Source organism: Hyperoodon ampullatus, assembly GCF_949752795.1.
Source record: "Hyperoodon ampullatus genome assembly, chromosome: 5".
NCBI lineage: Eukaryota > Metazoa > Chordata > Mammalia > Artiodactyla > Ziphiidae > Hyperoodon > Hyperoodon ampullatus.
The window spans coordinates 142,687,047-142,830,586 of record NC_136918.1 but is presented as its reverse complement, the minus strand read 5'-3'; the positions used below and the strand labels follow the sequence as shown (position 1 = coordinate 142,830,586).

The 143,540-nt window shown below is 48.6% G+C and overlaps 2 protein-coding genes across 2 annotated transcripts; both read left to right on the top strand.

Annotated features, from left to right (window-relative positions):
* Positions 1-22,618: 22,618 nt before the first annotated feature.
* Positions 22,619-25,771, top strand: ZBTB21 (zinc finger and BTB domain containing 21; the record flags this gene model as incomplete). The annotated part of the gene is made up of 1 exon (XM_079704631.1): positions 22,619-25,771. The coding sequence occupies one exon, from the start codon at positions 22,619-22,621 to the stop codon at positions 25,769-25,771; it is 3,153 nt and encodes a 1,050-aa protein (XP_079560757.1).
* A 45,574-nt stretch (positions 25,772-71,345) lies between these two features.
* C2CD2 (C2 calcium dependent domain containing 2) lies at positions 71,346-130,585 on the top strand (the record flags this gene model as incomplete). Its single annotated transcript, XM_079705457.1, has 14 exons — positions 71,346-71,618; positions 87,288-87,386; positions 97,915-98,034; positions 101,079-101,183; positions 105,828-105,950; positions 109,044-109,164; positions 110,679-110,787; positions 113,050-113,114; positions 114,835-114,959; positions 115,436-115,610; positions 116,433-116,546; positions 118,949-119,076; positions 120,922-121,249; positions 130,365-130,585. The coding sequence occupies 14 exons, from the start codon at positions 71,346-71,348 to the stop codon at positions 130,583-130,585; spliced, it is 2,106 nt and encodes a 701-aa protein (XP_079561583.1).
* Positions 130,586-143,540: the final 12,955 nt, after the last annotated feature.

Genomic DNA, 143,540 nt, shown 5'->3' with positions numbered 1-143,540 from the left:
GAAGATCCCACATGCCGCGGAGCAACTAAGCCTGTGCGCCACAACTCCTGAGCCTGTGCTCTAGAGCCCGCGAGCCACAACTCCTGAGCCCGTGCGCCACAACTACTGACGCCCGCGTACCTAGAGCCCGTGCTCGGCAACAAGAGAAGCCACTGCAATGAGAAGCCTGCGCACCGCAAAGAAGAGTAGCCCCCACTCACTGCGACTAAAAAGAAAGCCCGCGCGCAGCAATGAAGACCCAACGCAGCCAAAAATAAATAAAAGCTGTTGGTGAGAAACGTCACTTTTGCTCATAACCTATCAGCCATAACTGATGCCCCCTAATGGCAGGGGGCAGGACATGTAGTTATCATGAGTGCCCTGGGGTGGTCGGAAGAAGACTCAGAGAGAAGCCCAGAAAGTCTCTGCTGCTCTGTAAAAGGGAACCCCATTCCATCCACTGTCAATGGAACCCCCCTGGGGCCAGCGCCCACCTGCCTCGTGTCTTCACGCTGAGAAACAAGTGTGCTGGGGAAGACGTGGGCTCTGCTCTTGCAGAGCTCAGAACCTCAGCCTGGTGACAGGCATGTAAACCCACATTTCTTCACGAGAGGAGTGTCCCAGGCCCCCAGGTGTTGCTTGTTGGGAGGGTCAGAGAAGCAACACCCAGAGGTGGCCTTTGAGAGATGGACAGGAGTTTTCCCACTCGCTTTCTCTGGAGTGAGGCAACGCAGCACTCACACACCGTGTGCCCCAGACCAAGGACGACGGAAGGTCTGTCGCAGGCACTGTCAGATCCTTCCCAGAGTTCCAGTTACTCTGCGCGAAACCATGTGGGTCATTAGTGTACCGCAGAACCCTGAAAGTTAATTTAGAATTTCCTGATTGTCAACGAATGTCTATGTCCCCTGTCATTACAGCTCCGTGGTCAAGTTTATAATTACTATAATTCAGTAACGAATTTCACTACCAAAAATAATTTTGAGCTGGCTCGGTGAGCGTGCAGCAGGGTTCCCTTGGTAAAGCATCAGAGGAGCGAAGCATCCCAGGGTCACGGATCAGACCCGCCCCGCCTGCCATGGGTCGCTTCACACTCCAAGCTGTACCGCAGGGGCCAGGCACTGCCACGGTGGTGACCTCCTCTTCAGATCCTGCCCCCAGCGTCCCTAACAGGGCTTCGCTCAGAGCACATCCAGGAACTTCCCATCTCGCCCAAACTTAATACTTGTTTACTTAGCAACATCTCCTAAGGTCCTACTTTTAAAATATTATAGATTTGTATGGAATTTCCCTGCATTTTTCTGTACATACCAATTTATAGGTTCCCCTGGCTTTTGTATTGCCATTATTATTTTCAGATGGGAATACGTGCGATTTTGAGCACCTTACTTCTATCAATTTATTATGACATCGGTCGTATCACATGAGGGATTCTGTCTTTATTTCATGACCTTTTTGTTAATCTGCATCATTGTTTTCTTTTTTTAATCTATTTTTTATGGAAGTATAATTGATTTATAATGTGTAAGTTTCTGGTGTACGGCAAAGTGATTCAGTTATACATACATATATATATATTCTTTTTCATATTCTTTTCCATTATGGTTTGTCACAGGATATTGAATATAGTTCCCTGTGCTCTACAGTGGGACCTTGTTGTTTATCCATTCTGTGTATAATAATTTGCATCTGCTAATCCCAAATTCCCACCCCACCCCACCCCACCCCACCCCACCCCACCCCACCCTCCTCCTTGTCTGTTCTCTATGTCTGTGAGTCTGTTTCTGTTTCGTAGATAAGTTCATTTGTGTCGTATTTTAGATTCCACATTCAAGTGATATCATTGCATCATTTCTTTTTTAATAAATTTATTTATTTATTTATATTTTTATTTTTGGCTCCGTTGGGTCTTCATTGTTGCGTGCGGGCTTTCTCTAGTTGCCGCGAGCGGGGGCTACTCTTCATTGCGGTGCGCAGGCTTCTCATTGCGGTGGCTTCTCTAGTTGCGGAGCACGGGCTCTAGCCACGCGGGCTTCAGTAGTTGCGGCACACGGGGCTTAGTTGCTCCGTGACATGTGGGATGTTCCCGGACCAGGGATCAAACCCGTGTCCCCTGCATTGGCAGGCGGACTCTTCACCACTGCACCACCAGGGAAGTCCCTGTGCATCATTGTTTTTTAATCTCATATTCAGGTTCATCCCAGGCTGATCTGTTTCACCCTATGCATCTTGCTAGTCATTCTCACCATCTCCTCCAGGAACAGGTTTATCTGAACTTCTTCTAGATCTAGTTATTTTTCCCTGGAATAGCTTTAAGTAGCTCTTTAAGGAAGGAGAAGAAATTGCAACAATAATACCTAATTCTCGTCGAATGCTTACTATATGCTAGGCAGTGCTAAGGAGGACCTTTATCATCTCATTTAATCCCCATACATGACCTGCGGAGGTGTTGATTATCAATGCTCCCGTTTGAAGGATGAGGAGACTGCAGGTTGCAGGGGTTACGTATTAATAACTTGCCCAGGGCCACGCAGTTATTCAGTTGAAGAGCTGGCACTTGAACCCAGGACTGATCAATCCCACCACCACACTCTCAGCACCGCCTATTCTGCCTCTTGGTGCCCTCCTTAATAAAAAGAAAAAAAAAATCAACACCCTGCATTTCTTGTGGTTGCGTCTGAGCCAGACCAGCCACGCCTATTAAAATCACCGCAGCTCAAGTTTTCTCTCACTGTGATCAGTGACACTAGGTTCATCTTCCTAATTGCAGAATTAAACCCTAGTTTCTCAGCTGAGGGAAGCTTCTTCATTTATTGTGCAATTGATACCAAGTTGCAGACTTGCAGGCCTGTCAGTTTCAGTAACATCTCCACAACAGCTCAGCTATGCTTGGTGACATTTTGTTTTTATAATATGTCTGGTGAGGCATCACTGGTATAATTTTTGCTTATTATCTCTTTACCTTTTTATACAGATTTGACCCTGCTAAAGACATTATCTGAGCAATGCTCTCCTGAAAGTTAGCTTAGATCTGCTAAAACAACTGATGGCTTATAGTAAACTATAGTATGATTATCTTGGTGGCCACTTAGATTTTTTGGTACCTGAGCCCAAGATAGGCCACTGACTCTAGCAGGCACTAAAAGACAATGAAAACAGTGGGGTCCCCTTTCTTGCAGCACTGGGAGGGGAGTTTAGTTTTAATTCAGAATTCTGATGAGCTAACTTCAAGCCCAGGAGAAAGATCACAGCACTTAATTTTAGAATAATTATTACACTGCTGATGATACAGTGGTGAGAATATCTCAGTAAGCATGCCATCATGACGAAATCAATCACTCCAGCCCATTGAGTGCAAGGGGGAGACTAAATCTGAAACGGAAATCAGATTTCAGAGGGATGCCCAAACTTTTTGCACGCTTACCTCCCTATCACATACTCTGAATACTTTATTTTTTTAATTTAGTCAATTTTTATAAGTCAAAACTTCTTGGGAATGTTTCCAAGCATCCTTTGAGAACCCTAGACTTATCATAGCCAGTGATACATCAAGTGAATTAAATACGCAGGCTTGGTAAAACCTCAGATGACATCATTGTGGTTCTCGGTCATGGGTCAGCCTCACCTATCAACTTTCGAAGTGTTAAAACATTGGCAGTGATTTGCCTACCTTGTTAAGAAAGCAAGCAAGCATAAAAGGGGCAGGGTATCTATTTTCAGGAGTAGTCATTTCACAGATATCAGAGAACCAGACAGGGTACCAAATCAATAGAGTCACATACTGAGGGGGGAATTCTCTCTAACAGAGAAAGCAGATGAAATCATTTGACCCAGTTTTTACGAGTGCTTCGTAAGCAAACTCCAAGTTCTATAATGTTTTATCAAGTCTAGTTCTATGGTTGCTATTTTAATATTAATTGGGGGGGAACTATTAAAGACGCTTAAATGTGTCAAATGTATAGCATAAAACATGACAAATATCAAAAGGCATCTTGGAGGTGATTAGGTACAGTAAGTACTTTAAAAATCAAATTTAAATGCACGTTCATATTTCTTTTTTCAATAGGGTGACTCATGTTCTGGACTAGGGTCAACGACGCTGACTCTTACTAAAAGAAAAGGGGCAAAGCTTTAAAGTCTCCAAGATTTTTTTTAAAAAGGAAAAAAGAAAGAAACAAAAAGCAGGGGCATCTTGGATCTTTTAAAAATGGCTTCAGGGTCAGATCAATTTAGTCAGCGTTTTTAGCCCTCTCTTCACTCTGTGCATGGAAACACACAAAGCTTGAGGTCCAAATGGGACAAAGTCAGCCATTTGGAATGTCCTGGTGAGAGACACCCCATTCCGCTCATAGATACCCAGAACAAACTGCTGTTTGGGAAGGGCCGCCCCACCAATACCCTTTGCTGAGTTCGTTTTTCTCCCACAATCTGGTGTCTTGATCTAGAGATCCAGAATGCCTGTCAGCTCCCTCGTGCCTGCTCTGGACCCAGCACAGCCTGTGTCAGGGATGAAGCTGGAATGCCTTGTTTCGTGGCCATTTACGGGAAGCGGGTGGCTGATTGATTCCAGAGCTCTCACTGTGGCACAGAGAGGACAGATGCTGGCAGGGCCACCTCCTGCCTCAGGCCCACCCTGCATCTGGGTCCCCGGGAGAGGCGGAACCGCCTGCCTCGGGCTCCACAGCTCTGAGCACACACGGCTCTCACAGCGTTTACACCTGGACGGACAGTTCACATCTATTTCCCCAGAGAGGATGCCAGTTCCTTGAGAGCAGGGACCACCTGGTATTCTTCTTTGCAGTCTAAGAGCCTGGGGCACGGCAGGCACGCAAATCACAATGCTGCAGGCAGGGAGGGCGAAAAGGAGAGACGGCCGAGGGGTGGATCCGATCCGCATCCCCACAGGGCTCACGCTTCACAGACAAAGTAGCTCATCAAGCACAGGCCGTGGGCTGCAGGTCCCTCAGCTTCCTGCTTCCTTCTAGGTCTCCCGACTGCACACACATTTCTCCCTGCCCCGACCACCTAACCTCAGCTCTGGGCCCTGGGTTACCCCTCCCCATTAGAAGAGAAAGAAGACAAGGGCTGACCAGTTACCAATGCCTCCACAGATCTGAAATATTTCCAGAGCGGCTTATCTGCAGGTCTCAGCCTCTGCTGTCTGTCCTGGTTCTGACCTCTATTGCTCCACGGCCTGGCCTTTACGAGCCTCACTTTCCTGGGGTGTAGACGGCAGTGGTCATTCTAAAGGGCAGGGGAGCCATGTGTGTCTGATCACAATTGAGGGAAGACACTTGTTCAGCAGGGGCTGCCATTTGTCACCCTGTTCCACGGCCTGGGGACGTGGATCCACCTTCCTTTACCAAAGGAATCCCACGGTGCAGCTCTTAAAAGAATTGCAGGGATTCCCTGGGGGCACAGTGGTTGAGAATCTGCCTGCCAATGCAGGGGACACGGGTTCGAGCCCTGGTCTGGGAAGATCCCACATGCCGCGGAGCAACTGGGCCCGTGAGCCACAACTACTGAGCCTGCGTGTCTGGAGCCTGTGCTCCACAACAAGAGAGGACGTGACAGTGAGAGGCCTGCGCACCGCGATGAAGAGTGGCCCCCACTTGCCACAACTAGAGAAAGCCCCCGCACAGAAGCGAAGACCCAACACAGCCAATAATAAGTAAATAAATTAAAAAAAAAAAGAATTACATTCCTCCCCATCTTTCATGAGAGCAGCTTATGGAAGGGCACACAAGAAAACCCATCTAAATCCATGTTCTTATTGCACGGTTCATAATCAAATACCCAGAATTACAACTGCTATTGAAACACACACACACACACACACACACACACACACACACACACACACACACAGTCCTCTCCCAATCTTGCTGAAGGCAAAAGGGCTGCTAGGAACTGGCATTGAGGTGCTGATGCGATTCAGTTACTATCAGTGGCAACTGTCAGCCGAATTGGAGGACCTGGAGGTGTCTAGGTCTTTAAGGACCAGGGTGGTGGGAAGCGAGAGGAGGGGTGAGCAGGTCCTGCCTCGAAAGAAAAGAGCACGGCGGGCTGAAGCTTCTACCCGGGGGGTTCTTCAGTTTGGTACCCTTCCTTTTCTTACCATGATGTGCAAAGACCAGGCTTCTCAACAGTGAGGACACAGTGGAATTGACACTCAACCCAGCCCAGTTTCAACCATGCTCAAGAGAGAGCTGGGGCCCACCCAGTTCTGAGGCTCACAGGGCATCTCATAGGGCATACACCATGAGGGTGGTTCTCATAACCCATTCACACAGAGTCTAACCTTTCACCGCTTCTCATTTCCTCTTTTTTTCTACATCATCATGTGCTTTTCAAAGACCTTCCCCCACGGCTGACATGGAAACAGGAACACTGTCTTCACGTGTAGTAGGTTAAATAGTAGCCTCCAAAAACATCCGGTCCTAATCTCTGGAACCTGTGATATGACCTTATTATGGAAAAGGGGTCTTTGCAGATGTGATTAAGTTAAAGGTCTTGAGATTGGAAGATGATCCCTGATTAGCTGGGTGAGGCCTAAATGCCATCCCAAGTGTCCTTATAAGAGAAAGGCCACAAGCCAAGGAATGCCAGCAGCCACCAAAAGCTCAGAGGCCACCAAGAGGTTCTCCCCTGTTTCCTCCAGAGGGAGCACGTTCCCGCTGGCACCTTGATTTCAGCCCAGTGATGCTGATTTCAGATTTCTGGCCTCCAGAACCATGAAAGAATAAATTTCTGCTGTTTTAAGTCACCAAGATGGGGGTAATTTGTTAAAGAAACCACAGAAAATGAACCCACCTCTCTCTACCTTAACCTGACTGTTTAAAGGGACAACCCCTCAACTTACAGGTTGGGCAAATTTGGACGTCTAGACACAAGTTCAAAATGAAACAGAGAATCACAGCCAGTTGAAACTTCCCACTTCCAGGGAATTCCCTGGCGGTCCAGTGGTTAGGACTCTGCATTTCCACTGCCGAGGGTGCAGGTTCAATCCCTGGTCAGGGGTCTAGATTCCGTAAGCCACATGGCCCAAAATAATAATAAATAAAAACTTCCCACTTCCAAATATGTAGAGGCTTATGTTTTTAAACCCCAATTTACAAAAGGGCTGTTTGGTACAAGAAATACAAACAGGTCGAGTTATGGTATTACTGACACAGACCCAGACATCACTGTGACACAATCTCTGAGGGAAAACTGGCCATCGAGGGCAGATGGCCCAGGACACAGTGCTAGCGACAGGCCCAAAGCTCTGGGACACACAGGCTCACAGGCACAGTCTCTGCCCCAAGAGCCCACAAGTGAAGCAGCTGACCTGCTAGCAGCCAGTAACCGATGAAGAGATGTCACAGCAAAGCAACCGCCGCACAGGGGCAGGAGGCCTGGGGCTGAAGCTTGGAGGAGAAATGGGATCTGCCAGCAGGCTGAATAGGAAAAGGGCATCTGGGCAGTGCCGGTCCCAGCCATGCGTGGCTGGAGCAGTTGGTGCAGGGGGGACGCCCAGAGCCATCTCCACTCCACTTTGTAGGTCGTGCCAGCACTGAGGCTGCAGGCAACATCCAATTTGCACTTAGAGAGATAAATCGGACTAAAAACGTTCTGAGTTGGGACGGGAAGGCGCAAACCTGAAGGAAGGCGCAAACCTGAAGCAGGAACGTGGATGAGTGGCTACAATGACTGGCCAGGGGCCCTGGAGCCAGGCAGCAGAAGCCGGAGGGCAGGTGAGGACAGATCAGGGGTGTTTAGAGGTAGATTGATAAGACTGAGTGACGGCTGAATGCAGACACTGAGAGAGAAGAGGCTAAAATTACCATCAGGCTTCTGGCTGGGGTGATAGGGCAGCCCCACTAAGTAGGACAGGGATAGGGGAGGAAGGACAGGTTCAAGGGACAACAGAAAGAACATAGGATGTTGAGCTATGTGAGCGCAGAGCTGTAGGTTACCCAAACGGTGAGATCTAACAAGAAGCTGGCCAGATAAATGACGTGAACTGTGTCTAAATAAATATACATGTATATGGAGCTAGAAATCCTGCCGGGATGCATCCGTGTATGGATGACACACAATAAAAATATGGACTCGAGGTCAGGCACCAGGCTGGGCACCGGGCAGGCAGAGGGGGACAGGAAGCCCACTGAGGGGGAGAGGTTGCTGGCAGGCAAATCCAATAGCAAGTGCACAAGTGTAGAACAAGCTACACAAGCTGCTATGGGAGCACAGAGTTGGGGGGGCCCAAATGCATAATGAGGCTGAGTGATAACAGGGGAGGGGGCTGGGGGAGTCCTGGAGGGAGGAACGTGAACCAGCAAGATAAAATTATCAAGGGGAGACTGAGTGTGCACAGGGCAGGGGGAGAAAGAGCTCAGAGGAGAGGACAACGCACAAGGACACTCAGAGGTGAGAGGCAGAGTGTGACTTGCTCAGAGAGTACGTGTGTCCATGTGGGTGCCGGGGGACACGGGATTAGAGGCGGGCTGTCACCAGTCTGGTCAGTCACATTACAAAATTTGAATGTCATCCTAAAGCAATAGAGAGCCATCAGCAACTTAAGCAAGGGAGTGGCATGACACCTTTGGCTCTTTAAGAGGATCACTTGAACTGCAGCACGAGGGTGGATTGAAGAGGAACATCCTGGAGGCTGGGGAGCAGTTAGGAAGTTGGGGACTGGCCCGTGGTTGCATTATCAGAGGTACAGCCAGGAGGTGGATGGCCCCGACTTGGTGACGGGCCGAATACTGGTGATGAGGGAGGGGCTCTGGCTCAGGCAGCTGGGCTCATGTCCCAGGGATGGACGGGACTGCATGGGGTGACTGAAACAGGAGGGCCACGGTCAGAACGTCAGGAGACCCAAAGTGTGAGGACGGTCTGGGCAGAGGAGCTGACACAGGAGGATGAGAACCAGAGGTCAGATAACGGGTAGAAAATCCAGGGGAGGGAATTCCCTGGAAGTCCAGTGGTTAGGACTCTGCGCTCTCACTGTCGAGGGTGCAGGTTCAATCCCTGGTCGGGGAACTAAGGTCCCGCAAGCCGTGTGCTGTGAGGCCAAAAGAGAAAAAAGAAAAAGAAATGAAAATCCAGGGGAATGAAGCATCACTGAAACAAGTAGGTTTGAAGGAGGAATTGGTAGGGTCACAAACCAAAGAGCCAACTGAACAAACTGCTGGATTTAGGAGTCAGGTCTCTTTTAGTGAAATCGCCTGATCACATGCCTTAAAGAGGAGACACCAACGTGTATCTTCCTGAGGCAGCTGGAAGGGATGCAGGCAGAAGGCGATTGCTTTTGGCATACGGTACAGTACACTGAAAACTAGAAAACCCAGCTTCTAGCTCTGGCTACACAGCTGGTACACGTTTTCTCACCTGTAACGTGGGGACAACTATGTGTGCTCGCCCAGCCTAACCACAGGGGACCCTAAAACTCAAGGCCCTTTGAAAGACTTATAATCACTGTTCTTTTAGTTCAAAGCCACTTTTTGCTCCACCACCATTCAGTTCAAAATACAAAGACACATTTTCAAGTTTTTAAAGAGTTGCAGAAGAAAACTTTTAGGTGCAAGATTCTTCCTTTGAGACTGAGTCCTCTTAAAATTAGTGGAACGAAAACAATTGACAATAGAGCTGTTCATTTTGCAACACGTTTTTAATTTTAATCAACCTAATGCAAGATTATTTCTTGCACATGTTCCTCAGATGTTTCATAAATTTTTTTTTTTTTACCTAGGGTCGTATGTATAAACTCAACTTTAAAAAATTAAATTTATCTGAAAACTGACATTTGGAAAATATTAAACAACGTGGATTTAAAAGCCAGGAATTTAAGCATTGGTCCTAAAAATTATCACTTTAAAAGGCAGTCTCGGGAATTCCCTAGCGGTCCAGTGGTTAGGACTCAGCGCTTCCACTGCAGGGGGCACCGGTTCCATCCCTGGTCGGGGGACTAAGATCCTGCATGCACTCCGGCCAAAAAACAAAAAAACACGCAACCTCCTCTCCATTCCAATCTGATTTGTTTTGTTTACCTTGCCTAACAGAACCTTTCTGTAGAGTTAGTGTTTACAGTTTGGCATTTCTGTTACACTAATTTTCTGGTTTTGAATGAGAGGGAAGTGAGTTTTCTAAATAATGGGTTTGTAATACTCATGCAAGAAAATGACAGTCTAGGAGACAGCAATTGAGAATTGATATTAGAGAAAATAAGTTAGTTGCCCAGCGATCGCTTAAGCCAATGCCTATTAAAAGTGAAGGTTTTTGTCTGTGAACACGCAGCTGACAAGCGGATGTCACGCGAGGCTGAAGAGCAGAGCTGCCACCCCCATCTGCTCAGGCGGGGTGAACCTGGAGGCCCGTCCACCCCAAGTCAGCACCGAGCGGTCGGTCCCCAGCGATAGGACCGCCCAGCTGGGAGGAAGCGTTAGCGCCCAGGTCGGTTCTCGGCAGGTCGGACGCCGCACGCTGCGCGCCTCCACGCCCGCCGAGAGGCGTCCGCGCCGCCGAGATGCACCTGGGCCCGGGCACCAAGGGGCTGCCGTCGGAAAACAGTCCTCCGAGGGCCGAGCGGAGGCGCCGCCGCAGTGCGCCGGGCCGGGAAGGGGCACCACCCGTAGAGCCCACCGGCGCGTGTCCCCGCGGCGCCAAGCCCACCGGGACCGCCGGGCAGAGCGCGGTCCGCGCCTCCGCGATACGCGCCCCTCCAGCCGCCGCCGCCTCCCCTCAGGGCGGCCCACGGGGGACGCGCGCCCCGCCTCGGGCCGGGGGAGGACGAGGGCGCGTGCGGCTCAGGAGGAACACCGGGCGGAAGGAGCGCGCGGGAGGACGCGGCGCCGGTGGCGGCAAGTCGCCCGCCATCGGGCCCGCCCTCGCCCGGCCCCCCGCGCCGCGCACCACCCTCGCCCCGCCCCCAGGCGCCTGGCGGCCAATCACAGAGCCGCGCACGTGACGAGCGCTGCCTGCGATGACCTCATCCCTGGTGTGGGATGACGTCAAATTCAAGATGGATGGAATCACAGCGGCAGCGGTGGCTGCGGCGCGCGCGAGCCGAGTGTGAGCGGGAAGGGGCCTGGCGTCTGCCTCGGGGCTGAAGACCGGTGAGTAACTGTCAGGCCCCTGGCCCTAGGAGAACTGCGGAGCCCGTGGGAGGCCACAGCCTCCCCACAAAACGCGGCCTTTCCTGACGTAACTCTGAGGTGATTTCTCTCCTCCTTTTTCTCTCCGCCGGCGGGTTGCGGGCTCGGAGCGCGTCTGCGCGTGCGCCGGGCCCGGCTCTCACCGAGCATGCCCCGGGCTCCCACGTAGCCCGCTGTGCCTTCACACTGCGCATGCTCCTTGCCCGCACTTGGCCTCGCCCTCGCCACTGCGCACGCTCCGTCCCTCACTGGGCTTCCCTCGCCGGGCCCGGCTCCCCTGCGCCGGGCGGTTGGGGCGCCTTCCGGCCGCGGGCGCGTGCTCCATCCCGGGCAGGCGTGGAGGCCGGCTGGTGTCTGCTGGGGCGCGCGGGCGTACGCGGAAGCTGCGGGGCTGGGGGACCCCCGCACCTGCCGCGGCCCGCGCCCCCGTCCCACCGGCCCTTGAGCCCCGCCTGGCGGCCGCCGGCGCATCCAACCGTTGACCCGAGTGGACTGCTTGCCCCGCCTTGCCTCGCCTCCTGGCCGGCCCCCCGCAGACCCCCGGGAGGACCGGTCTCCCCGACTCACCAGCGCCGGCCCCGAGCGTCTCTGCTGTAATGCGGAGGGCCTCGCCCGCCGCTCGGGAAAGCCCCCGTCCGAAACCTGCGGCCGGAGGCGTAGGTTGCCGACCGGCCGCGCTGGAGACCCCCGCCCAGAGACCTCCGCTGGCCGGACTCCCCGAGATCTTTTCTCGCCCAGACCGCTTACCTGGCGCGCGTTCACTGGCCCCCGTACGGGAGAGCATGGCTGTGACCGCGGGAGCGCCCCTCGCTCCTGGCCCTCCACCCCGGTTGCTGCGCGCTCCGACCGCAGCGCCGCGCGGTTCTGGAGGACGCCGCTTCGGCAGCACGGTTTAGAGGGGTGACCGTAGAGACAGGTTCTCCAGCGGGGCGGCCTGGCAGTGGGAGGGGGGGGAAGGGGTGACCGGAGCCCGCGCAGTGCACAGCGCTCTGGGGGTCTTAGGGCGGGAGCCACCAGCCCCGCTCACGCCCGGCATCTGAGGGCGCCAGGTATTGCGCAGCGGCCAGGACTGTTGACAGCGGTGACCCTGCGTCATCCATGGGGAGCCTGCGTTGTGGTCTGATTCCTTGTTCGGAAGAAAGAGGGTTAATCCGTGTCAGAAAGGCTTCTCGTAGACAGTTACTTTTGAAAACTTTTACCCGCTGGTGCTTGGAGTCAATCCTTCATCCACCTTAATGACTAATAGTCATGACGTTTAAATATGAGTACCAGTAAATATCGATGGTAAAAAGAAAGTAGACATGGGGGGCATTGGGTCACTTAAAAATAACGTTGCATCTAATTCATTCTTCCTTTTCACACTGTTCGGTGTAGAGTGTGCTTCATTCTCTGGAAATAAAAGTTGGAAAGGATATGACCCCCGCCCTTGAGGAACCTGACCGTGTTCATGGCAGGGCGTGTTAGGTGTGTAACAGGAGAGGGGCCAGGGTATTGAGAGGGTCTCTGGGTGACGGGAGATGACCAGCGGGACCAAAGCCAGCGGGGGTGAGGGCAGCAGACGCCAGAGCTGATCACGAGCAAGGCTTGACGGGGTGGGGGCGGTGGTCACTGGCTAGAAAGGAAAGAGAAGAGGTTTCCAGTTTGGGAGACCTGCTGGCTGGCAGCACACCGAACTAAACAGGAAATACGTGGGGACCGGCAGATGTGGGAGGGTAGGGTCCTAGGTACCATCCTGGACAAGAGGGCTGTCCTGTGATGGACGAGTCCCGAGAAGCCTCAGCAGGGATACAGAGTTGGGAGTCATAGGCCGGTAGGAATTAAGGCCACAGTCACTCACACACAAAGCGAAGACCACTGCCACGCGCTGCTGTCTGTGCCGGATGCCGGAGCAGCAGAGATGAGCCAGCCCAGGCCTCGAGCCTTAGTGATGGTTTCTCTCTTTGGCCAGTAGGCACCTGCTGGGCCTGCACTAAGCATTAGGAATACACAGCTGACAACAAGGGTTCTTCCTTTTTTTTTGCGGTACGCGAGCCTCTCACTGTTGTAGCCTCTCCCGTTGCGGAGCACAGGCTCCGGACGCGCAGGCTCAGCGGCCGTGGCTCACGGGCCCAGCCGCTCCGCGGCATGTGGGATCTTCCCGGACCGGGGCACGAACCCGTGTGCCCTGCATTAGCAGGCGGACTCTCAACCACTGCGCCACCAGGGAAGCCCGGGTTCTTCCTTTTAAGGACTCTCATGAGAGGGTACATATAAAGGCAGAGCATTCAAAATAGTTGTGTTATTGCAGAGGGGACGAAGTATTGTGGTAGCTTATATGGCTGAGCTACTGGCCAGGAGCACATCACTAGAGCTTTGTAGAGATGGTGACGTTTGAGCTGGATCTTTCTGTAGAGGTTAGCCAAGTGAAGGAAAGGTAAGAAAGATAGTCGGTGGAAATTGGGTGTGCAAGTTTGTAGGGTAGATGCTCACCCTCATGCTGTCCAATAAGGGTGGAGAGGTGAATTGTGATCAGAATATGAAGACTCTTGGTGTGCCAGTCTGTAGAGTTTGCATTTTATCTAGGGAGGAATAGAAAAATCAATATAGTATTCTAAAGGGCACTGGTGGGACCAGCTCTGCTTTAGGAAAACAAATAAAAGGCACGGTTTCCACTCCTGCATCTAATTAGAGTGTCAGAGTACAGAAAAATCAACAGATATTTATCGTTGTATGAGATACCACGTTGGGCGTTGTGAAGAGTGTCAAAAGACATTAAATAGATTCCTAGTCCTTAAATAGCTGACATTTCTGCTGGGGAGACAGACAACTTACAGTATACGGCACTGAATAAACACTGCGTAAATGGTGTCCCTCCGTAGTACTGCCGTTGAAAGGCGTTTGCTCGTTATAAACTGCAGTGGTCAAGGAAGGTGTGTATATTAGTTAGCTAGGGCTGCCGTAACAGAGCGCCACAGATGGGAGGCCCTGAACACCAGAAATGTATTTCCCACAATTCTGGAGCCTAGAAGTCCAAGATGAAGGCTCTGGCAGGCTTGATTTCTCCCGAGCCCTCAGGTTGGACGGTCGTCTTCTCTGTCTTCACATGGTTTCTCTCTGTGTCTGTGTCCTTATCTCCACCTCTTACAGGAACACCAGTCACCTTGGATTAGGGCCCACCCTTAAGGCCTCATTACAACCTACGGTCTCTTAGAAGACCCTGTCTCCACATACGCTTACATTCTGAGGTGCTGGGGGTTAGGACTTCGACCTAGGAATCGCAGGGGACAGTCCAGCCCATGACTGAAGGCTTAATGGAGGAAATGGCCTTGAGCTGAGCTTTGAAGGGTGAGTAACGTTCAGCTGAGTGGTGTCGGGGGCGGGGTTGGGGGCGTCTGGGACATTGCAGATCGGGTGACAGAAGAAGCAAGACCTGCGGGTGGTGTCTCAGAGACAAAGTATCTGAAGTAGGAAGTTATCACGAGGCGATAACTAAAGGAAAGAAAATTTAAAAAGTAGTTTGAAACCAGATTTCCAGAGCCTTGAAGTCCATGTTTTTAAAGTTTTGCATTTTAACCTAATGGAGAACCATCGTTTTTATCATTTTATTTCTTTTTACTCAGGTCTTAGGTCTCAGCTAAACTGTCACATCGAGGCATTTCCCGACCATCCCCTCCAAACTCTGGTTACCTCCCCCCCCGTCATAGCTCCCTATTTATTTCCATTGTAGCTCTTAGCACAGTCAACAGTCATCTTTGTTTACTTGTTTCCCTGTTCATCATCTGATTTACCCCACTGGAAAGTGGGGGCCTTGTCTGTTCTGTGCGACCCTGTATTTCACGTGTGTCTAATTATGCCTTGCCCGTAATAGGAGCTCAGTAAAGAAGGTGAATTCATAATAGTAATTCTTAACGTGTGCGTCCAGTGAATGATCAACGTTTTGTTTTCGGAAGCTCAGTCAAGATGGATTTGGAGGGCATGACAGGAAGGACGAATACCACTTGGAAACCGATCAGTCAGGGTCCTTTAATGACAAGGGCAGAAACTGCCGGGCCAGCTTGAATAGAAAAAGGAATTTAAAGGTAGAGAGAGGGCCGCTCTTGACATTGAAGGAAAGACAAAGAATTGGGCCGGGAAGGACAGAAACCAAGGTAACTGCAGGAGCCTCTGTCGCGGGCACTGCAGGCTGCACTTTCAGGCCAGGACTGAGATAAATCAGCTCCGCTAGTTGCTGCCTTTGCTGTTCTCAGCCCATATTCCAAAGGAGCAAGTTTCTAATGGGCTGGGCATTGGTTGTGTGCCCAGTCCTGAGCAAGGGGAGCACAGCGCCTCAGACTCCCTGGGACGGGGGTGCTCCAGCGGGAGGGGCACGACAGGAGGCTGCTCTGTTAATCGGGGCGGCGCGCACCCCCTAAGACCAAATCAGCCCTCCTCGGGGGACACGAAACCTGTGGTGAGATGGGGTCCAAGGGGGTGACATCGCTGCTCTTGAAGGGTCAGATCAGCGAGGCTGGCTTTGAAATCCCAGGCGCTTTCGAGGATGTCTGGACGTCTGCATTGTCTCCAAGTGAGCCACGATGAGATATAAGATGTAAGATGAGATGCAGAGCTGACTGCCTGCCACCATCTCATAGTAAAATCAAATGGAGAGAGTCAGGTTAGACCCAGAGGTGAGGGTTTGGGGGTGAGCGGGGTGTGTGTTTATATTCCGAAGCCAAATGTAGATGCTTTGTTTTTCTAACTACATGTTTGCTTTGTGTTATACGCATTCCTTCCTTCTCCCAGTGTCATGGTTAGGGCTCTATAAGCAATCTCCAGCATTCCAAAGGATTGTGTGCCCAGAGTTCAGTTTCACATTAATGTTTTGGATTAAAGAGAGATTCTCCTATAGAACTGGAGGTAAGGGTTTTGTGGGCTGGTCTTGGAGCAAGTTTGATTTACGGTGTACCTTAGCTCTGATACCAGCCTGAGTGTTCATCTCCAAGACTCGAAAGCTGCTGTGAGGTTATTTGGTCCCTTCTCATCTCCCCTTCTGCGCCCACTGTTCACCTCCTGATGTCCTTTTATCCGAGTGTCTAGCTCTGCTTTGCTTCTGTTTATATCCCTGGACTGTTCTATAGTCCAGAATTGCCTGCCTTTCCTCCATCTCCTTAAAAATCTTAACTTCCTACAGTTGGTGTAAAGAGGGAATTATTTGCATTGAATTACGTTATATTAAGATAGGAATTCACTGCCCCTCTTAGCACTCGGTACCTGAGGACTTTGAGGTGGTGGTATGAAATAGTTTTCTGGAATCCAGTTATGAAGTGCTTTGTAGCCATTCTAGGGAATTGGAACTTCATTCAGGCCAGGGGCTTCTGGAGTTTTTAAGCCCTGGCACTATTAGATGCATGTTTCTGGAAAGTATCTACAGTAGAATGGTGAAGAGTGGAACCTGTAGTGTTGATACCATTATAATTGTCCGGTAAGCAATGAGTCCCCCATCTTCCCTCAGGTCCCCACTGTTCACTCATCGACCCTCCCACCCCTCGGCCAGATTAACTGCTTCCTGTAAACAGCATTCTCAGCACTTTGTGTGTGCTTCGTTATATTTAGTCTTAACACGTCTGTCCTACCATGGGAACGTTCAGGAAAGGAAGAAAAGGAAGTAAAGTGCCTGCACGCAGACGGGAAACACTATATGTACCAGGAGCTTGCACACGTACGGCATCTTTTGTTCTTCGTAAGAATCCTATGTGGTGGGCAGTGTTAGCCCCATTGAACAGGCTGAGGAAACGTGTACTCAGGTTGAGTGATCTTTACAAGGTTACATACCTAATAGGTGGCAAAGCCAGGATTTGAGACAAGTAGACTAATTTGAAAGTCCTTCCCACGGAGCTATAGTGATGGCCATGAATTGTTAACTGTAAAGATTCTCTCATTTTGAAATAGCAGGAAACAACATGAAATAGAAACAATTTAGGCAGAGTTTGGGAAGATATTTGTGTGCAGGGATCCAAGTGGTAAGCAAGCCCGCCCCACTTCAGGAGCTGGTTTTCCTGGGGGATTTCCTCCCAGCCTTTTCTATGGTAGAGGGACCTTTTCTTCCATGTTTCACCCACTTTTCTTGTAAGAGCACCAAGGTTTCCACCGTGACTGAAGTGGTGGCGGGAGTTCAGGCACTGGAGACTCATGCAGATGAGCAGTGGGCAGGAGGGGCCAGGGACGCAGCGACAGCGCACATGTCCACCTCAGAGCCTTCAGACCTGGGATGCGCTGTCCTCTGTGAGTCAGAGGTCCTGAGTGTCCACGAGAGATTGGAGTTTGATGACCCAGCAGATTTATGGAGGAGAAGGTACCTCCAGCACCAAAGCTGGCCTCACCTGAGGCTGAAGAGCAGAAAAGCACACGGCTTTGAGCGTTCAGTCTGCACATCCACCAGCTGCAAAGGGTTTTCTGGATTATCTCATGACACGCAGCAGTCGTGATTCTCACCCCCGTTTTTGCCTGCGTTCTTAGTGTAGCATTTTATATTTTTAATGAAGTTGTGAAGCTCAATAAATATACCTACTGTGTCATTAAAACACAAAAGGCCAAAATGTTAATTGTTTGCAGCTAGACCAGGAAAGGGGCCATTGTTAAGCTTTGATGATTGAATTAAAAGGTAAAAGCAAGAGCCTCTGCGTGAAGGTGAGGAGTCTGCACTGTGTGCTCCTGTCACCCCAGACACCTAGGGCCCTTGTCCTGGGCTCCTGAAGAGGATGGGAGAGGTCACTGTCCTCGGATGACCCTTGGGGGGCCTTAAGTTTGCTCCCAGGGCCTCATGCCTCCACCCCCTCCCCGGCCTCGTGGCCCGCCCTCCCCCACATGTCTTTTGCTCCAGCCAGGCACTTGGTCTTGGCTGTGTGTACTGGACACACTGCTCCTGTCCTTGAAATGTCCTTCTCCCTTCCTTCCTGACTCCCATATTTTCTGACTCCTGCCTGTTCAGGAAACTTCTTTTGTAGAATCCCTTCCCTGACCTTCCTCTCACCTGGACCCAGTGCCATCACCTGTACTCCATCTGTACCCCTGCACCCTGCCGCCTGGTGCTTAGCACACCGGGGTGTGTGGTGGATTGACTTGTCCTGTTACCACGCAAGACCAGGAGCTGTAAGGCAGGACCATGCTTGTCAGACTGCCACCCTCCCTGTCTGGCCTGATCTAACACATACTAGACCGGTGCCCAACCATGAGAAGTGTGTAACGTGATGACCAAGAATCCAGGCTCCGGGGCCCGACTCCCAGCCCCACAGTTAACTGACTGGGTGACCTTAGGCACACTACCTGACCTCTCGATGCCTCGGTTTCCTAATTTGTAAAACAGGGATGATGGCAGTGCCTAGCTCAGATGTTCATGTGGGAATTAAAAGAGGAAACTAGAGGTTGGTATGGTGTGCAGGTGAAGAGCGTGGCCTCCAGAGCCAAGTCACCTGGTGTGAATTCTGCTCTGTTCCTTACTGTCTGTGCACACTTGAGCCTCAGGCAGGCACATAGCCTTAACCCTGTGTGCCTCAGTTTTCTCAACTGTAAAATGGGGATAATGATGGTACTGCCTCCTAGGGTTGGTGTAAATATTGAGTTAAAGCCTGAAAACTGTTCACAGTGCTATGTGGCCGAGTAAGCGCTCAGATGTCAGCTGCTGTTCATGCCCGATCAGTGTCTAGGGAATGGTATGGACAAATCAATACCTGGAGCTTCTCTGCACTGGTTATCAGGAATTTGGACATGCTTAGCCACTTTTCAAGCAGGCGCTCTCATTGATGACTATAAATTAAGGCTAGAGTCAAATGAATAGTTTTAAATTCCAAGTACTTTTCAGGGACAGTGACTATTCCTCTTACAACTCAACTCTCAGTGACTTATTTTTCCCTAATTTCCTGTTTCGTTCAAAAAGTATGGAAGCCTGTGGTTTAGGGATTAGAAGCAGTTACTTAGAACAAAAATAGAGGTCACGATAATTGGAAGGAAGAAAGAGAAGGAAACTTCCGAACAATGAACAGTGAGAAAATGCGGGGTTTTTGGCCTGTAGGAATCGGGAGCAGATGATACGTGCATTAGCGTTGCTTCATGTCCAGGGATGTAGAAAATCTCATTTGGTTTAGTCCTCACAGAGTCCCTTGGTTTCTTAGTTGGAGTTTCCCCAAAAGCAGACCCTGAGACAAGGATTTGAGTGTAGATGTTTATTTGGGAAGTGATCCCAGGAAGCATAAGAAAGGTTGCAGGGGAAGTGAAGCAGGAAAGGGTGCCCGTGAAGGGTACGTTAATGACCAGGTTCCTGCTCACATTTAGAAGATCTAAACTGAATTCCTGAAAAAATTCTGAACCACTTTTTCAAGCTTCATCTCAAGTAAGGACATCCTTCCAGTTCTGGCAGAAACCATGGAGACACCCTTACCTCCTCATCTTCTTACCCTCTGCAGTCAGTCCATTAGAAATCCTAATGACTGTCTTTCCGTCCACCGCTGCCCTGCTGGTCTGGGCACTGTCCTGTCTCACCTGCATCAATGCGGTGGACTCCTAGCTGACTTCCCAGCTTACACCCTCTCCCGTGGTCCATTCTTTGCAACATAGCCAGAGGAATCTTTCTGAAACAAAATTCAGGTTGTTGTCACTCCTCTTCTCAGAATCTTCCAACAGCTGCCCTGGTAAAAAGTGCAGTCCTTCCAGTGGTCCCCCCGGCCCTGCACAGTGTCTCCCCAAGCTCCTTCAGTGTCGTCATCCACGGCTTCTTCAGCTCTGCTGCAGCCCAGCTGTTACCTTGTCTCTTCCCTCAGTGATCCTCGTGGCTCAGCCTTGCGTCCTTCACGCCTTCTGAAATGTCACTTTGTTGAGTGAGTGAATAGGTGAATGACGTGAAGTTCTGGTAAAATTTGTAATGTGTTACAGGTGCTGAATAAATGGTAGCGATTATGGTTTTCTTTCCAGATTCTCACAGTAACATTATTATCCCTACTTTACAGTGGGGAAAACTGAGGCTCAGAGAGGTTGATTAGCTTAGAGCACTGACCTTCAAACTGTCTTAACTCTGACCCACAGGTAATCTAGAGATGATTTAAAGTATATGGGAGGATGTGCATAGGTTATACGCAGATACTACACCATTTTATATAAGGGACTTGAGCATCTGTGGATTTTGGTATCCGCAGGCTTCCTGGAACCAATCCCCTGCAGATACCGAGGGACCACTGTACATCTCACCCCAGTGCCGGCTTACGTGTGTGGAAATGTATGCATATAACTTGTGAAAGTTTCACAAGATCGTAGTCTACATCCCTGGACATTAACTACATTTGAGACATTTGGACTTTTCTACTCTGCTCTAGTCATTTTTTTCGGTTGTTCACTTCAGACCACTAAATTGATTTTAAGAAACCCTCTTGAAAAGTACTCGTCCAAGCTTTTGATTCTGCATCTGCTGCTTTTCCCTGTGGCAATATCTGAACTAGCTGTCTCAAAAATTAATTGCACTAAAAATAGTGTTCACAGCACGGCTGATTTATGAGTGTGGCATTGTAAGCTTATTTTTTTCTCTGCTGACCTCTGTAAATGATGACAGGGGTTTCTTTGCACATAAATAGATGTGTGATTACAAAGACAGTATAGTAGGATTAAGGGAGAAATTTAAGTGGCTAATCAAAAAAAAGGAAGGGAAAATCTCCTTCTCAAGCACTCACCATCGAGGTGAAACGATGCCAGGCAAGAATGAACCGCAGCTCGGTGCAAGCTGACCATGGCAGTTGTCTGTGGACGGGCTCCAGTCGTCGTCTCTGGAAGCAAAGTCACGTCTCCAGGTCAGTCAAGTGGAGTCAGTACCTCAACAGGAGCCAGATCAGTGGTGAAGAAGACCGGGGATCACGCTTGGTCACTCCAGGTGGTGGCCTGGGAAACTCTTCCCTGCAGATTCTCCTGAACAGCGCAGAGGCTGGTTGACCAGCAAAGCCTGGTCCTTTGAAGCCCGAGGAGAACCTGCAAACGTGCGGGTACCGTGTTTGGTGTATCTCTAGCTCACCCTCTAGGGAATGATAAAACTGTCCAAATAGTCTTAGTTACTCTGAATCCATTTTATATTAAAAAATAAATGCCATAACTATTTTAAGGAACAATATGGCATTATAGAACCAACCCAGAGAGACGAGACATTACCGTAGCAGCAGCCTGAGGGAAGTGTCAGATTTGGAGAGTCAGGCGTCCTCTCTGTGTGAAATGGCTTCATCTTCGTCAGGGGTTAATCTGGACCCTTTTATGCTGAATTAAATATCTATTAACCCTGCAGTTTCTGAAAATTAATTGCACATTTGTCAAGTCCTTACTAGGTATGATATACAGGCTCATGTAATTTTCACAGCAGCCCTAAAGGAGGGCACAGTTGTTACCCGTCTTCACGTGAGGGACCTGCTAATCTGAGATGCTAGTGGACCACAGGGAGGATCTCAGCCCCAGCCTCTCGGCACCAGCACCCCCCCACTAGGCCTTTAGATCTCACCTTTAGATTTGAAGAGAGTTTCATCGAAATCTCAAGTCAAACCCCTTAGTTTAGAATTAGTATAATTAAGTTTAGATCCAGGCTAAAACTTCTACTGTGCTGTTGTTGAAAGCGTAATTTGGTAAGAAAATAGTGTTCGGATTGCAAGGTGTTTAGCATAAGAAAGAAAACAAACTTTTTTATTCTTTAATATTTCTAACCTTTGCTAAACACTTTGATGCAATCGTAATTAGCAAATGATTTCCCTTTTTCCAAATTCTTACATATTTTTAAAATTTATTTTATTATTATTTTTTTGCGGTACGCGGGCCTCTCACTGTTGTGGCCTCTCCCATTGCGAGGCACAGGCTCCGGACGCTCCGGCTCAGCGGCCATGGCTCACGGGCCCAGTCGCTCCGCGGCATGTGGGATCTTCCCGGACCGGGGCACGAACCCGTGTCCCCTGCGTCGGCAGGCGGACTCTCAACCACTGCACCACCAGGGAAGCCCTCTTACCTATTTTTGAGACCTCTGCTTTACAGCCTATTGTTAATTCACATTGTGTTTAATCATATCCAGTAATAAAACTGCTTTCCTTTCAGAATTATGAACTTTATGGGGTTCGGTACTCCATACTTACTCTCTGAGCCAATAAGGAATAGAATTAAGCCTCAAACGGATATGGGCCCTAAATATGGATAATAAACCTTGTTTTCAAATATTGCTTCTCTACGTACCTGCCAAGTTCTAGCTGCCTTTTTGCTGTTATGGAGTTGCCTGTTACAGACCTTAGTGCTTAAAATTCTTCAGTTTTAATGATTGATGACCTACTTAAGCCATGAGACTTGTTTCTGTATATTTTCCTTGTTATTTAAGTAAGATCATTCATCCAGAAACCTCTTGTTGGGCCACAGTCTGCTAAGCATTGGCACCTGTGAGAAGACAGCTGACGTTCCCGGCCCTTGAGGAGCCCTCATCTGGGGGAGCTTCTCACCACCATGTTCACGGCGATTGCACGTTTGTCTTTCAGGTAAGCCCGAGCATGGAGGGGCTGCTGCATTACATCAACCCAGCCCACGCCATCTCTCTCCTGAGCGCCCTCAACGAGGAGCGCCTCAAAGGGCAGCTGTGCGACGTGCTCCTGATCGTGGGGGACCAGAAGTTCCGCGCGCATAAGAATGTCCTGGCTGCCAGCAGTGAGTACTTCCAGAGCTTATTCACAAATCAGGAGAACGAGTCACAAACTGTGTTCCAGCTGGACTTTTGTGAGCCAGATGCTTTCGACAACGTGCTGAACTACATCTATTCTTCGTCTTTATTTGTGGAGAAAGGCAGCCTTGCTGCTGTGCAGGAATTAGGCTACAGCCTGGGCATCTCCTTTCTGACCAACATCGCTTCTAAGACGCCCCAGGCCCCCTTTCCAACGTGTCCCAACAGAAAGAAGCCCTTCGCGGAAGACGATGAGAACAGTTCTCAGAAGAGAAGCGTCATCGTTTGTCAAAGTAGAAACGAGGCCCAGGGGAAAACCGTGAGTCAGAACCCAGCCGACCTCAGCCACCCTCCCCGGCCCTCGCCCGGCATCGCCGTCCAGGCCAACGCCAGTCAGGCCCCCGGTCCCAAGCCCACGGAGCCAGCGCACCACGTGGCGGCAGCTGACAAGAGTCGGCCGAAAGATGGCCCCGCGGGCCTCGCGAGGCCCCCCGAGCTCGCCGGGCCGTCGGAGGAGCCGAGCCGAGGCGGCCTGGCCAAGCGGGGCGCGGCGCCGCCTTCGAAGCCCCCACAGGACCGGGCGGCCGCGGACGAGAGGCCGGGCGCCAGCGCTCCGCTCCCCCGAGGCGTGGCCGTGGAGCTGGCGCTGCGGAGCCCGCGGCCGCCCGTGCTGTCTCTGCGCGGCGCCCCGGAGACGCCCTTCCTGCTGAAGGAGGCGGGCCGGGGCGGCGGGCCGGGCGAGGACAGGAACCTGCTCTACTACTCCAGGCTGGGGCTGGTGATCCCGGCTGGGGGGCCGGCGCGCGGGGGCCAGGGCGTGGACAGGAGCGGCCCGCTCGTCAAGAGCCTCCTCCGCCGCTCGCTGTCCATGGACAGCCAGGTCCCCGTCTTCGCGCCCGCCGCAGACCTGCAGCCCCCGCAGGGCTCCTGCTCGGGCTCAGGCGACGCGGCGGGGAGCTCGCTCGTCGCCTTCTCTCAGGGGCCGTCCTCCAGGGACGCGAGCCAGGCGGCGGCCCCCGACGCCCGGGCCCCGGCCCCGCAGCCGCACCGCCTCCGGTCCTTCAGCGCCTCTCAGCCGGCGGAGCGGCCGGGGGCGGCCCCCGGGCCCGAGGTGCGGGTCAAGGCCGAGCCGCGCAGCCCGCCGGAGCCCGGCGACATCATCCGCGTCACCGTGGGGGACGCCGCGGCCGCCACGAGGGACCTGGTCCCACAGGCGGACGACGACCGGCAAGACGCGAGCCGCCTCCCGGCCAAGAGGCGGTTCCAGGCGGACAGGAGACTGCCGGCCAAGCAGCCGAAGGCCGAGGGCCAGAGCTCGCCGGGCGCGGGAGACCCCCGTGCGGAGCGCTCGAGCCCGCCTCTCCTCGAGGCCGACTTCCCGGGTTCCGACTTGAGCAAGGACGAATTCGGCGAGCTGGAGGGAGCGAGACCAAACAAAAAATTTAAATGCAAACATTGCCTTAAGATCTTTAGATCCACGGCCGGCCTTCACCGGCACGTGAACATGTACCACAACCCCGAGAAGCCCTACGCCTGCGACATCTGTCACAAGCGCTTTCACACCAACTTCAAAGTGTGGACGCACTGCCAGACGCAGCACGGCATCGTGAAGAACCCGTCCCCGGCCGCCAGCGCGCACGCCGTTTTGGACGAGAAATTCCAGAGGAAGCTGATCGACATCGTGAGGGAGCGGGAGATTAAGAAGGCCCTGATCCTGAAGCTGCGGCGCGGCCGGCCCGGCTTCCAGGGCCCCGGCGGCTCCCCCGCGCAAGCCATCAAGAGGAGCCTGAGGTCCCGGGCCAAAGGCGCGTACGTGTGCACGGCCTGCGGGAAGGCCTACCGCTTCCTCTCCCAGCTCAAGCAGCACGTGAAGATGCACCCGGGAGAGAAGGCCCTCGGGGCCGGCAGGGCCGCCAGGCCCAGGGAGCGCGCGGCGCCCGGGGGCCCGGCGGGCGGCGGCTCCGAGCTCTACCTGTGTCGCCTCTGTAACGCCAAGCTCTCTTCTCTTCCAGAGCAGGGGAGCCACGAGCGCCTGTGCCGCACGGCCACCGTGTGCCCCTACTGCAGCCTCAGGTTCTTCTCGCCCGAGCTCAAGCGCGAGCACGAGGGCAAGTGCGAGTACCGCAAGCTGACCTGCCTGGAGTGCATGCGCACCTTCAAGTCGGCCTTCAGCATCTGGCGGCACCAGGTGGAGGTGCACAACCAGAACAGCATGGCCCCGGCCGCGGGCGCCTCCCCGCCCCGGCCCGACCTCAACGGCGAGGCCAGCGGCCCGGCCCGGCCGCAGGCCCTGCCCGAACCCGGCCGGGCCGACCCCGCCGCGGCCGCCGCCACCGCCGAAGACGACCCCGCGGGCGGCCGCGGCCCCGAGCCCGTGAACTTCGACCCGGAAGACGCGCCCTGCCTCCCCGAAGACCTCAGCCTCTCCAGGCCGCTGAAGGTCCAGGTCAAAGAGGAGCCGGCGGAGGGGGCCGAGGAGGAGGCGCCCGAGCCCGGCGCGGCCCCCAAGGACCTGTGGCCGTGCGAGAAGTGCGGCAAGACCTTCCCGGCGCCCAAGCAGCTGGAGCGGCACCAGGAGCTGCTGTGCTCCGTGAAGCCCTTCATCTGCCACGTCTGCAACAAGGCTTTCCGCACCAACTTCCGGCTCTGGAGTCACTTCCAGTCCCACATGGCTCAGGCCGCCGAGGACCCGGCGCACAGGGAGCCCGAGGTGGGCCCGCGCCCCACCGGCTCCCCGTCGCCGCCCCCTCTGCCCCCGCCACTGCCCAAGATCCAGCCCCTGGAGCCGGACAGCCCCACGGGCTTGCCCGAGAACCCGGCTCCCAGCGCCGACAAGCTCTTCGCGGCCCGGGAGTCAGACACGCTGTTCTACCACGCGCCCCCGCTCTCTGCCATCACGTTTAAAAGACAGTTTATGTGCAAGCTCTGCCATAGGACATTCAAGACTGCGTTCAGTCTCTGGAGCCACGAGCAAACCCACAGCTAAAAGGCCACCCGCCTTGCTCCTAGGAGACCGGAGCCCCTCGCCAGATTCCAGCCTGTGTTGTGAACTGTGTCATAAGGAACGAAATATCTTTCCGAAAGGAGTAATAAAGATTGCGAACTGTCATGCTTGAATATAAGTTTGAGGGAGACTGATGTTAATCAGCAATGTCCTTACTCAACCTAGAAAAACTCCAAAAACCCTTGTGCTTCTGGACCTTACAGTCACAGGATGACTTGACTTCGTTACTGTTGAAATTTGTTCTTGGTTGTTTGCATGGTTCCTCATTCCATGGTATCAGTATAATCTTTTACTTGAGGTGGTTTGGGTTTTTTTTTGTTTTTACTGATTTGCAATTAGTGAAACACTGTTCAAGAATTTCTTCTTTTGATTCTCTTAAGACGCCTAAGTTCTGGTTAAAGCTCAGCCGTGTTTGTAAGTCCAAAACGTATCGGAACGAAGTGGAGTAGTTTGCAGTATTAAGATCTTAGAATACTTCAGCAATAAAAAATGATAAACCTCAACTTTAATAAGTTATCCTGACACTTGATAAAAATAAATATTTGGTATTTTGTGGTCATTGAGAACTTTTTTTTGTATGAAAATTGTGAGAAACATAAATCAGCAATAGTAATACTTAGATTTTTATAAAATAACAGAAACTTGCTCTTGGGTCATTTCATATAATTAGTGATGGAAGACTTGGGAAATGAAAACATTAAGATTTCTGGAAGCCCTCCACATCGGTTTCCAAAGCTTCGGTAGTGGCGGGCATGGTAATCAAAAGTGCTCCGTCACGGCTCTGAATTCAGACCAGCATCGAGGGGCTGTGCGTGTTTGCTTTCCTCTGGTTTGTGCTGTCACAAATGGAAACTCTCAGTGTATTGGGGACAGAGAACAAAGATAGCATATGGCACAAATTTTGAATTTAACAACATTAGTATAACAAGTAAGGTCAGGACATATATTTACATAGATCCCAAGCCCCCGGAGTGAGTACAGCTGCTCTAAATCCCAAATTACCGTTTCCTTTCAGAGACTTGAAGCAGAGGGAGAAGCCACACTGCAGTCTCCACACGCTTTTCAAGAACAATATATACAATAATCAGTTTTCCTGCCTCTCTGTCTTGTGATTTGTTAGAATATTTTGGAGTTTATGGTGGTAAAATGTCCACAGTGAAACTATTCTGCTTTAAGTCACTGCTTAATATTCCATAAATATGTATTAAAGTACTATCAAGGGTCCAAAATTAGTGTTTGCTACTTATTTTGGCCCACAGGGCTTGGGCTTCTTTTTTTATTATTATTTTGTGTAAATTGTAATTCAAAGCCTTTCGGTATGTGTAATCCAAAGTTCAGTGGGGTGTTTCAAAAGGAAAAGAAGTTTATTTCATTGGCAGGGGTGGGGAAGTGAGATATATAAAAGTAGAAATATTGTTGAAACCCCTAAATTCTTTCAAGGTAATGATGGATTGAGCCTCCAAGTTTATTAATTTTTTTGCAAGCTATTCTTTCAAATAAGAAAGTCAACTACTGTGACTAAGAAGTAATCTGCTGAGTGCTTAAATTGGTGCTCTAGCAGAAGTCTACTCATCAGTCTCATAACCCGCATTCCATACCAACGGTAGGAAGGAGATTCTTATTTTTTATTGAAACAAGCATTTTTATAAAATTCTAACTGACTTTGTACATTGTAGAAATTACATACGAAATTTTGCCTTTTATTCTTTCATTTGGAAACTAACAAAAGCCCCCAAATATGGTTACTTCCTATTTTTATTCTTAAATTTGATGGAGAAAGTAAAATAAAATCAAGTTGCAGTTATTATTGATTATTGCCATCTTTATGTTTTCTTGAAGAAATCTATGCATTTTAAAGACAAAATGAAAACATGTGATTTTATGTGGTGGATTACTGTTCTTTGAACTCACTGCCTGTATAATGCGATATTTCTTACTCTGAACGTCCTGGTAGCTGTCACTTCAAAAAAAGCCAGTTTCCTTCAGAGTGATCATTACTTATGGCTGTGGAAGGATGGGTTAGTAATTCCATGATACATGGGATCTTGGCATTGTAAATTCACGATCCCAGGACTTGAACCTTTATGCTACATTTTTGAAGATTTTTTAATAACGTTAATGAATAAAAAATATTTTTGATCTAAATATAGGCTCTGCATATCTGTTAGATTTTAAAAATTGCCAGTGTTTGGTCTTGTTCACATTTTTGTCTAGGCAAGGAACATAAGATTTCAAAGAAAATTTTGAACCAAAAACATTTGTAATGCAGTTCTGGTTTTTCTATTACTTTTTATACTGTACCTTAAAAGCATCAGGCTGAAAGAGTTTATTTTGGTGGTCAAAAAATAGGCTTCCACTCATTTAACTATTTTAAACGTTAAGATGTAAAATAATGAAAGACACATAAATTGCTTTATTCAGTAAAGTTTTGTTTAAGAATGTTTATCTCAGCCAGTAGGCAAATACTTGGTATAAGACAAGTTGGCCTTTTCTTGCTGAAACATGTTAGCTAGCAAAGATATTCTTGAAAATGTTTTTTTTCTGATTGTAATTAATTTTTGAGAATGTAGAAAGCTCATTATTCCTTGTAAGTATTCAGGATGCCTGCTTTTTTATGCAATTGTGGAAAGAATGTCAGATGTTTTAATATATTCTTTGTTAATCTGAAAACTTGTTATTGAATCGTTTTCTTCATTTGGGGGAGGGAGGAACACCACAGAAAGTGTGTTTTTATCCAAGTAAGCAATGGAGGTAACAAATCGTGTGCATTTTTTACAGTAAAAATGTCTAAAGAGTAATAGAATATTCACCTTTAAAACTAGTTGTGGTTAGTATGCGTTTATAATTTTGTCAAAATATACAGCTAACAGTTCAACAGTGATGTCTGCATTTGTAGGGAGATGGATGTGGTTCCTGATTTTCTGTTTGAGAACAGATCATCATGGCCTTCTCTTTAAAAACATGCCCCAGCCCTTAATCTCGGTGATAGTCTGATCCACACACAGCACCCATTGGTGCTAAGAGTAGAAACTGAGACAAGAATAAAATGTGCCCTTTGGTGGAGAAAAGAGGTGTAATCAGGCCAGCCGGACGGTCGGATGAGGGAGGGACAGGAATGGACTGATCCAAGCCGGCCTTTGTTCCTTCAAACTGTGTGTGTGTGTGTGTGTGTGTGTGTGTGTGTGTAGGGATGTGTGTGTGTACAGCCAAAATCTGGAACTTTAGGAAGTAAAGTTATTTTCATTTCCTTACTGCAAAAATAATGTCATTCATAACAGGTTTCTTTATAAATTGCACTAATTAATATTGGAATGTGACGAGTTAGTTTATCAATTTCTGATGTGTCTGATTTTTTTTGCAATAATTGTGAAAAGCATTATTGATTTAAATAATGCTAGCACATATTCTTTAATAAGTTCTTTAACACTGGCTTTTTTTTTTTTAAGTTTTACAAATAGGTTTTTCTCTTGTGGCTTTAGCACTTTAAGGAACTTGACGTCTGCATAGTTTTCGGTGCGCCCACTCAGCGCTTCCCGGCCTGTGCGCTAGGGCGCCCCGTTGCCACGTGACTGCGGAGAAAACTCACTGTCCGTGTTTAGATTCTGGAAGAGAAAAAATGAGTCAATGTCAGGTTTTTTAAAAATTCCATTTAGAGACAGTCGTTTGGGAACCAAAGTATTTTACTGTAAATCTTTAAAACAGTTGAATTCAGTGCTCTTTAGTCATTTATTAGTGCTGTCCAGGTTTTCCACAAAGTTATACTTGGTTAATATTAATTCTCAAAAGGTGATAATTTCTTATTGACATTAATCCAAGGCAGTTTCAAAATTTTCATTGAATGAATGCTTATTGCTAAAAGAAAAACAGATGTGGCTGCTTTATAACTGTGTGTATTTTGTTGTCATAACGCCTCAGCAGAGAAATCATTGTTCATTTTTTATTTAGGAATAAGCTTTTTTGGACTGAAAACTCATAGTAAAATAGGACTTCTACCTAATGTTAAGCCATTGCTTATTTGTATCCAATTATCTGTTTACTTTGCTTAAATCTTGACTAAGGTTGATTGGAGTCAATAAATTTGTACTGTATTTTGTTTTGAATCATGGTCTCATTGGGATGTTTTGGACTTTAATTATATAATTAATAGAGTTTAAATTTATGAACCTTTAATTTATGAGATGAAGCCCTCCTCTTTGGGTAGTATGAATAGCCACTTGAGTCGTGAGAGAGATTTAATTCCCCTACCGCTCCAGGTGGCTTGTAGAATGAAATTTGCACTGAAGCTTAAGTTACTTGGACACCCCATCGGGGGACTTCCCTGGTGGTCCAGTGGTTAAGACTCCGCACCTCCCCTGCAGGGGGCGTGGTGTGGGTTCGATCCCTGGTGGGGAAACTAAGATCCCACATGCCATGTGGCGAGGCCAAAAAAAAAAAAAAAAAAACCATAAGTGGCAATCTTTATCCACCTTTTTTTTTTTTTTTTTTTTTTTTACTGTTCAAATGAGTAGTTTTTAAGCTGATTGTGGGGTAAATGCATGAAAGGAATGTGTTTAGCCCCCTGTGTTGACATTTCAGCATAGCAATCGATAAACTAGTTTTGTTTCATATTTTAAGTGTTTCCACTCAGCAGCATCTTTTATCATTCTAACCTGGCTCTTGCAAAACACCAAGACGTGTTCACTCCTTTGCTGTTAGCTTTCCCTGTAAGTGAAGAGCTGGGGTGACCAATGCCGAGTCCGTCCATCTGGGCTTGCCCTCGCCTCTTCCCGTGGTTTTGTTTTCCCCGCCTGATATCCCAAATTAGCCTCTCCTGGGAGCCTCTGGTTAAAAGTTTCTTGAACACACTGCACCAGGAATAAGTGGTTTAATCTTTATTTTAATCTGCTTTAGCCCTGCTATTCAATTTGCCACCAAATTTTGTTTTGTTTAAAAAACTTAGGTTTGCCTTTTGTTCTTTAGTAATCACGGCTTTTTGAGGTTGGGATTGTGGCACTCCTGTTGCATCCTCGGTCTTAGGCACACACCCAAGACGGCAAACGCTTGTGGTGACAAAACCGTGTCTCCAACATGGAATACTTCCCCAGCCAGAGGCCAGGTCTTGGCTCTGTGAACCGTGGAAGTTGAGTGGCAGGTATTCCTCCTACACGGCATTTGTCTGGGGAAAATGTTCCCCATGTTGTCACAGAAGCACTTTAAAAATAAAGCCTGGTGTAGCCCTGCTGTAGCGTGAACTTGGCTATCGTGATGGGCCATCAGCCCCTACCCTCTGCATTAGGGTCCCTGGGTCCGTTTGTTGGCCTCACGGTAATGCAAACCTGCTTTTCAGCCAGCTGAATGTCTTAGGTCCCACTTAACTGTGGTTGGCGTCATTTCTTCCAGAAAATACTTCCTTCCCCTATCCACCCACTCCTCACTCCAGCCCAAAGTAGTCGTCCTCCTAAGTGTTCCCATAAGACCCTGACATGGTCCTGCCATTCCCCTTGCCACCTCTAACTATATATGGTTTATGCCACGAGGCTGGGAGGGGCCCGAGGGCAGGGGCTGTTATTATCCATCCTCATCTCCAGGGCCAGGCAAGGGAAGGGATCTATTAAGTATTTGATAAATAAATGCAGTAAAAATATCTTGTCTGAGATGAACGACAACCAGACTGATGATTTTCAGCTAATATTAGGAGACTTCCTGAATACCTCTGCATATATTCCCCAGAATATTTTGATTCAGCTACTCAATAAGAGACCCAGAGTGTATTTTAATTTTTACATGGTTCTCAGTAAGCCCAAGGAGGAATGGAAATGTTCAATTAGCAGGTCTTAGGTTGACGAGCCCCTTGAACTGTGTAGACGCATCACCCTTGCACTGCTCTCGCAGTTCTGGGTGTGTGGCCCATCACTGCTAAGGTGCCCGTTAGGTCACGCCAGTGTGGCCAGTTGCCTGGTAAGTTCATCAGTAAACCTAGGAGTAGCAGTAGCTAATCGATAGCTCTTCCTAGTATTGTAGGAATAACTGATGCTGGTGCTCACTTCATGTGAAGCACGGCACACGTGCGTCTGAGAGTTTGTGAAATAGCAACAGGCTCGTTTTCCTCCCATATTATTTATAATTATTATTATTTTTTTTTTTTTTGCGGTACGCGCGCCTCTCACTGCTGCGGCCTCTCCCGCTGCGGAGCACAGGCTCCGGACACGCAGGCCCAGGGGCCACGGCCCACAGGCCCAGCCACTCCGCAGCACGTGGGATCCTCTGGGACCGGGGCACGAACGCGTGTCCCCTGCACCGGCAGTCCGACTCCCAACCACTGCGCCACCAGGGAAGCCCTCCCATATTATTTTTGACTTTCCCTTCCTGCCCCCTGCTGCCCCGCCCCCTTCTCAGATACCCCAGTACTCTCTGGTCTCCCTCACTCTGGAATATTCCTCAGTCTGCCTTTGACTGTTGTGGCCTTGATCATTTTGAAGATTGTGGACCAGTCATCCTGTAGATTCCGTCAACTGGAGTTTGTCTGGTGTTTTCTCATGATGAGAACGTGTCATGCATTTTTGTACCGGAATGTCACAGAGCCGTGTTCTTTCCATGTCAGCCTACGGGTGGCATGCGACGCCTGTTTGTCCTGTTACTGGTGGTATTAATTTTAATCATTCGACTGAGATCTTTTCTACCAGGTTTCTTCATTATGTTTTTCCCCTTTGTTGTTAATATTTTGCAGGGAGACGTTCTGAGACTATGTAAAATCCCATTATCCATCTCAGTTTTACCCACCAACTTTAGCATCTGTTGATATTTCTTTGTCTTGCCTGAATTATTTTTATAATTGTTTCCAAAGGGAGATTTTCTCAAACCTTCATTCTTTCTTCGTTTATCTGTGGGCTTTCTACTGCAAGAAATTAATTTCTTCATTTACTTGTTTATGTGTTGTGGATTCATGGATTCCTGTTCTATTCAATGGGTTATAATCACTTGCCACCATTTTTTTTTTTTTTTTCATTTTCATGCTCAGATTATCCTAGATTTAGCCAGTGGGAGCGTTACACTGGCTTCTCTGACCTTTGGCATGTCCCCTTCATTCCTTGAGTATCCTCTCACTTCCTGACACATCAAGATGTTCCAGACCCTTCTCATTCCTTCTCTGCCGAAGTCTGAAGAGTCTGATTCCTTTTGGTGGAGAATGGTGTTTGAAGACCAGGATCTGGGCGTTAAGCATGCTGATTCTAACTAACGTGTGGATGCTCCCAGGCCCTTCTGTGGACAGGCTTAAAGGGGAAACACACACACACACATCTGAATGTATCTGTGAATCCTGTAGACCTATTGACATATTCAGAAATCTATGAGTTCACATCCATAGCTTCAATTCCAATCCAATACCACACGATGTATTCTTTGGCTGCCTCTCTCCAGGTTTGTATCTCTCCTCTGTGACGGTGAGAAACTCAGCTCCCATTACCTCAGTTTCCCTGCCATGTAGCCAATCTCCAGCCCCCCTTGGGCCTGCTTTCCACACTCAGGCTGACTGCCATCCACGTGGGGATCTACCTTATGGCTTTTAACAGAGGAGAGAAGGATGGAAGGAAGGAAGGAGGGAAGGAAAGGAGGAAGGAGGGAGGAGGGAGGGAGGGAGGACTATAATTGTTTCTTTTTCCTTTCAGTTCTATCAGTTTTTATATCATGTAGTTTAACACTATGATATTAGGTGCATAAATGTACAGGGTTGATTAATTGACCCTTTTAACATTTTTAAAATGACCTTCTTTATCTACTGTGAAACCTACTTCGTTTGTATTAATATAACTACTCCAGCTTTCTTTTGACTAATTTTAGCGTGGTATTTTTTTTCCCGTCCTTCTACTTGTAACCTATTTGTGTCATTATATTTAAAGTATATTTCCTGTAGGCATGTATTTGGGTACTGATTTTGTAAATCCAGTCTGACATCCTCTGTCTTTTAATCAGGGTATTTAGATCATTTACATTTAAGGTGATTACTGATATGGTTGCATTTAAATCTACCATCTTATTATTCATTTTCTAATTATTTCACCTATTCTGTGTTCCCTGTTTTCTTTTTTTGGATTAACTGAGTTTTTATGATTTCGTTAATGATTTTTTAATTACCTTACCTTATGGGTGATGTAAGAATTGACAGTATATGCTTCTCAGTCTTTGTGCTTGGTTGTCATACATTTCATGTCTGTGTATGTCATTAGCCCCACAATACATTGTCATTATTTTGCTTTAAATAGTCAATTAAATTTTTAAAGGAATTTAATTAATAAGAAACAAAGTCTTTATATTTGCCCATATAAGTTTCCATTCCTTGAGCCCTTCATTTCACCTTCAGATCCAAGTTTCCATATGATATCATTGTCCTTCTGCCTGAAGGACATTAACATTAATATTTCTTGTAGAAAAGGTCTACTGGTACTAAGTTATTTCAGTTTGCGTATGTCTAGAAAAATCTTTATTTTGCCAATTTTGTTTATTTTTTATTGAAATATATTTGATTTACAATATTGTGTTACTTTCAGGTGTACAGCAAAGTGATTCTGTTATACATATATATGTATATATTCTTTTTTTAAAATTCTTTTCCATTATAGGTTTTATTTTGCCAATTTTGAAAGATAGTTTTGCTGGGTATAGAATTCTAGAATGGATAGGAGTTTTTTTCCAGTACTTTAAAGATATTGCTTCACTGTTTCTACCTTGAATTATTTCCAGTGAGAAATCTGCTCTCCTTATCTTTGTTCCCATATACATAATATACCAATTTTGCTTTTAAGTTTTTCTCTGTGTTACCAAATTTTTTGTGTGTGAGAAGAGTGGCATTTTTAAAAATTAAGTTCTTTTTACATAAATTTACATCACATTTTTAAAATTCAAACAGAAACTCACAAAAATTATAATCATCCTCATCACTTCACTCAGTCCCATGTAATTAATTTTTTTTCATCTTGATCTTTTGTTAGCAATTTTATGAATTCATCAGTTTTCCACTAAAGTTCTGAAAAGGCTTATTCATTCAGTTCAGCAGTATAGTCAGTTACCAGAAACCTGTACTTGTCAGAGTCTTTTCCATGAATTATTTGAAGATGAAACCCTTTTATAGGAACATTTTTGCAAAAGCATCAGAGTACACCCAGACCTGTCTGTAAATGACAAAATACTTAAAAATGACTATGGTTAAAGATTTGAAGAAAGTTCATAATAATGCAATTGACAAGGAAATTTAGTTATTTCTGAGATATACATTTTAAAGTAATAGCTAGAATTATGACTTATAATGTTATACCAGAACATATAAGATTTTTAGGAATTTTATGTAATGTCTGAAACATTTATATTAACATATTTCCATATAAATACCCCAAAGAAAGTTTAGTATTAGTTTTTTTGTGTTTTTTTCTAATTTTTGAATTTTATTTTATTTTTTTATACAGCAGGTTCTTATTAGTCATCAATTTTATGTATAAAACACATCATCATACACATCAGTGTATACATGTCAATCCCAATCGCCCAGTTCAGCACACCACCATCCCCACCCCGCCGTGGCTTTCCCCCCTTGGAGTCCATACGTTTGTTCTCTACATCTGTGTCTCAACTTCTGCCCTGAAAACAGTTTCATCTGTACCATTTTTCTAAGTTCCACATACATGTGTTAATATACGATATTTTTCTCTTTCTGACTTACTTCACTCTGTATGACAGTCTCTAGATCCATCCATGTCTCAACAAATGACTCAATTTCATTCCTTTTTATGGCTGAGTAATATTCCATTGTATATATGTACCACATCTTGTTTATCGATTGGTCTGCCAGTGGGCATTTAGGTTGCTTCCATGACCTGGCTATTGTAAAGAGTGCTGCAATGAACATTGGGGTGCATGTGTCTTTTTGAATTATGGTTTTCTCTGGGTATATGCCCAGTAGTGGGATTGCTGGATCATATGGTAATTCTATTTTTAGTTTTTTAAGGAACCTCCATACTGCTCTCCATAGTGGCTGTATCAATTTACATTCCCACCAACAGTGCAAGAGGGTTCCCTTTTCTCCACACCCTCTCCAGCATTTGTTGTCTGTAGATTTTCTGATGATGCCCATTCTAACTGGTGTGAGATGATACCTCATTGTAGTTTTGATTTGCAGTTCTCTAGTAATTAGTGATGTTGAGCAGCTTTTCATGTGCTTCTTGGCCATCTGTATGCCTTCTTTGGAGAAATGTCTATTTAGGTCTTCTGCCCATTTTTGGATTGGGTTGTTTGTTTCTTTAATATTGGGCTGCATGAGCTGTTTATATATTTTAGAGATTAATCCTTTGTCCGCTGATTCGTTTGCAAATATTTTCTCCCATTCTGAGGGTTGTCTTTTCATCTTGTTTACAGTTTCCTTTGCTGTGCAAAAGCTTTGAAGTTTCATTAGGTCTCATTTGTTTATTTTTCTTTTTATTTCCATTACTCTAGGAGGTGGATCAAAAAAGATCTTGCTGTGATTTATGTGAAAGAGTGTTCTTCCTATGTTTTCCTCTAAGGGTTTTATAGTGTCCGGTCTGACATTTAGGTCTTGAATCCATTTTGAGTTTATTTTTGTGTATAGTGTTAGGGAGTGTTCTAATTTCATTCTTTTACATGTAGCTGTCCAGTTTTCCCAGCACCACTTATTGAAGAGACTCTCTTTTCTCCATTGTATATCCTTGCCTCCTTTGTCATAGATTAGTTGACCATAGGTGCATGGGTTTATCTCTGGGCTTTCTATCTTGTTCCATTGATCTACGTTTCTGTTTTTGTGCCAGTACGATATTGTCTTGATTACTGTAGCTTTGTAGTATACTCTGAAGTCAGGGAGTCTGATTCCTCCAGCTTCGTTTTTTTCCCTCAAGACTGCTTTGGCTATTCGGGGTCTTTTTTGTCTCCATAAAAATTTTAAGATATTTTGTTCTAGTTCCGTAAAAAATGCCATGGGTAATTTGATAAGGATTGCATTGAATCTGTAGATTGCTTTGGGTAGTATAGTCATTTTCACAATATTGATTCTTCCAATCCAAGAACATGGCATATCTCTCCATCTGTTGGTATCATCTTTAATTTCTTTCATCAGTGTCTTATAGTTTTCTGCATACAGGTCTTTTGTCTCCCTAGGTAGGTTTATTCCTAGGTATTTTATTCTTTTTGTTGCAGTGGTAAATGGGAGTATTTCTTTAATTTCTCTTTCAGATTTTTCATCATTAGCATATAGGAATGCAAGAGATTTCTGTGCATTAATTTTGTATCCTGCAACTTTACCAAATTCATTGATTAGCTCTAGAAGTTTTCTGGTGGCATTTTTAGGATTCTCTATGTATAGTATCATGTCATCTGCAAACAGTGACAGTTTTATTTCTTGTTTTCCAATTTGTATTACTTTTATTTCTTTTTCTTCTCTGATTGCTGTGGCTAGGACTTCCAAAACTATGTTGAATAATAGTGGTGAAAGAGGACATTCTTGTCTTGTTCCTGATCTTAGAGGAAATGCTTTCAGTTTTTCACCATTGAGAATGATGTTGGCTGTGGGTTTGTCATATATGGCCTTTATTATGTTGAGGTAGGTTCCCTCTATGCCCACTTTCTGGAGAGATTTTATCATAAATGGGTGTTGAATTTTGTCGAAAGCTTTTTCTGCATCTATTGAGATGATCACATGGTTTTTATTCTTCAGTTTGTTAATATGGTGTATCACATTGATTGATTTGTATATACTGAAGAATCGTTGCATCCCTGGGATAAATCCCACCTGATCATGGTGTATGATCCTTTTAATGTGTTGTTGGATTCTGTTTGCTAGTATTTTGTTGAGGATTTTTGCATCTATATTCATCAGTGATACTTGTCTGTAATTTTCTTTTTTTGTAGTATCTTTGTCTGGTTTTGGTATCAGGGTGATGGTGGCCTCATAGAAAGAGTTTGGGAGTGTTCCTCCCTCTGCAATTTTTTGGAAGAGTTTGAGAAGGATGGGTGTTAGCTCTTCTCTAAATGTTTGATAGAATTCACCCGTGAAGCCACCTGATCCTGGACTTTTGTTTGTTGGAAGATTTTTAATCATAGTTTCAATTTCATTACTTGTGATTGGTTTGTTCATATTTTCTGTTTCTTCCTGGTTCCGTCTTGGAAGGTTATACCTCTCTAAGAATTTGTCCATTTCTTCCAGGTTGTCCATTTTGTTGGCAGAGTTGCTTGTAGTAGTCTCTTAGGATGCTTTGTATTTCTGCGGTGTCTGTTGTAACTTCTCCTTTTTCATTTTTAATTTTATTGGTTTGAGTCCTCTCCCTCTTTTTCTTGATTAGTCTGGCTAATGGTTTATCAATGTTGTTTATCTTCTCAAAGAACCAGCTTTTAGTTTTATTGATCTTTGCTATTGTTTTCTTTGTTTCTATTTCATTTATTTCTGCTCTGATCTTTATGATTTCTTTCCTTCTGCTTACTTTTGGTTTTGTTTGTTCTTCTTTCTCTGGTTCCTTTAGGTGTAAGGTTAGATTGTTTTTTTTTGAGATTTTTCTTGTTTCTTGAGGTAGGCTTGTATAGCTATAAACTTCCCTCTTAGAACTGCTTTTGTTGCATCCCATAGGTTTTGGATTGTTGTGTTTTCATTGTCATTTGTCTCTAGGTATTTTTTGATTTCCTCTTTGACTTCTTCAGTGATCTCTTGGTTATTTAGTAACGTATTGTTTAGCTTCCATGTGTTTGTGGGGTTTTTTCCAGGTTTTTTTCCCCTGTAATTCACTTCTAATCTCATAGCATTGTGGTCACAAAAGATGCTTGATATGAGTTCAATTTTCTTAAATTTACTGAGGCTTGATTTGTGACCGAAGATGTGATCTATCCTGGAGAATGTTCCGTGCGCACTTGAGAAGAAAGTGTAATCTGCTGTTTTTGTATGGAATGTCCTATAAATATCAATTAAATCTATCTGGTCTAGTGTGTCATTTAAAGCTTCTGTTTCCTTATTTATTTTCATTTTTGATGATCTGTCCATTGGTGTCAGTGAGGTGTTAAAGTCCCCCACTATTATTGTGTTACTGTCGATTTCCTCTTTTATAGCCGTTAGCAGTTACCTTTTGTATTGAGGTGCTCCTATGTTGGGTGCATATATATTTATAATTGTTATATCTTCTTATTGGATTCATCCCTTGATCATTATGTAGTGTCCTTCCTTGTCTCTTTTAACATTCTTTGTTTTAAAGTCTATTTTATCTGATACGAGAATTGCTACTCCAGCTTTCTTTTGATTTCCATTTGCATGGAATATCTTTTTCCATCCCCTCACTTTCAGTCTGTATGTGTCCCTAGGTCTGAAGTGGGTCTCTTGTAGACAGCATATAGATGGGTCTTGTTTTTGTATCCATTCAGCAAGCCTGTGTCTTTTGGTTAGAGCATTTAATCCATTCATGTTTAAGGTAATTATCTATATGTATGTTCCTATGACCATTTTCTTAATTGTTTTGGGTTTGTTTTTGTAGGTCCTTTTCTTCTCTTGTGTTTCCCACTTAGAGAAGTTCCTTTAGCATTTGTTGTAGAGCTGGTCTGGTGGTGCTGAATTCTCTTAGCTTTTGCTTGTCTGTAAAGCTTTTGATTTCTCCATCGAATCTGAATGAGATCCTTGCTGGGCAGAGTAATCTTGGTTGTAGGTTCGTCCCTTTCATCACTTTAAGTATATCATGCCACTCCCTTCTCGCTTGTAGAGTTTCTGCTGAGAAATCAGCTGTTAACCTTATGGGAGTTCCCTTGTATATTATTTGTCATTTTTCCATTGCTGCTTTCAGTAATTTTTCTTTGTCTTTAATTTTTGCCAGTTTGATTACTATGTGTCTCAGTGTGTTTCTCCTGGGTTTATCCTGTATGGGACTCACTGCGCTTCCTGGACTTGGGTGGCTATTTCCTTTCCCATGTTAGGGAAGTTTTCGACTATAATCTCTTCAAATATTTTCTCGGGTCCTTTCTCTCTCTCTTCTCCTTCTGGGACCCCTATAATGCGAATGTTGTTGCATTTAATGTTGTCCCTGAGGTCTCTTAGGCTGTCTTCATTTCTTTTTTTTTTTTTTTTTTTTTTTTTTGCGGTACGCGGGCCTCTCACTGTTGTGGCCTCTCCTGTTGCAGAGCACAGGCTCCGGACGTGCAGGCTCAGTGGCCATGGCTCACGGGACCAGCCGCTCCGCGGCATGTGGGATCCTCCCAGACCAGGGCACGAACCCGTGTCCCCTGCATCGGCAGGCGGACTCTCAACCACTGCGCCACCAGGGAAGCCCCTGTCTTCATTTCTTTTCATTCTTTTTTCTTTATTCTGTTCCGCAGCAGTGAATTCCACCATTCTGTCTTCCAGGTCACTTATCCGTTCTTCTGCCTCAGTTGTTCTGCTATTGATTCCTTCTAGTGTAGTTTTCATTTCAGTTATTGTATTGTTCATCTCTGTTTGTTCGTTCTTTAATTCTTCTAGGTCTTTGTTAAACATTTCTTGCATCTTCTCGATCTTTGCCTCCATTCTTTTTCCGAGGTCCTGGATCATCTTCACTATCATTATTCTGAATTCTTTTTCTGGAAGGTTGCCTATCTTCACATCATTTAGTTGTTTTTCTGGGGTTTTATCTTGTTCCTTCATCTGGTACATAGCCCTCTGCCTTTTCATCTTGTCTATGTTTCTGTGAATGTGGTTTTTGTTCCACAGGCTGCAGGACTGTAGTTCTTCTTGCTTCTGCTGTCTGCCCTCTGGTGGATGAGGGTATCTAAGAGGCTTCCGTAAGTTTCCTGATGGGAGGGACTGGTGGTGGGTAGAGCTGACTGTTGCTCTGGTGGGCAGAGCTCAGTAAAACTTTAATCTGCTTGACTGTTGATGGGTGGGGCTGCGTTAGCTCCCAGTTGGTTGTTTGGCCTGAGGCAACCCAATACTGGAGCCTACCTGGGCTCTTTGGTGGGGCTAATGACAGACTCTGGGAGGGCCCACGCCAAGGAGTACTTCCCAGAACTTCTGCTGCCAGTGTCCTTGTCCCCACGGTGAGCCGCAGCCACCCCCGAGCTCTGCAGGAGACCCTGCAACACTAGCAGGTATGTCTGGTTCAGTCTTCCCTGGGGTCACTGCTCCTTCCCCTGGGTCCCAGTGCACACACTACTTTGTGTGTGCCCTCCAAGAGTGGAGTCTCTGTTTCCCCCAGTCCTGTCGAAGTCTTGCAATCACATCCCACTAGGCTTCAAAGTCTGATTCTCTAGGAATTCCTCCTCCCATTGCTGGACCCCCAGGTTGGGAAGCCTGACATGGGGCTCAGAACCTTCACTCCAGTGGGTGGACTTCTGTGGTATAAGTGTTCTCCAGTCTGTGAGTCACCCACCCAGCAGTTATAGGATTTGATTTTACTGTGATTGTGCCCCTCCTACCATCTCATTGTGGCTTCTCCTTTGTCTTTGGATGTGGGGTATCTTTTTCGGTGAGTTCCAGTGTCTTCCTGTCGATGATTGTCCAGCAGCTAGTTGTGATTCTGGTGTTCTCACCAGAGGGAGTGAGAGCACGTCCTTCTACTCTGCCATCTTGGTTCCTCTTCTCTTTGCTACCAATTTTATGCAATCTGATTATGACACACCATGGTGTACTTTTATCGTGTGTGTGTGTGTGTGTGTGTGTGTGTGTGTGTGTGCGCCCATGCACACTTGGGCTCGTTTAATTTCTTAGGTGTTTGAGTTTATAGTTCTTATCAGATTTGGAAATTTTTCAGCCATTATTTCTTTAAATATTGTTTCCTTTCCTGCCCTCTCTCCTCTCTCCTCCCACAACTCCAATTACACATTTATTAGACCACTTGAAATTGTTCCAGAGTTCACTGTTGCTTTATTAAAATTTTCCCTTTTGTTCTTTCTGTTTCATATTGGATGGTTTCTATTGCTGTGCTTCTAGTTTACTAATCTTTTTTTTCTGCAATGTCTAATCTGCCATTAACCATCTGGTGTAGTTTTCATCGCTAGAAATTTGATTTGGCTCTTACATTTATCTTGTATGTCTCTACTTAACATTTTCAATCTTTCCTCCAGCTTCTTGAACATATGGAATACAGTTATAACAACTGTTTAATGTCCTTGTATACTAATTCTATCATCTGTTCCATTTCTGGTTTGGTTTCAATTTACTTCTTTTTCTTCTCATTCTGGGTAACAGTTTTCTGCCTCTTGGCATATCTGGTAATTTTTTGTTGGATGGAAGCCATTGTGAATTTTACCTTGTTGGGTGCTGGGTATTTTTGTATTCCTATAAATATTCTAGAACTTTGTTTGGGGGACATAATTAGCTTACTTGGAAACAGCTCTATCCATTTAGGTTTTGTTTTTAAACCATGTTAAGTGGGATCCAAGTGGCATTTAATCTAGGGCTAATTTTGCTCCACTGCTGAGGCAAATACACCCCTTCTACCCAATGTCCCATGAATTATTTAAAGCAGCATGAGTTCTGGGATTGTCCCCTCAAATATGTTTGGGTGACTCTTTTCTGACGTCAGAAGTTTCCTTATGTGTGTCGATCAGTACACGCTGAAGAGTCAAGCGGCCTCTCTGGGCAGCCTTCTCCTCTCTGGTCGTCTCCCCTTGAACCCCAGCCACCATGTCTTCCCTGGACTTGTGGCCCCAGCTCCTCAGTCAGAGAGATGCTGCTTTGCCTCATTTTTTTCTCATCCCTCAGTGGTCACTGTTCTTCGTTGCCTGATGGTCAATGTTTGGAAAATCATTCTTTTATATGTTTTGTCTGGAATTCAGTTGTTTCAAGCAGGATGGTAAATGCAGTCCTGTTACTCCGTCTTGGTCAGAAGGGGAACTGAGACTAGTTATTTTATTATTAATAGCTTAGCTAACATGTCCTAAAGTGTCTAGCACTGTGTGTCTGAAAAATTCTTCCAAATTCTAAGCAGCTCATAAATGAAATTTTCTCCAATTTGACCGAAAAATCACGTATACATCTCACTAAATTCAAACTAAACTTGTCCCCTCCTCAGCTTACCTTTCAGTCAGGTCTCAAAAAGCCTATGTTCACCTCAACACCAATCATCGCAAAAGAAATGATGGCGGAGGGGATGTCAGGATGGAAACAGACAGACCTCTCTCTTGTGATCAGTATGTGCCTGGTCGCACTTTTATACAATTTGCCACAATAGGATAATTTATGAGGTGGCCTGCACAAGTGAGGGGCCCTGGAGCCTAGCTTCATTAGCCGCACAGTAAATCTGCCTCTGTTTTATTCATTTATAGTGAAAAACCTAGGTCACAACCCGTTATGTGAATTTCCTAATCTGGTAATGGGTCACAACCCACCATTAGATGCTTTGTCCTGCCCAGGTCATTGGATAACTGGGTGGCAAGGTGTCCTCTATAGGAGGAGGCCAGGGGGCCTGGAACTTGCTGGCTGAGAGAAGGCCGTCCTTTTAATCCTCAGTGTTTTTGGTGGCAGAGATTATAAGTAATTAAAATGGCAGGCACACCAGACCTATTCTTCTCCCTCATGTGATAAACACATCAGGATGACACCTTAATTTGTTCCCCTCGAAACAGAAATTTGGTGTGTAAGGAAGCAGAGATTTGGTTCTAATGGTCTCAGTGATGAAAAGTAGGTGTTCACAGGCATTCAAGTTGGGTCTCCAAGTTCAGTTCAAAGAGCTTATCAAAAAACCATTTCTGCGTCCTCCCTGGCGGTCCAGTGGTTAAAACACATGCTTCCACTGCAGGGGGCACAGGTTCGATCCCTGGTCAGGAAATGGAGAACTAAGATCCCACATGCCACGTGGCACGCCCACCCCCCCCCAAAAAAAGAACCTGTTTCTGTTCACAAAATCAAAGACCAAAGATGGATTACTGAATAGTTTGTAACATTTGATGTTATTTTTGTCTGTTTTTTAGTAATGTGAAAGAACTTAAAGTACAAAATAGCCTTGAATAGACCTCTCATTTAAAATAAAATCATTTTCATCAAGTGCTATTGGGTCTCTAAGAAGAGTTGAGCTCTGTTTCTAGCCACCTACATACCCATAGAATGTTAGAAACATCCAGGGAACTTTTCCTGATTTGTTGCACTGAATAGTTGGAAATGGCTGTAGCCAACCACCTAGGAAGAGTTTACACAATTCAGGAGCCGAAGCTCTTTCCCTGCAAACTTACTTCGATTGGTCCAAATAGTTACAGTTGAAAGAGTTGCCAGAGCTCTGGAACAGTCTTACAATGTATACAACTTGGAAATTTTTTTTTGAAATAACCATATTTCCAGTGTCAATACTAGGAATATAGTATGTTCCCAATAAGTGATTTTCTTAATACATTGAAGACAGGGCCACATTATAACTTTTGTTGACCCTAGACACTTCGGGAGAGCCTTTCTTCCATAGAAACATATAGATTAAACATTATATTTTATATTTAAAATATAATATCATTTTCATTAAAAAAGAAAAATACAACTGGCTGAAGTGAGTTAAAACATTTTCTTCGGAGCTAAAACCTCATTTTTTTTCCTTCTGCTTCTCAAAGAAATTAAAATATTTTTGTGGTCCCCATAAAAACACCTTTGTGGTTCCCTAAAACTACCATGGACCCTAAACCCTGTGCCTAGTGGATAAATCGACCCTGATTACAGGAAGAGCAAGGCCAGCAACCATGAAAGCTGCCAAGAGAGCCAGATTCCCCAGATAGAGAGACGGAAATTGGGCTTCCCAACTTTCTGTTAGAGAAGTTATTACTCAGTGGATGATCACCTCCCAATTTTATTTTTTAGCCTGATACCTGAGATCGGGAATTCTTATTGGGTTTTTTTTTTTTAATTCTTAAAAAAAATAATTATGAAACACTTTTATTTCTGACGCATGATGAATTAGATGCTCTGAGATTTCCTGCTTGGAAGCACTTGGATTCTTGATAGGACACACTATCTGATGAATTACCAGACCCATAAGAAATAGGGGGATTTTCCAAGCTCCCTCTCCAGCTCACCCCCAAGAAGCAAAAAATCTCGTGAGCTGGAGAGAGTTGGCTTGCCTGAGGGTGGGCGCCGCTGGCATCACTCTCGGGGATGCTGAGCCTTGGGCAGTGACAAGGTGGGGGAGCTGGGACTGTGGGGTGGGGCAGCCGGGCTGTCCAGAAAAGTGTGACTGCAGCCAGCCTGCCCTCCTTAGGAAATGTGCAGGGCCAGAGCGGTTCACTGTGCCTCAGCTGTTTGTACAAACAATACGGTTTATGCTGAATACCTGCGGTCCTTCGGAGAGTCTGGAATTTTGGTATGCCGGGCAGAAGGTGCCACATGACCAGCTCCCAGTAGAACAACGGGCAGCAAGCCACTAATGAGCATCCCTGGTAGGTGTGACGTGTGATGTGCTGTCACACTCAGGGCTGAAGGAATATGGCTCCACCAGGAAGCTTGCTCCTGCTTCCTCTGGGTCTCACCTCATGCACATTTCCCCTCTGCTGCATTTGCTTTGTATCCTTTCACTGCAGTGTATCATGTCCATGCGTCCTGTGAGTCCTAGCAAACCACCCAACCTGGGGGTGGTCTTGGGCCCCCAATACGCAGTTTCAAGTCCATGTCACCCAAGGCTCACAATTGAATCAGACAATAATCCCCTCTGTTTGAAAGCACCTCAAATATAGGTGCTCATGATTCCAGCAGATCAAGCCAAGAGCTCACAGTGAATACGTGAGGAGGCAGGCCCCCTGGGTGAGATTTGGTAGTGACAACCAGCAACAGAATTATGCCACCAGAAACTGCCGGTGTTACACTGTCATAGGACAGGTACACAATAGATATTTATGAAACATTTTAAAATAATAAAGTGAAATAATAAAGATGACAAATAACTGGACAGTGTAGGGACTGATCAGGTATATTTGAGAAAGAAACAAATGGAACGTCTAGGGAAAAAATAATAATTTGAAATTTAAAAAAAAAACACCTCAATGAATGGTGCTGTGGACTGAATATTTGTGTCCCCCATGCCTTACATAAGAATGTGTAATGGTGTTTGGAGGTGGTGCCCCTAGAAGGTGACTAGGTCACGGGGGTGGAGCCCTCATGAATGGGATTAGTGCCCTTATTAAAGAGGCCCCAGAGAGCTCTCTCAACCCTTCTGCTGGGTGAGGACACAGTGAGAAGACGCCATCTGTGGACCAGGAAAAGAGCCCTCACCAGGCACCGAATCTGCTGGTGCCTTGATCTTGGACTTCCAGCCTAAATAAATTTCTGTTGTTTATAAGCCACCCAGTCTGTGGTTTTCTGTTATAGCAGATCAAATGGACAAAGGCAACTGGGTCAAAGAACAGATTTCATATGGCCAAAGAGAATTAATGAACTAGCAGATACATCAGAAGAAAATTACACAGAATCTACAGAATGGCCATCATCAAAATGTCTACAAATTATAAGTGCTGGAGGGAGTGTGGAGAAAAGGAAACCCTCCTACACTGTTGGTGGGAATGTAAATTGGTGCAGCCACTTTGGAAAACAGTATGGAAGTTCCTTAAAAACCTAAAAATAGAATTACCATATGACCCAGGAATCCCACCCCTGGGCATATATCCCAAAAAAATGAAAACTGTAATTCAAAAAAATACATATACCCCAGTGTTCAGAGCAGCACTATTTACAATAGCCAAGATGTGGAAGCAACCTAAATGTCCGTTGACAGATGAAAGAAGATGTCATATATGTATATGTGTATATATATAATGGAATATTACTCACCCATAAAAAAGAATGAAATAACGCCATTTGCAGCAACATGGATGGACCTAGAGATTATCATACTAAGTGAAGTAAGTCAGACAGACAAAGACAAATATCATATGATATCACTTATGTGTGGAATCTAAAATATGACACAAATGAACTTATCTACAAAACAGAAATAGACTCACAGACATAGAGAACAAACTTATGGTTACCAAAGGGGAAAAGGGTGGGGGGATAAATTAGGAGTTTGGGATGAACAGATACACACGACTATATATTTATAAAATAGAGAACCAACAAGGACCCACTGTGTAGCACAGGGAACTATATTTAATATCTTATAATAACCTAAAGTGGAAATAATCTGAAAAAGAATATATATATGTATGTATATATATGTGTGTATATATATATATATATGTGTGTACGTGTTCATATAACTGAATCACTTTGCTCTACACCTGAAAAGTTGTAAATCAACTATACTTCAATTAAAAAAAAAACTAACAAAAGTTACACAGAATCAGCACAAAGAGACAAGAAGTTTGAAAATATGGAGGAAAACTTCAAAGTTATAGAGGATTTCCACTCTGGTCAAGATGGAATAATAGGGACTGGATTTGCCTCCCCACCTAAAACAACGAAAACACTGGATAAAATATAACTACAGCCCTCAAGGCATTGGATCCTCAGCAACAGACAACTCTTAAATATTTTAATGGTACTAAAACATTAAATGTTTAATGCTATTTAACATGAATATTTTATAATAATGATATTTAATGTTAATGAGAGCATTGCCACGCATAGTAATTTCTCTTGATCAAGTGACAATTTTAGATAATTTTTATATCATTAAAGTATTTGATATTTAATGTTATTTAATACATAAAATAGGGCTTCCCTGGTGGCGCAGTGGTTGAGAGTCCGCCTGCCGATGCAGGGGACATGGGTTCGTGCCCCGGTCTGGGAGGATCCCACATGCCGCGGAGCGGCTGGGCCCGTGAGCCATGGCCGCTGAGCCTGCGCGTCCAGAGCCTGTGCTCCGCAACGGGAGAGGCCACAACAGTGAGAGGCCTGCCTACCCCCCCCAAAAAAAAAACCCAAAAACATAAAATAATATTTAATATTAATTTTAAATTATTTTAGATCATCACTTGGTCTAGATAGATTGTCAGACATAGCATTTACTGAATTAAAAATGAGATAAGCAAAGAAGTAGATTTTGAAAATACTATTGATGAGGTTTTTTTCCATTAAAACCAGGAAAGGAAACGTATAAATTCTGTTTATGGTGTTAGTAAAATACTTAAAATAATGTCATGCGTTTCAGTATACATAGTTTCCATTCTTCAATATTTTTCAATTATCTTAATATTCTGGAAAAAACCCAAGCCATTAAAAAAAGTAAGACCTTTGATTTGCATTTCTCTAATGATTAGTGATGTTGAGCATTCTTTCATGTATTTGTTGGCAGTCTGTATATCTTCTTTGGAGAAATGTCTGTTTAGGTCTTCTGCCCATTTTTGGATTGGGTTGTTTGTTTTCTTGATATTGAGCTGCATGAGCTCCTTGTAAATTTTGGAAATAAATTCTTTGTCAATTGCTTCGTTTGCAAATATTTTCTCCCATTCTGAGGGTTGTCTTTTCATCTTGTTTATGGTTTCCTTTGCTGCGCAAAAGCTTTTGTTTCATTAGGTCCCATGTGTTTATTTTTGTTTTTATTTCCATTTCTCTAGGAGGTGGGTCAAAAAGGATCTTGCTGAAAATCTACAAACAGTAAATGCTGGAGAGGGTGTGGAGAAAAGGGAACCCTCTTGCACTGTTGGTGGGAATGTAAATTGATACAGCCACTATGGAGAATGGTATGGAGGTCCTTAAAAAACTAAAAATAGAACTACCATATGACCCAGCAATCCCACTACTGGGCATATACCCAGAGAAAACCATAATTCAAAAAGACACATGCACCCCAATGTTCACTGCAGTTCTATTTACAATAGCCAGGACATGGAAGCAGCCTAAGTGTCCATTGACAGATGAATGGAGAAAGAAGATGTGGCACATATATACAATGGAATGTTACACTCAGCCATAAAAAGAAAGGAAATTGAGTTGTTTGTAGTGAGGTGGATGGACCTAGAGTCTGTCATACAGAGTGAAGTAAGTCAGAAAGAGAAAAACAAATACCATATGCTAACACATATATGTGGAATCCAAAAAAAAAAAAAAATGGTTCTGAAGAACCTAGGGTCAGGACAGGAATAAAGACACAGAAGTAGAGAATGGACTTGAGGACATGGGGAGGAGGAAGGGTAAGCTGGGAGGAAGTGAGAGAGTGGCATGGACATATATACACTACCAAAGAGATAGATAGCTAGTGGGAAGCAGCCACATAGCACAGGGAGATCAGCTCGGTGCTTTGTGACCACCTAGAGGGGTGGGATGGGGAGGGTGGGAGGGAGACACAAGAGGGAGGGGATATGGGGACATATGTATATGTATAGCTGCTTCACTTTGTTATACAGCAGAAACTAACACACCATTGTAAAGCAATTATACTCCAATAAAGATGTTAAAAAAAAAAGTAAGACCATGTATAGTGCACATTTTTTTTCTTTTGCCTGTGGTCCAATATGGCTCAGGTCAGCAATGGCCTTTGTTTAAAATGTCGATATTCTATTCATCATGGACTTTTTGCATTAATTTTGAGTTTTTTCTAAATATTGTATTAAAACTGTGTTTATACTTGATTACTGAGTGTTTGGGGTCCTCTTAAATTTTGCACCCAGACAAGTGCCTTCCTCACCTTACCCTCGCCCTGGTGCTGGGACCCAACCTCCATCCTGAGCCGTCCACCTGCCAGGATCAGGGAAAGTGGGCAGAGATGGTGCTGCAGCCTTTTGCCCCGGCCAGGCACTTGAAACCTTTTGGTTGAGGGTACAAGCTCACATCGTTTTTCGTTAGAGCTCTTGACTTAAAGAAAATGAGGTTGGACTTGAAAATGTATCACAGCTCCTGCTCTCCTGCAGGAGCACAGAGGCTTCTGGAAATGGCCATTTGTTATCCTTGGGCAGCTGGATGCAAGACTGGAAGAAAGGGCTGCTGCCAGAGCCACTCGGTGGGCTCCGAAGGTGGAGCGGATGGGAATGGGGTGGGGACGGCGTGCCAGGAGGGGACGAAGCATCGTGCAGGCCAGTGGCTCTGACCTAGCTCTACGTTAAAATCAGCTCGGGAACTGTTAAGAAACAGGTGCACACTCACAATAGTCCAAACGGGAAGCGACCCGTCGTCCCCCAAGGGTAGCCTGCTGTGTCCCTACGATGGACTTGTGCACTGCAGTGTGGAAGGGGCAGCTCAGCACCACTGGGTGGAAGGGGAAGCACAGCAGCTTCTAGAAGAACCAAAGCCGCCGACCCTGGACTGTCTGCCGTCATCACCTGGTTACCTCTGGAGGAGGCGACGGGGCGTGACCGAGAGGGAGTCCGTCGCGGGGCCCCAGGTGCTGGTCCTGTTTAGGTTCCTGATCTGGGTTACGTGGGGGCCGCCCACTGGTGACAGCTCACAGAGCTGAACACAAGATGCGTACACCTTTTCGGGTACATTATACTGCAGCAAACGTTCACAACATAACTATAAAGTACACAGGGCTGGGCCCACTGCGGGCCGATCAGAGTTTTGGGGGCAAGCCCCACGTCTGAGTCAGCTGGCTAGCTCTCCGGGTGCCCCGATAGGTTCTGATGTGGGAACCGAGCACAGCGCCTCTCAGACGTCAGTGTGGATCAACTCGCCTGGCATCACGTTAACTGCAGCCCCTGTCTCCCAGGCCCAGGCGGGCCCAGGACTCTGCATTCCTGACTGCGTTAGAACAAGCCCAGTGGCACCGATGCTGCTGACACAGCACAACCTGGGGGCAACCAGGCAGTGACCGTTCACTCTCCATGCCCGGGGCGCCTGGGGACCTGCATTTTAAACAAGCACGTGGTTCTTAGGCAGGTTTGAAAGACACCGATCAAGTTGCCAACTGCTTCATCAGGTGGTGAGAATTTCCTTAGAATTCACTTTTTCTTCAGATGAGAAAGTTGGCTAAAGGGATTTTAGAAGCTACCTTTAAATTTTTATTTATTTATTATTTTTGGCTGTGTTGGGTCTTCGTTTCCGTGTGAAGGCTTTCTCTAGTTGCGGCGAGCGGGGGCCACTCTTCATCGCAGTGCGCGGGCCTCTCACTGTCGCGGCCTTTGTTGTTTCGGAGCACAGGCTCCAGACGCGTAGGCTCAGTAGTTGTGGCTCACGGGCCCAGTTGCTCCGCAGCATGTGGGATCTTCCCAGACCAGGGCTTGAACCCTGGTCCCGTGTCCCCTGCATTGGCAGGCGGATTCTCAACCACTGCGCCACCAGGGAAGCCCAGAAGCTACTTTTAAAAGTGATTTTTAAAAGGAGGAGAAACCAGCCAAGGGCAGGAGGCACGTTCCAAGCGGGCAGGCAGCTTGGGGTGGGCTGTCGGCACTGCACAGGTGGGGAAGGAAAACAGGGACCCCAGGGACACCCCTTCATCTCAAGGGAGGTTCCACGGAGCTCCCACGATGATGGCACCCTGGCCGGCCAGCTAGAAGCAGAGCTGGGCCCTCCTGGGCGTCCCTGAGCGAGGCTGGCAGCCTGGGAGAGCGCCCGCCCCTCCACTCTAGGGGCCCCGCTCTGTTCTGATTTGCTTCTCATCCCTCACCATCGACAGCGGTCCCCAGACTAAACACATTCAGCCAGACTGGGTTGCAGCCAGAGAAGGAGACTATTCGGGTCAGGTCCTCAGGCCCAGGTGGGTCAACACAAAGATGCCGCCGAGCTGGCAGATGTGACAACAGGATCCCTGTCCTTGGAGCTGGGCGAGCAGAGACAGGTGTGTAGGGGGAGATCTCCCAACCCCAGGCCTCCTTCCTGTGAGCCCCGGCCTCCTGTGGCCCTTGGGCCCGCTGCCCCGGCAAGAAGAGGGCCGGCTGCCTGCAGGAAGCAGGTGTGTCCCAGCCCTGCCTGTGCTCGGGCGCCTGGACCTACCTGATCTGGGGGCTCGGCTAAGAGACCCGGGCCAAGTGGTCCACTTGGCTCACCGGCACTAACGCTGCCAGTCTGCCCCCTTGTTTACTGGTTACTTCACTCCCAGCTTATCCAGAACCGCGGTGAGGAAGAGGGGTGCTAATGTAGGGAGGGGGCCCCGCTCAGAGATTCTAATATAAGGTGCAGTGAAAGGGGAAGCGGAAACGTCCCGATTGTCCGCAAGGTGGCTCCCAGAAAGTTCGATCTGCCACTGACTCCTGACAGCACGTCAGACGGATCGTTACACAGGTGGTTTGCAAGGATTTAGAAAACAGCAGAGACTCAAAGCCGCCCGGGTCACCACCATCCACTCCCACTGCACGTCTCTGGTTTCCAAGTTCTAGAGCCATCACTATAGACACCTAAGATGTAGCGTCCGCCACATGGAGCCCACCATCCTCCAACCTGCTCTCAGCCCTGCGGCTCGGTGAAGGATCTCACCGCCAGCCGCGGAGGAGGCCCGGCGGTCGCCTTGTCCCTGCCTCCGCCCCCCCTCCCCAGACTCCTCCCCAAGCGCCCCCGACCCCTCACCCACCTCCTCATCCCTGCCCGCAGAGCCCCACGGGCCGCAGTGCCCACCCGGCCAGGAGCGTCCGCTTCCAAGTGTCCCGGGACGGGACTTCTCAAATTTTAATGTGCATTGAAATTCTCCAGGCTCTTCTTAAAGTGCAGGCTTGGCTTCCACAGGGCCTGAGAGTCTGCATTTCCTACAGGCTCCGAGGTGATGCTGCAGCAGCTGGTCCCAGGCCGCACTCTGCCTAGCGAGGCTCTGGGTGACGTACCGTACAAACTTCCTTGCTCAGCCCTCGGCTAGGGGTTAATTCAGGGTGGGGGCTGGCATGAAGTTGGGGCATTTTCGCAGGTGCATAGCTGGGTATAGCAAAGAGCATCTGGGGTGTCACAGACAAGAAAGCAGTATTCACTCAAAAGGGTGACGTTTTACAGCTGCTGAACCAGCTTGGGGAACTGCGTTGCCTCCTAACTTCCCCTGCAGCTTTACTGCTGTTTACCGCCCAGGCTGAAAGCATCAGAGCTGGTCTCCCTGCTCTTTCTTTTTCTGTCAAATTACTTTTCTTTCTTTCAATTTTGAACAGGTCTTCAATCATGAAAAATTTTCACTATAGATTCACAAGAATTTCACCGCAGGGCAGTAGGGCACCCCATCCCTTTAGGGCTAAGAGCCGACTCTCAGCAGCGCCCCTGCCGGCCAGGCCCTGCCTGCATCTCCAGACTCCTCTCCATCGGGTCCACCAGACATGTCAAACGTCGGCTGCAGGAGCCAGAAGCCCAGCGCCTGCCCTCACTTCCTGGCCTCTGAACTCCCTGCTGGGCCCGCCCCTCTCTGTGCCTGGCCTTCCCGCCCCACTTCCTCTTCAGGCTTGTTGACTTCTGCTGCCACTCAAGACCCTGTTCAGACTTTCCCGGATGCACAGCCACCCCTAACAGTCGGGCTGTCCTTCCTCTGTGGCCCCCATGCACACTGTTCGGTAACTAATGGTTCGGGGGTAACTTTGTCCATCCCTCTGCACCGGGAGCCCTCGTGCAGCTTCGCCAGGTCTCCCCAAGGGACAAGAGCCTGCCCCCTGGTGTTTCACTTTTGGAAGCTATTCTAGGGAACAGGTGGAGGCTGGGAAGAAGCCCCCCCGCCCCCCCGCCCAGAAGGTACGGGATCAAGCTAGTTACGCTGTAGGCCCAGGGGCCCCTCCTGCTGGGACGCCTCTGAGGACAGGCGGACAGGGCCTCTGAGAAGGAAGACGTGAAGAGGGGAGTGTTTGTCCTGCATCTCCTGTCACCACCGGTCAGGGCTGGCCCGGAGCACATCGATGTTCTGTCATCTCAAGACTTATGTGTGTTCAGAACGGTTGTGCCGTCCATAGGAGGTAACAGGGTGACTGTGCCCACCGGGAACACTGGGTGCCGGGCAGGGCTGAGGCCAGAGGGAGGAGGGTGGGCAGGTGAGGCCCAAAGCACCTGACACTGGGAGGATCGCAGCTCCCCTCGGGCGTAGCTCAGAGCAGGGACCGCTGCACCAGGCTCGGGGCCAGCTGCTGGCTGTGAGCGCGAGGATGCTGGACGGATTGGACGGATGATGGATGGACAGATGGATGAGAACAAACGGCTTCGTTTTCTTTGTGGATCCAGTTGTCAGGTTGACAACCAGGAACTGATCAAGGCCTCTCCTGAAGGGCTCGCAGGGAGGATGGAGAAGTGGGTCCGAGTGTGCAGCCCACACCCACCGCCATCCGGAGAACCAGCCTCAAGACAGAGGCTGAGGACTAGGCCATTCTTGGCGGAGTCTCCATCTTTCTGAGGCCTCAGCCCGTGCTGGCCCCCATTTCTCTGCCCAAAGACGTTGAAGTCAGACTGATATTGATCAAATTTGCAGATAAAATAAAAGCTGGAAGAATATCAGGTAGATCACGGGCAAGGCCAAAATGAAAAAGAAAAAACAAAAAAAACAACTTCGTGGGAGCAGGAAAAAACAAGGACTCTGCAGAACCACTTCATGCACTGGAAGAAAGAGTTGGTTCACCGAGATCCTAGCATCCATTTGACCCCAGTAGGCGTCAGGGCATCAGAAACACCTTCAAAAGTGTGTGAGAAACAACATTTTGGCAGTGCGGGGTTTGGAGCGGGCAGGTCTGGGGGACAGTTTGAACAGAACAGGAAGATAATAACGCGGAGGGTCTGCTGGTGCTCAGATGCTGATGTAAACATAGGAGAGAAAACACTGGCTTTTTAAACTGGAAATATGAACATGTGAAATGAAAAACAAATTATAATTAATAGTTGCTTCCACGCGTGTTTATTTTGGAGCTCATCGTCACAGCTTCCTCCTCTAACCCCCGCCGGCATCCACGTTCCTCCTTCCTCTCCTGGGACAAGAGAACACCGAGCCCCCGTGTGACCCCCAGAAAAGCTGGAAGGGTCCCCAGCACTGCCTGTGTCAGCAAGCAACCGCTCCTACCAGAATTTTGTTTTCCATAATAATCCAAATGCGTTGGTTTAGAGGTTGGCTCCTCTTTCCGCACCTTGTAGTGTAGTTCCCTGCTTCTAAGGGACTTTAACAAAGTAAACTGAATGTAAACCAGAACAACGAAAAACCCGAGACCTGATGCAGAACGCATGGGGATCAAGTCCGTGAAAAGGGGCCGTTGTTGAATTTCCCTCTGAGCCAGGAGGCAGCTGGGGAGCCGCTCGCGGCTGCCTCTACAGTCATGTCTCATGTTCAACTGGGGGACGACCCCGGGCTGGTGGTAAACGAGGAATTTATTACTTAACTGAAGGGTCCTTGGTGAAATAACCGAGTCTTCTGTGTTTTTAAAAGACCAGAAGTGTTCTTCAAACAAATCGTCTTTAGATTAGACCCTATTAACCCCATTAACGTTAACTCAGGGAGATTCTTCTCATGGGGGGCGGGAGCGAGGTACTTTTTTTTCTCACAATTTAACTTAAAACAAGACGGAGCTTCAGAATCCCAGAGGAAAGGCTGCTCAAGGTATAGGTAAGTGCCTGATTCTCTGTGAGTCGTCTTTCCAATCCTGGATGTCGAGGTGGCCCCAGCACCCGCGGGTCTCCCTGCATCCCTGGTGACTTTCATGGACCAGGGCCTGATGGACCAAGTTCTGTGTGACATTTGCTACCAATATTTTGCTGTGACAGTTCAAGACCCTGACTTGTGTTCTCACACAGACAAAAGTCCATCTGTCCTCAAAGAGGGGGCCCGCAGGGGCGTTCTCAAGTGCATCTCTAATCTGGTCCACAATTATTTACAGCAAGTCCCCTACATACAAACCTTCAAATTGCGAACTTTCAAAGATGTGAACGTGCGTTCGCGTGTCCAATCACTAAGTTTGTTCACGTGTCAGGCGTACATCGTCACATGCATGCATCCTCCAGTGGCTGTGCTTTTGTGCACTTTACTGTACAGTACTGTTGCTGTGCCACACGAGGAGCTTACTAATGAAGACCTGATGGAATTGGAGGCCCAGAGAAAGGACGAAGAGAGACAAGAGGAAGAAGAAATAACTGAAGAACCGACGAGGTTCACAACGCAGGAAATTGCAAGGGGGTTTTCTTTATTTGAGGAGGCGCTGTTAGTGTTTGAGGCACAGGACCTGAACGTAGAACAGTACATGAAGGTTGCAGCAGCCGTTCAGCATGCAACCCAGTGCCACCGTGTCATCTATGATGAGAAAAAAAGAGCTACTACCCAGACATCGCTGGATCGCTTTTTCAAGAAGGTAGATAGAATTGAATCCAGCAAGGAACCAGAACCTGTGCCGTCAGCGTCAGGCGTGAATGACATTGCAGTTGCCCTCTGTCTCCTGTTGCTGACGACCCTTCAGCTCTACCGTCTCCCACCTCCCCTCCCTCCTCCAGCCAGTAACTCTTCTTGCCTGTTCACGTGATGCCAGCCCCTGCGTGCCAGCTGTTGTACTAGACTACTGTACTTTTCAAGGTACTGTACTGTAAGACTGAAAATGTTTTCTTTATTTTTTGTGTTTGTTTTTACATATTATTTGTGTGAAAAGTATCATAAACCTATTACAGTGCAGTACTATATAGCTGATTGTGTTAGTTGAGTACCTAGGCTAACTTTGTTGGACTTAACGAACAAATTGGACTTACGAACGCACTCTTGGGACTGAACTCGTTCGTATGTAGGGGACAGACTGTACAGGTCTGTAATGGGGGCCCAGGCTCCTGTGATGGGTGATTGACAGCTCAGACACAGATGCTGCCTGGTGTGGCTCTCCCACCACAGGAAAGACACCCGCACAAATTACAAGCACGGAAGTATTTCAAAGGGGACGGGCAGGTGACCGTGGAGTGAGCCCGACCAAAGGGCCAAAGGATCTCCCCAGGGGACCCAGCGAGGCCGGCGTGCCAGAAGGAGGCCTCTTGAGGGACCGATTTAGAAACCATAATGTTGCCGGGAGAAGAGGGTGGGAAAGAGCATCTCAGGCCTGAGGATACCGACCCTGCGCGCACAGCAGGAAGAGAAAGCGGGAGAGAGGCGCAGAGAGCATGGCGGGCTGCTGGCAGCACCACCCCGAGGAAACGGCCTGCTTTTCCAAAACAAATATACGAACTCTCACCTGCAAGGAGGAGCCGTGTTCCCAGGGGTCGTGGGTGAGCCGTGGGCCAGGAGGGGGAGGCCGTGTGAGACGTGGGACCAGGTGTCCGGGCCTCCACAAAGGCACCTGTTGACACCCAGTGCACCTGACGTCCATGAGTGCCTAGAAGCTGAGGCGCCCAGCAGTGCCCCCGGGGAGAAAGCCAGCAAGCCGCCCAACCCCACCCTGTCTGTCTCACAGCTTCACCTGTGGAACACACCCAGCTTTGTCCCCTAGTGCCCAGCACGAAATAGAGCATAGCTTTTCTCTCCTTAAAATAAGAACACTCTCCCTGCCCCGAGGCTGCTAACAGAATGTGCAGCCTTAGTTTCTGAGGGTCTCTACCACCCGGGCCAGCGTGGCTGCCTTTGTGAGGCCCTGAGCCCTGTGCAGCCCAGAGAGAGAGCAGGGGCTGCTGCCGGCCCACATGGACATTCTGGGTGTGTTAGAAAAAGATGCCTCTTCCTCCAGGCAGGATGCACGGCAGCCCCAGGCGCCTCTCCACCCGATGTCCTTGTGCAGTGAGCAGCCTGAGCAACTGAACAGGAAGTCAGGGGTAGTCATAGGAATCCACTAAGGGGTCTCAGCCTCCAAGGCTGCTGCCAGGGCCTCCTCTGTGCAATGCAAAAAGGCACAAAGGGGGTGTCCAGTGGAGCGGACCTTGTGGCCCCTGGGGTACTCAGAACCCCCGGAAGTGAGAAAGAGGGCAGCTCCTACTGAGTGTGTGTGCGTCTGCGGCAAACAAACATCCAGACACAGCAGAGAAGCCACAGGCTGGCTCCTTCACTTAAAGTTCCCAGGCTTTATGGATGTAAAATAAATGTAGCATGGAGATCTTTGATTTTTAAATCTGTTTATTGTCCATACTACATCAAGATGAATAACCTCAAACTTCCCCTGATGAGCTAGGATAATGGCATGACCCTCGATTTTGAGGCCAAAATCACACTTATTTTAAGCAGAAGCTTTCGAATCAAGGAAAGCATTCAAACATCCCAACTCAGGACTTGGGGCTGTAAACAGCTCACTAAGGCTGCCTTGCATTTGAGTCCCTGTTCAGGAAGCCCCAAGAACGCTCGTAAGGAGAGGACATGGACACGGAGTCACCTGTAGTGACCGGAAATAACAAGTGACAACACTCGGCCTGTCATTCACCATCCACCTCTGGGGAGCAAATCCTGGGTGCCTGTGGGCACTGGTGTGTATTCAGACTCTGGGATCTTGGCTTTGGTTCTGTTTGAACGTTCCGGCACCTGCTCTTCACCTGAGGCCCTGCAGGAGACAGAGGACTCTCCTCCACCCACGCCTGCGGTGCCCTGCGCCCAGTGCGCCCTGTCCGAAGGAGACACAGGCGACGTCCCTGTCCTGCACCAACAGGGTAACTTTATATTCTGGGCCAACGACCCAAATTTCCCTTTGAAAGCTTGCTTGTTGATTTTTATTGCTTGCATTCATTCATTCATTCATTCATTCATTTGTGAATGAAAACTATTGCCTGCCATATCAGTAAATAAAGATGTTGCAGCCATCAAGCCATCACATTACAGCCACCCAGATGGGGAGCCCTGAGGGAACTCAGAATGGAAACAGGATACCCGTCATCAAATGATCAGACACTGCAGCCACCACCACCCCCAGTCCCCAGATGGTGCACCCTGAGGAAACTCAGGATGAGAAAGCACAGGATGCTGGCCCCAGGTAGCTGAGGTGCACATCAAAGAAATGATTTCAGTGAGCCCAGACTCTTGCATCTCCCCATACATAGAAAAGCACTAAATTCCTTAACTTGAGATGTCTGGTTTTCTTTAATTAACAGTAAACTTTTGATGGTCCAACTACCTGGTCTTTGCTGTAAAAACTCCTGTATATCCCGGGTCCACCCTGACCTCTTCAGAGCGGTCCCTCAGAGCCATTTGAGATGCTGTGTCCCGGGCTTAAGTCCTCAGTTTTCCCCACAGAATAAAACATAACTCTCAACTTGTAGGTCATGCATGTTTTTCAGTCGACACATTCAATCATACAACAAACATCCATTGAGCCTGCGCCCTCTGAACTGTGTCTTATTCCGTGCTGGAGTACGACACTGCAGAGGACAGGAATTCTGTGTCCTTCCTGAGGGAAGGAGACACAGAAAATGAGATGCCCACTTTTTTTTTTTTTTTTTGCGGTACGTGGGCCTCTCACTGTTGTGGCCTCTCCTGTTGCGGAGCACAGGCTCCGGACGCGCAGGCCCAGCGGCCATGGCTCACAGACCCAGCCGCTCTGCGGCATGTGGGATCTTCCCGGACCGGGGCATGAACCCATGTCCCCTGCATCGGCAGGCGGACTCCCAACCACTGCGCCACGAGGGAAGCCCGAGATGCCCACTTTTGCACATTACAAGAGAGGTGCTGAGAGGGCTGGACGGAGCCAACAGTGAGGCTCTGGGAGCTGGGCTGCTGCCAGCCCTGTGCTTTTACATGCGTGTGTTAGCTTGTCCAGTCCTCTTGGAGATAAGAATAATAACCCCTTTGTACAGATGAGGAAACTGAGGCACGGAGAGATGAAATTACTTGCCTAAGATCACAGGGGCCCAAATTTGAACCCAGTTGGTCTGACCTGGAGCTTGAGGTCTTAACCCCCATGTGACAGTTCCTGTTACGGGGCGACTTTGACCTGATCCTGGAAGAAGGAGAGATGGTTGCGGGCGGAGAGGGGACGGGGGGAGCTGCAGGCAGAGAACGGCCTGGGTTATGCAGACCATCGGACGGGGCTAGGGTCTCTGGAGGCCTCGCAGGAGGCTGGACATGGCTGGGGAGGGCCCAGAGTGATCATGAGAAAGGGACAGTTTGGTATTGTTTCCAGGCTGAGGGGAGGCAGCTCTCCCTGCCCGTCGGCATCACAGAAAGACAACCCTGGCCGCAGTGGAGAGGACCAAGCCCAAGAACGGGGGCAGAGCCTCTGGTCCCCGAAAGCAGACCCAGCCCAGCCCTGGAGAACTCGGCTGGAGCAGGACCTGTGCACACCTGGGTTCAGGTGCAGATGGCAGCCCTAAATCCAACTTAACTCTGGGGCTCGAGCTACAAACCTCTAATCCAAATCAAGAGATGTTTCCAGAATACCTGCAGATTCTTGCAAAGAGAATTCAGAGGACTCTGGTCTCAATCCTAAAAGAACTTGAAGTCTAGCAGGGCCACACGTGCACACACACACACAGATACATCTGTGAAGATCCCCGTGACAGTCCAGCATGGTAGAGGAGGTGTGACAGTGGAGGGCATGCAGGCTCGGGTCCCAGGCAGGACAGCACGTGGGAGAGACACCGTGCGGGGAGCACAGGCCGAGGGCTATAACCTGGAGGAGGACCGGTCGGGGGAATGGGCAGTGGAGGTGGACTGAGCATGTGCCTGGAGGGAACAGGGTGCCCTCAGTGCCAAGAAGTAATCCTGGGGGCACTGGGCAGCCATGGACAACACCTGTCTCTCTCACCTGCGCCCAGCACTGTACAGGAGCTCTACCCCTGCTGGGGTCTCCAGGCCCCCCAGCGGCCCGGTGAGCTAGGCATCCACGTGTCCGCTTTGCGAAGGGAGGTGAGCTCAAGGAAGGTCAGGAAAAGTGTCAAGGTCACCCAGCCTGGAAAGTGCATGAGGTGGGGAACAGGTCGCCACAGCAGGTGGTCAGAAAGTAGGAGCGGGGTGGCCTGGAGGAGAACGCGACACAGCTGTGGGAGGACTGGCTAGAGAGCCCTGTAGACAGGTTCCAGGAGGAGGGAAGCAAGAAGCTGCATTTAGACTGAAAAGGATGGGATTCTGGTTCTGACCCATCGGATGGGATGGGATCAGGGTTGGAGAAACGAGGCTGGTAAAGATGCTCCTGGTGTGTTTGTGGGAGAAAATGATGCCATGGGGCACAAATCGAGAAGTCGGAGGGCGGGAATATTTCTGTTGTTGCATAAACGTTTTAAATTGTGTTTGTATGTTACCTCTCCAACCAAGTAAGTGCTCAGTAAGCATGAGTTGCCTGAATGAATGAGCGACTTTTCCCTTTGCGCTTTCTTCGATCGTGTTTAACAAAGAGAAACATCACTGACCATGGGTAGGTTACTGTGTTCTCCTTTTAATTCACTATAAGTCACCATTTTACAGTGGACAATTTGGTGGCATTTAGCACCTTCACAATGTTATGCAACCATCACCCTAATTTCAGGACGTCTTGATCATTCCAAAACCCTAACCCTAACCCTAACCATTAGAAGTCGGCCTGCATTCCTCCCCACTCCCAGCCCCTGGCATCCACTGAGATCTGTTTTCTGTCTCTATGCATTTGCCCGTTCTGGACATTTCATATAAAGGGAGTCACGCTCTATGTGGCCTTTCGTGTCTGGCTTCCTTCACTTAGCATCACGGGTTAAGGTTCATCCATGTGGTAGCATGTGTCACTACTTCATTCCTTTTCGTGGCTGAATCCTATTCCATGGTATGGGTAGACCCCTTTGTTGATCCATTCATCTATCAATGGACATTTGAGTCTCCCCTGTCATTTCAGCTGATTGGAGTCCTTGCCTTCTTGTGGCTGGTCCCAGAGCTACAGGATGAAGGACAGGTTCCCTCCAGGCTCACCTGGCATCATCTCTCCCACCTGCTCCCTCTTTCCTTGGTCTTCTCGGGACAGAGCTCATTCAATACAATGGATGGACCAGCTCCGTCTCTTGGCCTCGTGCACGAGGACAATTCCTCTAATGGCCTCCTTGGTTGTCCCCCTGGTCCAGGACTCTCACTTACCACATTCAGTGATGGCCAGTCTAGCTCTCCCCAGCAAAAAAGAATGTTCTTTTTGTCACCACCTCTAACCAGAATCTTTCAATCTCATAAACCCAGCATCAGGAAGCATCTCCCATGGTGTACTCGCTACCTCGTCCTGGGAGGGAGGGGAGACTTTGGTGAGGAGACAGCATCTGTGTCACTCTCATCCATCATTTCTGGACCTCAGAGCAGGACACAGAGCAGGATAGCTCCCCATCAGACCACCCCTCAGAGGGGCACATTTCCACACTAAACATGCCCCTAGCAGCGACAGAACTTCACATAGACCACACCTCTTTCCCGTTCTTTCAATTTTGCATAACTTCTTAGATCAACTTTAAAAATAAAAAGGCAAAATAATCCCCGGTCGAGGTGGATACTGCATTTGAACAGTGATGCATAAACAACTCCGTCATCTGGAATGCGCCCGATGATGCCTGTGCACTTTTTCACTTGAGAGCACCTTTGATGATATTTTTTGAATGAATATGCGGGGGTTTATCATTGGAGCAAATAACGTCAACCAGCCCATTACGACAGCTCGGGCTAAAGCCCGAGGCGTCCCAAGGGTGCATCCAGGGGAGGCTGGTGTGTAGGGGTCCCAAGGGGGCATCCAGGGGAGCCGATGTGTGAGGTTCTCTGCTCCTGGTCACGTCTCTTCCCCAAGGCTGTTCTCAGTGAGCAGGGGGGAGTGTGGGAGCAGCAGGGCCCTGGACACACCCATGACTGCTCAGCTGTGTCCGTAGTAAACGCAGGGCTGGACTGGAGGCCTCTACCCCAAAATGCCGGTAATCGTGCACCTCATAGCATTGTGAGGGCTAAGATCAAAACGCGTCTTCTTCCTTCTTCATGGTCTCAATTCCCTTTAAACAGTCTCCAGTCATTTTTACCCTGGATTAGTCTATGCTCAATCGTATTGGCTAAGGTTCTGGGTGGTTTCAGCTGACAACTTTCTCAAAGATTCTGTTCACTTGGAATCTATGTTCCATGAAGAAGTCCAGCTGAGGGTCTTTGGCGTAATCATGAATGACACCACCGTGTGACTGCCCTGGGCATCACAGGTGACAACCTTTTATAGAAATGTTTGCGTGGATTTGTGAGATCACGCACTTAACATAAATGTAGACTAGCTTCCTTGTCATCATGCTTTACCCCCAGAACATTCTTTTTCTGGTTCTCCTTCACAGGGGGGAGGGGCCACATTTCCACCTGCTCCCCTGTGGCCTTAAACCCCCAGCTCCTTGGTGACAAAGACCTCAGAGCCTGCCCTGCCCTGTCCTGGTGCCTGCACGGGAAATCACCCTGGGCTTCTTCCTATTCCTCTGGGGAAGCCTTGGACTCTGGCTGTTTTCCAGTCAAGCTGAGCCGTGCATTTGAAAGGCAGCAGGTGTCACTCCCCGCAGCATTCTTCCATGTGTGGAGGCAGGACGGTTCTCGGTGTATTTTTCCCCCCATCTTACTGGACACAGAAGCATGGAGTTAAAACAATATATGTATGAAGATAGCCAACAGGCACATGAAAAGATGCTCAACATTGCTAATTATTAGAGAAATGCAAATCAAAACTACAATGAGGTATCACCTCACACCAGTCAGAATGGCCAGCATCAAAAAATCTACAAACAATAAATGCTGGAGAAGGTGTGGAGAAAAGGGAACCCTCTTGCACTGTTGGTGGGAATGTAAATTGATACAGCCACTATGGAGAACAGTATGGCGGTTCCTTAAAAAACTAAAATTAGAGTCATCCTATGATCCAACAATCCCACTCCTGGCCGTATATCTGGAAATGATGACAACTCTAATTTGAAAAGATATGGGCACCACAATGTTCATAGCAACACTACTTACAATAGCCAAGACATGGAAGCAACCTATATGCCCATCGACAGATGAATGGGTAAAGAAGATGTGAGATATATACATATATATATATGTAAAATGGAATATTAGCCATAAAAAAGAATGAAATAATGCCATTTGCAGCAACATGGATGGACCTAGAGATTATCATACTAAGTGAAATAAGTCAGAGAAAGACAAATATCATATATCACTTATATGTGGAATCTAAAAAAAGGATACAAATGAACTCATTTGCAAAACAGATATAGACTCAGAGACATAGAAAACAAACTTATGGTTACCAAAGGGGAAAGCGGGGAGGGATACAGTAGGAGTTTGGGATTAACAGATACACACTACACTACTATATATAAAATAGATAAACAACAAGGACCTACTGTATAGCACAGGGAACTACAGTCAATATCTTGTAATAATCTGTAATGAAAAAGAACATGAAAAAGAATATATATATATACATATATATAACTGAATCACTTGCTGTACACCTGAAACACTGTAAATCAACAATACTTCAATAAAGAAGAAATAATAAAAAAACAGTATATGTATGAATAATCAGGAATTGCAGTGCCGCAAACACCCTCGAGGCAGGATTATTGTGTGTTTGCACAAACAGAAAGGGTGGGGCTGAGGCGGGACTGTTTCTCCTGCTGGGACCCATCAGCTGCCTTCTTCCTGTCACCTGGGGAAGAGCCTGAAGGGTAAGGGCTCAGTTGCTTCCCTCCGTAGAGTCCTTGCTTCATCCTTGTGACCACCCCCCCACTCCCCCACCCCGCCTTAACTCAAGGAGAGTCAAGCCGATTGGAGTGGACGTGGAGGGAAGCTGGAATCGCAGGGCTGTCTCCCTCCCCACCCCAGCTCTGCTGGCTCCCCGGTCCCTGGGCTCAGCGGGGCCCCCGGAGAGGTAGCTGGCAGAGCTTCTGGAAGGTGACTCTGCAGGAAATGATGCAACAAGAGATGCGTGTGATGATCGCAGGTGTTCACAGGTACAGTTACACCTCCCACCCCGAGTGGCAAGGGAAGATGACGACTCCATCAGAATCGGTGAAAAATGAGACATTGCAATAAATCTGTGTGAAGAATCGCTCTTTAATTGCACAGGGACGGCCCACAGGTGTAGCAGGAAGGACCACACAGAGAACACCTGGATTCCAGGTCTAGCTTTGCTCAAGCCAAGCGGTCCTTCCTGAGTTACTTGTTAGAGGAATCATCGCAGAGAGCTAGGCAAACAGAAGGCATTTGTGTTTTCCTCTTTTAATCCCTAGATCAATTGTTTCCAGACTCCAGTATTTTCCAGACCAGCAAAATTGTTCACATTATCTTACTGGACTGCTCGGTGAGCCGCTGGAATAGATAATAATCATCTGTAATTAGAACATCAATTCTTTGTAGGTAAGTAGGTGTCTTTGGGTTGTTTTAAAAGCCCTTTAGTAGCAGTTTCCTTTAACTCCCAAAGAGACTAAATATTCCTCCTGTTATTTTCTTGCCTCTGTCCTTGTGCCAGTAAGGCTTTTTCAAAAAAAATACATAGCACAAAGGAAAACTTGGGGCCAGAATGAAGGCAAAATTTTAATTATATGGCACGTGCCTTGATGGGGGACGGGAGAAGCTTTCCCAGGTCTCACATGGGCTGGCTGAGCCATGGCCCTCCCTCCAGCTTGCTGGGCTTGGGAGCAGCCATGAGAGCGCCCGTGCGTGGCTGCACCATCCCGTACATCAAGTCTGCGTTTTTCTGAAGTCAGCGCCAGGAATGCCAGGTCAGGGGGACCCAGAGGCAGATCCGAAGGGTTCTGAGAAGGATGGAGCAGTGCCCCTTGGTGCCCAGGAGCCTGTACCCAGCAAGAAGACCGCACGGCGCCCACCCCCAGTTGGAGTCTCAGATGCAGCCCCAGCAGAGTCCCAACGAGGTTGGGGGAGGGGTCGATGTCTGTCTTCAGTGACTTCATCTCTCTCTTCCTTGGCACATCCTCCCGCCAGGCCGCCCCCCCAACCCCCCATGAACTTGACCTCTATACTGTGGACACATCTGACTCTCCGACAGCGTGACTTCAGACTTCAGTGGACGGGTGTAGGGCAGCATTCTTTTGAGTCACGGAAAACATACCCTGTAGGTGACTGCCTCCTCAGAAGGACTTTTTCAGTGTATAAAAAAACACGAGGTCAAATATTTTCATTCATAATGTAGGTCCTCGCCTTGGGTGCAAGCAAACTTGCCAAATCCGCTTGCTGTTGGGCAGTCACACTGAGCCACCTGGCTGTGATGGAGCTGCCATCTGGATCACATTCCTCCATCCACCCCGTGTGGACAGAGAGTCACAGGGGCTGCGTCATCAGGGTGGCCCAGGGCAGGCTCTAGGCTGCCAGGCCATGCCTCTGCCCCAACCACGCCGCCCCCCCCGAACCACCAGTGACTCAGGCTCCTCGGTGGCCATCACCAGGGGGCATGAGGGCACATCCTGTTGACTGCTCACTCTCCGGGTGAGAGGTGGACGGCCTGGAAGGCCCTGCGGGGCTGGGGGCCGGGGGATCGGGCCCTCCTCGGTGGGCACCACGGGATGGCTGGCTGACTTCCCTGCCATCTTCCCCAGAAAGGGCTTGGGACACAGCAGAAGCACCATACAACTCCCTCTTGTATGCATGACCCCTGAATGAACTTCCTTCCCCTCTGAGTTTGAAAGAATCCGTGTCTCCTGGACTTCAGAACACAAAAGGCAATTCATCTTCTTTAGACAGATCTTTGCCGGAGCACATGAGAAATGGGACGCCTTCATTTCCAGCTTTTAACATGTTTCTGTTTTTAGCAGAATTTGCTTTATAATAGTTGATGGAAGGAACACGGGCTTTGGGGTCGACACCACCTGGGGGCCGCCTCTGGCGCTGCCATGTTCTCGCTGTGTGGCCTTGAGCAAGTGACTCAGCCTCTCTGAACTCAGCTTCCTCACCTTTAACACGGGATGATGCCATCCTTCACGTTGCCATGAAAATTAAGTGAGCCCCTCGAGTGGGCGGCTCCCCAGTGTGAGCGCCTGCAGCCACCCAGCCACACCAGGTGTGCGTATGGGGACCCACCCCCAGGTGCAGTTATGACCTCGCAGAGGGGGCACGCAGGACAGACCACATCTCCATCTCACGCAGCTGGGGCGACTTGCGTGTGGTCTGATCTTCAGACTCAGAAACTTTCTCACAGCCCTCTGTGATTTGGGGTTGAGACAGTTATGCAGAGGTGCTGCCTTTCTCCCAGGGAAGGCATCACAAAACCTTGAAAATTACCAGCAGGAGGATCCAAGGCCTCTAATGCCTGGAGCAGGCTCCCTGCATTCCCCTCACCCCTTCCCCGTCCACCCACCCCCCTCAACCCCCAGGCACAACAGGAAATGGCTCTCAGCCCCCGAGCCTCCGACTGTGGAAATGACTAAGTCCTGCTAATGCAGCCTAGGAGATTGGGTCAAATGTCCCCACGGACCCCACTGCTGAGGGCGTGGGAGCACAGCCAAACCTTAAAAGCGTTTTGCTAAGAAGGAATTCTCGGAATGTCTTCCATCAACCGCTGCCAGGGGAAGCTGCACGTTTGTCTTCCCAGGTCGCCCATCACAGCCCCGCTGGGGCCCAGGCTCCGGTCCATCGGTCCATTGCGGCAGTGCGGGCATAAGTTGATAGTTCAAGCAATCATCCTCCTCACCATCATGCAAATGGCTGCAGCGTGAGGGAGAAGCATCCCCACCAAGTCAGAGACAAACTAGATCCGCCCTTTTCCTCTTCTAGAAATGTAAGATTGGAACTGGAAACTCAATGACACTTTTGGTAAGTATTTAAGTATCTATCCCAATTTTTTGTTAAGTATTTTTAAAAGCCCCTAAGAATATCTGGTTCCATGATAATGGATATTTTCTAGTATTGACAAGTATAACTTTGTTTGTAGTTAAGAAACATATATGACACTAGACATATTTATTAATTTAAAAAAATGTAACATCATCATAGAGCCTCCTGGGCTTGGTAGAGGGAAACATTAAAATACTTCCACAGAATATTACTCAGCCATAAAAAGGAAAGAAATTGTGCCATTGGCAGAGACGTAGATAGACCTAGAGCCTGTCATACAGAGTGAAGTGAGTCAGAAAGAGAAAAACAAATAACGTATATTAAATGCCTATATGTGGAATCTAGAAAAACGGTACAGATGAGCCTGTTTGCAAAGCAGAAATAGAGACACAGATGTAGAGAACAAACGTATGGATACCAAGGGGGAAGGGGGTGGGTGGGAGGAACTGGGAGATGGGGATTGATACTATGTATAAAATAGATAACTAATGAGAACCTACTGTAGAGCACAGGGAACTCTACTCAGTGCTCTGTGGTGACCTAAATGGGAAGGAAATCCAAAAAAGAGGGGATATATGTGTACATATAGATGATTCACTTTGCTGTACAGCAGAAACTAACACAACATTGTAAAGCAACTGTACTCCAATAAATAATAATAATAATAATAAAAAAGAAGAAGGTTAAAAAAAAAAAACTTCCACGGAAGACGCAGAGATGAGCCACCAAGGGAACAAGGAGCCTTTGCTCCTGTTTCCTGTGTGCCAGGCTCACAACCAGTTACTGTGGAACATTCCAAAGAGGAATTTGGAAACATAGTTTCTGCTGTCTCCTCATGCAGTAATGGGACCCACCTGGTCCCAGGTTCAGAGTCACGCCTTCCAGAGAATTCCAGGCAGGTGGCTGCCTCTGGGGGATCCAGTAGGTTGATGTGAAGACGGTTTCCCTTGGGCCACAGTATGAGTGACTGGCTTGGGAACAATGGCCAGCACCCATGGGCCCCTCCCCTGCATGCAGACCCCTAGACCCCAGCCCCACCTGCTCACAGAAGCTCAGTGCGAGTGCTTGGAGGATTCAAAGCATGGTAGTCTCCTTTGAGGAGTGGTTAAAAGCAGCAAACCGCTGGTGTAGAGTGTGATGGACCCCGATCCATTGGAAGGTCTGGTGGGTGACAATGAGTGTCCTTCCTGGGCAGAGTTGCAGTCTGGCTCCTTGGGTGGAAGGGACACGGGGTGGAGGAGAGGGCAACATACTAGGAGCAGAGACTGTCACCATGTGTGACAGTGGTGAAATGCTACTCTTTCTGGAGACTGAGCTGTCCAGTATCCACTCCAGGCAGCGGATGAATGGGATCGGGCACCGGAGCAGAAGTAAAGGGAATCTGTTCTTTTCCATAGGTTTACAAGGTGTTTTAGCTCCTTCCTATTGCACATTTTGGCCAACTGCATTTTCCTGTAAGCCCATGATGTTCCTCATTTCCCCTCACTTTGTTTCTACACAGAAGTAGTTCAATATTTATATGTTTACCTTCCCTTTGGAAAAATTTACAGCAGTGTGACAAATTCTAAACCCGGGGTGGTTGTTAGTTTACAGTGTGTGACAAAGCCCCTAAATGTGCCAGTGGGGTGAGACACAGCCGCAGAGGAATGAGACTGGTTCCACCAGTCACACGGGATGGGGAAGGCTGTCTCCTACCTGCCACACAGCCGGGGCACATGCGCACACCTGTACTCACCGTCGAACAGGGAGACGCGGAGCCCTGGGTATCCAGTTATCCAGGTTATTCTGGCAACGGGGCCAGCATGACTTGGATTATTCAACTGCATAGATCTGGCTACAGGTCAGAAAATAATAAGATGTTTCTTCCAAATAAGAAGAGATTTCTGAGAAAAGCAGAGCAACTCCTCCCAAATCCTTTACAGCCTGGGGGCTGAAGGGCGACTTACAGTTTAAAGGATAGATAACTCGCAGGAAGTTGATAGGATCATTCTATTTCCACTTTCTAATATCAGACCTGCCTAGTGAGGGCCAGTTCTCCCCGGCCGCAGCTCACCTGGGTAACCTGATGAATTCCCCTTGCTGCCAACTTCTGGTCCTGTTCCCCACTAGGGCTCTCAGCCCACCTACCTCCGAATTCCTGCCTCCTTCTCAAAGAAAATCAGGCCCTCGGGTGTAAACTCCTTCACCCTCCCACTGCTGTAGACTCACCCACCCTATAAACAACAAGGTCCTGCTGTAGAGCACAGGGAACTACATTCAATCTCCTGGGATAAACCGTAATGGGAAAGAATGTAAAAAAGAATGTATATATGTATAACAGAATCACCCTGTTGTACAGCAGAAATTAACACAACATTGTAAATCAACTATGCTTCAATTAAAAAAAAAAACAAACAAAAAACCCTCACCCACCTTCATCTCCCGGCCTCCAGTCTCTAAGCCAGAAATACCCTCTCCTGTGAGGGCCCACACTCTAGAGCTTAGGGTACTGAGCTACATGCAGGCCTCAGGGCCTTTGCACACACACACTTCTTCAAATGCCATTACATCCAACCTTCCCCTTTCCAGCCTGGCACCTCACCCTCCTCTTTAATACTTGGCATCCAGGGCAGATTCGTCACAGCATCTGTGGTTTTCTTTGTTCTACTGCTCCCAGGGTTTTCGCAAAATAGGTGTCAATAAATGCCATTAGCCTCTGAACCAGATCCAGATCCTAACCTCCATCGGCCAAACTGGTCTGTCTTCTTAGCAATCTCCCCTCCGAGCCAGGTTGGAAGGCTTCTCTTTACCCAGTGCCGTGGCAGAGAGGGGCTGGGGAGGAGCCAGTGAGGACCCTCTGCTGCAGTGTCGGGGCCACAAGTGTCATGGGCACAAATGTCGGGGCCAGAATCCTCACTGATGTACCAACCAGACAGGCAGACCCTGGCTAGGTAAGAGAAGGCTAAGTGCTCAGGTCTAACCAACCCAATTCAAGGTCAAATTCCCTTCATACAGCCGCAGAACTACAAGCCAATCACTATTTTATGATTCAGGCTTCGCATTAGGCCTTGGAGAATCTCAGGCTAGTATCTGAGGCATTGCCTAATGCTGCGGGCTGACTGCAAGGTGAGGGGCACAGGGAGCACGCCACACACATGCGCACACACAAACTTCTTAATGGGCATTTTCCTGAGACCCTCCAGGGAGTCATCATGGCAGCTCTTAAAGCGAGGTTCCAGACTTCAGGGTGCGAGTGGTGGATTTCTAGAGGCTTTCCAAGTATGTTAAAACCAGACAACTGTCTTTTGCTGGTGGGCATTTGGCGATCCTAGAAATCACCCTTTCACACGCACAGGCGCGCGCACACACATGCACACACACGCGTGCACACACGCGCACACAGGCTCACGGAAGCCCCGCCAGCCCGCCCCACTGTAGCCCTGGGGTTGGGCTGACTAATTGGAAAGTCCCGCGCTTTCGCGTCTCCACGCCGGAGACAGGTCCGCGCAGGAGGATGCAGCTCCGGGAGCACACGGGGCCACCGCGCAGCCATGGCCCGGGGGAAGGCGCCGGAGGGGGCTGGCGGCGCGCGCACACGGCCGGCGGGGTCCGAGGCCGCAGCGGGGGCGGGGTCGGCAGGCGAGCTGGGCGCCAGGCCTTTCAAGGGGCGGGCGGGGCGGGCCGCGGGGAGCGGGGAGCGGCGGCGACGACCCTGGCGCAGGGAAGGCCCAGGCCCCGCCCAGGCCCCGCCCCTCAGGCCGCGCCCCTTCCCCGCCCCGCGGCCCAGCCCCTTCTCCGGCCGCCGCTGGGCCGCGGGCGGGACGCCTGGGGCGGCGCGGTGGAGGAAAGGCTCCCGGCCACAACCCCGGGAACTACCAGACGCCCGAGTCGGGAACGCGGGACACCGCGTCCGCATTTGCCAGGGGTGCGGGGTGAGAGGCGCAGTCCCGGGCCGTGGCCGTCGTGAGCCGGCCGGGCTTTTCCTCCCGCTCACCCCGCCCGCCGGCCTCTCGGCGCCCGGGGCCCGCGCCGCCAGCCGCCCGGATCCGCCCGCCGCGCCCCCTCCCCGCCCCTCGCGAGCCCCGGCCGGCCGCGAGGCGATGTCCTGAGCTCGCCGCCCGCGGGCTGTGCGCCCGGCCAGGGGCTGCCTGGGAAGTTGGGGCGAGGCGCGCCGGGTATGCGCCATCACCATGTCCCGCCTGGACTCGTGGCTCGGTGAGGTCCAGTGGCTGGGCTTGGTGGCGCTCTTCGTCGTGGCCTTGGGCACTGTGGGCCTGTACCTGGCGCAGTGGGCGCTGGCCAGGGCGCGACCCCGCTCCCCGAGGCGGGCGGCGGAGCCCGGCGAGGGCCAGCGCCCCGAGCCGGATGCGCTGCTCGCCTGGACCCTGACGCTGAGCATCTGGAGGAAGCAGTGGCAGGCCGCCTGGGTGGCCGCCCTGAACGATGAGGCCAAACGGAGAGCGGTGAGTTTCCGCGAGGGCCGGTCGTGCTGCGGGGTCGGGCGCGGCGATCTCGGGGCGCGGGTTCAGAGCAGAGCTCTTCTTCCCCGGAGCCTCGCCACAGCCCTTGACTGATTCAGGGGGCAGAGCATCCTTGAAAGTTAGGAGAAAGACCCTGAAGACTGGAGGACCCTTGATGGGGAATCAAGACAAAACGATTCGATTTTATTAACCAGACATGAGGTGTGCCAGGCCCTAGGCTCCACTGGAGGGACAGACTGGCTGTTGGAGAGACTTTTCGGGGTTCCCCTTCCCCTTCAGGCTCATACGTGCCCTTCCTGGCGTCCCAGGTGGATTCCCGTATTCAGGCGGACACTGAACTGCTTTTGCACCTGAATAACTGTGAACCAAATATGCTTCCACGTACAGAGCTGAATTTCGCCCAGCATATTATTTCCAAAAGGTTTGCATTCCTTGGCATTTAGAATTAGTGACCGTTGAGGGCTAGCCACTCGCCAGACACGTACTGGGGGCTTCAGGTACGTCTGTCATCTCTGAATCCTCACAACTCCTGCGACAAAGGCGTGGTCAACATTTTACAGGTGGGGAAACTGAGGCCTGGAAAGGTTAAGTAATCCGCCCAGGGTCACACGGCCTGTGGGTGGCAGAGCTGGGATTTGAACCCACGTATCTCCTACCTCACAGCTCAGGGGCTGATGACTGAGCTCGACTGCCCCATGCTCCTGTGGTTATGTTCCTTGTCTGGTTAATGACTGGGTGACTTATTTTTGCTGCTAAGACATCTTGGCTTAATGACAAGCTCCTGGTGCCTGCTATTTCTAGGTGTTCCATAGGAGGAACGGGGGCCTGGGGGGGGTTGGGGTACCTCCCAGTCTTCGCCTGTCCTGATGGCTCCCAGGTGTACCCCATTCCGCCACCTGCTTGGGAGCTCAGTGGAGAAGCCTGTGGCACTTTGCTTTGGAAATAGTGAATGCTGTGTGTCTGGACCATCAACCTGCAAAATATTCCACGGTGGGCCTCTGTCTGGTCTTTGCGCATGGCCTTGACTGACTCACATAGCCACGGATTTAAAAAACAAAATAGCTTTGAGTGTGAATGAGCATAAATCCAACAAAAGACCGTGTTCTGAACCCTGGGGAAAAAAATAAATAAGTAACCGTAACCTTTGGATGAAAAAAGCCTTCAAGGTCATTTGACTGCGATCTGCCTCGGTGCCTGGAGTCCGTGTCGCGGCCACCAGAACCGGACAGCTCTTCACGGGGGGGCCACCCCACCGCTTGTGGGAGCCCCTAAAGCCATGTGACCTCACCTATGTGAGCAAACACAGATTTGTTTCCCCACGCAGCTGCTGTCATTGACCCCTGGTTGACCTGGTGTCCAGGGCCTGGGTTCTGGGGCTGAGTACACTGCAGGCTGGAGTTGTGAGCGGGTGAAAGCCTTGTCCCAGCTGGATGAGACAGGGGGCGTGACGTGGGCCACTGATTCTGCTTCTCAGCCTTTCGTGAGCTGTAACATGCGTGTTGGTGTTGGGTGAATGATCTGTAGGGTCCTGGTCATCCCCCTGGGACTCCTGAGAGGGTCAGGCAGAGGCACGAGCCTCCCTCCTGTAAGTCTGGGACAGTCCTGCTTAAAGCATTCTGCCGTGTTCCCTGACATTTCCTGATTGGTTTAGAAACTATGATTCCCTTCGATATAATGCTTCCAGATTACCCTCGTGCCTGGAGCACTCAGAGAGAAAGGAGGATATCCCTGCTCTGGAATTTGTCTGCAGCCGGTCGGGTAAGGCTGAGAACAGAAGCAAATACCTGAAGGTTTCGGAAGCAAACCTTTCTCCCTACTCACTTGAATCTCTGTGTGGGAGGAGAGAGGGCCCTTGGCGCAGGGGGCGGGGAGAGATCTGGCTCCTTTGCACCTTCTCCGTTCTCTGCTATTCGCCGTGCACTGCAGAGTCTTAGACACCAGTTTTTCCAGAACTCTTACCTGGAAGGGGCAATAATGTACTGGGTTTAAGCTCAAGGCAGCCCTGAGTCTTCTCTGACTGTAGATTGGGTCTGACCGTGGTGTCAGGTGTGTGTGTGTGTGTGTGTTTGTGTGTTATGGGGGGAGGGAATTGGTGGCGTCACTTTGCTCTCCCTGGTGCCTGGAAATGTTGCTTGATTTGAATTCAGATGGAACGTTCTGCAGGCTGATAGGATCTGGGTAACTCCTGCCCTGGCCTTGGCATACCTCTCCCCTGTCCTGGGCCATCCCGACTGCGACACTCATGACAGCTTGGGTGAGCAGGCCCTCGTGTTTCGTTAGCGGCTGTCCTGACCTGGCAGCCAGCCCTGCAGAGTCTCCCTCTGCCCTGCCTCCAACACGATTTCCACTAATCCCCGATTAGGGTTGACACTCCAAGCCCGCACTCAGCCCAGCGAGCCTCAGCTTAGCATCCCCCTTCTGGCCCCACCCTGTCCTGTTATCTGTCTGCCCTGGCCGGGGAGGAGACCACGCCTCTGCCTGTCGCTGGGGGGTTGGCAGGAACTCAGGCAGCCCAGCGTCTTCCGTGCGAGGTGGGATTCTCTCCTGAATGGAGCGACTCCTCCCACTCTGTTTTACCCCAGCTTGTGTTTTAGGGCTGCAAGGAACCCGAAACCCTTCTCGCAGCACTTCTTGCTTCTCCAAGAGGCGAGACTGAGGCCCATGGGCTAGAGAGACTTGCCAGGGTTGACCTAGACCCTGGGCTGGGGGGTCTTCATGGTCCATCCACATCTGCAGTCACGGTCCCCTGTGGGCAGCAAACTTGACTTTGAGACCCAAATGTTTCCTTTAGTTGAGGTCCAGCAAGAAAGGATAAAAGGGTGCGATTGTTTAATGCATCATCCCTAACAAAGGGGCTCCTGTCTCCTAGGAGCTGAGGGTGGGTCAGTAGCTTGTGGAGTCTCCTTTGGCCCCGGATGACCAGTGACTGTGGCACTGCAGGTTCCCTGTGTCAGAGGGCCCCTGGGATTGCAACCCTCACTCTGAATAATTAGGATGGTGAATTGGAGAGACAGGTGAGGAAACCGTGGCTGCTCTGCCAGCTGGTCGGGCTGATGCCAGGTGTTTGGGGAACACTGGCGAATTGCCTAGAGAGCTTTGAAAAAATGCACGTGCCTGCTCCCTCCCCCACTTCAGACTTAGGAAGTTGTCGGGGGCGCAGGGAGCTTACTATATTTTTCACAAGTTCCCCGAGCCAGCCCCTCACTAGTGAGATGCTGCTGGATACACACAGTGTCCGTAAGCCAGCCACCAGTCAGTCACTCAGGTCCCCCGCACCCCACAACGTCTCTCCACTCTGGCATTGCAAACACCTAATTCCAGCTGATCTGATGGCAGTTCGGTCCCAGAGAACAGAAAGATCCCAGAACTGGCTCAGTCACCAGACTGGGAGCAAATGCTGTATTATTTAAAGGCAACAGCTGAGGTTTTCCCTTTGGTTCCCCTGCATTTACATGAACATTTACAAAGTGGTTTGGGGTGACAGTCACCCCAGCAATGGTCCACACCTTCGACACCCACCTGGTGGCTCCAGGGTTGCCTTTTCCACAGCAGGTCACCAGCTATGGAAGCCAGTGTCTCCGTGGTCCCGTGCCCCCTACCGGTGGGCTGGACAGCACCTTGCTCCCAAGGCTGACGCTGTTGGGACCACGTGCGGGAAGCAGCGGTCTGAGAGTGAGGGCCACGTTCTGGACTTGTCCAGAAATGGGCCAGGCCACTCCAGCAGGCCCAGGCCCCGGCTGCGGAGGGTTAACAGAGCTGTTTGTCTCTTTAGTCTTTTGCCCCAGGATTTTTTTCAGAGGAATGTTCTAAATGCAAATGACCAAGACTGTAGGACAATTTGTGGTCTTTGTGGAAAAAAAAAAAAAAAAAAGATGTCCTGTGAACTTAGAACATGTTATTAATAGCTCTGGCTTGTACAGGAGGTGTGGCAATTTGAAAAGTAAACAAAGTGACAAGACTTGGGAGTTTCCTTATTCTATAATGAGCTTCCTCTGAGTGCTGCTCACAAAAATTCAAGCTCCTTGACCACCCATGGTGGCCACAGTAGAAGTCAGCTGGTAAGAACGGGAAGGCCCTCTCTACCTGACCCCCAAACCGGTCTCCCTTCCATTGCTCAAACATTCAGTGCTCTTTCCGGTCTGGGATCTTCCCGCAAGGCATTTCTTGCGTCTCCAACATTATTTAACCTTTCTCCTTAGTTAACTCCTGTCAGTATTTCAGGTCTCAGCACAGGGGTCCCTGACCTTCTCATTTTTTGGAGGATGCTGCCCCACCCTCTCCCCAGCAGGACCCTGTGGTCACTGGTACCCTCATCAGCTCCTGGGATTTGTGAGGGAGGCAAAGCCCTGTCCGTGCAGGCACAGCGCACCCGGTGCCCAGCGCACGGCTGGCTTGGGCCAGGTGGCGATTGGAGCATGAATACCAGGCCCTGTTAGAAACTTGTCCCTGGAGGGGGACAAACGGTGGAGATGCGCATCACCCCGTCTGGACACAGGCCTCCCCTGCTTGGGAGCTGGCCAAGCCTGGGCCCAACAAGCTGTTTAATGTGCTTTGTTTTTCACTTCTAAAGAATCAATGTTAAAGGAGGCTGACGGATGACTTTGCAAACTGTCAATAGAAACGAGGAGTAGATGCCAGTTCAGGCTGTTCTCTGCACTCACCCATGCTCTCAGCAAGACGGGAATCCAGGGGAAGGAAGAGTGGGTGTAGTGTTAGTGTCAACTAAAACGCAGCCAAAGCTAACATCCACTCCTGTCAGCCCCTCGTGGGTGGCTGAGGAGGGAAGGGACCCCTTGAGCCACTCGGAAGAGCTGTGTGGCCACTGCTTAGGCTGGAAGGCAGCTCTGGGGCTGTGTGACCTTGGGCAAAGCCCTGACCTCTCTGTGCTTCATCTGGGGAAGAGGATAAGTTTGGGTTCAGTCTGGAAAACAGCCTCCACTCCGGATGCGATGAGATCTGTGCGAGGCCTTTAGTCAATAGAGTCAATAAAGACGGGCTGCTTTCTTGTAACATCTTCCTTAAAAAAAAAAAAAGCTTTAAATTTTTTACTGCTTTTAGATTTAGAAAGAAGTTTCAAAAATAATTCAGTTTCCACACTTTCCTCAGCCAGCCTTACATAACCAGAGCACAAGAGCAGAACCGAGAAATTAACATTGGTACAATGTCACTACAATATAGTATAACGATACTAGCATTGTAAAAGTATGAGAAATTAACATTGGTACAATGTCACTACAATATAGTATAACGATACTAGCATTGTAAAAGTATGAGAAATTAACATTGGTACAATGTTACTATATTTCATAGTACAATCATTATTGTAACCTATAAGAAATTAATATTGGCACAATGTTACTATATTTTATAATAAAATGATATTAACATTGTAACAGTATGAGAAATTAACAAAAGTTTTTAAGTAAACTGAAGACCCTACTTTTTTTTCTTTTTTAACATCTTTGTTGGACTATAATTGCTTTACAATGTTGTGTTAGTTTCTGCTGTATAACAGAGTGAATCAGCTATATGTACACATATATCCCCATATCCCCTCCCTCTTGCATCTCCCTCCCACCCTCTCTATCCCACCCCTCTAAGTGGTCACAAAGCACCAAGCTGATCTCCCTGTGCCACACAGCTGCTTCCCAATAGCTATGTATTTTACATTTAGTAGTGTATATATGTCAGTGCTACTCTCTCATTCGTCCCAGCTTACCCTTCCCCCTCCCTGTGTCCTTAAGTCCATTCTCTACATCTGTGTCTTTATTCCTGTCCTGCCCCTAGGTTCATCAGAACCATTTTTTCTTTTTAGACTCCATATATATGTGTTAGCATACGGTATTTGTTTTTCTCTTTCTGACTTACTTCACTCTGTTTGACACACTGTAGGTCCATCCACCTCACTACAAACAACTCAATTTCCTTTCTTTTTATGGCTGAGTAATATTCCATTGTATATATGTGCCACATCTTCTTTCTCCATTCATCTGTCAGTGGATACTTAGGTTGCTTCCATGTCCTGGCCATTGTAAATAGTGCTGCAATGAACATTGTGGTACATGACTCTTTTCGAATTATGGTTTTCTCAGGGTGTAGGCCCAGTAGTGGGATTGCTGGGTCATATGGTAGTTCTATTTTCAGTTTTTTAAGGACCTTCATACTGTTCTCCATAGTGGCTGTATCAATCTACATTCCCACCAACAGTGCAAGAGGGTTCCCTTTTCTCCACACCCTCTCCAACATTTAATGTTTGTAGATTTTTTGATGATGGCCATTCTGAATGGTGTGAGGTGATACCTCACTGTAGTTTTGATTTGCACTTCTCTAATGATTAGTGATGTTTCATGTGTTTGTTAGCAGTCTGTATATCTCCTTTGGAGAAATGTCTGTTCAGGTCTTCTGCCCATTTGATTGGGTTGTTTGTTTTCTTGAATATTGAGCTGCATGAGCTGCTTGTATATTTTGGAGATTAATCCTTTGTCAGTTGTTTGGTTGCAAATATTTTCTCCCATTTGAGGGTTGTCTTTTCGTCTTGTTTATGGTTTCCTTTGCTGTGCAAAAGCTTTTAAGTTTCATTAGGTCCCATTTGTTTATTTTTGTTTTTATTTCCATTTCTCTAGGTGCTGGGTCAAAAAGGATCTTGCTATGATTTATGTCAAAGAGTGTTCTTCCTATGTTTTCCTCTAAGAGTTGTATAGTGTCTGGCCTTACATTTAGGTCTTTAGTCCATTTTGAGTTTATTTTTGTGTATGATGTTAGGGAGTGTTCTAATTTCATTCCTCTACATGTAGCTGTCCAGTTTTCCCAGCACCACTTATTGATGAGGCTGTCTTTTCTCCATTGTATATTCTTGCCTCCTTTATCAAAAATAAGGTGACCGTATGTGTGTGGGTTTATCTCTGGGCTTTCTATCCTGTTCCATTGATCTGTATTTCTGTTTTTGTGCTAGTACCATACTGTCTTGATTACTGTAGCTTTGTAGTATAGTCTGAAGTCAGGGAGCCTGATTCCTCCAGCTCCGTTTTTCTTTCTCAAGATTGCTTTGGCTATTCGGGGTCTTTTGTGTTTCCATTACAAATTGTGAAATTTTTTGCTCTAGTTCTGTGAAAAATGCCATTGGTAGTTTGATAGGGATTGCATTGATACTACCCAAAGATTGCTTTGGGTAGTATAGTCATTTTCACAATGTTGATTCTTCCAATCCAAGGACATGATATATCTCTCTGTCTGTTTGTATCATTTTTAATTTCTTTCATCAGTGTCTTATAGTTTTCTTCATACAGGTCTTTTGTCTCTTTAGGTAGGTTTATTCCTAGGTATTTTATTCTTTTTGTTGCAGTGGTAAATGGGAGTGTTTCCTTAATTTCTCTTTCAGATTTTTCATCATTAGCGTATAGGAATGCAAGAGATTTCTGTGCATTACTTTTGTATCCTGCTACTTTACCAAGTTCATTGATTAGCGCTAGTAGTTTTCTGGTAGCATCTTTAGGATTCTCTATGTATAGTATCATGTCATCTGCAAACACTGACAGTTTTACTTCTTCTTTTCTGATTTGGATTCCTTTTATTTCTCTTTCTTCTCTGATTGCTGTGGCTAAAACTTCCAAAACGGTGTTGAATACTAGTGGTGAGAGTGGGCATCCTTGTCTTGTTCCCGATTTTAGAGGCAATGGTTTCGGTTTTTTACCATTGAGAATGATGTTGGCTGTGGGTTTGTCATATATGGCCTATATTATGTTGAGGTAAGTTCCCTCTATGCCTACTTTCTGGAGAGTTTTTATCATAAATGGGTGTTGAATTTTGTCGAAAGCTTTTTCTGCATCTATTGAGATTATCGTATGGTTTTTCTCCTTCAGTTTGTTAATATGGTGTATCACATTGATTGATTTGTGTATATTGAAGAATCCTTGCATTCCTGGAATAACCCCCACTTGATCATGTTGTTTGATCCTTTTAATGTGCTGTTGGATTCTGTTTGCTAGTATTTTGTTGAGGATTTTTACATCTGTGTTCATCAGTGATATTGGTCTGTAGTTTTCTTTTTTTGTGACATCTTTGTCTGGTTTTGGTATCAGGGTGATGATGGTCTCATAGAATGAGTTTGGGAATGTTCCTCCCTCTGCTATATTTTGGAGGAGTTTGAGAAGTATAGGTGTTAGTTCTTCTCTAAAGATTTGATAGAATTCACCTGTGAAGCCATCTGGTCCTGGGCTTTTGTTGGAAGATTTTTTTTTTTTTTTTTTTTTTTTTGTGGTACGTGGGCCTCTCACTGTTGTGGCCTCTCCCGTTGCGGAGCCCAGGCTCTGGATGCACAGGCTCAGCGGCCATGGCTCATGGGCCCAGCTGCTCCACGGCATGTGGGATCTTTCCAGACCGGGGCATGAACCCGTGTCCCCTGCATTGGCAGGCAGACTCTCAACCACTGTGCCACCAGGGAAGCCCTGTTGGAAGATTTTTAATCACAGTTTCAGTTTCAGTGCTTGTGATTGGTCTGTTCATATTTTCTATTTCTTCCTGGTTCAGTCTTGGAAGACTGTGCTTTTCTAAGAATTTATCCATTTCTTCCAGGCTGTCCATTTTATTGGTATAGAGTTGCTTGTAGTAATCTCTCATGATCCTGTGTATTTCTGCAGTGTCAGTTGTTACTTCTTTTTCGTTTCTAATTCTATTGATTTGAGTCTTCTCCCTTTTTTTCTTGATGAGTCTGGCTACTGGTTTATCAATTTTGTTTATCTTCTCAAAGAACCAGCTTTCAGCTTTATTGATCTTTGCTATTGTTTCCTTCATTTCTTTTTCATTTATTTCTGATCTGATCTTTATGATTTCTTTCCTTCTGCTAACTTTGGGGTTTTTTTGTTCTTCTCTAATTGCTTTAGGTGTAAGGTTAGGTTGCTTATTTGAGATGTTTCTTGCTTCTTGAGGTAGGATTTTATTGCTATAAACTTCCCTCTTAGAACTGCTTTTGCTGCATCCCATAGGTTTTGGGTCATTGTGTTTTCATTGTCATTTGTTTCTAGGTATTTTTTGATTTCCTCTTTGGTTTCTCCAGCGATCTCTTGGTTATTTAGTAACATATTGTTTATCCTCCATGTGTTTGTATTTTTTACACTTTTTTTTCCTGTAATTGATATCTAGTCTCATAGCACTGTCGTCAGAAAAGATACTTGATAGAATTTCAATTTTCTTAAATTTACCAAGGCTTGATTTGTGACCCAAGATATGCTCTATCCTGGAGAATGTTTCATGAGCACTTGAGAAGAAAATGTTTTCTGTTGTTTTTGGATGGAATGTCCTATAAATATCAGTTAAGTCCATCTTGTCTAATGGGTCATTTAAAGCTTGAATTTCCTTATTTATTTTCTGTTTGGATGATCTGTCCATTGGTGAAAGTGAGGTGTTAAAGTCCCCTACTATTATTGTGTTAGTGTCGATTTCCGCTTTGATGGCTGTTAGCATTTGCCTTATGTATTGAGGTGCTCCTATGTTGGGTGCATAAATATTTACAATTGTTATATCTTCTTCTTGGATCGATCCCTTGATCATTATGTAGTGTCCTTCTTTGTCTCTTGTAATAGTCTTTATTTTAAAGTCTATTTTATCTGATACGCGAATTGCTACTCCAGCTTTCTTTTGATTTCCATTTACATTGAATATCTTTTTCCATCCCCTCACTTTCAGTCTGTATGTGTCCCTAGGTCTGAAGACAGTCTCTTGTAGACAGCATATATACAGGTCTTATTTTTGTATCCATTCAGCCAGTCTGTGTCTCTTGGTTGGAGCATTTAATCCATTTACATTTAAGGTAGTTATCGATATGTATGTTCCTATTACCATTTTCTCAGTTGTTTTGGGTTTGTTATTGTAGATCTTTTCCTTCTCCTGTGTTTCCTGCCTAGAGAAGTTCCTTTAGCATTTGTTGTAAAGCTGGTTTGGTGGTGCTGAATTCTCTTAACTTTTGCTTGTCTGTAAAGATTTTAATTTCTCTGTCGAATCTGAAAGAGATTCTTGCTGGGTAGAGAAATCTTGGTTGTAGGTTTTTCCCTTTCATCACTTTAAATATGTCCTGCCACTCCCTTCTGGCTTTCAGAGTTTCTGCTGAAAAATCAGCTGTTAACCTTATGGGGATTCCCTTGTAGGTTATTTGTTGCTTTTCCCCTGCTGCTTTTAATATTTTTTCTTTGTATTTAATTTTTAAGAGTTTCATTAGTATGTGTCTTGGTGTGTTTCTCATTGGATTTATACTGTATGGGACTCCCTGCACTTCCTGGACTGGATTGACTATTTCCTTTCCCATGTTAAGGAAGTTTTCAACTATAATCTCTTCAAATATTTTCTCAGACACTTTCTTTTTGTCTTCTTCTTCTGGGACACCTGTAATTCAAATGTTGCTGTGATTAACATTGTCCCAGAGGTCTCTGAGACTGTCCTCAATTCTTTTTTTTTTTTTTTTTGCAATACGCGGGCCTCTCACTGTTGTGGCCTCTCCCATTACGGAGCACAGGCTCCAGACGCGCAGGCTCAACGGCCATGGCTCACGGGCCCAGCCGCTCCGCGGCATGTGGGATATTCCTGGAATGGGGCACGAACCTGTGTCCCCTGCATTGGCAGGCGGACTCCCAACCACTGCGCCACCAGGGAAGCCCTGTCCTCAATTCTTTTCATTCTTTTTTCTTTATTCTGCTCTGGGTTAGTTATTTCCACTATTTTATCTTCCAGGTCACTTATCCATTCTTCTGCATCAGTTGTTCTGCTATTGATTCATCTTCCAGAGAATTTTTAATTTCATTTATTGTGCTGTTCATTATTATTTGTTTGCTCTTTAGTTCTTCGAGGTTCTTGTTAAACGTTTCTTGTATTTTCTCCAATGTGTTTCCAAGATTTTAGATTATCTTTACTGTCATTACTCTGAATTGTTTTTCAGGTAGACTGCCTATTTCCTCTTCATTTGTTTGGTCTTGTGGAGTTTTACCTTGCTACTTCATCTGCTGTGTATTTCTCTGTCTTCTTATTTTGCTTAATTTATTGTGTTTGGGGTCTCCTTTTCGCAGGCTGCATGTTCGTAGGTCCCGTTGTTTATTGGTGGGTAAGGTTGGTTCAGTGGCTTGTGTAGGCTTCCTGGTGGAGGGGACTGGTGCCTGTGTCCTGGTGGATGAAGCTGGATCTTGTCTTTCTGGTGGGCAGGGCTGCGGCCGGTGGTGTGTTTTGGGGTGTCTGTGAGCTTAGTATGATATTAGGCAGCCTCTCTGCTATTGGGTGGTGTTGTATTCCTGTCTTGCTAGTTGTTTGGCATGGGGCATCCAGCACTGGGGCTTGCTGATCATTGGGCGGGGCTGTGTCTTAGTGTTGAGATAGGGATCTCTGGGAGATCTCTCACCGATTGATATTACATGGGGCTGGGAGGTCTCTGGTGGTCCAATGTCATGAACCCGGCTCTCCCACCTCAGAGGCTCAGGCCTGACACCAGACCGGAGCACCAGACCCTATCAGCCACACGGCTCAGAAGAAAAGGGAGAAGAAAAGAAAGAAAAATAATAATAAAATAAAATAAAATAATTAAAATAAAAAAATTATTAAAATTAAAAAGTAATTAAAAAAAAAGAAGACAGCAATGAAACCAATAAACAAATCTGCCAATGATAACAAGAGCTAAAAACTATACTAAGATAAACAAAAATCAGAAACAAGTCAGTCACAGACAGCAAACCCCAAGTCTACAGTTGCTCTCAAAGTCCACTGCCTCAGTTTTGGGTTGATTCGTTGTCTATTCAGGTATTCCACAGACGCAGGTACCTCAAATCGCTTGTGGGGATTTAATCCGCTGCTCCTGAGGCTGCACAGAGATTTCCCTTTCTCTTCTTTGTTCGCACAGCTCCCGGGGTTCAGCTTTGGATTTGGCTCCGCCTCTACATGTAGGTTGCCCTCAGGCATCTGTTCCCGCCCAGACAGGACAGGGTTAAAGCAGTGGCTGATTAGGGGACTCTGGCTCACTCAAGGGGGGGGGGAGGGAGGGGTACGGTAGTTACAATTGGAATGCGGGGCAAGCCTGCAACAGCAGAGGCCGTGGTGACTTTGCAACGGCCTGAATTTCACCGGCTTTCCGCCAGTATTCTTTTATTGTTCCAGGGTCCCGTTCGGGTCCTACATGGATTGAGTTGTTGCTTTGCGTTTGTCTCCTGCAGGCTGTAACAGTTTCCCAGTCTTCCCTTGTTTCTTTGTGACCTTGACAACTCTGAGGACTGTTGCTTGTTATTTGGCCAAATACCCCTCAGTTTGGTGTTTTCACACAATTGGACTGCAATTATACAAACCACGGAAGTGCTGCGCCCCTTTCAGCGTGCTGCGTCACGGGGTGCGTGATGTCAGTGTGGCGTACTGCTGGGGAGAAGCAGTGGCCTTCGTTCCTTGGTTAAGGTGATTTCCACCTGTTTCTCTTCTTACATCTTAGGTCTCCTCTTATCCTTTCCTGCTCTAGTTACCACATAACTTGGGTAGATACTTTGAGGTTGTACAAATCCTGTCACCCCTCATACTTTCACTCACTGATTTTGGCATCCATCTGTGTATCTAGTCTGCAGCCATTGACTTCTGTGGAGTTTGCCTAATGATGATTTTCTGTTTCCCTCTCTCCTTCTACATTTATTCATTGGAGTTCTACTGCAAGAAAGAGCTGCCACTTCTCCTCCATCTGTATATGTAATTGATTATTTACATCAGTGTGGACTCATGGGTATTTATTTTATTCCATGGGTTATAATTCGGTACCATCACTATTTATTTTGTTGCTTAAACTGTTCTTGTTTTGGCCATTAGAAGCTCTGTCGTGTTCTTCCATTGAGATATATATATATATATATATATATATATATATATATATATATATGTATATATATATATATACACACATACACATAGTTTTTTTCTTTTCTTAGCATTTCCTTGCTTGATGGTTCCACAAGATGTTTGCTCTGAGCTCGTCTTGTATTTTCCTCTTCTCTGGCCCTGGATTCAGCCAGTTTTCTAAGCAGCTCTGATTCCTTTTCCTGGAGAAGTGTTTAGAAAACAAGATCTGGGCATCAGGTGTGCTCATTACTGCTGGGGTCTCATTGCTTCTAGACCCTCTTAGTGGACAGACCTAGGAAGTGTATATATGGATGTGAACACATTCATGTGCACACATCTCTCTGTCTGCATCTTCAAAACCATGACTATACCTATATCCTGGATTCCAGGTCAACGGCACAGAGTTCATTCTCATCTTCCCCTTTCCTTATCTCTAACTTCTTCCTCCAAAAGTGAGGTATCTGGGATGTACTCTCTGTAACATATTTATTTGGTCAGTTCTAGTTTACACATAACTTACTTTCTGAATTGCTGACCTGTACCCCCATGAGAAACACATTTACTGACTAGATTCTAACATTTATGTGCAGCCAGGACACTGTTTTCTTCAGTTTCTCAGGTTAGATCTGTTTCCCTCCCCTTCGCATGGTTGTGTTCTTTACTTGTAGTGCAGTGAGGTTTACATTCTATCTGGGTTTCCTCCCATATCCCGATTTTTCAAAGATCCATCTTTCGCCAGTGATTTGGGATGCCACCTTTGTCACGTACTGTTTCCACATGTGTTGGGGTCTATCCTGGACATCCTGTTCCGGCCCTACTAGTCGTCTGTGTGTTCACACTTTGAATTGCAGAGGTTCTAGAGTGCGTCTTAACGTCAAGGAGAGCTAGTCTCTTGTTTTTCTTTCTCAGTGTTTTCCTGGCACTTCCTGCCTGCTGCTTTTCCTGTGGACATAAAATCTTGCTCTAGTCTGAGTGGGGTTGAGTCCGGAACGGGGCTGCGTTCCCAAGGACGGGGTGCAGAGATGTGGGAGTTTGTGGTTATGCTGCACGCACGCCGGGCTTCCTGAAACTCAAGGATCAAGCAGAAAGGGAAGGGGAACCTCTGGGTCCTTACTTTAACTTCCTAATGTATTTCCTTTGTGAGACTGCCCCTTGACATGAACTTCCCTAGCAAAATATTTCCAGGGTTTTCATTCAGAAGCTGTCATACATAAGAGGGCATAGATGGCACCTCCTGACGGACAGGGGCAGGAGGTGGCATTGGGGCTGCTTAAGGCAACGTGGTGTCTTCAGGCTGGTGCAGAAGGTGCGTTGTTTCACACGCAGCCCCGGCGGCTGTAACGACTCCCGCAAGGGGTCAGCTCCCTGCCTGGTGCTGGGCTCTGTGCTGGGTGCTACTGTTTCAGCCATGCAGCTTGGCACACAGGGCGATGTCATCCCCAAGCCCCTGGTCAGCAGGTCACCCCCAAACAAGCTCTAGCTGTGGAGAATGTCAGCAGAGCAGCCCCCAAAGCATGACTTCATCACGCTTGAGAAGTAGATTTAGTTCTTCCCTGATGATTTTTAGGGGGTGAGATCAATGTTGCTAAGACAGGGTGAGGTTAGAAGCATGTCAGTGACAATGTCCTGTGCCTTGTAGGTTTACTCTGGATCACTGGGAATTCTTAAGAAACAGCCCCGTGATGACTTCATTCTTGTTCCTCTGCACTGCACTTGCCAGGAGAGCTTTGGTGCCTCTTTGTACCATTTTAATTCCCTACCCTTGATCTGGCCTTGTAGTTGGAACCAGCACATCACAGCTGAGAGTCTCAGAAATAGGTGAGATACGGAGGGAAGTTGTGGGTCTGAATCTCTTTTTTGACCAGTCAATCGGAGCTCACTTGACGATGATGTACTTTCTGGAGCATGTCAGGAAAAGAGTTTAAGAAGAGTTTCGTTCCGGGGTCGTATTGTAGGCATAAGTGTTCAGCTTCTCAAGAGAACTTATTTTTATAAGGCCAAGACTTGGTTGGCAATCCAAGCCTGATGTGTTCTTTTATAAAACATCCATCTTGTTGCCTTGCATTCATATTCATTACTTGCACGTCTTGCACTTGGAGATTTTAATTGCAAGAACCAAAATGGACATAGGGCGACAAGCCACAGAGGACTTTTCTGGAAGCTTATGGGGATGCACAGAGCTGAGGGCGGGGTTGAACCAGGAGACCCTGGAGGGCAGGAGCCTGGCAGCTCTGGAGGAACCCGATCCTTGGGCATGGCCACCGGCCCAAGTTCATTTCCAGCCAAGAATCCCAAATTCCAGGGAGAAGCAGCCACAGCCTCCCACTGCCCCCCCAACCCCGGGTTCCCCCTCCCACGCCATCTGGGCAGTGGGAGAGGAGAAGGGAGCCACCCTAAGTAGAGTGCCAGCGCCCACGTGGAGCAGGGAGAGGTGATTTATGAAACCGGAGAGAGTGCTTTCCCAGAAGGGCAGCACAGCCCTTGAACCTGCTGTGCTTGGCCAGGTGCTGTGCTTGATCTCCAGACCCACCGTCCACCCCAGGAGCCTGGGCTTCTCCCCTTACACCGTAAACACGAACTCTCAAAATATCCTTTGCCGACTTTATTGCAACATCTTTGGTTTTGTCCCTGCGTTCCTTACTGATATTTGCCCGTTGCTGCTATTTAGAGGCATGGATTGAACCAAAAGAAGTCAGACCACATTTTCTGAGGTCTGCCGAGCTTTGCGGCAATTACATCATTGCCTTGAGAAAGTAGCCACCCTGCCTGGCACTGCACCCATCTCCTCACTGTGCTTTTCCGTTCCAGGGCCCGCCACGCTTCTGCTTCCAGGAGGACCCGCTGCAGCAGCCCCTGGAGCTGGCCATGGGACAAGTGTCCAGCGTGGCCCAGTCAGCCCAGGAGAAGGTGAGCCGGGCACCGTCACCTGCCTTGGGCCTTTCTTCACCGAGGAAGCGAATTTAAAGCGGGGTTGGATAACTGAGTCACGTTGCTGTGCAGCAGAGATTGACACAGCCTTGTAAATCAGCTAGACTTCAACTTAAAAAAGAGAAAAAGCTGGGGTGGGGGAATTTATTCTGTCTTAGAATTATTGAAAATGCCAGACACCTTACATCAAAAAAAAAAATAAAATCTGATCCATCAACTTGATGACTAGATAAATAAAATATGGCATGTCCCCACGATGGAGTATTATTTGGCCTCCTAAAGGAATGCAGTTCTGACACGTGTTCCCACGTGGATGAGCCTCGAAGACACTCCACTAAGTGAGAGAAGCCACACATGAAAGGACACATAAGATTCCATTTATATGAACTATTCAAAATAGATAAATCAGTAGAGACAGAAAGTAGATTACTGGTGTCCAGGGGCTAGGGCCGGGTAATGCTTGAGGGGACGTGACCAGTGACTGCTCAGGTGAACAGGGACAGGGTTTTGTGGGGGGACAATAATGTTCTAAACTGGTGATACTTGTACAATGCTGTGAAATATATTTAAAAACCATTTAATTGTATAGTTTAAATGGGTGAATTATATCTGTATATATAGTTATATAAATAATATGTGAATAATTTCTGTAACACGATATATAGATTTGAGTCATTTAGATATTACGTAGAGTTTATTTTATAGTTGCTAACAGCTCACATGCTGAAGTTACTTATTAGACTGGTCAAATACCATAAATAATTGTAAGTTCTTTTTTTTTTTTTTTTTAACAAAAAGTATCTGTAGAAGTGCTGAGAAACTCTTAGGTTCAAGGCTTACCCTTGTATCTCTGTATATTTTATTATCAAATTAAATGCCTATCATTTAGCAGACAGCAAGGAGGGGACACCTGGGTGGCCCCCGGGCCCAGAAGGAGCTCACATCCAGCCCCCTGGAACCCCACCTCTTGTGTATCTCCTTCCTGGCTCAGCTAGAGCATAGTTTGTGCATTTCAAACGTTTCTTGTTCTGTGTGCACAATTTCACAAGAAGCTTTCTCCTTATAGAACATGCCAGTTTGGAGGTTCAGCCAGGTTGATTTGTGTCGCTCTAGTTCATTAGCTGGAGCTACAGTTCAGGATTCTGGGTGGACCAGGGCTGCTTTTTCCACCTTCCACTGATGGATAATTAGGTAGTTTTTCTTGTGCCTCAGGCACAAGAGCGGGAGTGTCTCCAGGGCACGAGTGACATTCCTAGGTTGTAGGTACGCACGCTTCAGCTCCACCACGGATTCCAGAATTGGTCGCTCAGGGGCAGGCCCAGCTTCCTCTGCCCGGGCAGCTCAGGGAAGCTCTCTTTCCCCACCCTTGGCAGATACGGGAGTCACAGAGCTCCATAACCCCTGCAACAAGCGTGGAGAAGTCTCTGGAAGATATTGGGAGGAAACTGGTGGCCACAAGGCAGGATGCTGACACCAACACAGCCCATTAGAACTGGAAGGGGCCTTGCGAGCAGATGCTCCAGTGCCTAAGTTTCAAAGGCTGGGGGACTGAGGGACAGATTGCTGCTGGCCTCACCTACCCAAGGCCCCTGCTTGGGAAGTGCCCCTGTGCAGTGAGTGCCCTATCATTACAAATAGACCCCAGGTCCCTTTGTGGTGGACAGTTTCTGTTTGCCGATTTCTGACACTGTCAGCGTTAAAAGAGGGACACCTCTCAGGGGCTGGCCTGGAGGTGCCGGGAGGGAGCAGAGATTGGAAATGGCGATAGACTATTTTTAAAGGTCTGGATATGTAGTGCCAGAAAAGCATCCTTGGAAAGTGGACAGTTAAACTGTGTTTGTTTTAATACCATTACAGAAATTGTGCATACCCGTCAAAAAGTTAGAAACAATATATAGACGTGCATAAGCTTTTTTTTTAAGTCTGCCCTCTTCCTCTCTGCTCTCAGCCTTCCTTCCTCTGCCGCCCCCGGATAGGACCATGGACGGCTGTCCACGTGATCTTCTAGGAAGCTTCTTACCTAGTAAACTACGGGTTAAGTGCACACGATCTTGTTTTCTTTCACAAGTTTCTTCGTAGTTCCTGACTCCTGTGTTTTCCTGACCAGGGACCGATTTTGTGGAAGACACCTTTTCCACGGATGGGGGGTGGGAAGCAGTGGAGGGGAGATGGTTCAGGCAGTAATGAAGGCCCCGGGGTTGGGGACCCCTGCGTCAAGCAGAGGACAGGCGGCGTCCCGGGAGCTCGTGCTCTAGGACTGCCTGTCGGGCAGGACACTGATGACGGTGTCTTCCTGCTTTTAGGATCTAAACACCCGCCATGGGTTCCAAACTTAGGTTGAATCCCGTGCCAGCAACGTCATGTGTTCTCTCTGCTCTGTGTAACTCTTGAGAAGGGGAGAACCGTAGCAGAGTCTGAGGACTCAGAAGCTGTCCAAGGAATGCAGACAGGAGATTCAGTGACATCCCCCTCCCCTTCCCACGCTCCCTCCAAAGCGTCAGGGTGTGTGTTTCTCATCCCTCGAACTCAGTCCTGACAAGGGACATGTGGATGACATTTGAGGTAACGAAAGGGATGACTCTGGGGTCTGGTGTCTCGTCACGTCTTCGATCGAGTAGGTGAGAATGGGGCCCTGGTCTCCCTTTGTGAGCATCTTCCCAGCTGGGGTTTGGTCTTGAGCCTCCCGGCACAAGCCTCGCAGAACACAACCGGGTCTCCCCTGCCTTCCAGTTGCCATGTGCTTGGACTTTTTCCTGCAGCCCCCGAAGACCCCCATGTGCCAGAGCAACTACCTTTGCAAGTACCTGGCTCGTCAGCAAGCCCCCCGCCCCCCGTCCTGCACAGAGAGCGGGGTCTTGCATAGCTTAGAGCATCTGAGTCACCTTGCAGGACCCGTGGTAGATGCACAGTCCACACCCTGCAGCCGTGGCTGAATTGGGGGCTTCTGAGCCATTGACTCATGACTCTTCTGGCACCAAATGTGTACAACTTCTCTTGCACCCAGCAAGCAGTCCTCCAGTTCTCTGGACACCAACAGGGTGTCCTACAATTCAACTCGATTCTGGCACTAACTCCCCACACAGCACAGACCCTACAGGGTAAGGGCTCAGCCCAAGACTTCCCCTCACTTTAGACGCCAACCCCAAGTCTGGGCCACCTGGCCCCACCGACTGGCTGTAAAGCGGCTTGATGGTTTGCTAGAACAGCTCACAGAACTCGGGAAAGCACTTTACTTACTATTATCAGTGTCTAATAAAGGACACAGCTCAGGAACGGCCAAATGGCAGATGCCTGGGACAGGGAAGGGAGAAGGGGTGGGGACCTTCCACACTTTCCACGTGCACCGCCCTCCCAGGACCAGAAGCTCTCCGAACCCCATTGTTCAGGGGTTTTCTGGAGGTTCCATTACAGAGGCACGGCTGATTAAATCACAGGCATGGGTGAGTGTTCCCTCTCTAGTTCCCCTCCCCTCCCCTGAAGTCCAGGTGGCAAAGCTGCTACCCTCTAACCACGCCTTGGTCTTCTTTCTGGCCCCCAGTCCCCATCCTGATGTTATCTAGGCCCCCCCACCCTGCAACCACCAGTCATCTCCTTAGTATACAAAAGACATTCTTATCACTTGGGAGATTCCTAGGGCTTTAGGAGCCATGTGCCAGGGACTGAGGACAAAGACCAGATATTTATCCCAAGAGGCAAAGCTGTGCTGGGCCGGGGGCAGTTTTCTAAAGGAGTTCTCCCCGGGCAGGGCAGGACGCCTGTGCTCCTGTGGACGAGCAGCTGTTCAGGGGGCGACTGGAAGCACCCCTGGGTCTCCAGGGCTCGTGGTCTGCAGACACGCTCAGCGTAGCCGGGTGGCAGCCCCGGTGAGGGCTCGTACCGAGAGGCATTCTCGGTGGGGCACTGCTTGTGGAGGAGAGCATTGCCCTTCAGCTTCCCTCCAGGGCTCTCTGTGTTCTCCCTTCCGGTCTCAACACACCCCCAGTACACTTCTCTCTCCCAGACTGTAATTGCCCTCTTACACAAGAGCAGCGAGTTTCAGCTAGGTTCTCTTTCCTCATGTCCTAGGAGAGGTTTGCTCCAGAATGTTTGACCCAGAAGGAGCAAACTTAACTTTTCAAGTGGCCTGAGAGCAGCTCTTCCTTCTTGGGGTGCAGCCGTAACCCCTCCAGGGCAAATGCGTGGGTTCGGAAGCTTTGTGAAGGCGTGAGGTCTACAAGGGCAGCGTGGGAGCTCTCCAAACGTGAATCAGGGTTAGGAGGGCTGTGCTGGGACAGGCACGCGCTGCAAAGGCCACACATTTACTTAGCAAGCGTGGCGAGTGTCCCTGTGAACAGGATGTATAGGTGGAAGGCTTGCCAGGCAAAGCAAGGGTCACTTGCTGCTGGGGGAGTGCAGTGACGCTGGCCTTCTCGGTGTGAGGCCCTCACTGAGCCACAGGCTTTGTGTCTGTAAAGGATGAATCCCTCCCTGGCCCTGGCCTGTGCAACACCTGCAGGGCCCCTGCCACGTGGTAGCTCTGATGCCGCCGGGCAGTAAGGGCCGTGTCTGTCCTCATGAGTGCCCACAGCCCTTCTCTGCCCAAGGAAGCATTGTGCCCATTGTACGGAGGAGGAAACTGAGGCCAAGAGAGGCTGGGGCACTCGGGTAAGGGAACTAAGAGCTGCTGAATAACAGAGGCTGGAACTGAACCCAAGTCGGCCTCCAGAAACGAGCTCCAACCGCAATACACCATCAACAGCACTGTTACTATTATTCTTTACCTTTTTATTATTATCATTTCACTTAAGCTCCCACCCACCCCCACCAGGAAAGAGATGGTGAAAATGGGAAAAAAGGAACTGAAAGTCACTCACCAACCCTTGCTTCTGTAAAACCATAGCAACAAACAGACTTCAGGCAATTGCATGGAATTTCCCCCGGAATCTTATTCCACAGTGTATGTCTGGGAACCCCACAGCCGTCACTGGGATGAATTGTATATTGTGAGCACATGGGTTTTTTCTACCTAAGGCTGTTATACATTCATATACTAAAATATACCCTGGGAGCTTCTGGGCACTGCTGGGCTCTTTCCAGACCTTGGTGGACCCCTTACTTTGCAAGGGTAGAGCACGCAAAGTTGTAGTTGCAAATAGGAAATTTGGTTGACTCTTTTTTGACTTTGCATGACTTGAAATTCCAGGTACCCCATTAGCCTGGTATTTATGCTAAAATACCAACAGGTTGTGAAATTGTTTTGAAGCCAGGTCTTTCCAAGGGCAGGTGCACAATTCCTCATTGGAGGCCTCGTCCTTTGAGATGCGAATGGGAGCAGAGTCTCTGGGAGGGCCACCTGTTTGTTTGGATAAAGGCATGTGGAACTCTGGGCTGAGTCAGCCCTCAGGTACCTCGCCTGGTGAAGACCAGGTAAAAGGACCCTCGGGTAAGCTGGGGTTTTGTTTGTGAGTTGGAACACACCGGCATTAGGTGGAAGTGTGACCAAGTGCTTTCATTTTAAAGGAAGTGTCCTCCTGTATGTGTCTTTTAATGCATAGAGTCCATGGAGGAGAACAGCACATTCTTGGATTTTTAAGCCAAGGAATGCTCACATTAAACCACATGATGTAGTAACAATACCTTCTGGTCGTGTACTCTTACTGAAAAGCCTCGTTGTTCTTTTTAAAGTATCCCAACAAGAGAAGGGATGGAGAGTGTAGTTGGGGGTGGGGTATCGGAGCCCGTGTGGTCCAAGGCACACCCCTCGAGGGGATGAAATAGAGCATCTACCCAGCATTCCTTGGGGTTGGCTGCCATCTTGTTTCCAGCATTTTTCACCTCGGTCCACTGGGAGAGTCCTTATAGAAATACACCTTCAGCCAGGTATTGTGAACAAGCGGGCAAGTAGGGTTAACTTTATAGATGTTCTGAGACTAGTCAGCTCTGACGCAGTTTACTTTTTTCTTTAAATTAATTAATTAATTTATTTATTTTTGGCTGTGTTGGGTCTTCCTTTCTGTGCGAGGGCTTTCTCCAGTTGCGGCGAGCGGGGGCCGCTCTTCATCGCGGTGCGCGGGCTTCTCACTGTCGTGGCCTCTCTTGTTGCGGAGCACAGGCTCTAGACGCGCAGGCTCAGTAGTTGTGACACACAGGCCTAGTTGCTCCGCGACATATGGGATCTTCCCGGACCGGGGCTCGAACCTGTGTCCCCTGCATCGGCAGGTGGTCTCTCAACCACTGTGCCACCAGGGAAGCCCCGCAGTTGACTTTTTAAATTGAGTCTGTTCCAGAGTAGAAGTAATATTTTCTATCAGGCTCGTGCCATCTTAAAGAATACTTACAGGGCCAAGACTGGGTTGCAGAGTTGGGGAAGAAATCTGACTGGGAACTCTGAAGGGTCTTGACTTCCGTTTTTATTTTGGAGTTCTTTCCCGCACGATGTCATATAGCGTGATTGAAGTGAAATATATTGGGTGGCATAAACCTTTTTGATCCTTCTTCTCAGCTGTACTCCTAATTCTTTTGGAGACAAAAGTAATTAAATTATTTCCAGTTCTCTAGAGAGTTCTCAGAGAAGGCGGAGCTGAGGCCATCATACAAGAGGCTTAATTGAAAAACAAGTGGAAAAGGGTGGTGAGATTGACAGGTATCTGAGGACTTACTTGTTGGCAAAGCAATAGCAAAACCTGGGACTACCTAGGCCTGGAATTCTTTGGGCCCCTGTCTAAACAAAGGAATATAGTTTGAAGATAAGACCTATTTGCATAGGTATGTGACTGAGTTTAAGATCTGGAGGCTAGAGAGAAAAAAAAAACCTTGACTGATGGCCTCCCTGCTGTTATAACGAAAATGTGGCCACTTTCACGTCCTAAAGATGCTTCCCTCAGCTGCCTCCCCTCTTGACCCTTGGGGGTGGACCAGGGACCCTGACCCTTCACCTGTCAGCGCAGCTGCTCCTTGGGCTAAAGACTTGCACCTTTGAAACCCTCCCCATGTGGAGCCCACCCCCCATGAAAGGCTCTCGTATGTAGAGAGGAGGGAGGAAGGGGATTTATCTGAATACACGGTTCAGCCTTCTGTTGTGTGATTTTTTCTGTTTTGTTTTTTGCGGTACGCGGGTCTCTCACTGCTGTGGCCTCTGTCATTGCGGAGCACAGGCTCCGGACGCGCCGGCTCAGCAGCCATGGCTCACGGGCCCAGCCGCTCCGCAGCATGTGGGATCTTCCCGGACTGGGGCACGAACCCGTGTCCCCTGCATCGGCAGGCGGACTCTCAACCACTGCGCCACCAGGGAAGCCCCTGTTGTGCGATTTTTGAAATGGTTTGTGTAATCGAGGATTTCTTTGCTTGCTTTGGGAAAAATAAAATCTCAAGAATAAAGCAGGTGGATTTGCGGCTGGCTGCTTTCCAGGGAGCTCGCTTCTGTGCATCCAGATCTTGGCTTTGTGGAGTCCTGCTCCAGGGCTTCCACCACAGAAGCTAGATATTGCTTCAGTTTAACTTTAAAAATCCAGTACCGATATCAGACTGCTTCGGGGGGAGGACCACACATGAAAGGTTTGACAGCCATATTTAAACAGCCCTGTATAATTGGGATGCTCCAAAGAGCTGACTTGTATTTTTTTGTGTGTGTGTGGTACGTGGGCCTGTCACTGTTGCGGCCTCTCCCATTGTGGAGCACAGGCTCCGGATGTGCAGGCTCAGCGGCCATGGCTCACGGGCCCAGCCGCTCCGTGGCATGTGGGATCTTCCTGGACCGGGGCACGAACCCGTGTCCCCTGCATCAGCAGGCGGACTCTCAACCACTGTGCCACCAGGGAAGCCCCAAGGAGCTGACCTGTAAACTTCAGAAGGGAGCCTCATGAACACGACTGTGTTTGGGGCAGGGAGACTCTAGGGTCAAGATCAGGGTCTCTACCCGCTCGTCCATATGTAGGTAGAAGCCAACCCTGGACGCTCTGGCGCTAGCTGGAAGGGTCTGCTTGACCTTGCATCAGGTGATGCTGCCTTCTGCTGTTCCAAGAGGGGACCCCTTGGGGGTGCGGACGGCCCTGCCGCTGTTTGCCTGGGTGAGAGAACTTAATCCCCGTTGTGGATGACACCTTAATGCACTAAGAGAAGATTACTTCTTTTTAAAGCCTCCTTCCCGTTTTGTTCTCATCCATTTGGCAAATGGGACATGATTGCTCTTAGAGAGGCGGGGCAGAGCCTGGCCCTGGACACGGATTTGGCCTAATGGTCATCCCTCCAGCTGGACCCGTAGGAACAGTGGTGGCATTTTGTTTGGCCATATCAAAACTGATCAGATTGTTGATTTAATTAGTTTTTCCAGCTGAATACACTAAAGAGAGGCCAAGAAATGGTTGGTCTATATGGCAGGTGTTATTTAGAGGGTCAGAAAGCCATAGGGCCAGGGAAGACCCTCCAGGGGGGGCCTCTGTGAAAGGGCATTCAGACCTTTAGATGTCCCATTTTTAGTGATTGCACTTACTTTCCTGATGTGACTTGAATGGTAATTGTGACCTCTGGAGGCTTGCATTCTAGAAATTTTAAAGTCTTTTAAAATCTTTGTTGGATTATTTGTTTATTTGCTTTTAACCGGGTGCTTGGGCTATATCTGTGTATCAGGAATGGAGCAGTGGGGTAGCTTTTTGTAGAACTGCGTACAAACGGAAACCAAACTCTTTCTTGAGTCAGGGCGCTAATGAAGCCGTCAGTGTTCTCGGTAGCATTCTAATTAGCTTAGTATAGAAGTTTCCAAAGAAGAAGTCAACCAGTCACTGTCTGGTTTTTAATTTTAAGCAGTAAAACAGCCTCGGCTATTGACTCAAAGAACAGAGAATTTTCTCCGTGTCACGTCACTTGTGTGTATAACTCATCTGGCATCAAAATACATTCCTTCTGGGACTTCCCTGGTGGTCCAGCGGTTAAGACTCCACGCTCCCAATGCAGGGGGCCCAGGTTCTATCTCTGGTCAGGGAACTAAGATCCCACATGCCACGTGGCTTGGCCAAAAACAAAAACAAATTCCTTCTAAAAGGATTGTTTATAGAGCATTTATTTTTAAAATGAATAGATGACATTCCTTATACAAACATTTTTTGGGGCCACCCTTTGATGAGCTCTGGAGATGCAATAACATGATGAAGATATAGAACTAATCCACATAAATCAGTCCTCTGAGAGGGACTTTACAAGAACGGATGAAAATAAGGGTTGTGCAATTTTCCGCCAGTATTTGGAAAAGGCAAGCTTTTCTTTTTCTAACCCCGCACTGTCAAGAGCATTTATAGTGGACACTGGAAATGGGCCCCTTGCTGGGGGGGCTGGTATAGTACAGGTCAGGTTCTTGTTGGAGGGGCCCCAAGTGGAGAGGGTTAGCCAGGGATCAGCAGGGGGACATGTTTTTAGTCTGAACTTTGTGAAATAGCAGTTACCCTGACAAAGTAACTGTTTTGACAGTCTTTCTACTTGGTATTTTAGGTTCTAAATCCACCAGAGAATTGAAAGAATTTTTCCTTCCTTCCCAAGTGACACCGTCCAATATGGAGTCAGCAGTTCCCCCGGGAATGTGGGATCCATCCCGCCGTACCCTCAGCCTCTGCCGAGCCGGCTTTGGCCAGACGCACTGGCCGCCTGCTGGCCCCCCTCCATCCTCTCCCACTGCCCTTCCTCCCTGCCTTTGCACACCTGGCACCTGGCCTTGTGGTCATGCCACACTGGGCTTGCTTGGCATCTTGCCAGGAGGGTGGCTGACCCCTCATTCTGGAAGGTCTGCTCCAGTAGGGGGATTCGGTGACAGAAACGCGATACTTCTCTGTGAGGTAACAGCGTTCACGCTCATCCCTCTAAAATGCTTTGCAATTTATGTCAGGAATATGGTCAGGTTTATTCCCGACATAATTATTTTGTCTCATAGGTCTTTAAATGAGCTCATTTTATAAGTCTGTGTTTGTTAAGGCTGTATCATTTTGTAACTGTTTAATATTTCATTTGTTCTTTGAATTATCCCTGCATCTTTGAAAACCACAATAGGTTAAAATTTATTTAAATAGAAACAATTTCTTGTGTTCTGGGTACGTTTTTTATTTTTTCCCTGTAACATCCATAAGAAGTTTTCTTTTTAAGGCCCATTTTTAGTGAGAGATGGTGGCTAATGGCTTTCACTCCATGTGAATGTGGAACTGTCTGGGCAATTTAAAATCAGCTGCATGGAGAAATAGAACAAAGCCATGTTTAAAGAAAAAGATCTTTATGAGTGGAAAGATCCTCACTAGATTTGGGCAAGCCAGCGTTAGCCCCCAGGAATCCATCAGGAAGAAAAGATGTGAAATATTGTTTCCAGTTTTCAAATTACTGCATAATAGAAAAGGTGTGAATCTGGATATTCATCCATATTTGAAGCTCTGAATTCTTGTCCTTGCTGATTTATAGAGTCCAGATGATTTTGTTCAGTGAAATGAAGATGGGTAAGGTGCAAGCTCTCCTCCCTCTTGTGTAAAGTTCCGTTGTTTTATGGCCCCTTCTCTAGGTGGTGTTTTGTCATGTGGTGGGTGAGACCATCCAGTTCCTGGTCAGCGTGGGGCTCCCCTCGTCCGAGGACACAGGGCGCCCGCTCTACAGTGTGCGGCTCTCCCCGCTTCATCTACAGGTAAAATTGGGGAGACTGAGCGAGTCCTAGGAGAACAGTTCTCATAAACCTGCAGAGTGAGAGGGGCACAATCACAGACATGGATGCTCCTGTTTTCATTAATTACTGTTCATTTCATAAGTTTCGAACTGTCACCTTCCATATTATATTGTCTCTGTAGGAAATAAAGTGTGTGTGAAATAGGTGTATGTATATACACACACACATATATACAGACATAGGTATATACACAGACACATATATATACACACACACACATGTACACGTATATATAATGAATTCAGAGTTTCCCATCCATCAAATACAGGAGATACGGTATTTTTCAAGGCACTGGAGCATATCAAGGGTGTTGTCGACTGTTAGATTAAGGAAAATGGCATGTGAGAGAAGGCGAGTGGTTCTATTTCAGGATCAAGTACTAGACCTCAGAAGACTCCTGCAGCTTGGAAAACAGCTTAGGGGCTGGACTTGGCATTCCTCCTCTTAGTGTTTGAAAAAGTCAGCTTTAAAAGACCCCTTATTATTTTTATATGTTAAAGGATGAGTACTACCATTATTTTTTGGATAATAGACATTATTATAATACTTATCTTAGACTTACATAATTATAACTTTTATGATTGATATATTTATATATTGTATATATAACATTAATAATTATACATAAAGCAATTATAAATAGAGACATATGTAATAATTATAATAGACTTATTAGTGAAACTTTTGGATGCCTAAACCATCAGATAGCTGTGCATGTCACACACACAGAAGCAGAAGTTCACTGCAGCTCTTGTTTAGCCAGTGTGTAAAAATTGTGAATTTCTGGGTCTGTTTCAGGGGTCACTGCTGATTCAAGCCGTTCCCTCTCCTCTGTCCTTGTACTTGACTGCTAATTTGGGGGACGAGCGCAAATCATTCAGGGTTCTCAACCACAAGGGAAGATTATATTCCATTTGCTTTGCTTAAAAGACATGGTTTTAAACAACCAGAGCAAACAGAAATTTCTGGCTCCCTAAATGGCTTTTCTCTGAAACCCAGCCTCCCCACCCCTACCCTGGTAACATTCCCTTTCCGAGAGTCGAAGAGGTTAAGTTGGCCTCGTGGACTTGTCAGATGTTAAAGCCCTGCTGTCCCCCCCTTAGTTTTTAGACAATGTGATTAGATTATTTTAAAGTCTGGGACACACGTACCCAACATGACACACATTTCAGGATGGGGTGAGTCCAGCAAGGACCACAAACATTCACCGAGGAAACAGTTTCTGAGATGCTGTTTATGTGCCATTTTCGGCAGCTCAGCTACAGGTAACACAATTGTATCTTTGATCTCTTACCATAGTTTAAAAGCAGCCCGTGGATCACCTCTCAAAGCAGAGGCAGCTGCTAGAGGTTGGTGAATTATTAATGCTCATGGCAGGAGGCATCCCCTCCTCTGCTGTTCTTCAGATAAAAGATGCATAGAGGCGAGCGGCTAACCCCTCTCCCTGACCTGGTGGGAGCGACGCGGGGACCGGGGCAATGAAATTAAAGTGCACTTTTGCGAGAGTCAGCCAGAATTATAGGGCAAGGGAAGCATCATTTCTCTTACCTCATGCTAGTTGCTAGCGTGAGGAAGAGTACTGAGAACTGAGAAAACAAGTCTAAAGCCATTCTCTCCTTCCCTTTCCCTGGGTGGTGGGGCGGAGGCGTGGAGGTGGGAAGGGTCAAGATTTTGGCTTTAGAATGCGTCTCCAGCTGAAGAAGGAAGGATGACGTATTAGTTTGCTATAGCTGCTGAAACAAATCACCATAATCTTAGCTGAAAACAGCACACATTTATCATGTCACCATTCTGGAGGTCTGATGTCCAACACAGGCTAAAATCCTGGGGTCGTGGGCTGCCTTCCTTTCTGGAAGCTCTGGGGGGAGAATCTGTTTCCTTGCTCGCCCGTCATCAGCAGGATTCGGCTGCTTATGGTTGCAGGACTGAGGGTCGAATTCCTTGCTGGCTGTCAGCTAAGGGCAAGGTCCCAGGTTCGAGAGGCAACCTCATTCCTGGGTGCCTGGCATCCTTTTCTGTCTTCCAGTCACATCTCCCTGGCACGCTCGTCTGTCTTCCTCTTCCGTTTTTAAGGGCTCCTATGCTTCCCCAGGGATCACTGGGTTAATGCAGGGTTGTCACCACACCCAAGGTCCTTTACCCTAATCACACCTGTAGAGTCCCTTTTGCCACATGAGGTAATATATCCAGAGGTTCCAAGGATTGGGGTGTGGACATCTTTGGGGGGGCAGGTGTTATTCTGCCACAACAGATGGGTAGGGCCGGAAGGGGCATCGGGAGAGATCAGAATCCAAGTGGAGGTTGTGAAGTGGCCCCGGCAAGAGAGGATAAGAATGCTGACGGCTCTGTACACAACCCTCGGGGGCTGTGTCAGCATGTGGGGCTGGACAAGGCGTCCGGCTCCCTTCTCTTTGTCCCTCCGTCTACATTATGCCTTGGTGATGCTCTCAGAAGAGAGCTGCAAGGCAGAGGGTTGGTCATCAAGAGGCTGCAGGGTTTTCATGGCACCTGGCCTTTAGCCCCGACCCTGACGTTCCTCTCCAAGTGACAGGCTGAGGCAGAGGAAGGCACCCGGGAGGGCGGGGTGGGCTACACAACGGGGGAAGGGAGGTCAGGGGATTTGGGACCCTCTTTTCCATTTTGAAAGCACACAGTATGCCAAGGAGGCGATAAATAACGGTCTAAGAAAACAAATGAACACACAGACATATTTTTGTTTGTTTGTTTGGTTTTGGTTATTTTTGCAGTCCACGGGCCTCTCACTGCTGTGGCCTCTCCCGTTGCGGAGCACAGGCTCCGGACGTGCAGGCTCAGTGGCCATGGCTTACGGGCCCAGCCGCTCCACGGCATGTGGGATCTTCCCGGACCGGGGCACGAACCCGTGTCCCCTGCATCGGCAGGCGGACTCTCAACCACTGCGCCACCAGGGAAGCCCCACAGACACATTTTGAGGCTCCAGGGAAGAGAGCAGTCCTCCAATGATCTTTTTTTTTTTTCTTTAATAGCTGGAGCTGCACATGAAGGAGAAGAGAGAAGACATTCAGATCAAGTGGTCCTTCATCAGCACGCCAGAGATGGCCATTACGATCCAGCCCAAAGCACTGGGGGAGGTCAGTCTGTGAGTTTTTGTGATTCCTCCCTCGTGTACGGGCAAACATGGCACATTATGACCACCTGCTCTGGGAGACGGGGCCTCTGATTAATGCGTCTGATGTGTGATCCCGGGGAATGCCCAGGGCAGTGATGGGGAAGCGTTGGTGGGCGGGGTGGGGGGTAGGGGAGGTGGGGAGGGCCTTCCATGGATTTAATGCCAGCTTTCACCTGGGCTACACCTGCAATCACCTGGCAGCTTTTAGAAATCCTGAAGCCTGCCTTGTCCCCCAGGCAGGTTTAATTGGACTGGGGATTTTTTAAAGCACTTGTGTGCAGCACTTGTGTGCAATGGTTGAAAACCATGGCAGTGATGGAACCTAGGTTTTCCTCACCATTCTATCACACCTGACCCTCAGATGCTTTCCTTCACTGTGAGGGCGCTCAACTCACCTACAGCTCAGCCTGAGTCCAAAGCCTAGCTTCTAAGGCCACCACCTCCTTTCTCCCCACAGCTTTTGCAAAACTGCGTCTCAAGTCTGAAGGTGATCTCCCCACTTCCTGTGGTCCTGGGGGTGTGAGGAAGTGAATTTGGGAGAAGGAGGGGCCTGCTGAGTCACACGGGTGCTGTCACTTTCAGTTGCTGGAAAGATCGTGCAAAATTTAATAATTTGTCCATAAATAGTGTAACTGTTTGTGCCTTGATATAGGTGTAGGCAATTTGTTTTTAAGACTAAGAAGTTTGAATTGTAATTCTTTTCTCTTGCATACGTCAGAAGTGGAATTGTTGCCTGACCGTTTAGTTGTACAAAGTACGTGTGTTAAGTGTTTCCCTAGTCACTGCTTTATTTTCTTTTTCTCCTTCCCGCCCACGTTTGCATCTGCTTGCCCCCACATGGCACTGCTTTTTCAGGCCCACAGTACACACAGAACGGTTCTGTAAACGGCTCCCCTGACACCTCTGACATCAAACTTCCGAAGTTCAAGATTGCTCTGCTGGTCTTCATAGCAGAGTGTATCCCGCCGAGGGGGTACTGAGTTCTGTGTTCAAAAACTACTCAAATTAAGGGTTTTCCTCTGTGTGGTTACGTTACCAAAACTTGATGTGAGTTAATGTAAGCAGCTTTCAGCATTCGCTTCTGTTAGTACAGTTTCAGGTTTTGTCCCCCATCTTTGTTGATTTACATATTTTTTGGACATGCAGAATATTAACGTAGTTCAAAAGTCAAAATTACATGAACTATTGTGTGCAGAAGTCCCGTCTCCATTCCTCTCCCCTCCACCCCATCCATCCCCTGCTCTCTGCTCGCTTGTTTCGTTTTCGTTTACTCATCCTAGGTTTCTTTTTGCAAAATGGACCTTATTCCCCCATTCTTACCCACTCAGTGGCATGCTGTATGCACTCTTCACACTTTGCTCCCCACAAGGCCCTGTACGTTTCTCTGCCAACCATGGGCTCCCCATATTAATGAGAAGCATGACTTTCCCAATGAAGTAATCCTGTGGGATTAAACCAGCCCCTTGGAGCTGGGTCCTGTGGGCTTAGTAACCCCTTGGGCCCCTGGTGGTTGAGATGGCATGGGGGCAGGGGGACAGCTATAAAGGAAGGTCCCCAAGTCAGCTGCTCTGTGGATCTAAAATGTGATGGACTCTGAGCACCCCAGAACCCATCTTTCCCCCTTGGTTTCCTCCTCTGTAAAGTGAGGAGAAATGTGCGGGTTAAAAAAGATAGAAATAGATAAACCAAGTGCAGTACATCCATACAATGGACTATTATTCAGTCATTAAAAAGATTCGAGTACTAATATGTGCTAGATTATGAATGAACCTTGAAAACATTGTGCTCAGTAAAAGAAGCCAAACATAAATGACCGTGTCATATGATCCCATTTCTATGAAATACCCAGAATACAAAAATCCATGAAGATGCAAAGCAGATTAGTGGCTGTCAGGGGCTGTTGGGGGGACGGTTGGGGAGTGAGTGCTAATGAGTAAAGGCTTTACTTTGGAGGTGATGGAGATATTTTGGAACTAGATAGAGGTGATAGTTTTACAACACCGTGTATGTATGTACTAAACACCACTGAAATGCATACCTTAAAATGGTTACATTTATGTTATGTGAATTCACCTCAGTTTAAAAATAAGGGTATCAAGAACCTATTGCAATAAGAGAAAGATGGTGGCGGAGCGGTTCTCAGTGCAGACCCTGGAGCCTTAGTGCCTGGGCTTAACTCTCAGCTCTGCCACTTAGGAGCTGCAAGACCCCACACATGTTAATTAATTTCTCTGTGCCTCAGTTTCCTTATCTGTAAAATGGGGATGATGATTTTCAACATGGTTGTGGGGATTAAACTAGTTAATATGTGTAAGTGCGTAGCATCGAGCCTGACACATCCGAAGAGTGACATAAGTGTGAGCCATTTTGATTATTATTCGTTTAGAGTTCCTGGCAGAGAGTAGATTTTCAATAAATGACAGATTTGGCCTAAGTTTGCTGTAACAAGGCCTGGCCAGCTGGTTGTCCTTGGGACACCACAGACCAATTTCTGAAATCACTTCCAGCCCCACAAGTTAGAAGATTTTTCAATAGGTCTGTGGTCCTGGTGGAAATCAAGTCCTGCCAGTGTCCATCCCCCTGCGCAGGGGGGGCTGAAGCCCCACAGTGGGGACATTTATACCAGAAGTGACGAGGGACACAGAGGGCCCTGGAGCCGTCAGTGGCAGAGCCAGAATCATGGCCAGGGTGGCCGAGCATCGGCACTCACCACACTGCAGCCGCTCTCCTGAAACCATGGAATGATGGCGTGGATGCCAGCAGAGCTAGCAGAGTTTGACATTTTCTTTTAGCAAGTGTCCAGCCAGATCCAGCTTTTAAGAGTTCAAAACAAAAGCTATTATATTTAAACAAGGCTTTTCACTGAGATTTAAAAAAATAGATCCTCCTTGCTTAAAAAATGAGAGATAAGATATGCAGAAAAGTGCACATCTTGTAAGCGTGCAGCTCATTGAAGCTTTCACACACTGACCATTCATGAGTACCCAGCGCCCAGCTCAACAAACAGAGCAGGGTCGGCTCCCCAGAAAACCCCCTCTACCCGCTTCCACTCACTACCTGCAGCCCCTACAAAGGGTAACGATGCTCCTGACTTCTAACATGTATGAGTTATCTATGCTTGCAACTAATAATTACCTCAAACCCAGCAGCGTGAAACAACACACATTTACCTCATAGTATCTGCCAGTCAGTCCAGGCTTAACTGGGTCCCCTGCTCGGGGTCTCATGGGCTGTCATCATGGTCTGGGCTGACTGACCTTCCTAGAGCTCGGGATCCTCTTCAGTCTCCTATGGTTGTTGGCAAAACTCGGTTCCTTGTGGTTGTAGGACTGAGGTCCTCAGTTCCTTGATGGCTGTGGGCTGGGGCTGCTCTCAGCTCCTTGAAGCCCTGCAGTTCTGTGCCATGTGGCCCCCTCACACGTGGAAGCTGACTTCTTCAAGGTTAGGAGGGGAATCTCTTGCTCTGGTTTGCTAAGAGGGAGTTGTATATAACATAACCTTTGGCCGTCACATCACTTTGCCATATTCTGTTGGCTGGAAGCAAGTCACGGGCGCCGCCTGCCCTCAAGGTGAGGGGATGATGCAGAACATGACTCTTTGAGGGTCATCTTAGAATTCTGCCCACAAACAGCATTAGCTTAGTTTTGCTTGTTTTGGTACTTTAAATAAAGGAATCATGCAGTACTATGTATGTGTTTTTCTGTGTTTGGTTTCTTTCACTTAACATTATGTCTGTGAGATTCATCTGTGTCATTGTGTGTGCTTGTGCATTGTTTGTGCTCATCACCCTGTGGTATTCCATTGTGTGACTGCACCATAACTTGTGTATCTGTTCAGGTATTGATGGATACTTAGGTAGTTTCCAGTTTGGGGTCATTATGAATAGTGGTGCTGTGAACATTCTAGAACACATGAGCGCGTTTCTGTTGGGTATTAATTATTGTAGCCTTATAGAGCTTGATATCTGGTGATGCAAGTCATCCTGCTGTGTTATTCTTCTACAAGCTTGTCTTCATTTTTATTGAGCCTTTCCATTTACTTGAATACCATTTATTTTTTTTCCTTCTTATTTTTTTTGATGTGGACCATTTTTTAAGTCTTTATTGAATTTGTTACATTATTGCTTCTGCTTTTATGTTTTGGTGTTTTTTTTTTTTTTTTTTTTTTGGCCGCAAAGCATGTGGGATCTTAGCTCCCCAACCAGGGATTGAACTGGTGACGTTGTAACCACTGGACCACCAGGGAAGTCCCTTGACTACCTTTAAATTAAAAAAAAAAAAAAAAAATCCATCAGGCAAGAAAGAAAAAACATGTGCCTGTATGTTTACAGGAAAGGACTGAAAAGATACACACAGAAATGTTAACACATGTCTATGTTGCACATGTCTTATCCTTAACTTTTAAAAACAAGGAGGATGAATGACTTCTGAGATCGGCAACGATAAGAGTGAGTGAGCGGCTCACTGTCCTAGTCTGATCTCCTGGAGCCCTGGTGACCCCAAGTCTGTTTTGTCCCAGGGACATCTGGAGAGCCATGCATTTGCTTGCCCACTTGTACACGTGCCTGGTTACGAGACGGTTTGGTGACTCCCTCCTCTTTCAGCAGGACCAGGCGGTTGGGGCGGACGCCGTCTCTGAAAGTCTCAAGGACATTTTGAAGCACCTGGTTAGCTCTGCTTCTCCATCAGTGGTTCTGAGCACAAAGCCTACGGATGTGAGGGAAGTTCAGGTAAACCAGTTCACCGGGTGTGGGTGCTTCATGACCCCCAGAAGGACCGTGGTCCGCCCGCTTGGAGAATTTGTGTGCATTTCCCATGCTCGCCCCCCACCCCTGCACCTTGCCTCTGCGCCCCCCAACCCCCACCCCCGTTGGCAGAGCGAGATTGCACAGTCGCTTGCTGGTGGGTGATGACCACGGTCTGGGGCAAAGCTCTGAGTTCAGGGCACAGGGTTCTGAAGCCCCACAGGAGGAAAGGAAGAGGTGTCTGGCCCACTCAGCAGCGTCCAAGCCAAAGTAGCCCAGATCCTCTCCTTTTAGGAGCCAGAACTTGACTTTTCGCTGTGCCCCCAGAGCCTGTTGTCTGGGATCACACCCTTCCAGAACTGAGGTACCTGGGAACTGCCCCGAGGCAGGCAGAGTGAGCGCGCTGGACCCACAGACTTCTAGCCCAGGACGGGGACAGCCTCCGTCCACACTGCCTCTTGGGGGTCTGTCACCCTCAGGCAGTGCGGACACATGAGGCCATCTCCTCTGTGGGGTCCTTCCCATGCTGACGACCCCCTCCCCATTCTGGGGCCCTCCCCACTGCCCGATTAGGTGCTAATTCTCTGGCTAAATTCACATCCAGGCATTCGCCCAGGACAGCCTCCCTGGGCTTGGCCTCCCGCACATCTCTTTTGGCGACACATCTAAAAACCTTGGCTTGAGGTCAATGAATTCTCCCAATCATGAGCAGATCTTTTCGTGATGACTATGCGAAACATACGTTTAAAGTCCCTAAAGTTATTTTTCCTGTGTCTTTTCAGTATTTTTATGTGGCATGGTAGGATATCCACTGTTATTATTTAGGGGGTGGTGAAGTCAGTGTGAAAGTATAACTTTTTTTTTTTAAGTCTTTATTGAATTTGTTACAATATAGCTTCTGTTTTTTATGTTTTGTTTTTTTGCCCACGAGGCATGTAGGATCTTAGCTCCCTGACCAGGGATCGAACCCTCACTCTCTGCCTTGGAAACCGAAGTCTTAACCACTGGACAGCGAGGGAAGTCCCTAAAGTATAACCTTTCATATGATTTTTTGATGCAGGCTCTTGGTCTCTGGTTCCTGTTAGGGCATCACCACTGTGAACGTGTAGAGCCTGGAGACACAATCTCTTTGATTCCCTGCACAGATATCAGGGGATCACGGTGCTCTGTGGTTCGCTCTGGGTGTTGAAGGTTATCAGAACATAAGAAACCCGATGCAGCACAGGAGCGGCTGAGTAAGCGGACGAGCAGAGGGAGGGGTTTGTGGGCGTGCGCGCAGGGTTCCCAGGGCTGTGCTACCAGGTGGGGCTCGGCCCAGAGACGGGGGGTCAGGCCAGGCTTCCCAGAGGTGAGAGCAGAGGCTTGGCTGTTCTCTCTTTCAGTAATTCTATCCTGGTGGCTTAGTTCAAATCAGAGCTGCCTGTTTTGAATATGACTGTACGTTTTTAATGTCAAAATTTGAGAAACTTCACAAAATAGTACTGCATGTTTAGAATACATGGATTCAGAAAATAAAGGGACCAAGACTACCATAAATTCAATAATGCTTTTAAATAAATTTGTAGAGTGTATATATCAAAATAACATGCATATTAGGGTTCTCTAGAGAAACAGAACCAATGACTCTGTGTGTGTGTGTGTGTGTGTGTGTGTGTAAAATAGCCTCCATAACTCCATGAGCCAATTATATATTTATGTATAAAAAATGTATATTTATATATATAAGGACACTTATTCTAGGGAGTTGGCTCATGCCAGAGGCTGACAAGTCCCAAGAGTTACAGGAGAAGCCAGCAGGCTGGGACCCAGGAGAGCTGCTGTTTCCACTGAAGTCCAAAGACAGGGAAAAATGGATATCCCAGCTCTAAGGCAGTCAGGCATGAGGAATTCCCTCTTATTTGAGGGAGAGTCAGCCCTTTGTTCTATTCAGGCCTTCACCTGATTGGACAAGGCCCACCACAGTAGTGAAGGCAATCTGCTTTACACGGTCTGTTGATCTAAATGTAAATCTCAGGCAGCAACCTCCTTGCAGACATACCCAGAATCACGTCTGACCACATGCCTGGGCACCCCATGGTCCAGTCAAGTCAACACATAAGATTAGCCATCACGCATACACAATTGAGAAAACAGTGCATCTCCACCCCAGACATGTGGGCTACTCTGTCCCCAGTGCTCAGGGACCTGGATCTTGAGGACTTCTGTGATTACTTCTTGGCCTCCCAGCACCTGCAGCTCACAGTGGGCAAGGCCCTGCCCTGGCTCAGAATAATGTTTTCTAGGTGGTGACCTAAAGAACACTACAGTCGCTTGAGATGTTAGTAAGCATCCCCCGCAAAAGCACTCTGAGGTCAAATCAGCTCTTAGGAGCCCTCCCTGGAAGGCTGTCGCTGTGCAGAGGCCTGTGATGTCTCTGAGAAGCTTTTCCAGGATTCCCAAATGTTTGTACCTAAGGAGCCCCTTGTAAATAACACTCGTAGCCATGAGTGGGAGGTGGAAGCTAGCTTGAGAAAGGCTGGTCTGAAGGTGAGGTCCCACAAGCTTGGGGAGGCTCTCTGTTGGAAACACCTTGATGCCCATTTGAGGATATGGTAATGAAGCAGGCTCAGGGGGTACCTGCCTCTGCTTTGTCCCTAGCATGACACCTGGATGACACTTAGATCCTCCCCACGTGGATGACAGGTCTGCCAGGAGGTGGGAAGTAGCCAGTGTCCTGGCTGGTGTCACACTTAGTGCTAGTGGGCAGTGGGCCCCTGCATCCCAGGGAGGGTGCCCCACTCTGTCTCAAGCTCCTGTCCTGGGTCATGCGTGGCCCCATCTCCACCCAGTGAGATTCAGGGGAGTCCTCTCTGGGTGAATGCTTAACTCCCTCGCTTGCTTTCTGTGGGATGTACAAGGCTCCCAAGGAGGGGAAGCAGCCGTGGGTGACTGGTACCCTCCCTCCCCAGTTGTTACAGAGCAGGCCTGGGGGCCAGGCTCCCTCTGAAGGTTTTCTAGAAGATTCCTTCCCTGTAACAGGTGTCCAGCGGCCACTGCCTCTTTCCCATGGCTCACTGTTCTTTGTCTTCCTTTCTGCAGCATCTGCAGCGCACTTCATCTACTCAGGAATCCTGCCCCCCCAAACCTCCAAGGGCTCATGAGCTCAAACTATTGGTGAAGAATATCCGAGCCTCACTGCTGAGCCATCCTGGTGCTTCAGGTGGGTGATGGCGCAGCAGGGGCACCCAGGTGAGGGCAGGGCACCCGGCTGGCTGTGGATGTGACCGTCTGCAGTGTGAGCAGAGGGGAGGAGGTGCCTCGTGGGTTGTACGCGGCCTTTGCTTCCTCCTGTGGAAGGGGGGTGCCACATGGGGGGATTATGGGTGTCCGGAAGGCTTTGGGCCCACCGGGAACCCTGTGTTGCCCAAAGAGGCTGCTATGGAGACAAGACAGAAGCATTGCAGAATGGGTGACTCCTTTTCGGTGATGCTGAGTCAGTGCTGAGACCCCGGATGCCGAGTAGTCTGGGACTGGACACATCTTTCCACTGTGGTGTGGTTTTTGCTAAGAGTAGTGATGAGTTCTTTGTATTGTCTGAGAACATCGGGGTTACTTATGTTTATCTGTGGCGAGTTTCCTCCTGTTCCAGAAGTGCAGGTAGAACATACTGAACTACCTAGAAACTCTGTGAATGAAGCTGGGTATGGGTGGTATCTTGGTAACTCACACCTCGCCCCCTGAGGCCACGCCGCTTAGCAGCCGGGAGGGGCTTCCGGGACCCAGTCGGCCAGGGTTGGGTCCCAATTTCTAACCTCTGCCAGCAGGTCCCCATCTGGGTCAGAATCTCTCCTTGAAAGTGACTGTGGTGATTAGTAAGATGATGTGTGTAGAACACCGAACACCACCTGGTATACGGTAAAGGGCCAACATATTCCAGTCCTTTACCGTTGATTGTTTTTTTTTTTGCGGTACGCAGGCCTCTCACTGTTGTGGCCTCTCCCGTTGTGGAGCACAGGCTCCAGACGTGCAGGCTCATCGGCCATGGCTCACGGGCCCAGCTGCTCCGCGGCATGTGGGATCTTCCCGGACCGGGGCACGAACCCGTGTCCCCTGCATCAGCAGGCAGACTCCCAACCACCGCGCCACCAGGGAAGCCCTACTGTTGATTATTGATTACACAGTATATTCACGGCTTTCTGCCATGGGGCAAGCATTGCCTCGAAGCAGACACAACTGTTCACTAGTGAAATGTCCTGGTATCTGGATCAAATACCTCAAAAAGTTTTGACTGAGCTGAGTTAGGTATAAAAACCTACATCTTTGTAAGAGGGAAATGGGTTCTCTGGGAGGTATCCCCAAATTTAGCAGTTACCCCAGATGCCCTTCCTTTTCCAAGCTGTTAGTCTTGTCCAAAGTGAGGCCCACATCTCTGCTAGAGTAATGTTGCCCCCAGGGAGGGCCCTCACCAGAGAGCTGTGCCCGCAGTCAGAACCGAGGGGGGAGCAGGGGCACTTGGGGCAGCCCGGGGCTGTGGACATCCAGTGAGTAACCCCAGATGCGGTGCTCTGAGAGTTTGTAAATGGCAAATGAAAGGAACACTGGACCCTCTGAGCCAAGGGTCCAGTGAGCCAAGACCAGACATTTAATTCAGCCTTTCTTTTATATGCAAAATGTCTTAATGCAACTAGAAAACAAAAATAAAAGCCAATACGGTGCCCCTCTGTTTGATTACAGGCAACATTAACCCAGTATGTGTAGTTCAGCTGAATGATCCCATCCAGAAGTTCTCCAGCACCCTCTCGAAAAACACTACCACCCTCACTTGGGAAGAAGAATTCACCTTGTGCGTAAGGGGCCCGGGTTTCCATGGCCACACCTACTCAAGACTGCCAAATTCTAAAACCATTCTGCAGCGCTGTTCATACAAAAGAAGGAAGGGAGGGAGGGAGGAAGGGAGGGAGGGAGGGAGAAAAAAAGAAAATATAAAAAATTAAAAAGAAGTATATTAAGCATCTGAGGCAGCTGTAAGTCAGACATGGATTTCTTTTTGAAGGCAGCTCTTAGTATTGATTCACTCCTCACCTACATACCCACGCGCTGCTGTGATGAGAGATCTGTTGTTGGGCCTTCCACTTCCTTTAGAAACACACACCATCCAGAGCAGAATGGAAGGAAACTTCTGATTGATACCAAAATCTGACAAAGAGAATGGAAAAAAGGAAAATTATAGACCACTTACAAATTGTGATGTAGGAATTCTGACTAGTGTATTATCAAATAGAATCCAGTAGCACATTAAAAATAATACACCAAGACCAACTGAGTTCATACCAAAAATGCAAGGATGGTTTAATGTGAGGACATCTATTAATGAAATCCACTGTGTCACTAGATCAAGGGAGAAAACAAACTTATTATTTCTCTATATGCCCAAAAGATATTCAGTGACATTTAATAACCATTTCTAATTTTTTTTTTTTTTTGCGATACGCGGGCTTCTCACCGCTGTGGCCTCTCCCGTTGCGGAGCACAGGCTCCGGACGCGCAGGCTCAGCGGCCATGGCTCACGGGCCCAGCCGCTCCACGGCATGTGGGATCTTCCCGGACCAGGGCACGAACCTGTGTCCCCTGCATCGGCAGGCGGACTCTCAACCACTGCGCCACCAGGGAAGCCCCATTTCTAATTTTTAAAACTTAATTAGAACAAGATTTATGGTCACTTTTTTCATAGTATTAAAAAAAAAATCACTGTAAGTGATAAGTAGTAGGAACAGTCCCACTAAAGTCAAGAGAAGGACACCAACTGTTTTGTTCTAGAAGTAGTAGTTAATGCAATTAGATAAGAAAAAGAAATAGTACACAAGTAGGGGAAAGGAAGAGGCAAAACTACTCCAGAAAATCCATTGAAACTGTTAGAAATAATGAATATAGGGTAGAAATAATAATATTATAAAAACTAATATAAATAATATTTCAGTAAAGTAGCTGAGTACAAAAATACAGAAATCAGTCACTTTCTGGTGTGTAAACAATAAATAATTAGAAAAAATAATGGAAGAAGGTGTCCCATGTATAATATAAAGAGCCTTTATAAATTATTAATGAAAATATGAGCACTCTTTTAGAAAACTGGGCAAAATTTCTGTACTAGAAAAGCAAAAGTAAGAGCTGTAGATAGCTAGAAACATCTGAAAAGATGTTCAATCTCAGTAATAGCTAAAGTAATGCAAACTTAAACAAAAGAGATTGTTTTTTGCCTTATAGGTTGGTAAAGAAAAAGTGAGAAAAGCCAGTGGAAATACTGTATAAGAATAATCATTCTGGAGGTCATCAATATGTATAAAAAAAGAAAATCTCTTATATGCATGTACCTTTTGATTGGCAATTGCTCTTTTCCTAAGGAAATAATCACACAGTGTGTGCAAAGATATATGTATGAGGATATTTATCTCAGCTTGTTAATAATTACAAAATATTGGAAACAACCCATTATTAAGGGTTAGTCATTAAAGAACTGGCTGAATAAAATCTCTTAAGGCCAGATAGTGGAATACTAGACACCTATTAAAAAGGATGTTGCTCTGTAGTTATTGACATAGAAAGATGTCCATGATATCTTAAGTGAAAAAAATAGGTTACAAAGGAGAAGAGAGGTATGTTATGTTCTGTATTTGTTTTCAGACAATTATATGGCTCTATCTTTCAATACAGTACCTACTAGCCACATGTAGCTCTTTAAATTTCAATTAATTAAAAGTAAACAAAATTAAACCGAGTTCCTCAGTTTGCACTGGCCTCATTTCAAGTTCTGAATAGCTGTATGTGGCTAGTGGCCACCGAATTTGATAGCAGCTCTACAGAACATTTCCACCATCATTCGGAAAGTCCCATTGGATTACCCTAGGAGACTAGTCACCAAATATTAACAGTAACTATTTCTGGATGATGAAGTTGCAGATAATCTTTGTATTTTGGTTATATATCTCTGTAGTTTCTTAAATATTGATGATGATTTGCATTCCTTTCTATCATCAGGAAAAAAATACTATTTCAAGAAAATAGTAAAGCATTTTTAAGGATTCATGGCCCCTCTTCCTTTCCACAGTGAGTTGAATGCCAAGTCGAGGGAGTTGCACCTGCAGATTTCAGAAGATGGGCAATCCTCAGAAGGTGGGTGGTCAGCACGCAGACGGAGACCCTGCTCTCTGGGAGGGTCATCCAGCGGCCCTGACCAGGGCCTTGGGGTGGGGAGGGCAGGAGACCCAGCAGAGCCTCGGCCCCTCCCCCTAAGCCACTCCAGGTCTTCCCAAGGGAATGTTTGGTTGGAAGTCCATTCTGTTATTAGCAAGGTCAAACATTTTGGGAAAGAGGATATTCAGCTGGTTCTTTTCTTTTTCTTTTTCTTTTTTTTTAAACAAATATCAAACATCTTTTATTCAACAGTTCTTGGCTTAGAGCAGTTCTCAACCCTCTTAGCCTTAATAGACCTTTTACTGTTTTTTTTTTCAGTTTTTAATTGTGTTGATACATATAACTTAAAAGTTACCATCTTAGCAACTTTGGAGTGTAGCATTCAGTGGTATTAAGTGCATTCACATGGTTGTGCAACCATCACCGCCATGCATCTCCAGAATTCATCTTACAAAACCTAAACTCTGTCCCCATTAGACACTCACTCCCCAGGCCCCTCCCCAGCCCCTGGCCCCGACCCTTCTGCTCTGTCTCCATGAATTACAGCTGACGTTTCCTTGTAGACTAAGCCGTAGCAGCTTAACTTGGACACATGCTTTAGATACAAGTCAGCAACAAATAGAGGTAAAAATCACTAAAGTGAACATGGACCTGGTGTGTATGTGTGTAAATCAGTAGTTTCAGTATTTATTAGGTTTTTAAAAATCCCTATGAACATACCAAAATTGGGAGAGGTGACCCTTCCCCAGCTTATTCAGCTGTGACACCGAGCCATCTGGTTATCTCCTAAAGTTACAAAGGCATAGGAAAAAACAATTCAAGCTCCTAGGTATTAGCAAGGATTTTTGAGGCAGTTTCTCTGGTTCTGTAGTCTAGAGATAACTCAGATGCTCCTGAGATAAGAACTGACATTCCAAGAGAGGGCGTGTGGTCTGAACACAGGGCGGAACCACTGTTTGCCTAATCCATTCCTGGGGCACCACCCCTGTTGACTCCATTGGAAATTCATTCCAGGCCAGCCTGATGGGATCTATGAAATTTCAAACTTAAAAAAAAAAAAAACAAAAAAACAGAACAAACAACAACCATATAACCTTTCCTCAGGCTCATATATTTTTAACATTTTGCCCCATTTCCTTTATTATTTGTGCTCACAGTTGCTGGTTGCTCTCACTTTGCTCCCTCTGTCTGTCTACACACACACACACACACACACACACACACACACACCCCCCGAGGGTAAATGTGTGAACTATGTGAGTGTAAATTTCGGGCATCCTGGCCCTTTACCCTAAATTCTTTAGTGCGTATTCCCTAAGAGTGGGGGTATTATTTGTCCACAGCACAGTTATCAGCTTCCTGAGTTACATTGGTCCACCTCTTTACTGCCCAGATTCCAGTTTCCATCAGCCAAGCCCCTGAGGTCCTTCCTGGCAGTATTTCCCAGTCCTGTGTAGGATCAGATACTACCTCTTGATTGTCACATCTGTAGCCTCCCTTGATCTGGAAGAGTTCCACAGCCTTCCTTTGTCCTTTATGACCTTGAATTTTCTAAAACATTCTGAAACGGGAGCATTTCCCAGTGAGCGGGGCGTGTGTCCAGAGTTGGTTCTGGTTGCAGCCGCTTGCGGGCATCCTGTCCCTGTGGAACCCCATGGAGACACCCCCAATGTTCCCTGTTTGTCCTCTGTCTCTTTAGCTCTGTTGGCGATGACGACTGTCCCCTTGGACTTGTTCAAGAAGCAGCCTTCTGGGCCACAGAGCTTTACGCTGACCAGCGGGTCCTCCTCGGGCAGCTCAGCGTTGGGTTCGGTCACTGCAGAGGTATGACGTCATTCTCTACAATGCCAAGGCCCACTTGAGAAAAGGGACATCTTGATTTATGTCTGTCAGAGTCTTGTTCTCGCTTCAATGTAAAGCAAGAAGCTTGTCCAAGACCTGATGTTTCCTCCCAGGCATTTCTAGACATGAATGGGAGGCTTCCTGCCCCGGGTTGCGTTGCATTGTCTACCTGACATAACTTTCCGTGATGCCCTTTCACGCAGGCCTAACCCAGAAAGGGCTCTTTTATTTCGTTTGGTTCTCCAGCTTTTGTTCCCATCATTATGTGCCGAGTGGCTGGGTTTGAGCCTGGGTCTCATCATCCTGTGTCAGTTCTGGGGAAATCGGTTAATTGTAAGTTACTTATGATACTAAGCGACAGCTAGAGAAATCAGAGGTTATTGCAAAGGCAGGCAGCGTGCCGTGGCGGGGTGTCCGTCTGCGCTGACTACAAAGCATGTAACCAGCCCTCTCTGCAGTTTTCTTACATTGAACCCGGTGAAGCGAGATCCTGGCAAATGCCTCCACCTGTTCCTGCTGCAAAGATAGAAAAAGACCGCACAGTGATGCCGTGCGGGACCGTGGTCACTACTGTCACTGCCGTGAAAACCAAGCCTCGCTTCGATGCAGGGAGGGCATCCCCGCTGAGCTCCGGTGAGTGTCCTCCCCGCAGAAACTCTGAAGTCACGCCTCCCTTGTAAATGTCTTGCCTCTATAAACTGCAGACCGCTGTAGGCTGTAGGATTATCTGTAAGAAAATGTCCTGTTACAGGAAGAATGGCAATTGGCAAGGCTTCTGCATAGCTGTTTTTTCAGACAATTATCTTTCTATCTTGTCAGACAGACACATGACAAGCCAAAGCACGGTTCAAACCTGTAGTGAATTCTGAAGCTAAAATCTAGATCCTAGATGAAATATCTCATTACATTAAGTACTCCATGACGTTTACGTGGGGACAGCACACACTATCTTGAAACATTAGACGTGAGAGGCCAGCATAGAGTTTCTTATGTTAAAAATCATTCATTCGAAGGCTTGATGTGCAGTCATTTTAGATCTAGCCGAATTCTGTACCTGTCCCCATAGCCACCGCCCTGGAGACAACTTCTGTATAAGTGTATGATTTATTATTTTTTAAAAATTTATAATGTGTTCCTGCCTGTACAAAAGTATTATCATCCCAGAATAAATCACTTGGCACTGTTCTTGAATGCAAAACAGAAAGTGAAATTCTGGCTTAATTAAAAGCTCTCTGAAATTTTATTTAAACCTGGGCTTCCAATGCCCCTTTTGGGCATTCCTCCCCTCCCCCAAAAAAGAATCAGAGAGGTTGTTAAAAATATCTTAAGGTTTGCCTCTTACCTTTTCCAACTGCATGAAGTAGAGTTGAAGTGAGGTGTGATTTCACTTTCCGGTAACTGTAAGAGTCAGACAGCTTTCGGAGGGCTGTTGTAATCAGGATTTCTCCTGGGCAGAATCTCCCCTGAGAACACCTGTCAGGGTGAAGGTCATCGAGAAGGACATCTCCATCCAGGCCATCTCCTGCCACGGCGCCCCCGTCAGCAAGATGTTCTCTTCTTCGGATACAGGTAACGCAAGGCCACTCCAGATGGTCCCCGCTCAGCTCCTTCAGGCTCTGCCCTCGAGCCCTGCATCTGGTGAGAAAGATGCTTTTCCTTTTTAGAGTTTGGGGAGAGGTGTTTTAATATAGTAAGTGAGGAACTAACTAGAAAGAGAGAAGGGAAATGGAAGTCGACGGAAGACCAGGTGTGGCGTTGGCATCCCTGCCTTAAGTTTCAGGGAACACTTGAACAAAATAAGCACAAAAAGCCAGCTTATGCCTCACTGTGTAAAATTTCTGAATGTTATTTTTTCTCTTGTTCAACGCACTAGTTCCACAGATGTCATAAAATAAGCAGGACTCGGGACATAATCATAAAGGCAACTTTATTTTGTCCCCCACTGTCCCCTGAAACCTGTTTAATAGGATTAGTTTCCCCTGGAACTCTGGATGTAGATTTCCCACTTTTATGGTCGCTTGTGTCACTGTCTCTTGGAATCAGAGCATCATCTAAATTTGGGGGTTAAATTTTCTCTCTTCGCTCACGTGTGACCTGCAGTGTAAGAAGGGCTAGGTGGGCAGCTTCTCCCCACCGCCGTCCACTGGGTCCTATTTCTGACCCTGCCAATGTCAAGGACAGGACAGGAAGGGATAGGCAGTGGGCAGGCAGCTCTCATGTGATGGCTGCTGTCTTGGGATGGCCGTGTGTTCTCCGAACCTGGCGGAAGTGGAAAACTGCCTCTTTCCCTGTGGGGGCTTCCCTGGTTGTTTGGAAGCTGCAGGGTCCCCCCAGCTGAAAAATCCTAGACAGAAGCAATGCCCCTCATTGGCCACTCCTGGGGGCCCTGTCTCAGCTCTGCTTTGTACCATGGGGGCACCTTCACCCCAGGCTGACATCCCTGCTGTGGTTCCCCCTCTGGTCTGTGGGTGCTGGCACCAGCCCGCACCATGCAGCCAGGAGCCCTGCAAGCTTCCTCAGGCACAGCTGGCACCTGGACGGGCTCGCTGAGGATGGACAGAAGCTCTGGGCTGAGCGCCCCCCCGACTGGTGTCCCAAGGCCGGGGACTCACAGCGCAGCCCTCTCCCCAGGTGTCCTCACCACGTTCCTCTCTTCCCCCCCGGGTCGGCAGCCACAGAGTTCTCAGCCGCTTGGTCCCTCGCCGCTGCCTTGGGAAATGTAGCATCTTGTGTTTTTAGAGAGATTTTAATAGTATCTTACATCCAGTGATTCCTAAAGGATTTCTTCCGTTTTATCACTTCCAACAGGCCTGGTTTCTTGAAACCAAATCCACCTCTACTTCTGAGAAAGATGCTGGGCTGGCCTTCTCTTAAAGGTCTTTCCAAACCCTCCTGGCATTGACCTAGACATTTTCTAGGAAGTTCTCAGTTGAGAAAATTTTTTCTGTAAAAAAATTCTCAGGAAGTAAAATTCCTTTACTACTTTGAGTTGATATCATAAATTTTTTTGTTGTTTAACTGAAAGTTATCATAAAGTTTTATGTGTGTATGTTTACCAAAAAAAGTTGATCTTCCTTTTGTGGGATATCAATGTATGTTTTAAGTCATTAAAATATATATACACACAGACATACACACAAATGTAGCATCTGTTGTCAGCGGGTCGAGGCCAAACTGAGAAAAAGTTCCTGGTAACATCCTGACCCTTCATCCCATTGTCCTTTTCATCTTCCTGCAGCAGCAGACACCTTAGCGTGAGTTCCAGCATCAGCTCTGAGTGGGAGAGACCTGGCTGGGCATCTCAGCTCCGCCGCCCACCTGGCTGTCTCCTACCTGCCCCATTTCTCAAATGGAAACTGAAAGGCACCTCCCTCAGAGGGCTTGGGGTTAATTACCTGAAATAATGTGCACGGAGCTCTTTGCAGGGCACAGGTCCGTGTTAAGCCCTCCCTGGATGTTGGCCCAGGTGTGGAATTAACCCTGGGAAGAAGCAGCTTCTGTGCACCAGCCCTCGGTCACCCTGAACACTAGTTTTTGTGTTCCACCGCTCCTGGGAGGGCCAGGGAGTAGCTGCGTTGCCTTTCAAAGTTCACAGTCTCCCCAAAGCTCAGAGGTTTCCGTTTTTCACCTCGATCGAGGCATATTTACATTCATTAAAGTGCATGATTTGAAGCGTACACCTCAATGAGTGTGTGTAACCACAGAGCATCAGCTCCAGACCCAGGGGCATCACCTGTCCTGCTCATAAAGTTTCCCCAGAACCCAGCCGTGGACACTTTTACATCCGGTCTCTAGCTTCCAAGTCAGCGTGGAATACTTGCAACAGGCCGGCTGCCCACGACGTCACTGTCTGGCCCTTTACAGAAAATATTTGCCACCCCCTGCTGAAAGACCAAATCTGTCACCCCAGAAGTTCCCGTCAAAGCTTCAGATTTTGTTAACATGCTTCACGCCCGCTTTTCCTCCGGCAGAGCTACTGGTGCTGAGCGGTGCCGACCCGGTGGCCGAAGTCGCCATCCGACAGCTCAGCGAGTCCTCGAAGCTGAAGCTCAAATCCCCGCGGAAGAAGAGCACGATCATCATATCTGGGGTCTCCAAGGTGAGCCTGCAGCTCATCCTGCATCAGCCCGGCCCCAGCCCTTGATCAGCTCCAGCGAGTTCCCCCAAATGTCTACTTATATTCCCTCACCAACGAGGGGCTATTTGTGATGCAGCTTATCCTGCTGAGGAAGGAAACTTGAAGGTTTCTGACCGAGGATGCTTTGGTTGTTGAGAGGTTGGTGGATCATGTGAAGAAAAATTATTGAAAGAGAAAGACCAGCGTGATGTCAACTCCCCTTTGGGACAGAACCTCCACCCTCATGGCTGCCCCATCTCGGGGAGCTTTCACTTCACACATTACACATTTCCAAACCGTTTCCATTTTGCAGTGAATGTTTATGCCTTTCGCGATCAGAGAAACGAAGCTTGTTTTTTTTGGTTTTTTTTTGTTTTTTTTTTGTGGTACGCGGGCCTCTCACTGCTGTGGCCTCTCCCGTTGCGGAGCACAGGCTCCGAAAGCTCAGGCTCAGGGGCCATGGCTCACGAGCCCAGCCACTCCGCGGCATGTGGGATCTTCCCGGACCGGGGCACGAACCCGTGTCCCCTGCATCGGCAGGCGGACTCTCAACCACTGCGCCACCAGGGAAGCCCCGAAGCTTGTTTTAAAACTTATCCTGACCCCCGTTCCTTCCTTCTCCTGCTCTGTGACCTTTGTCCAGAGCAGCTGGCGGGTGCGAGGCGTCCCTGGCGGATGCCGGGCAGGCAAGGGCCCACATTACAGTCCCTTACTCTTTTTAACATTTCAGAACAAGCAAGGAGAATGTGAGCAGTGGAGGGGCGGGTGGGACATTGGATAGCTGGGAGGGGATGAGGAAGATGAATTTTTGGACACGGAGGGTGGGTTGATACTTTGAGGGCATGAGAGGGTGGGGCGGGAGGGCATGATGACAGTTGACCCCTTGGCTACTGGGAGGGAGGCCAGAACAGGTCCTGGGAGGTGCCAGAGGTGAGTCACCAATGTGGCCTTAGTGTCCAGGGGCCGGGTGAGTCTCTGGGCTTACCTGGGTGTGCTTCCAGAGGCAGCCAGCAGGGGGCGATGGCGTCTCTGGAAGCGCCTGGCCCAATGTCTGGGTTTTCTTTAGGATGAATAGATAAATGAGTGAAATAAGGGCAAGACTCGTGACCGTCTCCTCCTCTGTGCCTTCTCTAAGATTTTATTCTAGATCATTTAGTCCATCCAACTGACTGCAGTTAATATCTTTGCTGATGATAAAATTGTCCCAAACTGAGTCAGTGGGCATTTCTGACTTGGCTCAGAAAAGGGCACTTGTCACCTGTCACTTAGCAGACGCTCCTGTACAACTGCCACGCAGATCAGGAACAGCAGACCGGCCCCCAGGTACCCCCCCCCCCCCCCCGCCATATCCCTGCAGTCACTTTCCTGCCCTCCAGCGAACCACTTTCCCACCCCCAAGCACCTACATCTCTTTTACATATAAATATAAACTCTTAGGATACAAAGTGCATAGCGGTCAGTTCCTCCTTGCAGGAAACACAAAAATGCTGTAGGAACAAAGGTTAAAGATAATCGCATCTGGCACTCCAGAGCTCACATCCTCCGTCACCCTGTCTGCCTTCCCGTACGTAGGAAGGATGCTCTTCCCCCAGATCCCTCCAGCCTGCGACCTCGGGCCGACCCTCTGCCACAGGAGACCTCTGTCCACTGCGTTTCAGCCCTTGCTTCCCTTAGCTGCCTCCTTGGAGGGCCGGGGCGCCTTCTGACGCTGGAACCGCCAGCCAGGGTGTTTGGACAGGGCTGCTGAGGCTTTTCCTCGCCCGCTGCTTCTTCCAAGTATCCTCGGCATCTTCCTTACCCTGACTTTGTCTCTCGCCCCCCGGGTAGACCTCGCTATCTCAGGACAACGACGCCTCCCTGATGCTGGACTACGCAGCCTCCATGGACAGCACCTGCCAGAAGAAGGATGCCCCGGGCCAGCCAGGGGCGGCCGTGGCCTCTGCCCCACCCGAACAGGAGGAGGAGGAGACCCCAGCAGGGGCCCGGCTGGCCCTGGAGCCCCAGGAGACTGAGCTGGATTCCTGGGACTTGGAGGAGGAGCCACCGGCTGGGGCGTGGGGTGGCCAGGCCCCGCAGGACCCCGCTGGGGATGAGCTGTCGGAGCGCTCCCTGAATGTGTCTGAGCTGGAGCCGGGCACTTCCCAGAAGCGTAAAGGTACCAGCCCCTCCCGTCCCTGCCCTGCCCACCCCCCACCACTCCCCACCACTCCCCCCCGCCCCACGGCTTTGCTCCTACTAGTTCCAAGCTAAGCAAGTTCTCACCCTCTGCTTTCCTTGCCTTCTCCTCTACAAGGGCACCCCACCCTCAGCGCCCCTACACCTGCAGAAACACCTGCGCTGAATACCCGAGCCCATTTAGAGCCCATGGGCAGGGGTAGGGGGTGCGGGCTGTATTCACAATCCTTCCCAGTGTGAGCGGCTGGGTCATCTCTCTTCATCTGTGGAGGCAATTCGTGTTCATGGCTAAAAGCGCCCCTTCCTCTGTCTGGGCACTGCTCCCCACAGGAGTAGAAGTATCCAGAGCATTGCGAGGGGTCACCAAGAGCCATGTACCACGATGGAGCCAAAGAGACCAGCCGGGTAGAGACTGGGGTTCCCTCAGCTGCGGAGATGGGCACCCCTCCCCTTGTGTGCCTCTCAGACTCCCCCCTCCAACGGAAAGCAAACCGGACTTCCCCACTCGACCCTAACAGGGTCCACGGGGAGACGCGCTCCCTAGAAAATTAGCCCATTAACTTAATATGTGTGCAGTGGTGAGGGAATCACTGCATTGGAATAAGCGACTATTTCCCATTAGCGCTAAATCAGTGCTCTAAATCTGTAAATGTCTTCAACGCATGCAGTTTTTCCCAGACTGTGCTTTGGCACGATGGTGACCTGAAGATACTTGCTGAGGGAATGTAGTCCAGAGGCTCGGGCCAGTTCTAGATGTGACGCTTCAAGACTCACTGAGTCTCAGCTCCCTCCTCTGTAAACTGGGATGTGCCCACCACGTGCGCCCACCTCCCCGAGAACCCCACCGGCCAGGCGGTGATAGGAGAGCCCAGTGCAGAGGACAGGCTGGGAGAGCCCAGGCAGGGGCCGGAGCCAAACCAGCAGTCCTGGGTGCAACTCTGCACCAAGTCCCGGCTCCCCCGCGAGTGTAGACATAGGAGTCTCAGCCACTCGGGTCGGGAACCTTGGGGAGCTGCTCTGTTCTTGGAGCCGCGGACCAGTGGTTCCTACGTGGGGCGATCGTGCCCGCTCCCCGGGGGACACCGGCCATGGCTGGAGACCGTTTCAGTTGGCACAGCTGGGGGCAGAGGGCGCTGGGGGCTTCATGTGGGTGGAGGCCAGGGGTGGCGCTCAACACCCCACCGCAGCATCCCGTGGCCCCAGCGTCCACGGGGCCGAGCCGAGAGCCCCGCCGGGGAAGGTCGGCATCCTGCCTTGCCCTCCTCTTTCCCACTCGCTTCCTGGGCTCCCGCATGACCCGCCCCCTCGCCGGAGCAGAGCGGGACAGACGGGGTGGAGGCAAAAGAAGAGGAGGAGAGAGAGGAAGGAGCAGTGTTCCTGGATGTGATTTCCAGACCCTGCGATGGAGATTGGGCTCTGTCTGCCCGCTGCCCGGGCTTGGCGCCTCATCCCGAGGAACCCGTCGGGGGGCCGGGAGCAGCGTGGGAATGCGCACCGCCCTCTGTGGTGGCTCCCTGGCTTCTGTTATGGAAAAGGTGGCCCAGTTGCTGGTCCACAGCCCGGCAGGCGCCCCCGGCCTGGGCTTTGTCCTGGGGCCAGAGCAGCCTAAGGGGGCTCACCTGGACCTGAGGAAGGCAGGTGGGCTCTGGGCAGGGTGGGGTGCAGGTGGGGTGCCGCGTCTGTGACCTGATGGGCCAGCAGCCCATCTCCTCTTCTCACAGCACCCGCCCCTCCCTCCCGCCGTCCGTTCATTGTGGAAGGCCGAGCCTCACCACCCCAGGTCCCTTCCGAGCCCGCTGTTCCCTCATCCCGTCCCTCCTGCCCTGCCTCCCTCCCGCCCTCTGCTGTCCCTTCCAGGGAGCTCTTTCACTTGGGTTTCCGTCCTTGCTGTGTCCTGGCCACCCCGCTCCTGTCCCGTCGCTGGCCAGGTGGATGACACCCTCGCTCTTGGGGACCTGGTGCCGGCAGGTGTGCCTGGTGCTCCACCCTGAGGCCTGGCAGCTGGGGCTGGGCACGGACGCTGAGCCAGCAGTTATGTACCTCACTCTTAGCCCTGCGCAGACCCGGGAGTTTTTTTTTTTTTTTAATAATATCAGCTGTTATTCTTTTTTTTTTTTTTTAAAGATGTTGGGAGTAGGGGGTTGTTTATTTATTTGTTTGTTTGTTTGTTTGTTTGTTTATCTGCTGTGTTAGGTCTTCGTTTCTGTGCGAGGGCTTCCTCTAGTTGTGGCAAGCGGGGGCCACTCTTCATCGCGGTGCGCGGGCCTCTCACTATCGTGGCCTCTCTTGTTGCGGAGCACAGCCTCCAGACGCGCAGGCTCAGTAGTTACGGCTCACGGGACTAGTTGCTCTGCGGCATGTGGGATCTTCCCAGAACAGGGCTCGAACCCGTGTCCCCTGCATTGGCAGGCAGATTCTCAACCACTGCGCTACCAGGGAAGCCCCGACCCAGGAGTTTTTAAAGGGACACATTGGGCAGCGTTTTAAAAATTGCTTTTCATTCCATTGCTTCCTGAGAGATTTGCGCTCGGCATCTCTATGAGATACTGTCAGAACCTTAGATGATTATGCTTTATGGGTACCAAATAGTTTTTCTTTTCCACCAGAATTTTTTCCAAACTGGTGATCTAGGGGGCAGCTCTGTGGAGTTTTCTCTCCTTTGTAAACTGAAGCCTATTTTTCAGTTCAAGGACCACCTGCATCCCCTGTCACAGGAAGGAGTTGGCTCAAGCTTTCCAAGACTGCCTATTTAGAATTCCCCTGGAACCCTGCCGATTGGAAATGTACATATGGTTATGATGCAGCCAAGACAGGAAATGCACTCCTCAAATTTGGTTTCATTTTTAGCTTAACAAAGCATTGATGTGCTAGTACAAATATGTGAATGTACTTAATACAACCGAACTCTACACTTAGAACTGGCTACGATGGTGCATGTTATGTTATGTGTATTTTACCACAAGTAAGAACAAAAGCATTGGTGGAGACTCTGAAAAATATTAAAAAGGAAAACAAAAACACACCTTGCCAAGCACCCTGCACAGTAACGTCCCATGTTGTATATAACGCAAATGCTTCAGACTCTTAGCGTCTCTCGTTCTAATTTTGCTGTTGCAAACTTTTCTTTTCACCTCTTCCTTCTCTCCATCTCCTGCTCACCCCTTTAACTTAAGAGGATCGCTATGCCAACCAGAATTAATTGCCTACGCAGTAAGTTATTTTTGTTTTATATATATATTTTTTTAAATTAAGTATAGCCTTGCTATGAGAAAAGCACCTATCATAACTGAGCCGGAAGTTAGCCCCTCCCCCCTTCCTTTTCCCTCCCATCGCTTTCCACTTTGACCGTCCCCGGATGCCAGTTTTCCCATCTTCCTCCTTCAAAGTGCCCTGGTCTGGTAGTAGAGGACCATCATCTCAGGGGAAGGTATCCCTGTGTTAGCTGACGTGACAATACAACCTCGCCCAGAAATTCAGACAGACCGACTCCCTTAATTGTCCTTTGTTCTAAAAAGTCATTACTTCTGTAATTGGGCCTTCCGTGGTTCCCCTTGTAAACTAAAGCTGTTCTTTGGGTGGCAAACTATAATTTGTAAGGTTGCTTTTGGTCACTTTTCCTACCTATAAGATGTTAAGATGCATTCTTCAATGAGCAATTTACGTCTGTTAAACTGAGACGAGTGGGAATAAATTTGGGAATATTTGCAACATTAAAGCTCTAATTTAGAATAATTATTTTTAATTCCTTCCTATATTTGTTTATACCTTAGCCTTATGATTGTTTTTTTATTAACCTTTAGTCTTATGATTGTTTTTAGAACCCATCTAAGATTTTTAATTCCTTCCTATATTTGTTTATACCTTAGCCTTATGATTGTTTTTTTATTAACCTTTAGTCTTATGATTGTTTTTAGAACCCATCTAAGATTTTGGTTATTTGCCTTAAATTTCACATAACCTGTTTCCAAATCTTACCTTCACGCACCTTTAAGATTGGGACTGAGGTCTGAGTCTTGCTTCTTGCCTGTTGGGTGGATGAGGTAGCCCAGAGTGAGGGAGGTGGGCTTATTAAATCCAAACGGCCCCAGCTGCCTTGCCCCATTGATGTGAATTTCCCTATCAGCAAAGGGTGACAGATGCTGGGGGCCCAGCGTCAACTGTGACATACCAAACTAGCGTTCTCTCTCGGCCAGGGTTCTCCAGGGAAGCAGAACCAATAGGTTCTGTATTTCAAGGAACCGGTTCGTGTTGATGAGTCTGAAATCTGCAGGGCAGGCAGGAGTTGGCACCGCAGTCTTGGGGCAGAATCTCCGCCCCGGGAACCTTCCTTTTTGTTCTCAGGCATTCAGCGATTGGATGAAGCCCACCCACCTCACTCCAGGTTATCTCCTAGAGCTCAGGCACTGAGGGAGATCTGGACCACGTCGACCAGGAGCCTTCCCTGCAGCACTCAGCTCAGTACTGAGATGGAGTCACTGGGCGTTCTGGGACAAACTGGCACAGAAAACCGAGCTCCGATGTCCATTAGTCACGGCGGCCCCTTACGGCGCCGCCTGCCAGCAGCCGAGGGGGCCCTCGCCTGTCTGAGCTACGACCTCGCGCCCACCTGTGGTGCAGCCCCATCAGCGTCCACCGAGCCCCCCTGTGGCCACGTCCTTCCGGCGTTACTTACCCCAAAGGTCGTTGTGCTTTATTGGCCAAATTTAAACGGACGATAACATTTTTATTGAGTCATGAAAATGGAATAACCTCTGTTTGTGCTGGTTATTCTTTTTTTTTTTTGCGGTACGCGGGCCTCTCACTGTTGTGGCCGCTCCCGTTGCAGAGCACAGGCTCCGGACGCACAGGCTCAGTGGCCGTGGCTCACGGGCCCAGCCGCTCCATGGCATGTGGAATCTTCCCGGACCGGGGCACGAACCCGTGTCCCCTGCATCGGCAGGCGGACTCTCAACCACTGCGCCACCAGGGAAGCCCCTGTGTGGGTTATTCTTCATGTTTGGTGAGTTAGTCTGTGGACCCTGGAGATGGGCTCACGTTGCTAGAATGTTCTGTCCTACCCAGGCCGCCAGCATGCCTCTCGGGAGATTTGCATCATTCTGGAAACCCTGTCAGAGAGCAGGGCTCCGCTCTGCGATCCCGCTGAGAGCCGCATCCATCTTGCCCTCCAGAGGCTTCGCCAGCGGCTACCCGCAGACCGGCGCCCCAGACACCTACTGGCCACTTCCAGCTCAGATGCCATCCTTAGCAGCACAGAAGAGCCAGGCTCGAGAGCACGGCTTTGTAGGGCAGAGCACGTCACCCCTCCGAGTCTCTGCTTCCCAATTTGTAGGCAAGAGATAAGAGCACCCTCAGAGGTGGCTGGGAGACATAACCGGGGCCCCAGCCTGTAGATTTGCAAACCTCTGTGTCTCCCCTCACATGACTGTGCTCTGTCCAAGAAGCCGACGTCCCCACAGAAGCCATGACAAGTGGTGTCAAGTTAGGGGAAACACGGACCTGGTGAGCCGTGCACGTGACCTCAGGACCATGCACACCAGGGTACACATGACAGCATCCGGTTCAGGCGGTGACGCTGAACAGGCGAAGTTAACAACAGAGCACACCTGCTCCAGAGGGTGGGCGTGAGGACCAAGAACAGAAACACCGCGTGGCAGGCCTGTCGGGGCAGCACAGGTCCGCAGCCGACATGGCGCTGGCTGGGGCGGGGATGCTGTTGAACAAAGCACAGCCAGCAGGGCCGTTTAAACAGTTATGGCCAACACATCTCCTCTGCCAGATCTGCTCCCAGGACGCAAGTCCTTGCTGTTTTATGTTAATGTGACGAGAATTTGAAGTTCAGGCATTTCAGGTGCAATGTCATTTAAACGAGAGCGACCGCTCAGAAGTGTGCAGACTCCCTTTTTAAGGAGTTTTAAGCACAGCTGCCCCTTGCCTGTTCCTGTGTTCTGGTTTCTCAGTCCAGGATGCAAAGCCAGACCCTCAGAACCGGGTGCTGTGCCCTGCAGGCTAGGCTGCCATGTCCCCGTTCCCCGTCCCACACGGCCCTGAGATATTAAAACGTGAAGAGGCATCAGGAAACTATGTAAAAGAAAGTGAGCGCACTGCTTTCTGGTCTGGTCCCCTGTGCTGACGTCTGTGTCCTTAGCAGTTTTCCACGTACCAAGTACTGATGGCGGTTTGACCAGACCTTGGTGGGTGGTTCCAGCCCCAGCTGCATGTTAGAAAGACCTGGGATTTTTAAAAAGATGCTGATGTCCAGATGTCTCCCCAGAACCCCTCACATCACATTCCTCAGGGCTGGGACCTGGACGTCTGGAGTTTTTCCAGGTTGCTGCCCGACTCCAGCGTGTCTTGGGGCTGAGAAGACTGCTCTAGCATCTGCCCTCTGCCCTGATCTTCCACGGGGCAGGGTCCAGGGTCCGAGGATAAACAGGAGGACGTGGCCGGTGCTTCAGGACCCTCATCTTAAGTCAGATCCTCCCCTACCCTTCCTTGTCTGTGTTAGATTCCTGGGGCTGCTGTAACAAAGTACCACACATGGGGTGGTTTAAACAACAGAGATTTCTTCTCTCTGAGTTCTGGAGGCTGGAAGTCCACGGTAAAGGTGTGGGCAGGGCTGGTTCCTCCTGAGGCTACGAGGGAGAATCTGTCCCAGGCTCTCCCCCAGCTTCTGGGGGTTTGCTAACAATCTTTGTCACTCCTAGTCTTGTAGAGCATCACCTTGAGCTCTGCCTTCATCTTCACATGGCGTCTCCCTGCGTGTCTCTGTCCAAATTTCCCGTTTTTATAAAGACAGTAGTCATGCTGGATTATTAGCACCTGTCCTAATGACCTCACTATAACTTAATTGCCTCTTCAGTGACCGTATCTCTAAACAAGGTCACATTCTGAGGTGCTGGGGTTAGGACCCCAACATAAGAATTTTGGAGGGACACGATCCAACCCGTGACACCGCCCCTGCTCACACCTCAGACCTTGGCTCCAGACCCCAGACTGAATTTCAGCACAGGGACACGTATGAAGTGGGCTTTGCAGATGGAGCCTTCCAGGGGAGATCCTCTTTGCTGGGCTTCCACATCCCTAGATCTGCAGCTGGCCTGGGGGATGGACTGGTCTGTTCCCCTCTTCACACTTCCATCCCCTGCCCCCTGCCCTGGGGAGATGGGGGTGGGGGGTGGCCTTAGGGTCCAGGTTAACGGAGTAGATCCATCAGACCTTCCTTCCTCTGTTCCAATGTGACAGCCCCCCATTCACGTGCTATTTGGGGGCTCCAAGCTTAACCCAAAGCAGGTACCTAGAGATCAAAAATACCTCCTAGGTCCCAATCTGAGGTAACCTGGTCAGGCTGGGAGGCCCCGGGACTTGCAATATGCTGGGTAACTGACCGGTGGGCATCACTGCATCTGCCCCTGGGACTGGCCAGAGTCCAGAGTCAAGCCCTGTCGGTGGTGGTGACCCCTGCCGTAACACACCCTACCCGGTGGTTTTTTGAGATACGCTGCACCCTGCAGGGATTTGAACGGCTCCCGGAACAGACCTTTCTGGCCCGAGGAGAAGCCCATTGAGCCTAAAGCCACTGACACTTTTATCCTCACCCTTCCGCTTCATCCCTTTGCAGCCTTCCTCAGCCCCCCTGCACGCCGCCTCCCAGCTTTAGATAATGGTAGAAAATGTCCGAATGAGTCTTCGCAGTAGGTTGATTGTATCCTAAGAGCCAATGAAAAGCAAATCTTTTGGACCAGCTTTGGCCGAATTAAATTCGGCCCATTCCTTGGAGCTTCGAGCTTCTGCGTTCTGCTGCTTAACCCAGGCGGGGCAAGTAGGACATACATCCTTTTTTTTTTTTTCTTCATTGTTAATTGGAAAATTTCTTTTTTTAAAAAATTTTTATGGGAGTACAGTTGCTTTGCAATGTTGTGTTAGTTTCTACTGTGCAGCAAAGTGAACCAGCTCTACATATACATATATATATATATATATATATATATATATATCCCCTCGGACATGCATCCTTAAGTTCAGGTCCAGTAAATGGCCTCTTAAAGTCACGGGCGTGCTGTTTTTCCCGAAGTAAGTGCTGATTATGCAAAGGTCTGTGGACAAGGCTGAGTCAGGTTCCACAACTGTCCATACATTTCATGTAGAAAAGCAAAGTGACGCCTTCCAGCCTCCTGTTTGGATAAACCAGGATGGTTTCTGCGTATATCGTAGGTGTTGAGGTATTCTTTGGATCTGTTGTGAAAAGAATGAATTGGCAAATTAGCTCTAAAGCTCCTTATTGAGATGGGCAGGCCATTCTTCTTTCAAAGTCATTAACACCTACATGCACGTGGTCATGGGTTTCACAGCCTGGCTGGAAGGGCCCCCTGAGCCCCCTGGGCCTTGTTCATAGGATGTGAAACTAGTTTGTGAAAATGGAAGCAGGTTAGTGGGCTCTGGCCATTGATATGTTAGCTGGCATTTAACCTTTAAGGAACCATTGCCGTGGAAATCATTGCTGCTGCTAATTTTTTTCCTATTTCATATTGCACCACTTGATGTCATATACAGATAGGTCAAAGCAAACAAAACTGAGGGTTTTAGGTCTAAAGTGATCAAGTAACAGACATTTCATGTGACTTAGCCTGATATACACGTGCTGGATCTGAAGTTGTAAAAGATCTTCCTCCCCAAAAGAATAAATGTTATTTAAATTTCTTAACAAAGTGAATACCATTGTTCTCAGAGTCCTTAATTTGGTTTTAATAGCATGAGCGTCCTTTCTGGGGCACAAAGCACTGCTCTGCCGTTTATATCCCTCCTCGTGATGGGGAGTGGGTAAGGCCAGGGGAGTCTCTAAAAGTCAGGGATCTAGACGCCTGCCTGGGAGTGGATTCCAAGTGACAGCCCTGCTCGCTGCGCCTTGGAAGCACCTGTGCTATGCTCAGGCCAGCCCCAGCTGCCTTTCTTGTGCCAACAGGGAGGCGCGCTGCAGTCACGGGCTGCCTTGTATTAGAGTCGCTGGAGGAAGCCGCCTGCCTTCCTTTCCTCCTGGACGCGTCGCCCACCCGGCTTTTCACCCGCAGCCCCCCTGACCCCGTGCCTTGCTCTTGCAGGAGGGATTTTAAGGAAGGGCGCGAAGCTGTTCTTCCGCCGGCGGCACCAGCAGAAAGACCCCGGCCTGAGCCAGTCCCACAACGACCTCGTGTTCCTGCAGCAGCCGGCAGGGCCGCGGAGGAAGGGGGCGACGCTTGCCCGGATCCTGAACACGAAGCTGCTCTCCAGACACCGGGGCCAGAGCACCGCAAACGGCGCCCCCCTGGACCCCTGCCCGTAAGCCGGCCGCGTGCCTCCTTCCCCACGATGCTGCAGACGTGGACCCTCCGTAGCCACCCGCCAGGACACAGCCAGAGGGCCCGTGAGTTGTGGACGGCCTCCCTGTCCCCAGTCTAGCTGGGGTTTTTCCAACAATTTCATCTTTTAAAGGGGAAAAAACAAAAAAAAAACACCAATCTGAGTCTCCAGCCAGGAGGTTTCCCCCGGAGAGAACCTACAAAGCCCAGTTTGCCACCGGAAGCCACGAGACCCGACGGCTCCACAGCGTGGGTGGTGCTCACGTCTAAGAGTTGAAGTTAAATGGGAGAAGGATATTTACCACTGTGTGAACTATGGAACTTACCATAAGGGGCGGTGGACGGGCAGGTTGGGGGACAAGCTTTGCCCTCCATGCTCTAACTTTGGTCCGTGCCTGGACCACATCACAAAGAGGAGGGTCCCTCTGTGCTGTCACTGGGAACGGAATGGATGGGTCATCTCTCCTAATTGGCTGCTCAGAATAAAAAGTGCAGGCGGCCCTGAGTACTGAGAGGTGGGACACAGGCAAACAGAGAAATTGCCATGGGAATGGAAACACTGACAAACGTAGGAAGACATCTGCCTTTGATATTAGCCATATAACTTGAAAAGTTATGCAAATACTAAATATATCCTGTGCATATCATGCTGAACACTTTTCTAAGTTTGCTTTGAGCCTATTTACGAGTGGGAGATATATAAATCCTTATGTGGTTTCTATATTTTTCTCTATAGCATCAGAGCTGTAATAATACCAACAGAGCAACCAACACGTGGAATGTTTCTCTCCCGTCCAGCCTCATTGTTCACAGAAGAGCCAAAAGATGAAGTTAGCAATAAGCCACAGCTAGAGGGACATGGGCACCACACATATATGGTTTTTCTTCGGTCCAAGGTTGGTTTGCCAAATATTGCCCACAGCCAGAACAAAGTCCTTTTAGGACAAAAGAGGAAATTATTTTACGTCTCAGGTGTGAGTCTGAGGAATGGAAGTTTAATAACAAATGAGCCAAACGTGCATCTCATTTCTTCTGTGAGCTCTTCAGAATTCCGCTGTGTTTAGCAGCTCTTGGGATGCCCTCGTTTTGATTTCCAGTGGAAAAAACAGTCAGTTTGGCACACGATGTTAATATCCCTACGTGTCTTCCAAACCACTTTCCTCATCTGTACGCCGTTACCCTGGGTTCACAATTTTCACATTGTCCACTCCTTCTCAATGAAACACTTTTAGGAGACATGCTTATTAAAAAGCACTTGTCATCAGGGTGAAAGGTTTTGAGTAAGTTTCATTTGCCTCCAATAAGATTTAAAGGCTACAATGAACACTTGGCTTCTGTCACAGATATGAAATTGGGTGAGTTCCTTCCTATAGCTGCTTTTGTGAATCCTTAAACATATACTTCAGGAGTAAGAGAGCCATGGATGAGCAAAAACCTTTATAAAAATCAAAATTATAGAATTTTTTTCCTCTCCTTTTTTTTGAGGGAGAGATTAGAAACTACATTAAGAATTTTATTATAAAATGCACATTTAAAATTCTTAGGTTTCCCAAGAATTATCAAGTAACTGAATGACTTTTTCAGCATAGTTTGCTTTTAAAGATTATACTCCAATTGTAATCACTGTAAATTAGCACCTGGTATTCCAAAATATAGTATGTTCACAGCAAGTTAGTCCCCATAGGCTAGTAATCGCTACTAGTCTTTTTGGAACTGATGGTCTCATTAATGTTCTCTTCTACTTGAAGGATTACTGTTCTCTCTCATGTGGTCGAGGGAAACTGTGACATTCCAAAATTAATTCTAAGGATATTGTGTGTCGAATTTCAGGCACTGATCAGAAGTACAATTTGGTTTTGATTTGGAAATTCAGATGGACTCGATATATTCAAGCGTGAAGGTGTCAAGAGTTTTAGATTCAACTTTCTCGCTCTAAAAAAAGTCTTAGCTATTCCCATTCCTGAATGACCCCATGAGCATTCTGTTCACTGCTTCATACCTTTATCCGGGGCTCTGCTTTCTCAGCTTCCTCGTGACTTGAAACCTCTTCAGGGTCCTGGGAATGTGTCAGGTGGGCTGCGTCCACCCTGTGTGTGAGAAGCGCGTGGATTAACATGAGGGGGACAGTGTTGCTGGGAGATGCATGTTTCTTGGTGTCTGTTGGATGCACATCAAGAACCCTGTACATCTGAGTCAACCCCAGAGCTTACCCTCCAGACACACACACATAGTCACCATCAACTGGCTTTTTCTGAAGTTACGGAGGACACTAACGTAGCAGGGAATAGGATGGGAAAAAAGAAGCGTAGGGTCAGGGTCGCACCATGAGAACAGGGGCTGTATCGATGCTGTGAATGTTTCCTTTCCAAGCTGTTTATCCAGATCTGTTTTTTAATGGTGTAGGATATTTATGTCAAAGTAAATGTCATTAAGGCCAAACATCAATCTAGATTATACACCAAATGCAAAACCTACTCATTTGTAAGTCACCTTATTCCCTTACCTTTTCCACATGCTGGAGTGTTTTGAGGGCTTTTGTTTTTGTCTTTGTTTTGCCTTGATGAAATCTTTGCAGAGTGGTGTTTTGAAAGCAGTTTCTCGCGAGCACTAATGTCCATGTGCGTCTGTATGTCTGGAACCAGCTGGTCACGTTGGTTTTAATGAGCTGTCAACAATTCCCTTGGATTTGTTTAAGGACGAGCCTGTGTTCTTTGCAGAGGAATGAAATGGACCTTTAGGTGTGCGTGTATGTTTTCATGTAGCATCAACAGAAGTACCCATCTCATCGTTCCAGTTGAAAACCTGCTGTGAGGAAGAAGGTTTAGACTGAGCACTTTATTTAAATCAGGTCGCAAGTTTAAGTTCACAAGCGGCCCTGGATTCCTAGGGAGGGCTACCTGGCCTGCCGCTGCCAACCAGTCACAAGCTGGGTGCCTGTCCAGATGTTAGATTGTTTCACTGGCCACACCTATAGAAGAATATTGCAGATTTTCTTCTTGAACAGAAAGGGAAAGATTACTTTACGCTGCTGCCACTCAATTCAAATGTTTTCTGAGTAACCATCTCGGCTCTCTTGAAACCTGACAGTGTAAGTTGGCGGATGTTCGAAGTCAGAACATTTAACTCCATCAGATGAAAAACAGGTCTCAGCGCCGGCCTAGACCCTGGCGCCAGGCCCTGCCTCTGCTGCCCCAAACCTGCGAAGGCGTGATGACCAAAGCAAGCGGCACAGGGACGCCAGCCCTGCTCATCCTGCGAAGCAAACTCAGGTTACACCCCTCTGGTTCCTTTTTTGGGGGGGGCATTCCTACCTTCTGGATGAGGAGGCATTTGAAATACAACAAACTGCCCCATTCACCCAGCTGCCAACTGGTCAGTGATGTGCCGTTTATAATTTAGGCTTGTAGTTTTTTTTCCCCCTCAATATCGTATCAAAGCTACAATTTTTTTTTTTTAAGACGAAAAGAAGAGGTTTTCCAGGTATGTGGAGAGGTTTGGCTTGATGACCAAGTGTGGTGATGACTTTACCCGACAATGATTGTATCCCTGGGAAGCACTTTAAAAACAGACTGCAGTCCTGCGCCAGCCCTGTGCAGTTGGGTTCATGCGGGGAAGGTGTGGCGGGAACACGAACGGTCTTTGAAGGAAATAAACGTGCCCGTGCAACACGAAACATTGAGTCGTTTTTGCTGAGTCCTGCGCTGTCCCCAAAGTCCAGCGGTTTCTCTGAGGCGCCAGAATCCTGGTCTTTCTTTAGTCAGGCGCCACCTGGTCAGCTGGCTAAACCAGGAGCTGTCCTCCTAACATTCTTCTTAGGTGATTTGTGAGTCACTTAGCACCTGCTTTAGGCCTGGGGCGAAAATCATTGACTAGACCGTCCACCTCTCCCGTGAACTTTTGGGTTCTGGTGAATTGTAGGTGCAGCCAGTCAGGGTCTGCTTGGCCTGGGTCCCCCAGTTGTCACGTGACCCTGTGTGATCCCCAGGGACCTTATGAGGAGTGCTGTCCCCTTGGGGCGTGAAGCCTTTATCCATCCATCGCCCCTGTTGTCATCGCCCCATCCCAGCAGTTGCCCGAGGGTGGGTGCACAGTGGACACCTGCACGGGGTCAGAGGGGCATATGTCAGGTGGGGGTCTGTGGTGGCTGGCATCCAGGCTGGCGTGGGCTCCTCCACGGTTACTGGGTGGGGACGGGGCAGGGGCCGGGAGGGGTGCACAGACAGCGTCCTGCACCAGCCCTGCAGGCCTCACGTCTCCTGGTCATCAGCTTCCCTGTTTCCGTCAGTTTCATCCCACTGCTCTGCCCAAGCACCCGGCACTTAGAAAACTGGTACCCACCCCAGCCCCTCACCATCCCCCCACCCTTCCTCTCAGCTGCCCTGACCCTGCCTGTCCTTTCGGTTGTGGAGTGGTCACTTGAGGGCCGAGACTGACACACAGCTCTGCATTTCAGAGGAAGAGTCTGCCCACGCAAAGCCCCAGTGTTAGCGGGGCTCAGACCCTGGATTCTCTGCTCTGGACGTGGCAGGTGGCGATGGTGCTGCGACTGGTTTGGGATTAAGGTATCCTGGGGCCTGGGACTGAACTGCTGCTTCCTGTGTGACCGGTGGTCCACTCTGCACTGACACTCTAGGAATCTGGGTGGACTTGCTGGATGGCCGATTTATTTTTAAAAATTCCAAACCTACAGAATAACCTACATACCCTTCACCTAGATTCCCCAGTTTTGCTGCATTTGCTCTATCCAGCATCTATCGGTCAGTCGATCAATTATTGTTTGAGGACATCATGTTTCACCCTAAATTCTTCAGAAGGCTTTTTCTAAGAACACAGGCATCTTCATGTCGTAATTCAATGCAATGATCATGTCTGGGAAGTTTAACATTAATGTTTAAAAATTTCAATCTAACATCAATGCAATACTATTACCTAGTATCACAGTCTATATTCACATTTCCCCGACTGCCTCCATGACATCCTTTATAGGTGGTTTTCCTTTTTTTCTGCCTGGAATTCAGTGAAGGCCTGTTGCATTAATTGTTAACAATGAGAATTTGACACTTTCAGCAACAAACCTTTTTTTTTTTAAACTTTAGAATTTTGGCTACAAATCTGCCTTAAAAGGAATTATTTCCAGCCCTCACAGACAGAATATAATGAACAGGCTGAGATTTCTTTTGAAGATGCAATGACCTTGGGGAATGTGGACCCAGCTCTGGGCTGCATGCATTGCTATGAGAAATGGCTTTAGCGGGGTTGAGGTCTTGTCTGCTTTTCCACTCTTGCTCTGACCTGACCCTTTTTTCTATAAACGACCTGCTTTTGTGCCTATATGCCAGTAGATACTTAGTGTGCAAAGACCAGAGAATCAGCCATCTGGGATGAGAATTGTGAGTGATGTCACCAGAGGGGTGGGTGTGTAGGTGCGGGGAGCACATTAGCTGTCGTGGTCAGTTTGGGGCTCTTGGGAGTTGGGACACATTTGGGCAAAGACCTGAATGACGGGGAGATGGTGGTGGAGAACCTGGGAACGTGTTCCAAGATAGTGGGAATGAGTGCAGATCGTGGGAATGTGTTGGAGGAACAGAAGCCTGGCAGGGGGCTGGGATTTCACCGCTGGAGGGGGGGAGGGGCACTAGCAGGGTGGAGGTGAGGGGACACAGGTGAGGTGATCTAGGTGTAGGAGGCTGTGGTGCAGACCTACCGTGAGTGCCACTGGGAAGCCACAGCAGAACATCAAGCATGGTGGGGTGGCGAAATGAGCCCCGGCAGCACTCCACACTCCGCAGGCTCCCTCCCCACTCCCTGAGGATGTGCCCTGCTGCTGGGTACTTAAAATCAACCTCGGGACTTCCCTGGCGGTCCAGTGGTTAGGACCCTGCACTTTCACTGCCGAGGGAGCAGGTTCAATCCCTGGTCAGGGAACTGAGGACCCACAAGCCAAAAAGATCAACCTCAAACACATACCAATTCATACAAGTGAGTCTGGCTGAAGGATAAATTCCTGCAGGTGGGACTGCTGGGCTAAAGGCTATGTGCATCTAGAATTTCTGTGGATATTAACAAATGGCCTGGATGGAGGTTGTACCCGTTAAATCTCCCACCCGGAAAGGATGAGAACATTTGTTTTTCCACAGTCTCTCCAAAATCATGCTATTCAACTTTGAAAATTCTTTGCTAATGTAATTGATAAAAATGATCTCACTGTGATTTTGCTTACATACATGGTTGCAACAATATAGTTGACTTGCACCTCCTATGCTTAGGAGCCATTGCATTTTCTGTGCACTGTCCATAGACTGTTCATTTTTCTGTTGGGTTCTTTATCATTTTCTTAATGGTTCTTAAGAGCTTTACATATATGAGGGGAACGAGCCCTTTCTAATATCAATTTCAAATCATTTCCCTCAGTTCGTTCCCTCTCTTTGACTTTGTTAACGAAGGTTTTTGCCAGGCAGAAATGAACAAGACGGCGTACATCTCTGAATATGAGAGGCCAGGACTAGATAAGCCATCCCTCTGGTCCCTTCTATTTCTAATACTTTGTGACTGGTGGGGGTCAGGAGGCCACACCAGCCCCCAAGCTTGGGGTGGAGGGAGGGGCAGAAACACTCAGTGCCAGGGAGCTGTCTGGCCTCAATTTCGCAGCCTGGGTCCGTGTGCAAACTTTGCACAGAGCAGTGTGGGGTAGTGGTTACAGCGGGGACTTCAGGGACTCACTGGGCCTGGATTGAAATGCCCCGTCTCCGCTCACCAGCGAGCTGCTCTGATTCATGGGGGGCAGAGCAAGGGCTTCCAAGCATTCACCGAGTGGACAGGAAGATGACCAAGAATGGCAGCAGTCCATGGGCTAGATTCAGAAATCATTATGCTTGGGCAGCAAATCTTAGAACTGTTTTAAAGAAAAGTTCGACCCCGCTCTCACCTAACCCTCCCAGCCCCCTCCAGGGAATTCAGGCTCGACGGAGCCATCAGAAGAAAGGTACTGGGTGTGGGTAGGGGGCCTGCGCGAGCTGCCAGCGCAAAGCTGCCGGCGGTGGCGGGATCCGGCTGCGCCACCGGGTAAGGGGCCGCGCGTGGCCGTCTGACGCTCCCTCCAGTCTCGGGGAGAGGGCAGCCGGAACCCGCCCCGCTTCTCCCCGCCGATCCGGATCCACGCCACTCGCTCACCGCGCGCCCCGTCCACGCCTCGCCGCTGCCCTGTGCACGCCGCCCAAGCCCTGCCACAGTCCTGTCTACACCGCTCCGGCTCCCCCTCGTCCACGCGGTCCGCAACCCCGCTGCCGCGTCCACCGCAGCCGCTCCCGCTCCACTGGTCTGTGCCACCTTCTCCTCCGTCCACACGACCCGCGCCCTGCTGCTCGCTGGTCCATGCCGCCCGCTCCCCCGTCCCCCGTCCACACTGCCCGCCTCCGCGCCCAGGCCGTCCGCTCCGCGTTCACGCCGCCTGCTTCCCGTCCACACCGCTCGCTCCTCCGCCTCCCCGTCCACGCCGCCCGCTCCGTGTCCACGCCGCCCACTCCCAGGCTCTCCCGTCCACGCCGCCCGCTCCGTGTCCACGCCGCCCACTCCCAGGCTCTCCCGTCCACGCTGCCCGCTCGCCTGCTCCCCAAGCCAGGCCGCCCGCTCCGCGGCCACACCGCCCATCCCCAGCTCTCCCGTCCAGGCCGTCCGTTCCCACACTCTCGCGTCCACGCCGCCCGCGCCCCGGGAGAACTACAACTCCCACAATACCCCGCCACCGCCCCCCGGCTTCCGGTGCTGCGTAGTTTCCGGAGCGGATCGCAACCCGGAGTCCGGATCCGATCCCGCTCTGCACATTCCAAAGGCAGGTAAAGCCCGGGCCCCGCGCCCGCCGCCCGCCCCCGCACGCGCCGCCCCGGCCCTGCCCGGCCCGCCGCCCCCGCGCGCCCCCGCCCGGCCCGCCGCCCCCGGCCCCGCCCGGCCCGCCGCCCGCCCCGGTCCAGCCGCCATGCCGCCTGTTCTTTGTTACATTCGCCGGCTGCGGGCACCGTGGGCGATCGGAGTCAAAACCCGGCTGGATTTCCCGGAGCCGCTCCGGGATCGCCCTGCGCGCCGCCAGCCCGCCCGCCGCCGGCCCCGCCGCGGGCCCCGCCGCCCGCTCCCCCCGGCCCGCCCGCTCGGGGCGCGGGGCCGGGGCCGCGCTCGCCCGTTGGCGCGGCGCTGGGGGTCCTCCGCCCCCGGCCCCCGGCCCGCGGTCCCGCCCCCGGGCGCCCTCGTCGCCGACGGTGCCTCGTGATGTCACTCTCTCCCGTCCTGGGCCCAGCCCGCGGGGGCGAATAGGGAGGGTCCCTGGACCCCCAGCTCCTGCGGTTAGCAAGGCAGACCCCAGGATTCGGGCGACGGGTCTGCCCAGCCTCCCCCCGCCGCCGCCCCGCCCCGAGCACCCTGCATCCTGTTTGTGTAAACCCTTGGGTGGCACAGGAAAGGTAGTGAAATCCGTGGACAGGTGACATGTGCCCGCCCTCGGGGTGGGTGGCTGTGCTGGAAAACGGCGCGCTGGCCCCGCCCTGGCGCGGACAGGTGGACCAGCCGGCCATGTGGCCTCTGGCGAGGGGACGGGTATTCCCGATGAAGGTCAGCTTTGAGAAGACAAGTGAAAACGCATTATGGAAATATCCACCGTGCTGATAGCTATAGTTGTTATGTGTTCATCTCTATTCAGCTCTTAAGGTAGTAGATGAGATTTCTTTTTTTTTCCACAAAAGCTCAGAAATTGCCCCCCTGCCCCACCAAGGGTAGATTAAAATGGTAGAAACAAGTGTGTGATCAGAGACACGTGGACCCGTGTACATATTTAAGCGGCCAACCCACAAAAACCATGTTTGCTTAAGTCACTCTCATAGAATCTGGACTCACCAGATAAATTTGGAGAAACCCAGCTTGTTCCTGGACGTATTTTTAAGGACGAAAAGTAAATGAGCAAGTGGTTTTGTGACAGATATTCAAAGGCAACGGTGAGAACTCTCCCTGGAGAGTGTAATGATGTAGACACTTTGTTTTTATAAGTTAGCCTCCCCCTCCCAGTACACACAAAACACCACCGTATTTTGTTTCAAACCTGGACATTTTCACGTTTTCCGCATTTTCATGGCTCCACTCTGCTCCTCTGGATTTTCTTGACATCACTGCCTTATGGTGAATGGTTAAGAAATAGGACTATAGTTTGAATTTTGAAAGGGAAAGATAGTAAGATTTATCCTGTATGAAGTTTTTTTCTCCTATATCTTTGATTCATATTTTTGCAAAAAAGCTGCCAACAGAGAATACAATATGTTCGATTTTGCAAGCAGAAGGAATGGTTATTTTTTCCAGAAGACCAATAAATAAATTTAAAAATCACCCCCAATTACAAGGCTAATAGCTTTTCTGGGAACAATTATATTTGAGAAAGAACTCCGTTAGCTTGGCATATACCTCTCATATATCATTCTTTTGATATCGTCTGTGTAGAAGGCCAGGGGAAAAACACTTCTCCCATTCATTTTGCAGATTTAAGGGAGATTGAAGGCAGCTGCTTCTTGCACATGTGATTTGAGAGGCTGAGATTGTGGGCAAGGACTCAAATGCTTTCTCAGCCTCCTTTCCCCAGTTGTGATGTATGACAATACCTGTCTTTCATCTCACATGGTTCACGCGTGCGCGTGTTCATTGGCCATCCACCCAGCAGCTGTCATGTGCCGGGCGCTGCAGAGGGCGAGAGAGAAGGCCCTGCTCTGGAGGGAGGGAGGGAGGTGGACAGTGGTTAGAGCATGTAGAAGAAGGCAGGAAGGGTGACAGGTGGAGGCGGGGGATGGGCAGGGGTAGGCACACTTGGGCAGTGGGGACCAGGAAGGTCTGTCTGAGAAGGTGACATTCCAATGGAAACCAGTGCTGCGAGGCCCTCAGTGGAGATCTGGGGTGAGGGTGTCACAGCCAGACGTGGCAAGTGCAAAGGCCCTGGGGTGGCAGCAAGCTTTGTGTGGCCAAGTTGGGGCAGCACAGGAGGGTGGCACAGGCTGTACTCTACTCAGAGTTTACCCTGAGAGCCAAGCAGACACCACTGGGGTTTGGGGCAGGGGTCCAAAGGATCTGTGTCTTTTTAGAGAGGACCCCGTGGCTGCCCAACAAGGTTCCCCTAGAAACAGGGTGGGGGCAGAGGGGAAATGAGGTGACAGGACAAAGGGTATTTCTAGAGCGAGGCAGGCCTTGCTGCTGGTTTGAGTGGGGAATGTACAGGGGGTGGCAGGAGGTGCCATTCACTGAGGTGCAGGTGACAGGTGTGCAGGTTGAGGGGTGGTCAGAGAATCAGGACCTGGTAGACCAGCAGCATCTTCAAACTGCCCCTCGGGTGGGAGAAACCCTTGCCCAGGGCCCATGGTCCTGGTCATCACCTTCCTTAAGTGCTCCCTTCCTAAGGAAGGGTCCCTCCCACTGTCCAGAAAATGGCGACCCCCAGCCCCAGTCTTGGTGTGGGCTGTGGTCAGCTCACAAATATGTGGCTATCACGGTGCATGGGAGACCTCGGCAGGTGGTCGTTGCTAAGTGGCGACTATAACAAAGCTCTTCCGTCACAACTACTTGTCTGTGGGAGCAGGGTTTCCTGCACTCACATCTGTAAAAACGAAGGGTAGGAACAGAGTTGAATCGAATTCCATGATACGTGACTGCATTGGCGGAAAAGTCCTATTTATCTCATTAAACCCAGCTTCTGTGCTAGGTGACTGTTTACCAGTGTGGGCAGTATTTCCATTTTGATCAGTGGTGTCCCAGTTATTGGAATGATAGCATAGTCCGGGAGAAATTAGCACAAACTCATGGTCATAGGAAATCAAGACTAATTTGATCTATATGCATAAAAGGTGATGAATAGTCATTTCAAGCACAAACATAACACATTGGGTTTAACATCTGTGGTGATGGAAACAGGCGATGGTAAAGACAGAAGTGCCGTGAGCCTCCTGACAGATGAAGAGGAGCTTGTCCACACGCCTTGTGACCGGATGGCAGTGGGTATCACGCTGTGGTGTTTCGATTCCAATAGATGTGTTCAGAAGAGCCACATCGCAGTTTTATTTCAAGAAGTTAATATTCATAATATGCTGGAGATTACGTCCCTTGCAGCTGTTTAAAGTAAGGCTGAGCAGCGTACACTGTCAGCTGAAGGGCAGGAAATAGCATTTTGTAAAACACTTTTGTGGGACTGTTGACAAAGAGGTCGCTCATGGAACCATGTGTCAGGTGGGCTCAGGGGCCTGGGTGGACTCGGGCATGGGAGGTGATGGCGGGTAAATGCTGGGTCCGGATGGAGAAAGGACCCAAGAGCCGGCCTGGGCTGCCCCAGGCTGCCCCACTGTGGTGGCTCGAGATGGGAGCACAGAGGGGCCTCGGGAGGAGCAGCGGTTGGGATGGAAAGACCAGGAGACCTCGCAGGAAAGGGTTTCCAGGGGGAGGGCTTGAATGCTGCCTAGGGGATGAAGGGGATGCAGTCCACAGTGGAGGGCTTTGGGGGAGCCGTGAGGGCAGTTCTTCCCATTCAAGAGAGAAGCCGCCGGAGTCCTTCCCAGGATTTTTGCAATGAAAGGAGACAGAAGTGCGGCATTAGAGCCACAGTTAAAACTTTTTTGTTTTCACGAGTGAGCTCTGTTGAAGGCTGGTGTGAATAATCCAGGGTGTAACTCTGCAGCAGAGACAGGTGTGTAATAAGGGAGGTGCAGGTGGGGTGGGGCCTCCCGGGGAGACGTGGCTGCCCGTGTGCCTGTGTGGTGAGTGACAGGTGTGGCCAAGAGGGCTTTGGAGAGGAGGGGCCATTTGGATTAGGTTTTAAAGGTTAGGTAGGAGTTTGGCAGGTGGAGGGAGTTTCTGGAGGAGGAAACAAGAGGAAGAGGTCGGGGAAGCTGGGAGGCTGGTCATGGATGGTTTGGGGTGGTGAGGAACCTTTCGCTGTCACGGGGCAGGGGACAGCTCAGGGTCACAGTGGGGGCCCAGTTGAAGCCTCTCATCCTAATAGCATCTGAGGAAGCCCAACGCTGGATGCTCCGCTGGAGTCTCCCAGAGCCTGTGGGGTCATGTTTCTGCAAACTTACAGAAAATTGAAGCATGGGCTTCCCAGAGATGACGGCTTTCTTTACCTGAGAGGTGCTGGATGTTAGGGCTCTGTTTGACTTGTTTTCAATGTTGAGCACCATCTCCTTCTCCAGCTTAAGCGCTGAAATATCGCAGGTACCATCAGAAAACCCTCAGTAAATGGCCCTCCACCATGATGAGGCCAGAGGCAAATGTTATAATTCGAGTGTCCCTAGATCATGATTCGTGTGTAGGGCCTGCAGGGGATGATGTGCCAGAACTGTCACTCGCTACTCGCTGCTCGCTGTCGGGGGGATGGGACCCTACCTGCTGGACAGAGAGTCTGTCTTGGGGAAGGAGGGTTCCCAGTGTTTTGTAACTCAAGGCCTTTGGCTTTTTGTAAGCTTAAGAATATATATGCTAATTAGTTATAGTAAGTTTGCCTTTTATTGTGACCAAAAAGAGAAGTGCAATTTGGTGCCATATTAGTCAAGAGGTTTACAAAATCTGTTCTGACCAAGCCGCTTCAATTCTGTTCAGTGATCCATTGCTTCCATGCCACCCGCCCCCTCCGCCCCATCCCTCTGGGCCCCTTTGTCCCACACATCTGACTTCTCTGGACTTTGTTCTCTGTGGTTTCTCTTTCCACTGTGCTCTCGCCCTTATGCTGAGAACGTGTGAGGATCTTTTCACCACCAAAGCTCCCAGGGTGCCTAGTTTTAAAATATCTTGTATGTCTCACAAGGCCTATTAAGTAAGAATCAGGCCTCACATTCCCCTCTCTTTTTTTTTTTTTTTTGTTAAGCAAAAGATGATTGCCCGTTAGAGCTCTCATCAGCCTGAGAAGGCCAATGCTAGCTCAGTTTCCATTTC